This window comes from Oryctolagus cuniculus, chromosome 14 (assembly GCF_964237555.1).
Source record: "Oryctolagus cuniculus chromosome 14, mOryCun1.1, whole genome shotgun sequence".
Lineage (NCBI taxonomy): Eukaryota > Metazoa > Chordata > Mammalia > Lagomorpha > Leporidae > Oryctolagus > Oryctolagus cuniculus.
In genome coordinates, this window is record NC_091445.1 from 8,604,353 (window position 1) to 8,748,531 (window position 144,179).

Here is a 144,179-nt window from a genome sequence, read left to right on the forward strand (position 1 = left end):
GCTTGAGAAAATCTGATGAATCAGGAATTGGCTTAGTTGTATATAAAGCCTGTATATGATGCCTATAATGGCTACAATGCACTCCTAGAGATATTTTTTCAAAAATGAAACTTTTCCATCAATAGATCCACAAGCAACCAGTAAGCCCCTTGGCATTTTGCTCCCCAGTCAGGGCAAAGTGACACTTTTGTTGATTTGCCTTCTCTCAGCCCCCATCCTAGGAAGTTAATGAGTTCTGAACTATCCAAGCTATCAGGGAGAAAAAAAGAAACAAAAAGCACAGAACCTACAAACCCAATATGAGAAAGTTAATATTTGAATAAATTGATGTAAGTTACATTTAAGAACTATAAAAGTGTTATTAATTTGACTTTTAAAATGAACTTTTTCTAATTCTACAAAGGCTACATTTCCTCTCTTGTAATGGGAACTGTGTGAATTGCATCTTTCACGTGCTGAGTAAGAACTTTGAACTCTGGTTTTCTAATTGGCAATCTGAATTTAAAGAACTACTTGGCCATGGCTGAAATTATGGCATAGCAGGTTAAGCAGGTGCCTATGACCTGGTATCCCATATGGGTGCAGGCTGCAGTCCTGGTTGCTTCACTTCCAATTCAGTTCCCTGTTAATGGCCCAAGTGCTTGGGTATCTGCCACATACACAGAAGACTAGGATGGAGTTCCTGGCTCCTGGCTTTCAGCATGGTCCAGCCCTGACCACTGCAACCATTTGGGGAGTGAATTACCAGATAAAAGACCTCTCTTTCTCTTTCTCTTTCTCTTTCTCTTTCTCTTTCTCTTTCTCTTTCTCTTTCTCTTTCTCTTTCTCTTTCTCTTTCTCTTTCTCTTTCTCTTTCTCTTTCTCTCTCTCTCTCTCTCTCTCTCTCTCTCTCTCTCTTTCTTCTCTTCTTTCTGTAACCATTTCAAATAAATAAATAAAGGTCAAAAAAAGAACTATTTGTCTAACTGCAAATACTAAGTTCTTCATTTCCTTTACTTGTTCTATCTTTTTGCTGGTTTTCCTTTCCCAATGGGAACTGATTTTATTTTGGTTAGAAAGCTCCAGGTGGAATGTGAATGTTTACTGAATGTGTGTAAGGTCCCTGAAGTCATAAGTAAACTGTTTTCATGCTTGCATAGTGTAGCTTTGCTTGTAGGTGTCTTTGTACTAGAAACTACGTTTCCCAGTAAATTACTATAATGAAGAAGTCAATGGACTGTAAATTACAACCAAAATGCTCAAGTTGGTCTTGTATGTACCTTTTGATTATAGTCTACAACAAGGAGAGTTGAATTTGTTTAGGCAAGGACCCTGCATTTTGTCCTTGCTATTGTTGCTATTGTGTTGTTATTAAGGGTTTTGTATGAACTTTTAAAAAGGTAGACTTGAAGAAGAGAAGGCTTGAGTTTTTATGTGTATCTTACTTCAATAAACAAAAATTCAACCAGCCATGACAAAAGGAGCACTAAAAGGGATAGACAGAAGAAAAAAATAAACCTTCCTAGATACATTCTTTTTATGCAATTAATTTTATTGACTAAGTCGTGATCAATGGCCACAAAGGAAAGGCTATAGATAGAAATAAATGCCAATCAATTAATTCAGCCCATTTGTGCTGGTTTCCATATTAATCTGGTGTGATCGATTTCTCATACCTTTTGTACTGCGTTATTTAGTTGCCATCTGACAGCCATGGTTTGGGGAGCCCTAACTCATGAAGATGTGAGCAGAATTCCTCTAAGCACTCAAAGAGATTAAACAAAATCACTGCCTACTTGTCTAACAAGCAAACATGTGATTGTGTGAGGACTCTGACTTCTTACAAAACTGAGAAATAACAAAAATAGTGACAGCATCTAGTGGCATGTAATATTCATTACCTTTTTAATTTACTTTTGATTCTTTAGTGCCTTATGGAAAACCAGCATGAAGAACACATTAAACTGAATGAAATTATATTTAGAATCTAAGTGCTATGTAGCTGATGTTCTATTGTATTTTGTCCGGCAGGGAACGGGATCCTAACTCATGCAATTTGAAAAGTGTGACACTCAAACAGCTTATGACGTTCCTTCACATGCACCTGTTCTTATTTTTGGCATGAATAATTCGATATAAGATATTTCAAAGGGACTTTATGAATGACATTGGAAAAATTAAGAAACTGCTTCTATACTAAATCTTCTCCTCCTAGCACCTTACTAACTGAATTAAATGAGAAAATTAGGGAGAAAAGAGCATTAAATATAGTCTTGCTGACATCCTGTGTATGGTGATGTAACTATGAATAGGGCAAGATTGGGACCAAGGGAACAGTTTGTTTTTAAAACTCTTTTCCTCTGCCTCAATTCCTTACTTCCCTAGTAAACTTCTTTTTTCTGAACACAACTGAGTGCTCTTTGATCATAGAGGTCATCTGTCTATCTCGGTCAGTAAGGCCACCTTGTCTTAAAAAATCTTTTAAAACTTGGGAAGAGCCTTATCTCTGCTTCCTGATGATATCTACTATTTTGTCCTAAGAAGTGTATGGATCTTGTTATGTTACCATTTATATTAGCATTACTTACTTTAGATGTGCCTCTTTCACAGAAATACTACTGGGTAGGAATTTTAGTCTACAAATTCAACATGTGAGGGAACGTGCCTAACTCTATGTACTTATTTTAGATAGTAATTCAGTACTATGTGCCAAGGAAAAGCTCACCCATGAACACTGGAAAATGCAAACATTATCTAGAAATTTGGGAGAATAGAGCACAAATTTAGAAATTTAAGGATCCAAGTGGGCTTTTCTTGTACTGAATGACTTACTAGAGATTAAAGATGTCCACATAGCTCTTAAATTCAATCCATACTGCTTCCTTAAATATTTGACCAAAGATTATGCATTCATGTATCATTTTGCCCTATAAAACCATAAAGAGGAAAACTGTTATTGGGCCAATTTCTTTTTTTTTTTTTTTTTTTTTTTTTTTTTGACAGGCAGAGTGGACAGTGAGAGAGAGAGAGACAGAGAGAAAGGTCTTCCTTTGCCATTGGTTCACCCTCCAATGGCTGCTGCGGCCAGTGCGCTGCAGCCAGCGCGCTGCGCTGATTCGAAGCCAGGAGCCAGGTGCCCCTCCTGGTTTCCCATGCGGGTGCAGGGCCCAAGGACTTGGGCCATCCTCCACTGCACTTCCAGGCCATAGCAGAGAGCTGGCCTGGAAGAGGGGCAACTGGGACAGAATCTGGTGCCCCGACCGGGACTAGAACCCCGTGGTGTACGGGCACTGCAAGGTGGAGGATTAGCCTATTGAGCCGCAGGGCCAATTTCAACATTAAATTTACAAGTAAATATACGGGACTAAACCTATTCTGACTACTTAAAAATGCTAATTGAACAAAATATCTGTCCTTGGGGCTATGTTTCCAAGCCAATGTTAACAGATATTAAGAGACACACAAGAGGACAAAACAAATTGTTAGTACTTGGGAGATATCACTCTTGAGGAATCTTTATTATAGGGTTGAGGAGGGTGAAATATCTGAGTGAAAATTTATAAGACAGAAACAAATAAATAAACAAGAAGGGAGTAACTAATCTAAGATTTAAATCATAAGTACTTAATGATTCATTTAAATGCAAACATATTTGTGAATAAAGCAGGGATCTGTGCACTTCTTCAAATTTGACAGCTGCTGCGACAGCCTAAAAATCGCAAGTGGATTTCCTTAAGTGCCCTAGACGGTCTGCAACAGCAGATTTACTATTAACAAGTGTGAGAAGTTTCTGGTTCAGAACACATCTCATTACCCACCTGCTGTTCTCCCCTGCACTTAACCTGTTTATCACGCCACCACCTGGTATATATAATTTGGATATTAGGAAATGTAATTGTTTATCTCTTAGAGTTTATGCTATCAATCCAAAAGACTTTACCATTGCATCAATTAAGGTCACAAATGCAGATATATGAAAATGTTTTCTTTTATAAAGCATGTATTGTCAGACTCTATTATACAACCTAAAATCATTAGTATTACTTAATGTAATTATATACAAATAATAATATGTTGAAATGTGACTTTCCAGTGATCTGTAATCTTCTTTCATAATTGTATAACATTTTAAGAACAAGAAATGTGTTTTATTATAGTTTTATTGAATTCTGTTTTATCTTTATCAAACAAATCATTAAGAATGACACACTACTATAGTTCAAATAACTGTGATTGTTTTAATATTTACTATATATGAGTGAAATAGGCATCTTTTGATTTGATTATAGCTGTTGCCTATATACTGCTGAACTATGATTGTAAACATTTTACTTGTTCAACTCTTTACTTAATGAAGCACTAAGCCTTTGACGATAATGTAAATTTAAAATGGTACCTCAAAAATTACAAAAGCAAGAAAGGAAGACAGGAAGGAAGAAGGAAAAGAGAGAATGAGATAATAAAAGATAGAGAGAAGAAGAAAAGAGAGGAGAGAGGAAGGAAAACAAAGAGAGAGGGAAGAATTATATTTTTAGAATTATATGTCAGCTACATTAAATATGTTCTTTATATAATAATATAATAAAAATTAAAAATATGCATACAATTTTGAAAAATCAAGGGGAAATACATACATTTAGATTGAAATGTCACTTAAAATGTCACCTTAAGGACACTTAATGAAATACAAAGTGATGAACTTTTGAGAAATAACTAAGAGCAAGAATAAGATAGATTATAATTATTAAGGTACAGAGTTCCCACTTAAGAAATATAAGTCCACTTTTACTTTTTCCAAAGAAAAGTAAAGAAGTTACCTTGCCATACTACATTTAGCCAAGATACATACATTTTTGACCTCATATCTAACAGAATTCTGAAATGCACTTATCACTCAAGCAGACTTAAAACAACTTAAAAAGGAATTCATGATTTCCACCTCCAGTTCTTGGACTATGGGATACAGAGCTGGCCACACATGAAGTAACTTTCTTGCAGAGGTGATGACTGGAATTTTTAAATAAAAATTTAAAGCAAAACATAGGGACACATACAATTTAATGAAAGGGAATACGACCAAGATGCCTAATAATTACTTTTGATAAATATATCTCGATCTCTATCTGTATACACATCTATCCACATAAACAGTTAGGTGCACTGAATTTATCAGCTCTGTAGAGAGGAGCAATTTAATGGTTACTTCCTGAATTGTGTAGCATTAAAAACATACAGCTCCAATGAAAGTGGGTTAACATATTTACATCTGTATTTCTAATAACTATTTTTCTGTCATTAATCCCTACATACTCTTCCACACGAAAGGCTAGGCCATATTCATTTTATTATAAGCACTGTGACTGCTCAAAGTACAAACAGAAGCCGTGTCTTAAAATGCTTCCAATATAATGAGAGTCAAATGAAAGCAGCAAATAATATTTGATTGAGGACTAAGGGTAGCGTTTTGATTAAGGGAAAATGAGTAGAAAACTAGATTCAGCCCATTCAGGAGACACTATGTGGCTGTGAATTGTCTCTTCAGGTAGATTTCTTTCAGTGATAGTTTCTCTGATAATTAATAGGAAAAAAATTGTGTTCATTTGATAACAGTTATTCTGAAGATTAGACTTTTATCAATACAGGACATCACAATGATAACTTGTATTTATCTCTCATCAGTTACAGAGGAAGGACTTGCTATGCATATTAGGATTTTCCACATGAGCAGAATGTGTGATACTGGACGGAAAATGAGAGACTGGTGAGAGGAAAGAGAGAGGGAGGGAGAAGGAGAGACAGAGAGAGAGAACTGCCACTGAAGAACATTAGACTGGAGAAATCTCTCTAGGGAAGATCATTCAACTCCTTGGATACAGCCTACCACATCACGGAGGGCAATGAGTTTTATTCAATCTCCTGATACAAATATTAATATCATTCCAAGATATCCTAACAGAAACAGGATCATGTTTATTTATATATCTAGCAATCACAAGTCTCTGTCAAGTTGACACACAATTAGTCATCACCATTGTCATCCTAATTCTTTCTATCCAGATCTCATTAAGTGGTGAAACCCAAAGGACAACAAACTGAAGTCATGATTTGCAAAGTTGACAAAGCCATTTGTGATAAGAATTTGTATTTTCAGAAAATTCCAAGAACACCCTGAATTCATAAATTCCATATTTTCTTAAAAAGTTAAAAATCAGCAAATATTTCTGGCACTGCATTTTTGAAGTCGCGCCAATTGAGCACTACAATCTCTGCATTGCCCTATTGAACTCAGCACTCTGGGAACTTTTACCAAACTTGTAGAGATCTATTTCACCTTTGACCTGGACATATTTCAGTTCCCATCAGAAACCACAAAACCATGGTAGATGGAAAGAAAGATAAAAATCTGAAGCTTTTTAACCTCTAGATTTACACAAGGGTTATTGATAAATGTGCAAATTAAATGTCAAATATTTGGTAATTTTGAAGATTTTTTATTGAGCTATAATTTAACCTATCAAGGAAGAGTGCATGGTTTGTATCATTTTATTTCTTTGGAACATATTAAACTTAACCTCCAGCCCATCATGTGATCTGTGTTGGCACATTTTCCATCTGTACTTGGAAGGAATATGTATTTATCTGTTTTTTTATATTCATTTTTTAAGGTGAGGTCCAGAGTTCTATACATAAAACTACATTAGGTCAATTGTTAGCATTTTTCAAAGGCTGCAATGGCTGGGACTCAGACAAACTGAAGCCAGGAGCCCTGGACCTCCATCTGTGTCTCCATGTGGGTGTCAACTACTAAGGCCACTTTTCGTCTGCTTTCCCAGGCACATTAGCAGAAAGTTGGATTAGAAGTGGTGCTCATTTGGGATGCCAACATCACAAGCAGTGGCTTAACCAGCTGTGCCACAACACCAGCTCCTGAATTAAACTTTTTTACATATTCATGCCAGGTATTTTTGTGGATATATTTTCAAAGTAATTTGGTAAGTATGTAATACCATGAGTGCTGGATTCCATGGTAAGATTATATTTAATTTTGTCAGAAACTGCCAAAATGTCTTCCAAAATGGTTTCAGAATTTTCTATTCTCACCAGGAATGAGTAAAAATGCCGGAAGATCCACATCCTCACCAATGACTGAGTAATACTTGCACAGATTTTTAATGTCCCCTCTACATTGAACATCTCACTTCTACCCTAAAATAAACTATTTTACTTTTGTGACAATTTGAAAATTTCAAAATATACATAGATATATTTACATCTAAAATGTGATTATCCTGTTCTGTTATGTTTAATACATAAAAATGAATCTTGGTTATAGTTTTTCATTAGAATTGACAGCTATCTCATTTCAAAAACCATGTGACTTTGAGATGGGTTTGTGTTAATATTTCCTGACTCAACCTCTACAATACCAGGGAAATATTTTCTGTCTGCCAAATATTTTAGAAAACTTATTTCGATTTGAATTTCACAATATTTCTGATTATGTAATAATGTCTATTCAGATTCTTTATACATATGGATTGTTGCCTAGTATATAATAATTTAACATTTGGACAGCGATTATTCATTTTCTCTTTGCCTCAGTTCACAATATCTTGTATGTTGTGTTCCTAGTATTCCCACTGACTTTGACATTTCATACATATGTATACATATAATGCACACATCCATGAAATTATCCCTCATGTGATAAATTACTATTGAAAATAAACAATTGATTAACTGAAGTAATTACTTATATAACACAATATAGCCTCACATAATTTCTATGCTAACTTTGAAATTTAACAGCCAAGATGAAATGCCTGAAATTATAGAGTAAAACAAACGACGTGACAGCTGTCAGCTTATGCAGGCAATGGCAGTGCAGCAATTCCCTTGGCACCCATGAAACTGTTACCACAGCAGTTGTTGCCTTTGTCTCTTCTGAGGTTAACAGCAATCATAAGACACTTTTTTGGTTCATTTACTCAGACTGTTGATTAACACAGGTTCAATGCCAGACCAGGGCTACAATCAACTCAACTGCCAACTAGACCGAATATTTCAAAGATGCTTTTCTGGTAATAATTGTTCAGAGTATATTTAGAATACCACACACTTGCAGTAACCAGTTATTAAGCAAATATGTGTATGTGTTTGTGGGGGGGGCATGCATAGGGCGTTCACAGTAGTAAGTAGCAATGCATTCAGTGTTGAGAGTCTCAGGATTATGTTCCCTGTCCCTAATGGCATCATTACTCTTTATGTTTTGAAATATTGAGTAAAAAACTTCATACATTTAAATAATCCTGTCTGGTTTAAAAGCCTGTTAATGTTCATAATTTTGCTTGATAATTATTACTGCAATATAGACCCATGTCAAAAGCAAGGTAAACACTATTTTGGTCATTGTAAAGGTTGAACATTGAGGATTGACAGACTGAGGAACTGTTCTAGTATGGTGTTTGGATCAGGCACAACATGCTACCATCTGCATGTCTATAGTATTTCTTCATTTTTCCCCACAGACCCAAGTTACTATTACTAAGGGAAACCATAATCTTTATGGCAATGCCAAGAGTGGCTATGAACTTACCTTCACATTTACCTTACTTGTTCCATTTTGCATAGATATTACTATGATTAATTTAATTCATACTCTGGTTTCCCAAGGAAATAATCAATGCTTCACAATACAGTGCTATTGATGTTTTGCCACAAATAAACATAACTTCACAGCTTTCTTTTCAGAGAAGAGAAAAATGCTTAAAAAATTAGTTATCCATGTGAGTGGCAGGGACAGGGAGAGAGTGAGAGAGATATCTTCCATCTGCTGGTTCACTCCCCAAAGGACTGCAACAGTCAGGGCTATTGCAGGGGGAAATCAAGGGCCCGGAACTCCACCTTGTTGTCCCAGATTTGTGGCAGGGGCCCCTTTAGTCATCTTCTACTGCTTTGCCAACACATTAGCAGGGAGCTGGATCAGAGATGGAGCAGCAGAGGCTGGAACCCACACCCCAGTATGAGTTGTTGGCTTCACAGGCTGCCCTTAAACTCCTGTACCACAACACCAGCACCAACAACATACTTTTGACAAAATATTTTTATCTCTATAACTAGTTTATTGATTTTTGGCCTTTTTCCCCTGTAATCAGCTCCTTTCCAAATGTTGCTGCCTTCCTTTTGTTTTCATACCCTGTTGCGAAGACTGAAATTACACCTTTGTAGTTGAGGATACCATTCTGAGTAGTCAAATCATATTGATTGCTGGCTGGAAAACTATGAATAACTCATAGGCCAGAAGTTGTACTTTTGCATTTAAAAACTTCTCTCATATAAGCACATATGTCACACTCATAGTTATTCATCAGAGGTTTGTTATAATGGCACACAAAAGGAAAAGTCTCAAATATTACTCACAAAGAAAGAAATTAGCACTTGCCTGCTCTTATCAAAGCTTACATGCCTGTAATATATATACATGCCTGTAATAAATATAGCATACATAATGATTTCACCGAACAGTATTTAGTAGATAACATGTTAATATTAAGCTATTGAACTGAGGACATCATGTTTGTGATTATGATTTCCTCAGGTTTTGGAGAAAGAAGGCAGTGGCACAGAAAATTCAGTTTTCTTTTTAAAAATAAAACACACACACACACACACACAGTTCTTAAACAGAAAAAGAGATCTTCCATAGGGTTTAATTTCAACTTCCCTCTGCCTTTACGTCTTTAATGAAATAAATGTAAAAGCTATGTGTTAAATATTATGTTTTTCAATTTTGAATGCCTAGTACTAACATTTGTATTATTCAGTCATTATATTTGAAATTAATAATATTTATATTATTTCTTTAGGAAATCTTCCTCCTGTTTTCTTTCAGCCTATTATGAAAATCAACATTTCCTCTATTTTAATATAGAAATGTGTTCAAGACTTCTGAAAACTCCTTGTAAAATAAGTATGAAATTCTTATATATTTCTGCATCGAGGTGATCTTCATGAAGCCATGCCCCTTAATGTTACCATACCTCACCCTACAGCGTCTGAGCCTTTTTCAAGGGCTGCACGATTATACAGGTGTTGTATGCAGGGGTGGGGAAACTTTTTTCTTCCCAGGGCCATTTGGTTATTTATAATCTGATTTGCAGGCCATAAAAATTATCAACTTAAAAGTTAGCAGGTTTCAGATTCTTTGAATTTCTAGTCCCTTCTTATGATGCATTGGCAGGGACAGACCAAATGATTTCTCGAGCCCTCTATTTCCCAGGGACCGGGATTCCCTACTCTGTTATCAGGAATTAAGCGCACCATCAGTGACAACTTTAAGCATTAATAATAAACCAGCCCTTCCTCTTAGTGACTGTATTGGCAAAAGATTCTTAATTTTGCTCTATGTAAACTTCATATAAGGAAATAGAATTATTATTCTAAAACTTGATGAAGCACTTTTTAAATTACAGAAATTTGAAAATACGTTAAATATTTTAAAGTACATATATGATTTTCCTATAAAATAATAAAACTGAGAAATCTGTAAGATCACTTATATTATATTTGCTGGATTTAATAATTCATTGATTTGCCAAATTATTTTTTGAGAAATGACTATTAGTGTTAAAGAATTAAATGTTACAGAAAAAATTACTGTCATTCAAATAACTAATAACAAAGTGGCTGAGCTCACCATATCCTGTGTGTGTGATGACCACATGAATCAGGTGAGCACAGTGAAGTGTGTGAAGCCACGCGTGAGTTAGAGGCAGGTGCAGCAGGACTGTCCCCATGAAGTGTGTTTGATCTGTGAGATTACAAAAGCTCTCTGAAGCCGAGGCAGAGCCCGACAAGCAGCAGGCATTCCCATTAAGGAAGAAGAACCTGCCCCTGTCAAGGATTCAGCAGAAAGAAAGAATGAGTGGCTCTGAGGTGACAGTAGAGGTCAAGGTGGGGCAGGCAGTGCTCCCAGAGCTCATAACGTGTGAGCGCAGGCAACATACAAACGGCAGTCGATGTACGGAAGAACACAGGGAAAAGGATGTCCTCACTGGACTGCTGGGTTTCTATTGTCTATAATAATGCCATAGGACATTCTTTTTAAAGTTATTTTAAAGAAATACGACCACTGTCATATTATTTCCATGACAGATATTGCATAGTTAAATCAGATAATTAGGCGGATATTTTCAATATACAAACATGGACATTTGAATTAGCAATGTAAAGCTAGCATTTGATTACAGGATGCTGCTATTTAGCAGGGTAATTCAAACATAAAGTCTGCATTTATCCATGGCTTTTACTTTATTGGCACAGATGAATCTAGCAATAAGAACATCTGCACTTGGAACAACTTAGGCTACAGAATCATGTGTCAGCAAATGAAAGAATAAAAATATGAATTTTAAACACTCTACTTAAATATTCCTCCATCTGGAAAAAATCCAATGTCATAAAAATTGGGTTATTTCATCTCCACTGATAGAATTCATCTTTGGTTCTGCTTACACACATGCAAAATAAAGTGAAGAGTTGGAGCAATTATTTTATAATTCATGTTCCCCCACAATTTTCCTTAAATTGAATGAATATCTACAGCTGGACCAATTTTCATTTTATTTTTGAAATATTATTAGGCTGTAAAGAAACACATCCAAGTGAAATATGAATTGGTGTTTTAAGTTCCTTTTAAATACTTAGAAGACTATTTTCTTGCCTGTTGTTCCTTAAAAACACCAGTTTAAAAATGATGTTGACATATTTGTAAAATTTCTAGGGGATTTGTTGAAGTCTTTGACTCTTTAAATATTTTATTTTACAACTTTCTGGTCTATTAAAAAATCAAAAGTACATATATTTAGCTTGAGAAGCCAGATGCAAAACCATCTGAAAGGAATCCATGTACATTAATATAACTGTTTCATTACCAAATCCCCCATAAATTACTTATAGGATGAGTAATTAGTTCAAAAAACTGATGTGATAACAGTAAAAAAAAAAAAAAAAACTACCCAGTTGCTGATGGCATGTAGGTAGAAAATAACATGCACAAAAGTAAAGTAGTATTCAAGAAAGTTATACATGCACTAAGTATAGATTTCCTGTCTTCACAGTTTACTTTTTTCTTAAATTATTTAAACACTTTACTTTAAAAAAAATCTATTCTAGGAAAGGTTCTTATGTGAGACAGTCTGATGGCAAATGTTGAAAGAAAGAAAGAGAGAAAGGAAGGAAGGAGAGAAAGAGAGAGATAAAGAGAGAGAGAAAGGAAGAAATAAACGAACTAATGAATCAAAGTGAAAAGTCAAGACAGGACAGGGTAGGACATGACAGGCTAAGGAACGGAAAAGATGGGAAACGAAAGGAACTTGGTTGGAACCACAACCACTAGAGATGCCCCCCTCGCCAACGATGACAGATAGTATCAGAAATCTGGACGTCGTCACAGAAGGCTGAATGATGTGTCTACGAATAGGAGCTTCCCATGATGTAGTTCACTTTTGGGCAACCAATCACAGAGCACACAGCTCACCATGTGCTACCACTTCTGGTCAAAGAACTTCCCTGAGGTTCCCTGACCTGCTAGATCCCTGCAACAGCCGGGCCATCCGTGGAGCTGGCAGGGAGAACAGGACACTGCTGTCCAACATGAACCTGTTGTAGGAGGTGAGACCTTTGGCTAAATGGGAAAGATTTTTTTCTGTGGCTCTCCCGGGAGGGAACGTGTATTATAGTTGCTCTAGGGCACTTGGCAGACTGATAAAGCCCGTAAGATAAGGGCAGTGCTGGCTCACTGCTCCAGAGCCCAGAAATGGCTTTACCTGGCTGGGAAAGCTGTCTGACCTTGGCAAACTCCCCGTAGCTAAGAAGATCCTGCAGTTCCAAGAGTGCTTCTCGGACTGCAGTCTCCGCGCAGCCACACTCAGCTTCTTCTTTTTTTTTTTTTTTTTTTTTTTTTGACAGGCAGAGTGGACAGTGAGAGAGAGAGAGAGACAGAGAGAGACAGAGAGAAAGGTCTTCCTTTGCCGTTGGTTCACCCTCCAATGGCCGCCGCGGCCGGCGCACCGTGCTGATCCAAAGCCAGGAGCCAGGTGCTTCTCCTGGTCTCCCACGGGGTGCAGGGCCCAAGCACTTGGGCCATCCTCCACTGCACTCCCTGGCCACAGCAGAGAGCTGGCCTGGAAGAGGGGCAACCGGGACAGAATCCGGTGCCCCGACCGGGACTAGAACCCCGTGTGCCGGCACTCCAAGGCGGAGGATTAGCCTAGTGAGCCGCGGCGCCGGCTACACTCAGTTTCTAGCTGTCCTGCCTGCCCATTGCATCCTTACAGCATGTTCTGTAAATCGACTTCTGTTTAAAACAAACAAAAAAAAACCCCAGATATTTTAAAAAATAAACTAGGTTTTTAGATTTACCAAGTGCTTGGTTTGCTTCTGATGAATGTAAAACAGCTCACTATTGCACATATGATCACATCGAAGTGGGAGAGGATCAAATGATTGCTAGTTTGTTGCTGTACGCCTTCAGGCACTTCACCGTTAGCATTAAGGAAAACTACACTGATGTGCAAGACATTTTTCGACAACTGTTTTAGTTGGCTATGGAAACTTTTATCTCAAATGCTAGACATCTTGTAAGCATTTTACACCACCATGCCAAATTTGTATCTACTATTATTAAAGAAGACTTAAGAAGTATGTTAACATAATGTGTGCATTTTGTTTGAATGTTGATACAGGTATGGCAAAGATTTTTTGCAAAATTGCCAAAAGTTGGAGTAATGACTTGTTATAACGTATGATTAAAGGCTCATTGTAAACATTAGTTTTGATAATGCTTTTGTAGGAGAGAGGGAACGGAGGAGGGAGAGAAGAGAGGAAGGGAAACATCAGTGACAGAGTGAAAGGGAGTGATAAACGTGAGTTATAGTCTGCATACTGAAGAGTTTATAGATACACAGCTATGACATTTGGGTTTTGCTTTAGAACATCCCAGTGAAGGCAATAAAGTGTACAGGTGTGCTGAGTTGAAACCAGATGGCTTAAACTTGATAATCACTGCACCAGGTCATGAGAGCTCAGGGTCTGGGTGGAGTAGGCAAGTGTTAATACTGCCTCTCCTTTATCATCCAGGAATTGCTGCAAATACTGCTGACATGTTAACCTTTAAAACCCTCACAGCGGGCCGGCGCCGCGGCTCACTAGGCTAATCCTCCACCTAGTGGCGCCGGCACACCGGGTTCTAGTTCTGGTCAGGGCGCCGGATTCTGTCCCGGTTGCCCCTCTTCCAGGCCAGCTCTCTGCTGTGGCCAGGGAGTGCAGTGGAGGATGGCCCAAGTCCTTGGGCCCTGCACCCCATGGGAGACCAGGAAAAGCACCTGGCTCCTGGCTTTGGATCAGCACGGTGCGCTGGCCGCAGCGACCATTGGAGGGTGAACCAACGGCAAAAGGAAGACCTTTCTCTCTGTCTCTCTCTCTCTCTTGCTGTCCACTCTGCCTGTCAAAAACAAACAAACAAACAAACAACAAAAAAAAAAAAAACAAAAAAAAAACCCCACAGGTATTCTAAGGTAGATGCTAAAATTTTCTCATTTTTATACATTCAAAACTGACACCCTAACAAATTACATATTTACTCAAATACACCTCTGTGTATTTTAACAATTTATTCCTCAGTCTTCAGTATCCAACAGGAATTTGATTATCCTAATATCGTCACATATCCAAAGAGATGTTCAAAGATCTTGTTTTTTATATCTAAAAAGAATATTCATTGTGCATTGTTATTGAATGTTGGTTTGAACATACATGAATAAAAAGGTCATTCCTGTTGTAGTAGGGAAATATTAATTTGGATTTAATATTAACTAACATTGTTTCAATATGACATTTACTGAGTATGATATTGGTATTTGCTTTAAGTAGGGGAAACACACACACATACACAATTTTAACCAGTTAAAACTAACTTGCAGACATTATAATATTTTATCCACATAAAAACAAAGATCTTACCCTCTAAGCTAGTAGAACCATGGAAATATGGGTTGTACAAATTTCTTTTTTTCTGCCTCTTTTTCTCTAGGAAACCTGTCTTGAAAGAATGTGTTTTAATATGAGTATTCCTGACACCTAAGAGATAAAAGAGGAAATCTTTGAGAGAAGTATAAATTATTATTATTTTTTAAAGAATAATTTATGTATTTGAAAGGCAGAGTTGCAGAAAGAGAGGGAGAGACACAGACTGAGAGAGAGAGATCTTCCATCTGCTGATTGACTGCCCAAATGGCCCAATCAGCTGGAGCTGGGCCAGGCCAAAGGCAGGATGTAGGAGCTTCATGTAAGACTCCCATGTGGGCAGCAGAGGCCCAAGGACTTGGGCTATCCTCACACTACTTTCCCAGTCAAAGTGGAGCAGGTGGGGCACAAACCAGCGCCTGTATGGGATGCCAGTGCTGCAGGCAGCAGTTTAACCTACTGTGCCAGTGCACTGCCCTCGAGAAGTCCAAATTATTAACCAAAAAGATGACTGCAAAAACCAGAATAAACCCAGAAATCAGATTCTAGAGGCTCCTGCAGTTCTGTGATTGCATCTCTCATAAAACTGTGCCATAAAAGTTGTGCATCTCTATATATTTTCATGAGAAACTAAAACAATAAACATGTAATATTTGTCTTTTGAGTTTATTTAACAATTATAGGAAAAAACTGCTTAACTAATTCATGTATTTAACAGTTTAACATAATTGTGACAATTTTATAGAGGAGGGATTTTTGTTGGATAATATTGATATCAGAGTGCTCTGAAAGTTATTTATTTTTTTCTGGCTGTAACTCTTACGCTTTGTAAGGAAGATTTATTGTTTTACCACTAAATTTATTTCATTGTGTAGTGAGTTAGCACAGCTGCAGAATAGCACATTCCCAGATCCTTGCTTATAATTTCCAGGCAGAACTGTTTGTGGCGCTTGTTCCTCACTTTGGTTAAAAGCTACTTATTATATTATCCTGCATCCCACTACCCCCATACCACGTGTATGTGACAATCAGAGAATATGCAGTCTCAAGTATGACAAAAATATTTCCTTGATATTTACATGTGAATAATTTGATATCAAGAACTTGTTTCAAGGTAGATTAACTCCTGTGCATACTGACAGACAGTGCATTCACTGGTATTTGGAGTTCTGCATATCTGTTGAAAAAGAAAATCCACTCTCTGCTGTGGCCCGGGAAGGCAGTGGAGGATGGCACAAGTGCTTGGGCCCTGCACCCCATGGGAGACCAGGATAAGTACCTGGCTCCTGGCTTTGGATCAGCGCGGTGCGCCGGCCGCAGCGCTCCGGCCGCGGCGGCCATTGGAGGGAGAACCAACAGTAAAGGAAGACCTTTCTCTCTGTCTCTCTCTCTCACTGTCCACTCTGCCTGTCAAAAAAAAAAAAAAAAAAAAAAAGAAAATCCATTTCTATATACTCCTCTACTTCCAGTCATTCTAACACTAAGGCCATTTCCATTTCTTTTATTTTTCAACTTTTTAATTTTTTTATTTATTTTTTATTTTTTGGAGTTAGTGAGAGAGAGAGACAGAGAGAAAAGTCTTCCTTTTCTGTTGGTTCACCCTCCAATGGCTGCCACGGCGGGCGCGCTGCACTGATCCGAAGCCAGGAACCAGGTGCCTCCTCTTGGTCTCCCACACAGGTGCAGGGCCCAAGCACTTGGGCCATCCTCCACCGCCCTCCTGGGCCACAGCAGAGAGCTGGAGTGGAAGAGGAGCAACCAAGACAGAGTCCAGCGCCCCAACTGGGACCAGAACCAGGGGTGCCGGCGCCACAGGCGGAGGATTAGCCAAGTGAAACACGGGGCCGGCCCATTTCCAACCAGGACAGAGTCCGGCGCCCCAGCCGGGACCAGAACCCAGGTTACCGGCGCTGCAGGCAGAGGATTAGCCTATTGAGTCGCGGTGCTAACCCCATTTCCATTTCTATATACTCCTCTACTTCCAGTCATTCTAACACTAAGTCCATTTAAAATTGAAAACTTTAACGATTTGATCAGTTGCTAGAAGGTAGAACTAAAATAAAATAATGCTTGGAGCCAGCATCGTGGCATAGGTTGTAGAGTGGCTGCCTGCAGTGCCAGCATCCCATATGGGCGTGGGTTTATGTCCTACCTGCTCCACTTCTGATCAAGCTTCCTGCTAAAGGCCTGGGATAAGTATGGGAAGATGGCCCAAGTGTTTGAACGTCTGTCACCCATGGCAGGGAACTGGATGGAGCTCCTGGCTCCTGACTTTGGCCCAGTCCAGCCCAGGCCTTTGTGGCCATCTGGAGAAGGAATGAGTGGATGGAGGATCTCGCCCTGCCTCATTATATCTCTTTCAAATAAATAAACAAAAACTTTTAAAAATGCTTAAAATAAGCATTATCAAGTAAGTATTTTTTAATTAATTTTAATATTGAGTCTGCTTGTACAGTTTTTTTTTTTTTAAGATTTATTTATTTGAAAGACAGAGTTACAGAGAGAGGCAGAGAAAGAGAGAGGTCTTCCATCCACTGGTTCACTCCCCAGATGGCTAATACAGCCAGAGCTGTGCCAATCCAAAGCCAGGAGCCAGGAGCTTCCTCTGGGTCTCCCACGTGGGTGCAGGGGCCCAAAGACTTGGGCCATCTTCTACTGATTTCCCAGGCCATAGCAGAGAGCTGGATCAGAAGAGGAGCAGCCAGGACTAGAACCGGCACCCATATGGGATGCTGGTGCTTCAGGCCAGAACTTTAACCCGCTGCGCCACAGCGCTGGCCCCTGCTTGTATAGTTTTGATATTAATATTTCCTGAAAATATAGGCAATTCATTCTACCTAGTTTATTGAAAAATACCACATAAACTACTTAATATAAAGACAGTAGAGGGTATCTCTTCTAACTGATAATGGAAATGGAATATGAGGTACTCGTCTGGAAATGAATACATAAACAATGTCTGCAGAAACAGTTATGAACTAATAGATGCATTACCAACCTGCTGACTTCTTGTTATATTAAAAGTTAATTAATCAAGTCTCCAATTTTCTCTCTGAAACCAACTACACACAAAATTCAAACATATCACAACAGAGACAATAGCATGAATGAACAAGGTTGAGACACACACATATACATGTTTCATGTCTGCCAAAAATTTCATGTGAGTTTCTGAAACAGGCTGTTGCGTCATCAATTTCATTACACCATGTCAGCACAAACTGTTTGAACCATTAAAGAATTTCACCAAATTTTTGATGAAAAATATCCACTCATTTACATTAATTACAGAATATAACATTTTATCTACTGAATGTACAAGCGAGCATTCAACAGGTCACTGGGAAATTAGTAAGTTGAAAGCAGCTAACATAACAGTCTGTCTGGGTTTACAAATCCAAAAAGCCCAGTTTTTCTCCCTCAAGATGCTCAAATCAAGGAGAATAAATTAGTAATGTTCAATGATTAATCTGAATGTCCTGATGAGGGAAGAGACTTTTATTCAGTGCTCAAATAAATAAATATGATGAGACTTTCCACAAAAGCAGGATTGAGAGATTGATTTCAATGTAGATAATATGTCTCTATATGGTTTTGTATTCTTGTCCTTTAAACACTGTTACCGATTGAGTTTAATTTTTATATCACGAGATCCTGTAAGCTAACGTGGTAACATTTTTGCTATCTTTATCGCTGAAAAATTGGCAAAAATAACCAACTTCTCAGGAGCTACTGTCCTCAGTTATTCTTATGCTATAAATTTAATATACCTAGAAAGAAGAACTAAAAGTTATTTCTCACCATTTCATGATCACTTTTTTCCCCTAATAAACTATGTCAAAATTTCATGTCTTTTACATTATGTTTAAAGAATGTTGTTATCTAAACAAGTTATACAAAAATAATCCTGCTATGTAATTGTGAGGAAATACATTTTCATTGGACATGAGTGTATTGGCCACATTTTTTAATGTATGATGGCATGCTTGGGGGGAATTACTGTGGCTCGCAGTTCTGGAGGTTCACAGCACAAGATCATGAAGTCCCCACTGGCTCATCTTCTGGTGTTGGCTTTGTTTCTGGAAGTCCTCAGGAGGCTCACAGCAAGAGCCATGCATGCAAGTCTGTGTCTGTCTATGTCCCCTATAAAGCTACTGGCATTCAGTCATGGAGATGCCACCACAATGCTTTAGTCCAATGTAATCAATTTCCAAAGAACTCATTTCCGAATGTCATAATTGCATTAACTTCTCATTTGCCATCAACCTAAGACTGATGCTTAGACTCCTTAATGAATGTTTGAGGAAAATCAGATCCAAACATAGAAATGAATATTTGAAGCTGAAACTTTTTTAAATGAATATATTTTATGTTCTAATATAATGCACATTTCTGAGAATGTTTATAGCAAACACATTCCTCAAAAGTGCAGTTCCTCACAGTGGTAACACTTGCTCTTACCTGGTATCTGACCATTCTCACATGATGCTTCATGCTGCTACTCATCATAAAACAAACTCTGTTCATTTTGTATTATCAAGGAAGCATACTTCTGATTATGATGTTTTTTTTTTTATTATACCAGTGAGTATAGAAATAAGATAGAGAGGCAGTAGGTGGGAAACTTAAAGGTGTCTTTTGACGATTATAGCTATATAAAAAAGAAGCAAATGTTATTAGTGTCATGTAAGTCCTGTCTCCTAGAAGAAGATATTCAAGATCTATAACACTGATTCTCTTTCCAGTCAGCAAGTTTCATGTGTACAATGAAAGCATACTTTTAAAGTTTATGTAAAATGGAATTAAAAGATATAAGTGTTACATTGAAACTGCACAGATTTAATCACATTACATATATATATATACACATATATGTAATTATGCTGGGGATATATATTTGATTACTATTATACTTATTTATTTCATCATTTACAGTTTTGTTTTATAAGTAGCAGGCTCTAGCACTGGCTAATTTATTACTCTCCCTCCCAAAATATTATTCAGATAGAGCCAGTTCATGGATTCACAGGCAAAGCTGGAGGACTAAGATTTGAAGATACTGTGCAGCTGCAGGCATCCAGACAGCCAATGCTACTGCACTGATTCATCAGGGACAAAAATCACTTTCAGTGTTTCTGTTAATTCCCTCAGGATTCCACTGCACGTCAGAGAGAATGCAGGCATCCCAGATTATACGAATACTGATACCTGGGCAGAAAAGAACTGAGACCTTGGTCAAACATATCCCCATGCAATTATTAATGATTTGTTTCCTCAACAAAGATGTATTACTGTTACCAGAAAAAGAGTTGGGGTGGGGAGGCAGGATTACAGGTGATGCCTGTTAGACATGCAAAATGGCAGGTGTGCCCTATGCCCTAGTAGTGGCAGATGGAAGAACACTTTGACATATAATAGAGGTTAGTATGGAATACTAAAGTTGTCGGTCAAATTAAAGTACACTGACCTATTTTAAGCTGGATGTTAAATAAGAACAATTGAATTATTTGTTAAAGTATTGGACTACTGCTAGGCAAAAGATGTTACATTTATTGTCTTATGAAAATGAACACGATGACATACTTGGAAAATCCCTGAAGTATGCTCAGAGGGCCAAATGATTCTTGTAATGAATCCTGGTGTAAGTTCAAATATAGGACTTAGGTTAAAACATAAAATCAATACTGAGATATTTTTACTTAAATGCCCCTGGAAAAATATTGCAACACCTCTACTGTAACTTCTATGAAATATAAGAGTTGAAATCATCCAGAAATATATGTTTGTTTAACTCTAAGCTGTTATTACTCATATGAAATATAAAAAGATACAGATAATGATAGTTGCTGACTTCTTAGTAAGTTATGCTATTTTTTGGAAATGTTAGAGAAGTAGACTTTATTTCCAGAGACTGATATTCCTCTAAGGATTCTATCAGGAAACAAATCAATCTCTCAATAAAATGCTAAGTTTTGCTGGTGGTGAAGAAAAGAAGTGAGTAAAAGGACATTGTGAAATACGTCAAAAATAAGAAAGCACACAAGGGAAGTCCTCATCTTGCATCATACACATCAGAATGAAATGAGCAGAGAAGAGCAACAGAAAGTCAAAAGGAGAGAGAGAAAAAGAAGATAGGAAAGTTAAGCAAGCAGGGAGAAAAGCCTCAATGTGGAAGGTAGGAAACAGGCAGAGAATTAAAGAAAATGATCAAAAAGAGTTAGTGCATAGCAAGGAAGCCAAGAGCCGGTCAGGCCCTGATGCTAACAGCTTGACAAGGAGATACTTGCAAAGGGAGTCCAGCAGCCATTGCAAAGCATGAAAAAACAAGATAAGAGAGCCACCAACCAGCAGGGGAGATCAGTGCTGATGTACTGGGACATATCAGAAAAGCACAACAAAGAAAGTCAAAGTGAAACAAAGGTTTAGCTAACTGTGGTTACAGAACTGTTGCCAAAAACCTGGGGGAAATGGGGCTAGCCATCTCAATTTAAAAAAAAAAAATTTTTTTATGTAACTAACCTAGAAACATCATGATACAACTTTCTAAAAATATTATCCTCATGTCTAATTTAAATATATACTCATGCTCAATTATCCTAATTTTCAAAAAATCTATTCTTGACAAAATTATAGAGAATTTAAATATTCAAACTGACAAAATGTACAGAAAATCTAAATATTCAAACTCCAAAACACTCTGTGTATTTTAATCTGGATTCCTGGTACCAGCTAACAATGTGACATCTAAGATCAAATCCAAAGGAATATTTAATTGCATTGTCACTGCTATTTTATAAAACTTGCGGAAGACAACAACAAAGTGCTTTTATAAATGATAGGAAGTGTGGATCAAAAAGACAGAATTGAGGGCAGAAACAGAAAATCATTAAATGTGGTATGTCAAATAAATTCCCGGTTTGGCAAGACGTGCTCCATTGTCAACAAAAGCTCAAAACTGAGAAACTTACACGGAGTGATGAAAACATATTGCTGAAAAAATATACTTATTGTTCAAGGAGGGTTTATTTTTTGTTGTTGTTGTTCTTTGAAAAAGAGCTCTCTTGTATAATATATAACTGTTTTCCAAATTGTTACTTTTTGATATTGGCATAAGTTTAGATATTTAAAACACCTTTTTGTATGAAATTAAAAGCAAATCATGGCCAGCGCCACGGCTCACTAGGTTAATCCTCCGCCTTGCGGTGCCGGCACACCGGGTTCTAGTCCCGGTCGGGGCGCCAGATTCTGTCCCGGTTGCCCCTCTTCCAGGCCAGCTCTCTGCTGTGGCCCGGGAGTGCAGTGGAGGATGGCCCAAGTGCTTGGGCCCTGCACCCCATGGGAGACCAAGATAAGTACCTGGCTCCTGCCATCGGATCAGCACTGCGCCAGCTGCGGCGGCCATTGGAAGGTGAACCAACGGCAAAAGGAAGACCTTTCTCTCTGTCTTTCTCTCTCTCTCACTGCCCACTCTGCCTGTCAAAAAAAAAAAAAAAAGTACAGCTTTAGGAATATAGTGATTCTTCCCAAGCCCTCCCACCCCACCTCCTGACAACTAACTGAGCACCAAAAAGGAAACCTGTTAAAGTGAAATGAACACTATGAGAAACGGTGACTTGATCAGCCCTCACCCTGACTGTTGATGAGCAACTTATTATGTTATCCCTCTTAGTAATTTTTTTGTTTGTTCTACTTAATACTTTTGGTTGAATACTGTAATCAATACACAATTCTTCTTAAGTGCTGAAACTTAACTGAAAAGTGATCACTGTTAAATATAAGAGTGGGAATAAGAGAGGGAAGAGATGTGCAATTCGGGACATGCTCAAGCTGACTTACCTCAAACGGTAGAGTTAGAAACATACCAGGGGATTCCAACTCAATCCCATCAAGGTGGCATGTACCAATGCCATCTCACTAGTCCCAGTGATCAATTTCTGTTCACAATTGATCATAATAATCGGACTAAGAACCAAAGGGATCACATAAACAAGAGTAGTGTCTGCAAATACTAGCTGATAGAATCAAAAAGGGAGAGAATGATCCAACATGGGAAATGAGATACACAGCAGACCCATAGAATGGCAGATGTCCTAAACAGCACTCTGGCCTCAGAATCAGCCCTTAAGGAATACGGATCCGGCTGAAAAACCCATGAGAGTATTTCAGGCATGTAAAGCCAAGACACTCTGGGGGTAAAAAAAAACCTAAATGAAAGATCTCCGCGAGTGAGAAACCAGTGGAAAGAATGGGTCATCAAAGAAGGAGGTACCTTTCTCTGAAGGGAGGAGAGAACTTCCACTTTGACCATGGCCTTGTCTAAATATGATCAGAGTCAGTGAACTCAGGGGGCTTCCATAGCCTTGGCAGCTCATGACAAGAGCCTAGGGTGATTACTGATGCCATAAACATGAGTGTCAATTTGTGAAGTCAACAACAGGAGTCACTGTGCACTTACTCCTCATGTAGGATCTTTGTCCTTAGTGTGCTGTAAATTGAGATTTAATGCTATAACTAGTACTCAAACAGTATTTTTCACTTTATGTTTCTGTGTGGGAGCAAACTGTTGAAATCTTTACTTAATGTATGCTAAACTGATCTTCTGTATAAAAAGAGAAACGAAAATGAATCTTGATGTGAATGGAAAGGGAGAGGGAGTGGGAAAGGGGAGGGTTGCGGGTGGGAGTGACGTTATGGGGGGGTGTCGCTCCCCCTCTTCATGGAGGAACGACACAGGACCCTGCCTAGGCTTCATATCTGAGTCACGGCACCATTATGTCGCTCCCCCTCTTCGTGGAGGAACGACACAGGACCTTGCGTTGTTCTTTCGTCTGCTCAGCCCTCCCCGGGTTTGCTGCAGGTTCTTCCCGGGTTGACTACCGTCCCTTCCACCTCCGTGGAAGGGCGGTTCCCCCTGGCCACTTTCCCCACTTCCGCGGGGGAGCGGCACACTGCTGGCCGGCTCTCTCGGGGGCTGCTCAGATGTTCCTCAGGTGTTCCCCTTAGATGTTCCTGGTGCATGTTGTCTCTCTCCTCCTTTATAGTCCTCTTCCACCAATCCCAACTCTGCTACCCACACGCCGAGTACGCTGCTCTCCTCCAATCAGGAGCAGGTCCTGCTATTTATTGGTTGAACTGGAGGCAGCTGTGTAGAAGCTGTTTCCTCCTCTCCCAGTGCCATATTGTGGGAGAGCAGATGCATAGAATAAGTCTTAATTCCAGTAACTTAGTTGCTCCCCACAGGGGGGAAGCCATTGTAATCCATAAGCTGTACTTTGGAAATTTATATTCATTAAATAAAAGTTTTAAAAAAAAGAATGTTAATTAATGGACAATGAAACTGTGTTTAAAAACGTGAGTTAATTAATATTTTGTGAACAAAGAAAATTTTCTCCAAAAATTAAAAAGAATGTGTGATTTGTTCAGTCTTCTAATTTTCCAAAAAACAAGTTCCTTACTGTCCAGAAAATTGGAAATTCATAATTCTTCTATACAAAAACAGGTGTCCAAAATAAATAAAAACAGTATGTCCTCCAAGTTGACCACATAAGGATATAAAATCTATAAGTGATATAGGAAAAAGAGATGTAAAGAGAGTTTATAGTGTGTTTTGGGCATTCATATTTTGATTAATAAAGATATGCATGGTATATTAATATTCCAGCTTTTCCTGCTGCTATTTCAGAATATGAAGAAATAAGAAGTGAAAGCAGAGCCAGTTCTCATCCTGAGATAACAAAGTTGCCCTCGCTAAGGGTCAGTAAAAACAATTTTGTAGTGGAAATTGTCTAAATCAATTTGCTCTACGGCAATAAATCTCTGTGGTAGACAGTGAATTAAAGATTTGTTATTATGCCCAGCTGTTAAAATTCCTACTTTTAAATAAGAATAAAATAAAGATAAAAAGTATAGCAAAATGCTAAGGAAAATACTGTAGTATATTGAGATTCCCATGTTAAAACTCGGAAAGAACGTATCAGGGCAAAATATTTGCAGGATATAGAATAAACTTTAAAGAAATCTTTTGCCATTTTCCTTGAAGAAAATATGTACATGAATGTAAGAGTCTCTGTTTTTTTGTCCTATATATCTCTTCCCAGAGTCTTGTAAGCAAAAAACAAAATAGCTAGAAACTATATGTATCTATTTCCACAGACATTCCATAAAAGAGTAACTGAAGGCTCCACATACAAACTGAAGGTTAGGTTGCAGTGTTTAGGTCAATTTTTTTCCTTTATTTCAATTTTTTTAAACTTTTATTTAATGAATATAAATTTCCAAAGTACAGCTTATGGATTACAAAGGCTTCCCCCCCCCCCCATAATATCCTCCCACCCACAACCCTCCCCTTTCCCACTCCCTCTCCCCTTCCATTCACATCAAGATTCATTTTCATTTCTCTTTATATACAGAAGATCAGTTTAGCATACATTAAGTAAAGATTTCAACAGTTTGCTCCCACACAGAAACATAAAGTGAAAAATACTGTTTGAGTACTAGTTATAGCATTAAATCTCAATGTACAGCACACTAAGGACAGAGATCCTACATGAGGAGTAAGTGCACAGTGACTCCTGTTGTTGACTTCACAAATTGACACTCATGTTTATGGCATCAGTAATCACCCTAGGCTCTTGTCATCAGCTGCCAAGGCTATGGAAGAACCCCTGAGTTCACTGACTCTGATCATATTTAGACAAGGCCATGGTCAAAGTGGAAGTTCTCTCCTCCCTTCAGAGAAAGGTACCTCCTTCTTTGATGACCCATTCTTTCCACTGGGATCTCACTCGCGGAGATCTTTCATTTAGGTTTTTTTTTTCCCCCAGAGTGTCTTGGCTTTCCATGCCTGAAATACTCTCATGGGCATTTCAGCCGGATCCGTATTCCTTAAGGGCTGATTCTGAGGCCAGAGTGCTGTTTAGGACATCTGCCATTCTATGGGTCTGCTGTGTATCTCATTTCCCATGTTGGATCATTCTCTCCCTTTATTTCAATTTGTAATATTTATTTTCTCTTTATTTCTGCTCAATTTCCGTGTCATGCAAACTTATAAATAATAGAATATATTTATTTACTGAGTCTACTAAAATAGACTAAAATGTAAGTAAAATATCAAGAAATTCATCAAGTATTCTGTTCCTTGCATTTTGGACAAGGCTTCTTTTGAATTTTAAATATTTCATTTTTTTAAATTTCAGAAATACTCATTTCACTGAATAACACATAAAGTGTATACCCCAAAAAAGCCTTGCAGTTTTGGGGAAAGGTGGTTATCCTTGCTGACATGATAGATCAAAACATAGTATTTGAGTCACTGAAAATGCCCTCAGTTACTTGAGCTTTCCTTGGTTTATAAACTACAGTATTTTCAAAGAAAAATCTCCAGTGCAATCAGGCACATTTCTCTAACACATTCTATGAAGAATGAAGACCAGTAAGGCCAGTCATTGAAGAGCTTGGGGATGACTGTTTCCTGGTAGAAAATGCAAGGCTCAGGTCTGTGTTGAAGGCCAGGCTCTGGTGGTGGTTGTCACCATCAGGCAGCATTAAAATTGACATTTCTGTTAATTTTTTTGTAGGAATTTGTAGGCAGAAGTGTCTGGGAAAAGTTTAGTGCTGCACATTATATAGTCACATTTTATCTTCAGGATTAATAAACAGCCCATCTTTCACAGCTATTCTAAAATTCTTCAGTTTCTATTAATTACTATTAATATTTACATTATTGTCTAGGCCAATGCGAATTTGCATCATTATCTTGCTGGCTTGAATTTCTTGTACCATACTGAACAATTTCCTCCCTGCAGATTTTGCATAACCTAAGTGAAATATTTTATTTTATTTTATTTTATTTTAAGGACATGTAACAAGGACCAGTGATTCATATAAGTATGTAAATTATACATTATGCATTCAATTTAAAGAAGACACTGTTGTCAATCTATCTGTGATGTCCTCATGTGGCAATTAGCTCTTGAGTTTCCTTCCTGTCCTGTATCCCTGGACCGTTCCTGGGATATGGGGGTAGAATTTGACGGGACTCCTCGAGGTGGCAAGGAAACACAAACAGATTTCCAAGCTTCCCCTTCATTCCCTCATCCACGACACAAAGAAACTGTAGCACAGTTATTTCCATTGTTCTAAAGTGTTCTGGAGGAACCCTGAGCTGGTCTGTAACACCTGGTTTCGGGGCTCAGTTTCCTCCAACATGAATGCCATCTCACAATGCTATGCACAGGCAATGTCTCCTATTCATTGTTTTTACAGCACAGATGCTTTTCACGTCAGCATTTCAGAAACTTGGATGCCCAGTGTTACTGACAAAGGCCTACAACTGCTGTTGGATTGGTCGGAAACAGAGTCCATTTACCTAAAGAGATTTTTCTTTTCCTTCTGTGAGTTAAAAGATACTGACAAACTGAAACCACTGAAAATCGAAATCAGTGCTTACGGCGTGGGTATTCTGCCAACATCTTACAACTTTCACCCCATATCAGACCGCAGGGGTCCAGCTCCGGCTCCAGCATCGTATTCCAGCTTTTTGCTCATATACATTCTCAGTAGCCTCAGGTGATGGCTCAAGTAGCTGGTTCCTGACACCCACATGGGAGCCCTGGATTAAACTGTTGGCTTTGGCCTTGGACCAGCCCGATCTATTCTAGACAGTTGGAGAGTGAACCAGCCAATGGGAAAGATGGGGCTCCCTTTGTCTGAGAAATACATCCATACATAAATATCTCACCTTAAGGATTTTTCAAACATATTGTTAGTGTTAACTGTGAAAAATCTGGCTTAGTTTCACCTCCAAAATCTATTACACATTTGCAATATGATGTAAGAATAATTTATGTCCCTTTATTTATGATGCATTTATATCTCACCTTTGTTCAGAGGATGTCCCAGGTTTATATGCCCAATTGGGGCATGTTCTTAATTAATGTTTCATACAACAGAAGTGCAATTTTTAATTAATAGAATCTTCATTAATCTTCATGATTAAGTATGAGAACAAAAGATAGGCATCTCACCTTCACAGACTGATTTTGTAAACATGCCCTATCTGTGAGAACACAGTATACTCATTTCACAACAAGGACTGGGAAATACTGAGAACCAGATACTGGGCATGTCTACCATACGGACTAAAACTAAATCACTGATTTCAAATGAGCAAAGGTTAAGTGGAATGTAAAAGTCCACAGTTACGACAGCAGTTGGATATTCAAAGAAAGCTTAGAAGACAAAATGAGGAACTTCATTTGATGAGCCACGGAGAAGCAATTTCTAGGACTTAATATACAAATCATCTTTGGCTGGAAATTTTTCATTTATAGTTCATAATTTATGAGAACACATAAAGTCCAATTGAGTGCTGGAGTGAGAATAACTAAAGATAGAAACAAAATGACCCAGTGCCAATCAGAACTCAGGTCTCATTTGTAGAGCAGCCGCATTTTTTCGGTCTGTTGCCTCAGCTGGGAGCTTGCTGCAGTTACTAGAGGCAGACACAGCACGTGTTTCCTGTAACGGGTGGCTGCCCTGCCCCATTCCCATGCCACATCTCAAGAATACCCCACACATTTGCCGTTCAAGGTGCAGAAGTTTCTGTGTTATCCTGCCTGGTGTCCACCACTTTTCCACAGTATACCCTTCTGATTATTCTTTGTGAAACAATCATTGTCCTCACCTCTTACAGTCTGAAACTTAACTGTTTTGCTTGTTCGCCTGGTCTCTCTCTGGGCACTCTTTCCCAGTGTCCTGGGCCGCTAACTACCCTCCAAATCCTTTATTAATAACCCCAGTTCTTTGTTGACACACTCTGTCTGTAATGCTCTCATCAAATCTCATGATTTCAAATAACAAAAATCCATTTAATGCCAACTAAATCCATATCTCCAAGGGATACTATCTAGAAATCCCCATGCACACACATTTATTCATTTCAATGCAATTCCATTTTGGTATCAGATATTGCCTCCATTTTAATTTCAGAAATCACTTATTCATCAAATTTTAATGTGAACATAATTTTTTCAAAGAAGAATGTTTCCTACCACACTACACTGTGAAGTCCTCATACTCTCTCTATTCCATCTCACTGCATTTGATTGTAAGTTTCATTGAGCATGTGTAGATATGACCATTTTGTTTGCTTTTTGAATCCAGAACAGCATATACAGCAGTCATTGGCATGTTCTAACCAACATATAATTGCTAGGTAAATTAATAATTTTCCTTGTCCGCATTCCACTGCATAATTCAGTCCAAAAAATATGAAGGCCATCATTTACAGTTTTGTAATGTATACTGTATTGCAGGGTATTTGTACTGTAATGTATACTGTATTGCAGTTATTTGAAAAAGATCTCACGGGACAAATCTGGCCTAGAAATAATTTGTCTATATTCCACAAATCTATAAAAAAGCACTTTTCATTTATAAATAATGTAATAAAATGAAAGGAGAATATGTGACAAACATAACATGGTACCTACCAAACCCAAAATATTCACCATCTGGCCTTCCCGGAAAAGTTGTGTTGAGTTTAGGTCTACATGCATGTGCCCCTGCTGTGCGATACACCATCTGTGCAGCTGTACATGGATGTTTGGGTAGAAATAATTTGCTTGGGCCCTTGGAACTTCCAGAAAACCACTTTGTGAATCATTCAAAGGACTGAATCTCACAATGCTACTGCTTCTACTTGACATGGATATATCAAACATATGGATAAATATATCCATATCAAACATATATCCATATCATAAGGATAAATATATCCATATCAAACATATATCCATATCATAAGGATAAATATATCCATATCAAACATATATCAAACATGGATAAATCAAATATATGAACAAATAAATTCTTCTACAGAAACAGAAGTAACATACTGGCTTTATCTGGGTGGTAATCATCAATATTTAACTTTATTATTCTTATTAAATTGCTATGGGCTGTGGGTACATCTGTTGTTCTTCAGAGCTAGATAGAAGACTTTCTTGTTTCCTATTCAATGAAAATATGGTATGATGCTGTTATCTTACTGTTGTTTGAGTACTGGCCAGGATTATTCCAGAAAAACAAGAGAAAAACAGAATCACAAAAATAAGATTCATATTTTCTTACAAACCCTGCTATTGTACAGTTGTAGTATTTTCTTTAGGTCAGTGAGGTTAGAAATAACAGGCATGTAGAATTCTTAAAATGCAAATACCAACTTCAAAACACTTTACAGTGAAGTGTTCCCATGATATATAAGCCAACTGTAACCTAAGTATATCAAAAGCATATTCCATTTCTACACAGAAAAATAATGTGAACTCTCTAGAAGCCACATAACACAAATTTCATTTCTCAGAAGAAACTAGGATAATGAGAAAACCACTAGCAAAGAAATAACACAAAATATTCAGTAAATCTCCTGTTTCAGTAATATGAAAAGAAATATACCAGGAGCTCCATTTATCCCCTTTTAAATGAGAATCTAAAAACAGCAAAACAGAAAGATTAAAAACAACATAAATCCAAATTCTTGTCCTGAATCTGGGTAGACATATAAGTTCTATGTGTGCTTTTAGGTTGATGTGGTTAGATGTATATAAAAATATTTTTAAATATGCTTGCTTCACTGAGCAAACTACATATGCACAATTCAAATAAGAAGTAAACCAAGGAACTGTGCTGTGGCATAGTGAGTTAAGCCATGACCTACAATGCTGGCATCCCATATGGGCGCCAGTTAATTCCACTTCTGATTCAGATCTAATCTCCAACCTAGATCCCAACTAAAGTAGCTGCAAGAGCAGCGGAGGATGACCCAAGTCTTTCAGCTCCTGCACCCACATGGGAGACCCAGAAGCAGCCCCTGGCTCTTGGTTATGGCCTGGCCACAGCACTGGCAGCTGAGGCCATTTGGGAGGTGAATTAGCTAACAGGAGATCTCTGTCTCTCCCTTTATCTCTGTTACTCTGCTTTTCAAATCAAATAAATAAATAAATTTATAAAAAGGAAAAAAAAGTAAACCCATTAGAATTAATATACTTTTGTTATAATCTTGGAGTAACTGAATTAAGTAAATGAATACTTAATCTCTCGTTAGGAATTGTATAATTTTACAGCTTAGTATTAATATTGCATATTGAGGGGCCGGTGCCGCGGCTCAATAGGCTAATTCTCCGCCTGTGGCGCCGGCACACCGGGTTGTAGTCCTGGTGGGGGCTCCGGATTCTGTCCCGGTTGCCCCTCTTCCAGGCCAGCTCTCTGCTGTGGCCCGGGAGTGCAGTGGAGGATGGCCCAAGTCCTTGGGCCCTGCACTCACATGGGAGACCAGGAGGAAGCACCTGGCTCCTGGCTTCGGATCAGCAAGGTGAGCCAGCCGCAGCACACTAGCTGCAGCGGCCATTGGAGGGTGAATCAATGGCAAAGGAAGACCTTTCTCTCTGTCTCTCTCTCTCTCTCACTGTCCACTCTGCCTGTCCAAAAAAAAAAAAAAAAAAAATTGCATATTGAGGAAAATAAGTGAAATTCTATACTAACAAGTACTTATAAAATATATAGTTATAGGACTTTATAATAAATAATAACTAAAACTACAGATTATTCTAATAATCTCTTAATAAAACATATTTTGGTTATGCCCACCACATATGTATTCATTTATAGATAAAATAAATAGCAAATGCCAGAAAGCAGTAAACTGTGGTAGTGTGATTCTTTTCTATAATAAATTAATTTATTTTGAAGGATATATAAAAGGGTAGAATACATGTGTGATGTAAATGTTCTCTTATATGTTTTTAGAAACTGAAAACATCAGATGATTCAATGAAAATTACAGCTGCTAGAATGGATATCAGTAGTGGTGTTTTTATCGAAACCCAAGGGAGTCATCTAAAGAATCTACCACCATGGAGCATTTAAAAGTATATGATGCAGACATTACCAACCAAAACTAAGAACCATGAACTCCTCAAGTCCACACCACAGGCATGAGAAGCAGGATCTGTGGTATGTATAGATTTGAATGGCAGAGAGAGCAAGTGAGAACAAGAGTGAGAGACAGATCTTCTATCAGCTGTTCACTCCCCAGATGCTAGCCATGGTCCAGCAGAAGCCAGAAGCCCAGAGCTCCATCAGAGTTCCCTACATGGGTAGCAGGGGACAATGTCTTTGGGCCACTTTTCTGCTTCCCCAGGAGACTGGATATGCAGGGGAGCAGCCAGGACTAGAAATGGTGTTCTGACTAACCTGCTGCACCATGATGGTGGCCCCAGGAGGCAGGACCTGATCTGGAGTCTGTCAAACTCATAAGCCATCTGCTCTTCATGCGCCTGCTGTCCAAGTCTCTCAGAGCCTTACCTATAAGTGAGGGCCCTGAGCTGCATCACCGCCCTCCTTCCTTGCCATGCTCCCAGTCTCTATATCGTTTCCTCACTAGTGGATATATATGTTTTTCTTAAATATATACACACTTCATAGATCACTTCTTTTTGTCTCTTCACCTCACTACTTTACTTCCACTCACTGATTATTGAGGGTATTTCAAAAAGCTTATGGAAAAATGGAATGAAAGTAGACATTTATTTTGGTGCAAAAAGTTTTGAAATCCATGCATAGCTTTCTAACAACAATGAAGGTTTTGAAGATCTTTTGTATCAGGGTTTCAAAATGTTGGGCACCAGCATAGACCTATCTTTTCATTTCTGTTTCTATGGAATTTTTGAAATACTCTCATATACAGCAAATTTATAGTTTCCAATATTCTATTCCTGGTTTACATTCATTTTAATTCTATCTGCCTTATTTCTACTTCATTCATTTCTATTTTTAAAATAATCTACACAAATGGAAATAATGAGAACTATAGAAAATAAAAATAAATACCATGTCTTTGGTGATACTGACTAAAGAGAACAGCAATTAAGTTTCTATTACTGGAAAAGATAAGTATTAACCTATAGGTTTTCAATATTTCCTCATATTTAAAAACCAGATATAAGATGTTAAAATAAGCGTTTTCTTTACAAGGATCACTGTGACCTAAAAGTACATGGACATATACATAGGTTCTTTATTGAGAGTAATGATAATTCTTTCTGGCTAATACATTTAAAATATTATGTCTAATTTCCATTAGACAACTCAATTTCTAACCGTAAATTTTTACTATTTTCTGGAGTTATCTTTATACTGACAAAACAATTATCTAAATATTGTAACTTAATCATATTTTGTTTTTAATCATTAATACAATTATATCATGCAACTAATATACTAAATTTGTCTTTCAGTGCAAAAATTTATGACAACCAGCTTATAAATTATTGAAGAATACAAACACCCATATGCTGCTACTGAAATTTAAATAGATAGCTAGATGGATAGATATTCACTAATGCCTAAGACAAAGTTTTCTAAAACAAACACTTCAGTCATCTAACATCTGCTAACACATGATTACCTTCTAGAAAATATCACTACGTCAACACATGACATTTAGTTTTTGATTTCTTGCAGAAGTCCCACTTTTCTATAATACAGTCCAATTGAACCTCAATTTGCTGAGTTTATTGCACTTAATCCATTAGAAAAGCCAACAAGCACTCATAGAAACATGCTAGGGACTTCTTATGTGTGAAAAAAATTGGTACATTTTAATAACGATGTGGAAGATAGAGCTTGCAACTCTTTAGTGGAGACAACAGTTTAAGGGAGTAAATAGTTTTGTGGCTTTGTGAAATTCCTCTTTTGTTTTATTTTAATTTTTTAAAAAATATATATTATTCACTGAAAAACTGATCCACTTGAGATGTACAATTTCTTTGTGACTTCACTAATGGTGTGTACTTTACTGAAGTCAATTTTTTGAGCACTTTCATTTTACCAGTAATGTCCCTCATAGCAATTCTACAGTAAATGCTCAATCTTAACCTCTCCGCAGGAAACCACTTCCCTAATTCAGTCTCTGTCCCTGTGTCTTTTCTGGATGCTTTATAAAAGTGGAATACTGTGTCCTCTTGTTCCTGGCTTTCTTTACTTACCATGACATTTGTGAACACAATTATCCATACCTTCATCCTAGGGATTGCTTACATAGCAAAGGGCACTTAAAGATGTGATTAACTGAAAGTAGAACTTTGTGAAAATTAAGAGTGCAAATGGGAGAGAGAGGAGGAAGGAGGGTTGGAACATGAGCAGGAAATGTCACTATGTTCCTAAATCTGTATATATGAAATACATGAAACTTGCATAAATTAAATAAAAACTAAAAAAAAAAAAAACATGGTTAATGAGAAAAGTATGAATAAAACACACTTCATCAAAAAAAAAAAAAAAAGATGTTGGGCCTGAGATGAGGCCAATTCTCCACTTCGATGAAAGAGGGACATTTGACTACTGAAGAATGGTCAGAGATGCCATGAGGCTAGCTTTGAAGATGGAGAATGAGATCATGACCCAAAGGACACAAACAGCCTTTAGTAACTGGAAAAGGTCAGAAAACAGATTTTTCCACCAGAACCTCCAGAAGGGACCAGTTTACCTGGCACTTTGATTTTAGCCCAGTGAGCCTGGAGACAAAGTTCTAACCTACAAAATTTTAACATAATTAATCTATGTTATTTTAAAACTCTACACTTGTGGAAATTTGTTTAACAAAGAGAGAAAACTCAGGGATGTTTGAGAGGTGTCACAAGTTTACCTAGATTCATTGCTACATAATATTCTATTGTATGGAGAGGTGAAACTGTGAAAATTATTCTACAATAAATGTACCAGCAAAATCCTAATCAACATCTTATTGTTTGTCTTATTTGTTAAAATTGATCTAGTGGATGCCAAATAGTATTTTACTACAGATTTACATTTTATTTCTTCCATTACAAACAATTAAGAACATCTTTTCAAGTGCTCATTAGCCATTTGTATATGTATTTCATCAAATGTTTTGTCTATTGTTTGCTTATATCCTTAAGTTCTTTATAAATTCTATGCATAAGTCCTTTGATACATTTACAAACATTTTATCTTATATTTTTAAGAGCAAAAATTTTTAATTTTGATAAAATGTAACATCACCTTTTCTATTATGGGCCATTCTTTGGGTGTTGTATTCAAAAAAACCATTGCTTCAGGGAAATGCAAATCAAAACCACAATGAGGTTTCACCTCACCCCGGTTAGAATGGCTCACATACAGAAATCTACCAACAACAGATGCTGGCGAGGATGTGAGGGAAAAGGGACACTAACTCACTGTTGGTGGGAATGCAAACTGGTCAAGCCACTATGGAAGTCAGTCTGGAGATTCCTCAGAAACCTGAATATAACCCTACCATACAACCCAGCCATCCCACTCCTTGGAATTTACCCAACGGAAATTAAATTGGCAAACAAAAAAGCTGTCTGCACCTTAATGTTTACTGCAGCTCAATTCACAATAGCTAAGACCTAGAATCAACCTAAATGCCCATCAACAGTAGACTGGATAAAGAAATTATGGGACATATACTCTATAGAATACTATACAGCAGTAAAAAACAATGAAATCCGGTCATTTGCAACAAGATGGAGGAATCTGGAAAACATTATGTTGAGTGAATTAAGCCAGTCCCAAAGGGACAAATATCATATTCTCCCTGATCGGTGACAACTAACTGAGCACCAAAAAGGAAACCTGTTAAAGTGAAATGGACACTATGAGAAACGGTGACTTGATCAGCATAGTCCTGACTATTGATTAACAACTTAATACATTATCCCTCTTAGTATTTTTTTTTGTCTCTTTTACTTAATACTATTGGTTTAATTCTGTAATTAATACACAGTTATTCTTAAGTGTGAAATTTAACTGAAAAGTGACCCCTGTTAAATATAAGAGTGGGAATAAGAGAGGGAAGGGATGTACAATTTGGGACATGCTCAAGCTGACTTGCCCCAAATGGTAGAGTTAGAAATGTGCCAGGGGATTCCAATTCGATCCCATCAAGGTGGCATGTACCAATGCCATCTCACTAGTCCCAGTGATCAATTTCAGTTCACAATCGATCATAATGATAGGACTAAGAATCAAAAGGATCACATAAACATGACTAGTGTCTGAAAATACTAACCGATAGAACAAAAAAGGGAGAGAACGATCCAACATGGGAAGTGAGATACACAGCAGACCCATAGAATGGCAGATGTCCTAAACAGCACTCTGGCCTCAGAAGCAGCCCTTAAGGCATTTGGATCCAGCTGAAAAGCCCATGAGAGTATTTCAGGTGTGGAAAGCCAAGACACTCTGGCAAAAAAAAAAAAAAAAAAAAAAAAAAAAATGACCTAAATGAAAGATCTCCATGAGTGAGATCCCAATGGAAAGAACAGGTCATCAAAGAAGGAGGTACCTTTCTCTGAAGGGAGGAGAGAACTTCCACTTTGACCATGGCCTTGTCTATGATCAGAGTCAGTGAACTCAGGGGTTCTTCCATAGCCTTGGCAACTCATGACTAGAGCCTAGGGAGATTACTGATGCCATAAACAAGTGTGCCAAATTGTTAGGTCAACAACAGGAGTCGCTGTGCACTTACTCCTCATGTAGGATCTTTGTCCTTAGTGTGCTGTACATTGAGATTTAATGCTATAACTAGTACTCAAACAGTATTTTTCACTTTATGTTTCTGTGTGGCAGCAAACTGTTGAAATCTTTACTTAATGTATGCTAAACTGATCTTCTGTATATAAAGAGAATCGAAAATGAATCTTGATGTGAATGGAAAGGGAGAGGGAGTGGGAAAGGGGAGGGTTGCGGGTGGGAGGGAAGTTACGGGGGGGGGGGGGGGGAGAGCCATTGTAATCCATAAGCTGTACTTTGGAAATTTATATTCATTAAATAAAAGTTAAAAAAATAAAGTATGAAAAGAAACATTGCTTACATCTCTCATCATATTTCTTATTGGATTTTCAAAGATGCTTTTTGCCAAGTTTAGAAAATTCCATCCTACCTCAAGTTTGTTAAGAGTTTTTAGCATGAATGATTGTGGGATTTTGTACTGAATCTAAAATTACTCCTTTCTCTTTTTGTTGAGTCAAAAATCCATTTATATAATAATTCTTCATGTTTATTTTATAACATATGAGTCATTCCAATTTTTCAATATGTATTTTGCATTTCTTTACTTGGAACATAATACAGCTTTGACTCTAAAGGTCTGGGGACACCGTGAGGTGATGGAGTAAGGCAAGAACACAGTTTATTTCTCCCTCCAAAACAAGGTCCAGAATGGGGAATAACGAGGTCTTCACACAAAGCAGAATAAAACAGAATAAAAAATTTTCAACAATTGAAACTATTTCAAGCATCAGAAGACAGAATGCTTTGTGGCAAAGAATGCTTTATGAGAGCTACATAGTTGATGTGATCAGAATCCTATGGCTCTCTTTATATTCTCCCATTTAAATTCTCCAGCTGCCACTCACTGAAGAACAATGACCAAACTTCCACAAAAGAAAATTCCCCATGAAGACATAATGCGGCAAGTTTCAGACTCAAACTATCTATCTGAAATTTAGATGCCAGTAAAAAAGGCTAAAAGTATAAATTACATTTGATCATAAACAAGAATGTTATTAGTCTATGCCTTGAGTGAAAAATACAAACATTTGATCTTTTCATTCCCTTCCTTTAATCTGTCCAGTCACACTAGAAGCAGTAGTTGCCCTCCCACAATTCTGACATTCTAAATGTCATTCATGTTAATCCAGAACATAACCCACTTGTCCCCTATGATATTAAATTCTCAGAGCTTTTCATTTTCACTAGTTCAGAGAAAGTCACTTAATTTGTAATTTCTCGCTGATTTCCACAGTTTGCTAGTCTTCCCTTTTTATGGTTTAATTTTTCTCTTTTCAGTCCCATGTCCTGTAACCAATTCTAGATTTAATTTATTTTCCTGAAATCCTGTTGAATTTAAACTTCTCTAGTGCAAAAAAATACCTAGGGTCCATTGTTTGAAACAATGGATACTGTCATTTATAACCAACAGCAGTTTGATCTATTGAATCAAAAAAGAACCTGGGGGAAAAGTATTCTCAACAGAAAACAATGACACAAGAGTTGCTCAAATCTCCCCTGTGATAATGGCAAGCACGGGACCCTGTCTGTCCTTCATGTAGTCACCAACAAATGCGACTGTGACACAGGGTTTCACAATTGCCTCAGCCCTTCTGACACACTAGAATTTAGGTGTGTGTACCTACCGGATACTTCTTGCTGACTTGAATAGTGAAATACAATCATTAAATTCAGAATTTGAAGGTCACATTGTCTTAACAGAACATTTGCTATACTTCAGCTTCTATAGAACTTGAGACTCCGTTCCACTTTGAATTCCATGCACGATGCTGAATTCTGCCAAGCCAAGAGCATGGGGGATGTATAATACATGGATCTACAGCACAGCCTGTATTTTCCACTTCATAGTTTTCCTGTATCAACGTGAGATCAAGGATTTCTAATAGTGTCCACAGATTGTCACATGTGTCCTGCGGAGTTTTTAACTGTGAAGGAGGCAGATTCTTCATCCAGTTAACAAGCATGAATAAGGTAGTTTTTCCCTCGGAAGTTAATACTGATTTTTCTGTTTGTAATGGTCTTAATTCAAACTCAAAGAATAGTCCAGTAATAATGTTTCATATGTTCCAAAATAACCATCCTCTCAAAAATAAGTTGATAACCTTGAAATTTTCAGAAGTTTTCTCAGATATTTTCCATTTACTAAATATAAGCCCTTGAATCTGTGGGATCAGGCTATTTAATCTTTCCTCTCTAATAATATGTTCAGGTTGATAATCATCTTGCTGTTTCCAAACCTAGTTCCATTAAGTACAAGGAGAAAGAGAATGGTGATTATAGATAGAGATGAGGCACAAGGGAGGAGAGAGACAATGGCTTCAATAACACTTATTCCCAAACAGGTGTTTTACATATTATGGAATAATTAATTGGGTATATATTCCTACTGCTGTGAAACGTGGCTTTTATAAAGATAAATAACATTCATTGGCGAAGGTACTTTAAAAATGTTTCCCCAAGATGAATTTTTTATTGGTGTATTTATTTGAAAGGCAGAGTCACACGCACAATCTTCCATCTTCAGGTTCACAACCCAAGTGACTACACATGCCGGGGCTGGGCCAGGCCAGAACCAGGAGCCCAGAACTTCATACAAGTCTCCCTTATTTTCCCAGGCACTTTTGCAGGCACCAAGATCAGAAGAAGAGCAGCCAGGACTCAAATTCACAGCTTTAACCTGCTGTGCACAATGCCAGCCCCACACTGAACTGTTCTGAACACCAGCTTTCAGTAGAGGATTCAAATCTTGACCTGGACTTTTTTTTTTTTTTCTAATTTTTTTTTTTTTTTTGACAGGCAGAGTGGACAGTGAGAGAGAGAGACAGAGAAAAAGGACTTCCTTTGTCGTTGGTTCACCCTCCAATGGCCAGTGCACCATGCTGATCCAATGGCAGGAGCCAGGTACTTATCCTGGTCTCCCATGGGGTGCAGGGCCCAAGCACTTGGGCCATCCTCCACTGCACTCCCGGGCCAAAGCAGAGAGCTGGCCTGGAAGAGGGGCAACCAGGACAGAATCCGGCGCCCCGATGGGGACTAGAACCCGGTGTGCTGGCGCCACAAAGCGGAGGATTAGCCTAGTGAGCCGCGGCGCCGGCCTGACCTGGACTTTTAATTCTATGATGATTACTCTATTATAAGAATGAGATGTTGGTATGTGTTGTAATCACTCATTTCATTAATCTAAACTTTATTAAGTATCCCTGGATGTAAGAAAGGTTATTATCACATGTGATCTGAAGGTTTAGTACTAATATACCAGCACATCCCTAATCCAGCAGGAGGTTTTTCAATTCCTATTTGGTACTTTTCATCATGTTAACCAAATGCCAGAGAGAGGAAAATATCTTCAGATAAAATCACTGAAGGTAAATATCGTTAAGTCCGCTCTTAAATCCTCTCTATAGATCATGCACTGCTTCTGTGCAATGGGATGTATGCTGTTATAATATTGGAGCTTTGCAAAATTCAATGGCCATAGGGAATATTGTTGCTCTCTATGTATATTAAAAGTTATAGGTAGTCCATTTCATGAAAAATTAGTTATCACAACACATTTTCAGGTGTAAAATTTTGTACCTCCATGAAGTTAGGGTTAGAAATTCAGAATGATCATTCTTCAGCACATTACTCTGGTAACATCATAAATGTCGCGACTGGTTTGTGCTCCTACAGCAAAAACGATGTGTGTACACATCTGTGGTGATATTACTCTTTTTGTGCTGAAATAGAAATTTTCAATCCCGGTAGTTGTTTCCAGAGAGCCTGCAAAGTGGCAGTTAGCAGAGCTCTTCTTGTTGCTCTTTTTTTTTTTTTTGGCTCCATTTTTCCTTCATTCTTGTCTATTTCTTGTAACTGTATATTGAAAGAGAAAAGTCATCTGCTATTACGCATGACCAAATGGTACAATAAGATCTTTTTAATGTGTGTGAATATTATTAGTTCTGTTATTTCAATTAAATTTACAATGGATGATGAAAGTAAACAGATTGTACATTTTGAGGATGATATGACTCCAATATTTTTCACGGAATACCCAGTAGAATATTTAGGATGTGATAAATGTAATGTTTGGCTGGGAGTGTCCACAGATAGAACTCTCATAGAAATTATGTAGAGTTGTGCTTTAGAGTCCAGTGCAGGTATGGTGAAAAATAGACTCATGACTTCTATTTGTTGCTGCCTATCTGTTTGATCTAGAGAAAGGCCTTGCTACTGAATCAACATACACACATCTCAAAGGGTGGTTTTCAATAAACATTTTTTAAAAATTATTTATGTCAGTCTAGCTTTACTCTTTTCAGTTAGTTTCATGATGTATGGATGTTAAATAACCTGAGTTAATTGTACTTTTCCTAGCTCAAATACCAGTCTAATTACTGTAAGTCAAATAGTTATTTTTATGATTTACATAAACACATATTTGATACATGATGTCATGACATTGTTCATAATTTTTTTTTTCCCTATGGTCAATTTAAGTGGCTGTACTCATTCTCTATTGAAAACAAATGACAAAAAAACTTACTGTATTTTTCACAGTACCAGACAGAGGGGGATTGATATTTCACACTTCCTTGGCAATCTCCCTTTTAATCAAGCTTATACATCTTTGTCAGTAATTTCCAGTGTGGGTGTGCATGGACTGGAATTCAACAGGGGAAAGGAGCCGGTTGCTGCGGCAATCTTCTCTTAACAGACCTCCCCTGATGCTCCTGTTGTCTTTCAACGGCAAACAACCACAAGTTTGTGGGTTTTTTCCCCTTCCTGGAGAAAGCCATGGTATTCTCCTCAATGCACATGTGACAGCGTGCCAAGGAATTAACCATCCATCTAGAACATTCCTCAACTGATGAAAACCTGCAGCAGGTGTACAGTTACTGCAATCCTCTCACCTCAGAGAGGGGGTATCTCTGAGATGTGTTGCATACCCCTTCCCAGAGCTTTTCGGCAGAGTTGCTCTCCAGTCATCCAGTGTGGCAATGGTTTTCAAGTATGAGCTCTACTGTCTTCTTTATTAATGTATCCTGCTTCTACCACTTGTAAACTAATGGCAATGGCACTTCCCACTACACAACTTGTATCAATATTGATCTCAGGATTTAGATAAGGGAGAAATAAATGAAAGTAGCTTGTATCAGATAAAGTAAATGAGCTAGGATGTACAAGAACCCTAAGCAATTCAAGATAACATGCCAGGGACAACACTGTGGCATGCAGGGCTGAGCTCTGTCTGCAGTGCTGGCATTCCATATGGGTGCTGGTTTGAGTCCCAGCTGCTCAACTTCCAATCCAGCTCCCTACCAATGCACCTGTGAAGGTAGCAGAGGATGGCCCCTGCATCCATGTGGGAGACTCAGAGGAGGTTCCTGGCTCCTGGCTTGGGCCTGGCCCAGCTTTAGATAGTGCAGCCCTTTGGGGAGTGAATGAACAGATGGAAGATATTCTCTCTCTCTCTCTCTCTCTCTCTGTCCCTCTCCCCCTTTTTCCTCTGTATCTCTGCCTTACAAATAAAAAATAAATCTTAAAAAAAAAGAGTACATGCCATATACTAGTAAACTGGTTACTACTCAGTTCAGGACCAAATGGCACTAATTCCCACTATGTCTGATTTTGGAGGATAAGCTGTAAATTATATGTTAAATCTCTTATTTTAAACAGTAAAAACCAATTACATTTGATTCAAATACACATTGTATGTTAATTTATCAAATGCATCAAACTAAGTGGCTACTATGGAATAGAAACAGCCTGCTTCACGCACTGCTTTAGCTCCACTGGATCTAGCTACTGGTATCTCATTTCTCTGGCCACACTTAAGACTGATACTCTTTCCCGTATCCTGATAAAGCACTTCTAGAAATAGTAGCAAGTGATCCATGCTTTCTAAGCCCAACAATACTCACAAAAATCCACTTTTCTTGGTAATAAATATCAAAGTCACTGACTCCTCCTTTACTTTAGAAGGAACATTCTGGCCTGTTGCAGATCATCAGCTCTTAATAGCTTCCTCAGCTGGTTTGTCTCTGCATGTCCCTGCATTCATCTCTCACCCCCAGATACGCATCTATGTCTGTAAAGCAAATCTCATTAGCATATCATCCCTAAAGGGGGCCAGAGTCACATCCTAGAGAATGTCATCAGCATCCATATGGGTATGTGGATATATTATCATGGATAATATAAATGGACATATGGATAATATATGGACTGCTATATATTGCTTATAATTGGCATATTATGATAGGTGGTATTTCTATCACTCAGCTACATTCATATAATGGTGCACAGTAGCCGGCGCTGCGGCTCAATAGTCTAACCCTCCACCTAGCGGCACCGGCACACCGGGTTCTAGTCCCGGTTGGGGCGCTGGATTCTGTCCCGGTTGCCCCTTTTCCAGGCCAGCTCTCTGCTGTGGCCAGGGAGTGCAGTGGAGGATGGCCCAAGTGCTTGGGCCCTGCACCCCATGGGAGACCAGGAGAAGCACCTGGCTCCTGCCATCCAATCAGCACGGTGCGCCGGCCGCAGCGCGCCAGCCATGGTGGCCATTGGAGGGTGAACCAACGGCAAAAGGAAGACCTTTCTCTCTGTCTCTCTCTCACTGTCCACTCTGCCTGTCAAAAAAAAAAAAAAATAATGGTGCATAGTAAAATTCAGTATCAAACACTGATAACCATGTATGCTTGCAAACGCCTCTGGGGTCATCTAACCTTGGAACATGCTTACACCACTTGTCTTGCTTGCTAGGTGTGGGATGAACTCCATACAGTCACATGTGCCTCTAATTCTTGTGAAGCTGGTGAGCTACTAGGATATGTTGTTCCACAGCCACGATAGAAATCTAAGAATAAGTCCAACAGTTAACACATTTCAAGCCTCAATTCACACCTGTTACTGACATAAAACAAAGCAAGTTACGCACCCTGACTAATATCAAGGAGAAAGGAAGTGTGATATGTTTATAGATGTGGCAAATAAAATGACTGCCAAACCCGCGTCCATCCTGTATAAATTACGACCTAATCCTTGACGCATACAAAGCATACTTAGTAAAATAAAAGACACCTAATTTGTTTCCATCATTGTCACAGATAATGAAGTCCAGTAAGCTGTGAATGACATCAAATTCAGATGAGATTTCTTTTCTTTCAGAAAACTATGAGGTAATTTGCTTCCACACATCCAACATACAAGAAAGTTCAGGGAATGAGCAACCACAATTTAGGCCATTATTTGAAAAGGAGGAGATACAAAGAGCAGTTACTTCTCTATAGCACAGGACATTATTTTAATTAGAAAACAATATTCTTCAGAGGGGATGAGGGGCAGATGTGATAGCCACCTCATAATCTTGGAGTTCATCTCTTGTGGAGCAAATCTTGTTGTTGCACTTGCAGGTATACTTGGCCTTCACCATGTCTGCCTACAGGACACTGGCATGGGGAGAATGGGTTCTATGTATAAAGAAAGATCTACTCTCTGATTCAGAGATCCTTTATTTCCTGTCAGGAAATACATGCTGCATGCATGGAATTACACATAATATCAACTTGAAATTTTTATCTTCAAGGAAGAGCTTCACTGCTCCTGTTCCCTAAAGCAATCATACAGTAAAAAATTCTACCTGTATTTTCCTAACACTTCATCAAATTATTTATTTATTTATTTGAAAGGCAGAGTTAGAGAGAGAGAAGCACAGCAGGGGGAAGAAGAGAGAGAGAGAGAAATATCAATCTTCCATCCACTGGTTCATTCTCCAGTTGGCCACAAGTTCGGGGCTCAGCCAGGCCGAAACCAGGAGCCAAAAGTTTCATCTGGATCAACCATGTGGATGTGTGGGCCCACGTACTTGGGCCATCTTCTGCTGCTTTTCCAGTTGTATTTGCAAGGAGCTGGATTAGAATTGGAGAAGCAGGGACTTGAACTGATGCCCATATGGGAGGCAGGTGTCTGGAGGCTACTGTCATAGGCAGTGGCTTAACCTGTTGTGCCAAAATGCCAGCCCCCATTTTTCTAACACTTATAAATGGATAGTATTGAATAGGCTTCTTTGGGTATTAAGTAGTTTTATTTCCAATAGTTTATGAGGAATTGTAGCCTCCCTTCCCAAATAGGTCACAGCAAATCCTACTCCATTCATTAGCTTGAAAAATGGTTTCTAGGTCTGTCAACCCCACCTCTCTGGATACAAGGTCCACGCTACATTTTTTTTCTTTTGTGGTTTTCTGTAGGAAACAATTGCTAGTGGGAACATGAGTTCTGTTTTCAACATTTTTACATTTTAGCCGCTTAAAGCGCAGATTTCTTAAAGATTTTGACAGTTGGATAGATAGAAGCTTTGTTTTCAGTTTGGCATGCATTTGTGATTTTTTTGTTTACAAAATGTCTTGTTCCGTCATTATTATGATAAGATGTGCTCAGTTCCCAGTTTTTCTCACACAGGCCCCAAGACCTTCCAATCTTCAGTTTTTGATTTGTACTTATATTTAAGATATTTGTAAATTTATTAATAGCTTGTGATGAATCATATATAGTTCCTATGTATGACACAAGCCTGATTGGCCACTGCAGCTAACTTTAAATTTCCATAAATTTGAACATGTAATTCTTAGGCACTCAATTCATGGTCATACACTTTTTAGTGATAGTTTTTATTAAAATTTTGTTAAATATTATACTATTATTAAGATTTCCCCTTATATCAATGGCTAACTTCATTAAATATTCAATATCCCAAGTTAAATTCCAAGTGTTCTATAGAAAATAAAGCAGGAACTCAAAATCGCATTTAATATAAAACTAATGAGATATTGAATGCAGTCACTCCTTCCTCTTCCCTGTAGTTATAAAAAGGATCACAAGTGACAGTCATCACCTACGTCATCACCATAATTAATAACACAGTAGGTGAAGATAAAATGATGAAGACAATATAGGATAGAGATATTCAAACACTTTTGGGTTTATTCTGTATTATTTTTACTCACAAGCATATTTACCAAGTCAATTTGCCAATTGATAGGCTGGATTTTTTCTGGCTACTTCTACAAAAGTCACAGTCACATTTGTAGATATCTTTATTCTTGCCATCATCAGTGATAATAACACAAGCTCCTTAAGAGATTTTAAAAATAATGAATAATTTGAAGCACATTTGCTTTTAGCAAAATGCTGGGCATTAAATTTCTACCAGTTCTGTTTGTATAATGTTGTATAGTAAAATTCAATATCAAAATTAATAATCATTTATCTTTTGCTCATGCCTGTAGGAGCCATCTAATATTGGGATGTGCTAGTATACACAGCACTCGATTGTGAAGTGTGGGATGAGTTCCAGACTGTCACATGTGCCTCTCATTCTTCTGATGCTTAGCGACTTTTTCTAAGTTACCTTCTAAGTTTTGAATTATCTTTTCTGATTTTTTCATGACATCATTTTGTTCTGTCTAATGCTTCTTACATCTTAAAGTCAAAACCAAAAGCTGAATGCATTAACTTGCTAACATTTTCATAGCCAACTACCATAAATCTGATAGTTGAAGCACAAATTTATTTTCTCGCAGTTCTGGAGATTGAAAGTCCAAGACCAACATACCAGAGGGGTGACTTCTACCCAGCCTCTCTCCTTGGCTTGTACAGGATCACATTCTAACTGCATACTCACATACCCTTTTCCATCTGGGTCTCTAAGGCTCATTAACAGGAAGCTGGATTGAAAGAGGAGCAGGCAAAACTCTAACCAGCATTCCAATATAGGATGCCAGTGTCACAAAGGGCAGATTAACTCACTACAGCCCAGTGCTGGCCCCAAGACTATGTTTCTTAAAGACTACCATTGCTTCATAGAGGGTTTAATGTCTTTATGGAATGGTAAGGGTCATGTAGCTCAAGAGTGATGCATGTTTTCAGGCACAGCCACAACCTTCAATAACTATAGCATTTCCTAGGTCAAATAAATACATAATTATCAACTATAAAATAAATAGTGAATTTCCAACTCCTTCCTCATGAACACTCACTTGCAGTATTTAAGGTAGATGCACAGACACAGGGCATCCACTTTCCTCTTCCTAAGGTTCCAAGATATGGCCACGTTGAGTTTCCTGAGAGCTCTGTAAAAAAGAAGTGGATTCATTGGGAGATTTACTGTGTGTGAACAGGATTAGTCCCCAGAGAGATGGTGATCTGAGTCCTCTGGCAACCACTGCTTCCTATCCAGTTAAATGCTCAGGAAGTAAGATATATTCATATATGGGAACTTTTTTCTCTAGGGGTACAGCCTATATTGATTTTTAGAATTAAAAGATACATTTATTTTGATATGAAAGAATTTAAAACCCATGCATATGAAGGATCTTCAAAAATTTAATGAAAATTGTTATGAAAAGCTATATATAGATTTCAAAATATCTGTACTAATAAACACTTACATTCCATTTCCATAAAGTCTTTTATGTTCCCTAATAGAATATCTAGTAAGTTTGTCTTAAAGGATTATTATAACCTTTTATCATGTTCAGTGACTCTATAAACGTTATGCTATATTTAGGACAGATTTTAAGATAAATAAAATGCATAAAGAATATAAAGGCTCTTAACTGAGAAGCCTAAATAAATATGATATAATCCTATTGGAAACATATACTATATTGCATTATCCTCAACTAGTCTTTGGGATCCCAAATACCTCACAAAGCAAGACATTCTTCTGTAGTTACCTGATTCTTTCTAAAGTAGTTGAAGCCTATGGACCTCAAATAGGAGTAAATTGACACTATGTGACTGTGGTCACAGTGGACAGTAGTTTAAATGTAGGTGCTAATGTCATGGTCAAATCTAAGAATGGCATTTTGTTTCAGCTCTGTCTTGAGAAAGGATGATGTGGAACTGACCTCAATCCTTTCTACTGCTGATGGTGGTGGTGGTGGTGGTGATGAAGATGAAGATGAAGATGAAGATGATGATGATGATGATGATGATAACACTGCTGTTGATAACAATACTGGACAAAATATTTTGAACACTATGTACAGGCACTGTCCCATGTGCTTTATGTGTTTTGATCCCATTATGAGTATTCTTCTATGGCTTTGGAGAAAGAAATACTTTCGAAGCACGCACTTGTCCTGTAAATTAAAAAAAAAAGACATGATGACTGTCTAAGTCAACTTGCAGCAATAGAAAATAATTCTGTTTCCAGCAGCTGTTCTTGTTACTGCCAAGATGGGGTAGTATTCCTCCCAGATGAGAAAGTGAAGGACTTTGTTTCCATGGAGACAGAGAGGTTTCTAGAAACTCTAGTCCTCTCATCTGATGTTAGCTTATCACAACTCTGACAGACATCATGGAATTTTAATATTTATCCTTCTTTTGTTTCTTATGGTGTTCCACAAATAGTGTCCAGTATTAAATATGCTTTTTGTGTGTTTCATGCATACCTCAGTGATCTTGTGTTCTCTGTGTGCATTCCCAGTTATTTAGAAAAGAAATGGGCTGTTCTTGGTCTTTTGGAAACAGAATGTTAGTCTTAATTTAGTTCATTTACTTCAGTCAGTATTATAGATGTGTTCAACCAGCTAATTCTTTAGCAGCACTGCGTCCTCAACCCACCAGACGCCAGGTGTGCCGTGCCGATTGTGACAACCAGAAATGATCCCTCAGATGCACAATCACCTCACTTGAAATCCACTAGACTCTACCACTGGCTTTCAAACCTGAAGTACAGCTTGATGGTCAGATCAATTTGATTATTATGAGAAACACATTTAAGTGAGTCATTCTAGGAATTTCTCTCCAATCAAATAAGGTTAACTTAATTATACTTTTTCTTCTTTCTAAACTATGACAAAGATGTTCTTTATATACTACTTAACCATGAGACAAATTTCCAACTTACCACATATATTTTATATTGATAACTGAAAGAAAGTTGTCTAGCACGAATTTATATTCCCCTTGCCTTGAATAGGCCTAATAGTCACATAAACCAAGCATAATAGATTTATTTCTGATCCATGACATGGCATATAACAGGATAATGAAATAAACCAAGACTAAAAATGAGTGAAACAGTGCAGCAAATTTAGGAGGCATTCTAAATCCACAGTTCTCAGGAATTAGAGGTCCTCAGGGTATTAATTCAAAGTCAGAGTGAGTCAGGAGCCACACATCAGGATGGAGTAATGGGTTGAAGTCACTCACACTGACAGGGATTTAGAAGAAATGGCATGTATAGAGATAAGCATACTTCAAGTCAAGGAGGAACCCTACCTCACAAATGTGGATTTTAGAGCTAGACCAGTGATTGATTTCCAAAGAACAGACTTGTATGGTGTGATCCATTTATTGAGTCATGAAAACTACTGCAGACTGCTGAAGAAAGATGAACATCTGAATGTGTGTGTGTATATTTCCTTAAAGACGAAAGTATGAAGTAATGAATATACACCTCTTAACAAGAGATGGTTATAACAGAATATAACAGGACTCTTTAAATATGCATTAATTGAGGTCTAAAAAATTTAAAAGACCATGCAGTTTGAGTTACTAAAAATTGTAAGTCCACTGTCCCAACATCTTTCTCTGGTCATTGTCCCATTGCTTCGGGATTCTTCTAGACCAAAAAACTGTTTCTGCTTTAGCATTGTTTAAGAAACGAAGGTTTTTGCAGCATATTCAAAAGGGACTAGCCAGTCATAATTCTTATGTCTACTGAAGTGGCAATACATTTTATCTTTGATAAAGCTAATGGCAAGATTACTCTATAGTAGTTTTTCTTTTCTTTCCTTTTTATTTTATTTTTTTTTTTTGCAGGCAGAGTGGACAGTGAGAGACAGAGAGAGAGAGGCAGAGAGAAAGGTCTTCCTTTGCCGTTCGTTCACCCTCCAATGGCCGCCACGGCCGGCACGCTGTGGCCAGGGCACCACGCTGATCTGATGGCAGGAGCCAGGTACTTATCCTGGTCTCCCATGGGGTGCAGGGCCCAAGGACTTGGGCCATCCTCCACTGCACTCCCGGGCCACAGCAGAGAGCTGGCCTGGAAGAGGGGCAACCAGGACAGAATTCGGCACCCCGACCGGGACTAGAACCCAGTGTGCCAGCGCCGCAAGGCGGAGGATTAGCCTAGTGAGCTGCGGCGCTGGCCCTTCAAAAACATACTTCAATGTAAAATTTATTTCTTGGCTGATTTGGGAAATTCCTCCTACTTTGAATGTCACTCCCTTGGTACATACAGCTATAATATTATTTCCTCACTTACCTCCTCTACAAGCACATTAGGGGATAAATCATCTGTCTGGTACTTTACTTGTTTTCTAAACTTTCTAAATGTACACAAAACAAGCATACATACACACACACATATATACATGCATAATTACAGAAAATTAAAATGTATCTTTGTAAAGCTATACTGTTTTATTTTTTCTGTTGCATCTATGTGTGTGTGTATACACACAGATATACACATACATATGTATGTATACACACGCATATGTACTTTTTTCTCCACAAGTATTTTTAAGAACACAGAGAAAGAACTCATGTAAAGGAAGCCTGGACTGAGTTCCTGGTTCCCGGCTCTGGCTCATTCCCAGCTCCAGCCTATAAAGACTTTTGGGGAATGAACCAGTAGATGGAAAATCCTCTCCTCTCCTCTCCTCTCCTCTCCTCTCCTCTCCTCTCCTCTCCTCTCCTCTCCTCTCCTCTCCTCTCTCCTCTCCTCTCCCCTCCCCTCCCCTCTCTCCTCTCCTCTCCTCTCCCCTCCCCTCCCCTCCCCTCCCCTCTCCTCTCCCCTCCCCCCCTCCTCTCCTCTCCTCTCCTCTCCTCTCCTCTCCTCTCCTCTCCTCTCTCCTCTCTCCTCTCTCCTCTCTTCTCCTCCTCTCTCCTCTCCTCTCCTCTCCCCTCCCCTCTCCTCCTCTCTTCTCCTCCCCTCTCCTCTCCTCTCCCCCCCTCTCCTCTCCTCTCCCCTTCCCTCTCCTCCTCTCCTCTCCTCTCCTCTCCTCTCCTCTCCCCTCTTCTCCCTCTTTCTATTTTCTCGTCTTCTCTTCCTTTTCCCCTCCCCTCCCTCTCTTTCTCTCTTAAATTGTGTTTAAAGAATAAAATTTAAAAAGACATACAGCCCATTATTTAGCCATGGCAGATCCACATGGAGCCATGATAGATCTCAGCATCCATATGCAGCGTGATTCTGCTGCCTCACAACCAACCATTACTCCTTGAGAATGAAGCATTTAGAAGCTCTCTTTAGGACCTGGATGTGGAAGATGGCATGTGGACCTGCAGTGTAAAAATGCAGAGATGGGCATTGTGGCACAGTGGTTAAGCTGCCCCCTGGGACACCTGCATCCCAGTTTTAAGTCTGACAAGCAGGAGGGATTTTCAGAACTTTCTTGGGAAGTGTGTGCTATGAAGAAAACAATGCATGTATTTAAAATATGTCTGCATTGAAATTAATTCACCTTTTCATTACTTTTTCCATGCTGTTTCTGAAGCACCTTGGTAAAGATATAATTTCCATCCAAAGTCCAACTGCAATATTTTCGAATAGAATGTTATCAGTCCATGACCTTTTCTTCTCTCAAAAGTGGTTAGACAGGGGCGGGTGCCATGGCATGGAGGGTAAAGCTGCTACCTGCAGTGCTGGCATCCCATATGGGTGCCGGTTCGAGTTCCGGCTACTCCAATTCTGATTGAGCTGTTTGCTATGGCCTGAGAAAGCAGTGGAAGGTGTCCCAAGTCCTATGGAAGACCCGAAGGAAGCTCCTGGCTTCAGATTGGCATAGCTCTGGCCTTTGCAGCCATCTGGAGAGTGAACCAGCGGATGGAAAACCTCTCTCTCTCTCTCTCTCTCTCTCTCTCTAGCTCTACCTGTCTGTAACTTTGCCTTACAAATAAGTAAATAAATCTTTTTAACAAAGAAAAAATGGTTAAATATTCAAATAAATATAAAATTGAAATAAAGTAAAATATTTGAGTTAAAATTCATTTTTTTTAGTAACAATTCACAAAGTTGGCATATTTTTTCAAGTCACGTATGAATCTCATGAAAGGAAAAAATTTTCTGAATATGCTTGATATGCACAGACTTATTTGGTCTAAAATACATAATAAATTAAATATTCTCTATACAACTGAAGAAAATTATTAAAAAAGAAACTAAATCGGTGAAGGATTTTTGGTGCTGAATCAATTGACTATTTCATCACTTTTGAACTTATTTGTTGTTATCACCTAAAATAATGAGACTTTTAAACTTCATCATTCACTGTCATGGTTAATTTTCTTTGCCCACCTGATTGGGCTAAGTGCGGCACAAGTAACTGGTAAACATTATTTTTACATGTGTCTGAGATGGTGCTTCCAGAAGATTCTGTGGTTTAGCATTTTTTAAAGATTTATTTTATTTGAAAGTGTTATAGAGAGAGAAGTACAGACAGAGAGACAGAGGTCTTCCATGTCCTGGTTCACTTTCTATGTGGCCACAATGGTTTGAGCATAGCTGATCTGAAGTCAGGAGTTTTTCTGGGTCTCCAACACAGGTGCAGGGAGTCAAGGACTTGGGATACCCTCTGCTGCTTTCCCTGGCAAATTAGCAGGGAAATGGATGGGAAGCGGACAGCTGGGACTCAAACCAGTGTCTGTATGGGATGCCAGCACTGCAGATCTGGGCTTTAACAGGCTGTGCCACAGCACCAGCCCTTGATTAGCATTTGAGTCAGTCTATTGAGTTAAGATCAAACTGCATCATCACTCTGGACAAACATCTTCCCAGCCATGAGAGTCCAACAAAACAAAAGGTAGAGGAAAAGCAAATGTTATTTCTCCTCTGCAGCTGGAACTCCACTCCTGGTTCTCAGGCTGTGGCAGTCAGGGGCTTACTCCAGACCCACAACTCCCAACCACTTACGACCTTTCAATTGAGAATGAATTACAAGTGCATTTCCAGGTTCTCCAGGTCACAGAGGTCATGTGTTAGGACTCCTCAACTTTTGTAACCACAGGAGCCAATATCCGTAATAAATACTGCATACATGTGCCTACATAATATAGGGTAGCCACCATCTTTACTAACTCTTTCAATAGCCATTTTGTTCATGACAAAAGGTCTCATGCTACTCTTCCTTGGGAATGACAGTCTTGGAAGATAGTTAAGTATTAAAATTATAGAGTTCATGAAAGAAAATTACCCTCCCCCATGTTCATCCACCCTTTACTCCATCTAAGATCATAACATTCCTATGTTATGATTTGTAGGGTAGCAGTTCACTTCTAACAGAGGTGTGTGATAGACAAGATAATACACATCCCAGTACCTTGGTTAAAAGAGATTGCCCTGAATTCTTATTTCAAACAGCTTTTGGTTCACTAAAGGAATTACCCTGAAAGCAAGGCACCCTATTACAATTTGGAGCGGATATAATATATACATTTTCAGCATTGAAAAGCCACTGAGGGAAATGGGAAATTTTATTTGTTCTTTGAAAATGTATAATCCTTCAAATTATTGCCAGGACATTTGGTAGTATCTATCAAAATTAAAATTACACCTTCTGTGGTAATCTACCTTACAGAAATACTCTCACTGAACACTCAGATGTTTGTACAGGAAGCCCTATAGTAGTAGCATTTGAAAAGTGTAGTAAGAGCACTATAAAATCCTGAATATTCATCACAAGTGGCTGGGTTAAACGGATTATGTTAAATAAATGCTTTGGGGGCCGGCACTGCGGTGTAGCGGGTGAAGCCTGTCTGCAGTGCCAGCATCCCATATGGGACCGTTTTGAGTCCTGGCTGCTCCACCTCCAGTCCAGCTCTCGACTATTGCCTGGGGAAGCAGTAGAAGATTGCCCAAGTCCTTGGGCCCCTGAACCCATGTGGGAGACCCGGAAGAAGCTCCTGGCTCCTGGCTCCTGGCTTTGGATTGGCACGGTTCTGGCCGTTCCTGCCCTCTGGGGAGTGAAATAGTGGATAGAAAATCTCTCTCTCTGTCTGCCTCTCCTTCTCTCTCTCTGTGTAACTCTTTCAAATAAGTAAATAAATCTTTAAAAAATTTAAAAAAAATGCTTTAGTATACCAAGGAGCCATTTAAGGCAGTTATAACTCTGTGTACTCATATGGCAAAATTAGCAACATGTTCATATTATTCCGTATTTCTTTAATAAACATATGTAGTACATTCCAAGCATTAAGTCCTTCAAAATATCAATATATGTTATAACAATCTTATGAAAATGTGTGCTGATATCATTATCACCCATTTTCCAGTATAATAAACAGAGGTATATAGATAATATATGATTTGTCCAATACCACATTGTTTGTTATCAATAAAACCACATTTGGATGAGACAATTCCTCTCCAAAATTTACTGTATTAATACCTGTGCTACATCTCAGAATGAAATGTTTAATGAGCATGCTTTGGTAGAAATATGACTTACCTGTTTATATGCATTTAGATGGATGCAACACACTTGAAAAGGCAGCTTAGACTCCAAACTAAAACACATTTCACCTATAAAGACAGGTACTGTATTGAGTAATATTGTAAGGAGCCTTTTGCTTTTAACTTCATTATAACTTCATTACAATACTATTTTTATCTGCCCTTGATAATATATATACTTGATTAGGCTGTTATTGAATCAGTAGTAGTTTTTGATTGAATATAGTATTTTATTGAAATATATTTTATTTAAATATATTGAAATAATATTTTATTGAATATAGTAGTTATTGTTGTAACTGCTATAAAAATTATTTTCCTGGGGGTCTATTAACATGAATTAGGTCATTATGTCTAGTCTTGCAATTTATCCTTGATTTAGACAAGTCTTGAGAGAAGTGAGAAATGCAGATGCTAGATTAGGACACACTGTGACTTCCTGGGTAAGAAAAGGAGGAAAGTATGTTAATTTCTGTGATTCTAAAGTTTCCTTACAGAAAAATGCTAAAATGATAATGACAAATTATTTCCTGTTTATATTTTACAAACTTAGGTTAGTTCATAAAACAGGGCATAGGCATGAATGCCAAGTTTTCATTGAGATTAAAATAGCACATCATCACAAAATATGGCTCAAATAGTTGGTTAATAAAGTCTTTTCTTGTTTATCCTCATAAACAGGTATGATACATACACTCAACTAATATAAAACATATCTCTAAACATGTTAAAGTGTTTTCCTGATGAAGATTTGCTAACCTTAATCAGAATCACACCTACACTGTCCTTGTCAATCAAAGGGCTGCTTTATGACTTCTGTACTAATTTATATTCCATCTCAATTATTCCACTTATAAATGGAATGCAATCACGCTCTTACTTCCTTAATTCCTGATTGATAATTTGGAGTTGAACATGGAAACAATTATTTCTAACTTATTCATTCACTTCAGCATATGCATTGTTAGTCTTGAAATAATGGCTTAAACTTAACAAAATCTTGAGATAAAGTCTCAAACCAAAACACAAAATTCTAAATGATGTTGACATAAAATTTACAGCATAATAATTGATAAATGGGCATAGTGTATAGTCTTGTTTATAAAGTATAACATGTTCTATGGACTTCACACCGACTTCTGAGTTAATATCAGAGAAAAGAGAAAGTTTAATGACTAAACTTGTTGTTGAGTGAGCTACACAGAAACTTGTTATTGGACCACTGCTTCCTTATACAAATACCTCTGGTTGAGCAATGTGTCTCCTCTCTGCATGGAAATACCAAAATGATTGTAACAATGATTCTTTGTCAACAAAGTAGATAGATAACTAGCTATAGTATATGAATATAACTTCAATTAGACTCTTCTGACCCTTCTCTCATGATTTTTAGGCTATATAATTTTTCAACTTTGTGTGGGTAGATAGCTGATACATTTATTTAGAAAATTAACTCAATTAGAATATTGAGTTTTAAAAGTCAATAAAGGAAATGACATCACCTGAAGTTAGACATTACACAAAAGGTTTCCTGAAATGTGACTATGACTGAGATTAATGTTTGTTTATGCACAATCCATAAAATCTTCACAGAAATTAAATCAAAATGGATCACATATATAAATGCAAAACATAAAATCATAAATCTGCTATGAAGTGATAGGAGATAATATAAATGACCTTGAGCTTGCAGACACCTTTGTAGATTATATCAAATTCACAATCCGTGATAAAGAACTTTGACAAACTTGACTATATTAAAATTTAAATCTTCTGCTGTGCAAAACACATAGTCAAGAGAAAGAAAATATAACCTACTGATTAGGGGGAAAGGTTTGAAAAAGATATATGCTAAAAGAATGCAATACAAAATATATGAACAGTACTTAAAATTCAACAGTAAAAAACTGAACCTTTCTATTGAAAATGGGCCACAGAATTTAATAAACACTTCACCAAAGAGGGTATACACAGGGAAAATAAGCATATTAAAATGTTTCCCATAACATGTATCCTCAGGGAAATGCAAATTAAAAACAAGAATAAGATACCACTTTACATCTTTGAGGATGGTCAAATTCAAAACACTGACACCATCATATGCCAGGGGGCTATGTTAATTTTATGCAAGCATTTCTCTCATTGCCTTTGCCATTATCATCTCAGAAACTCACCCTATTTGGATCTCAGTTAAGTGGCATAAGAGATTATCTGTATTCTAAACACTTGCCAGGCAATAAATATCTGATCACTTCCCCCATTCTCATCAGAAAATAGGGAATCAGATCAACAATATTTCTGAAGATTATCCAAATATGTGGACTGTCTATTCTTCTAGATTCTTTATGGGTGTCCTTAATATAGGTCATCCTATGTACCTTCCTTGTGTATGCTTTGTGCTGAATCCTCACTATTGCTTGGGCTGAACACTCTTTGGTGTCTATAGCACTCTGTAATGAGGAATGCTTTAGAGATCAGTTTATTGAAACAGAGATTCTGTATGCAGAGTACTACTGAGAACAATATTCACATAGCAAAAGAAATTTTTTTATGGTAAAGAAGAGGTTTAGGTCAAGGTACAGAACCTTTAGAAGTCATTTTGATTTCTTGTCTTTTGAATGTATACATCAAGTGAATTTCTTGTTTCATTATTCATGCTGAGTCAAATTTTATCATCTCTATATTTAGATTTTAAACTGATATTTATTGCCTTACATAATGGAAGTAATGGAAAGACAGTGTGAAGATAGGAGGGTTTAGTGGTTTGGTTTCTGTCAACTTTGTTGAAAAATGAGTCTCTTGGTAAAATTCAGGGTAAGGGATCATCCCATGTGCTATCCAATAGAACTTGGTACTGAGGTCAAGGCATGTGCAGTCAACTGCTTCCTAATAAGAGCCATTCCTACTTGATTCTGTGGACAAACCACTGAAAAGCCCTAATCATTTTCAAATGGCATCTCAGGGTAAGACAGCAACCAGTGCAATTTTACACTCTGGATACTCCCTGCATTGCCAAGCCTTAGTTTTTGTTTTCTTTGCTCTTTATGCTTTATTATCAAGTAGACACCTAGCACACTCATGTAGGTTCAAATTCATTTAGAGGTGTTCTCTTTTTTTTTTTTTTGCCTTGGTGAATTGCAAAGTAAAAACATATGAAAATGCATTTGACAAATATCAAAACAACTAGTTATCCATAAGCAGAGATTGTGTTTTGATCAACTACCAACCTTATGGATGAAAAATATTATTTCTAATATGCCTGAGTGCACTTGATCCTAAAATTTCTGAACTCAGTATAGATCACATGGATTATATATACAATTTTGTCAATTTCAACAAAGGAATCCAATAGAATGCTCAAAGAACAAACTCAAAATAACAGAAATTGTGAATTAACATGTATGACTGGGTCACTTCTCAAAAAACTAGGATAAGATTATTTAAGAAAAAAAATATTTTCTAAATTTGTGGGTATTCCTTTAGGCTAAAATTACATAAAATATTTGCATGAGGATAATAGAGTTATTTTGGATTAATGAAAAAAAGAAATGCATGACCATTGCTAGTGTTTCCATTCTCCTTTGAAATCCTTATAAGATAAATGAAAATGTATTGAAATGAGGAGATGTAATATACCAAGTGAATATCACAGAAAAAAATGAAGTCAGTTTCCAATTAAACACAAGTGCCCCAAGAGCCCTCTTCAGGGATGTTTGTCTGTCTTAATGATAAAATGCAGATGTTACTATTTTGTAGAAGACAATATTGAAAATTAGATCACTATTCCTAATGCTGTTTTCTCCTTTCCTGATTATATTTTAACATCTATATTGTCTCTAAAATTTTCCCTACAACTGATACAATTCAAATTGCTCTTTTTTATTTCCCTTGTATGCTCTTCTTTGGAATAAATGAGTGAATCCAGAATCATGAATAAGATACAAAAAGAACCAGTACCTATAGAAAATCAAGAGTAATAACTCTGGAGAATGGTTCAGGAAATTAGCTAAAGCAAGGTCAGAGATTAAAATTATCTGGGAGTGGGGCCAGTGCTGTGGTGTATCTGGTAAAGCCTCCATCCCCAGTACTGGCATCCCATATAGGCACTGATTTGAGACCCAGCTACTCCACTTCCAATCCAGCTCTCCGCTATGGGCTGGGGAAACAATAGAGGATGACCCACATCCTTGGGCCCCTGCACCCACATGGGATACCTGGAAGAAGCTCCTGGCTCCTGGCTTTGGACTGGTGCAGCTCCAGCCATTGCGGCCAACTGGGGAGTGAACCAGCAGATGAAAGACCTCTCTCTCTCTCTCTGTTTCTCCTTCTCCCTCTGTGTAACTCTGACTTTCAAATAAATAAATAAATCATTTAAAAAAAAATAAGAAGGTAGCTCAAGTCCTTGACCTGCACTCATGTAGGAGACCCAGAGGAAACTCCTGGCTTCAAATCAGCTCAGCTCTGGTCATTGTGGTCATTTGAAGTGTGAACCAGCAGATGGAAGCCCTCTCTTGCTCTCTCGCTCTACTTCTCTCCGTAACTCTTTCAAATAAATAAAATAAATCTAACAAAAATAAATAAAGGTATTTTTTAAAATAAAATATCTGGCTGTATTTTCTGTGTTACTAATTTTCAGGGCATTTTAATAGGCTAAATGAATGTTTCACCACGAAGATCCCAATAGCTCTAAGCAACAGCAGCAAATATTGAATATCTTATATTTTAGTTCTTTATAATCAGGATAATTTAAAATATCTGACATCACTACAATATCTGAATTACAGACAGGGAATTCTAGTCCATAATTAAGCATATTTTTATTTTCCTACATATTTTATCCTTTTTTTCTCTTTTTTTATTTATTTCATCCTCACACATACTTAACACTTACTGTGTAAACCTCAATTTATAATATCTCTGGGTGTTTTTTTTTTTTTTTCATGATTCCAAAAGTCACTTTATTCTTCTGCCATTCTCAAGGCAAATCAGGACATGTAGCTAATGTTATAGATCACTTTTTTTCTATTTATAACAGGAAAATATTTAAAGAAAAATTTAAACACATAAAATAAAAACATATATCCAAAACTTATCAAAAATCTAAGTTACTTCTAATCATGTGACCTTTTTGTTCTAAATACATTTTTGTTGTTGTTGTTGTTGTTTTAAACTACTATTTAATGAATATAAATTTCCAAAGTACAGCTTATGGATTACAATGGCTTCCCCCCATAACGTCCCTCCCACCCGCAACCCTCCCCTTTCCCACTCCCTCTCCCCTTCCATTCACATCAAGATTCATTTTCCATTCTCTTTATATACAGAAGATCAGTTTAGCATACATTAAGTAAAAGATTTCAACAGTTTGCTCCGACACAGAAACATAAAGTGAAAAATACTGTTTGAGTACTAGTTATAGCATTAAATCTCAATGTACAGCACACTAAGGACAGAGATCCTACATGAGGAGTAAGTGCACAGTGACTCCTGTTGTTGACTTAACAAATTGACACTCTTGTTTATGGCATCAGTAATCACCCTAGGCTCTTGTCATGAGCTGCCAAGGAAGCCCCCTGAGTTCACTGACTCTGATCATATTTAGACAAGGCCATGGTCAAAGTGGAAGTTCTTTCCTCCCTTCAGAGAAAGGTACCTCCTTTTTTGATGACCCGTTCTTTCCACTGGGATCTCACTCACGGAGATCTTTTATTTAGGTTTTTTTCTTTTTCTTTTTCTTTTTTTTTTTTTTTTTTCCCAGAGTGTCTTGGCTTTCCATGCCTGAAATACTCTCATGGGCTTTTCAGCCAGATCCGCATGCCTTAAGGGCTGATTCTGAGGCCAGAGTGCTGGGTGCTTTTTCTTCTTGATTTTTTTACATATTAAAACTATTTTTCAGAATTCAGTATTTTTATACCTTTACTACTTATATATTCATAATACCATTGTGAATTTTTAAATAATATATAAAGATTTTAATACATTTTACTGCAAAAATATTGTTCATTAGATAGGAAAGTTTTTTCAAAAAAAATTCCTGAGCTTTATTTCAAAGTTGCTGCATATTTCAACTATTTACATGCATTCACAAAGTCTTCTATAGCAAAACTGTTTGCCTTTTGTAACTTGCTTAATTTTGGTACCAGCCTATTCTGGGTTGACTTTTAATGTTAACATGAATTTAAATTAAATTAATGTAATGAAGTTAAAATATCTATAATAATATGAAAATTTAGGATCTAGCTTTCAAAAATAGACCTTTGCTTTGTTTGTACAAAGTCTAAAATTATTGGTGATATTGCAAAAATGAAAGGATGGCATATACTACGTCTTCCAGGAAATCTAAGAAAGAAAGAACTTATACTTGGTTTCTGTATTTCTTGCATACAAATGCCATTGGTGAGTGAGCACATTTATAAGGGGAGACAATTTTTTGTGGTGGAGGAAAATCAAGTCAAAACTTAATTTGGACCGTGTTTGTGTGATGGGCATGAGATACAAAGAAGGGAATTGGAAAATGAGTTTGGAGTTCAGAATACTTGTCTCATGAGAACTTTCCATCTGGCAGATCTATCATAGTGATGGCATTAACACATCCTTAAAGAAGAACATATAGGGGCTGCTGCTGTGGCGTAGTGGGCCAAGCCTCTACCTGTGGCACAAGCATCCCATGTGGGTGCTGCTCTCTGCTACGGCCTGGGAAAGCTGTAGAAGATGGCCCAAGTCTCTGGGTCCCTGCACCCACGTGGGAGACCTGGAGGAAGCTCCTGGCTCTTGGCTTTGGATCAGCCCAGATCCAACCACTGCAGCCATTTGGGGAGTGAACCAGAGGATGGAAGACCGTTTTCTCTGCCTCTTCCTTTCTTTGTCTGTAACTCTAGCTCTCAAATAAATAAAATAAAAATCTTAAAAAATGTTTAAAAATTAAAAAAATTTAAAATTAAAAGAGAACACATAAAAGAAGGATTATTTTTGCTATATGAAGTGAAAAGGACTGGCGTAAAATGTAGGTAATTAGAAAACTATGAGTATATTATAATCATCCAAAATAAATACTACACAGAGAACTGAAATGTTAAATAAATAAACATGATGAATGAAAAGTAACTAATGTATCAACATCCGAGCCAGTGATTAATAACACAATCCTTAAATTGCTTTTTAATCTAAAAATGAAAATAAGGACATTGACAAATTAAATATTTTGTTTTATAAGCCACATGAAAATGTATAATTTTCTATTCAAAATAATATCCTTATTCTGAGCACAGTTCTTCAAATGCTGTATACTCAAGACATGCCTTGAGAGTGCCATTATGTTAATACAGCAGGATCCTGTTTCCTTCTCATGAAGGATGAGAAACAGATGAGACGTCCTGATCCCAAATGAGCCAATTACTTTGTCCAAAGATTTTGGGACCTGTAACTGTGAACGTGAAATAGATGCCCTCCAGGAGTCCACAGCTGGGGTCTGATTAACAGAACTACTCTTGGGAAGAATTGTTCAATAGAAGAGAAATGATTGAAGTAGGCACCAAAAAGTTTTATAAAAAATACTTCTCACATATATTCATTATTCATTCATTAATGAATAAAACACTTAATGCATAGAATTTAAAGATCCCTGTAATAACCATCTGGGTTTTGATAATGAAAACCCAACAAGTCTTTTACCTTAAGAAGTCTGCTTTCTTATGAGAACTTTCTAAACTTGGCTTTTGCTTGCCATATATTTCCTATTCCCTGGGCACTTTAGTTTAATTACAACAATCCCCCCCCAGTTTAGGGTAATTCCAGTTGGGTTTTAGTTAATTAAAATAGAAGAGAGATGCAAACTAAATGTGACTAAATGTGACTCATCAATCTGAACAATATGAGATAAATTGGGAAAGCATCCACACAGTTTGATAATGAGATGGTAGGGATATGGCAATGTTAATTTCTGGACTTCTTGTAAGTATTTTGTTGCAATACATCAGAGTATCCCTAATTTATAGGAGGTACACATGAAGCCATCTGAGTGATAGATAACATGTTGGCAGCTTAGTCTTCAATAAAAATAAAAGTCATCTATACACATGGGCATTATAGCTAAGTGGGTTAAGCCCCACATGCACATTCACATCCTATATGAGAATGCTTCTTCTTGTTCTGGATACCCTGCTTCTAATACAGCTCCCTGTTGTTGTGCAAATGATGGTTCAAGTACTTGAGCTCCTACCACCCACGTGGAAGACTTCATTGGATTTTCCTAGTCAGCATGACCCAGCCTCAGTGATTGCAGCCACTTGAAGAATGAACCATGGGGTGAAGATCTTTCATTTGTTTCACCCTCTCTGTTTGCTCCCCTGACATTCAAAAAAAAAAAAAAAACAAAACAAAACGAAACAAAACAAAACAAATCCTTAAAAAAGTCATTTATAATACAGGAATGGGCTAGGGAAAAATGGGTAGAATGACTGGGTAAAATATTTATAACATATAAAGAAAGTTAAAGAAAGAAAGAGTGTGAGAGAAAGCCCAACAGAGGGAGGAGTGAAGACTGAAACTAGGCAACTTAAAAAAAATGAAAGGAAATTTAATTCATTGCTAAAGATAGAAATTATAATAAAGAGAAAAGAGGGAGATTGGAGATATACATAGGAAGAAGCATATAATTAGCAAATTATATCTTAAATAGAGATATCAAGAATCTACTGAGTTGAGGGAGATACCAAGATGGCGGAAGAGGAAGGGAGCTTACTGCTGTAGTCTAGGGAAAGATAACTTAAAAACAAGTAGAGAGAGTGGAATTTCAGAGAAGAGTCAGGGAGAAAACTGCAGAGGAAACTCCACGTAAGTTAGAGGGACACTGTGGATCTACACGTAGAGTGTGGTCTTACGCAACTCAGGAACCCAGCAGCTGAGAGCCTCAGCACCAGCTTTGGAGAGTGAGTTGAGACCAGACTGTAGCAAACCAAACCACTGGCAATAAAGCTGTGGAAAGAGCCTGACGTGAGTCTGGCTTGGGGGGAGGCGGGGACAGTGTACCTGCTAACCTGGAGGGAAAAAAAGGCATGCACATTTCTCTCTCCCCAACTACCTGGCACAGGCATCCTATAACTAGCTGAGAGGGGACAGGCACCACTTTGGACATATGTAAAAGTTGCTCCAGCCTGTGTCTGACAACCAGCAACCAGCAGAGGAGATACCTGAATTTGCCTGGGAGAACTGACAGGGGAACGGGAACTCCTGACTGAGGGAGTGGTACCGGGTGTGTGGCTGGGTCTCTGAACAGTTGCTGCAGGTGGCTCCTCAACTCAGGGCTCCTGGTTTGCCTAGTGAGAGTCATTGCTATAGGATCTGTGCTCACATTGAGGACTGAATGGATCCTTTGTGTGGTTCTTGTGTCAGTGCTAATGAATACTGGAGCTACTGGGGCTAGTGCCTGGGCTAGTGCCTAGGTCAATGTGAAATTACACCAACAAAGCAGATCAAACCCTAACTCTTATTTTAAAAAAAGAGAGAGATTTGCGAATAGCAATGTGGGTGTCGTCCTGGACACTCCACTCACCCTAGAGCACTGAACAGAGCTCCCATTCCATCCCCAGCACGCACCTCTGGGTATTCACTGAATACAGACAGACTACTAAGCCACAGAAGAATAGTCCAAAGATAAAAGCCATCACAGGGGGGAAAAAGCGGCAATTATCTCCACAAATGCCTAAAAAGAAATAAATTCAAGAAACAAGAATAAAGAAGACAACATGACACTCCTAAAGGAACATAGCAACACTTAAATACTAGAAGGCAAGGATGAAGAGGTTGAAGAAACGCTGGAAACAGAATTCAAAAAAAAATTGATTGTAAGATTATTTACAAGTAATCAGAAACAAATCCACAAATTAATGAAATCCATACATGACACAAGTGAAAATGTTTCCCATGGTATTGAGATTTTAAAGAGAAATCAAAATGAAATATTGGAAATGAAGATTTCAATAGATCAAATGAAAAATGTGCTGGAAAGCCTTAACAACTGACTTGGCAACGCAGAAGAAAGAATATCCAAATTAGAAGACAAATATCTGGAAATTTTACTATCTGACTAAAAAAAAAAAAAAAAAAGAAATTAGAAAATAAAAACAATAGTGTTGGAAACTTATGGAATACTATCAAACAACCCAACATATAGGTCTTAGGCATTCCTGAAGGCTTGGAAAGAAAGAATGAATTACAAGTCCTTTTTAGTGAAATAATTAGAGAAAATTTCCTTAATTTGGAGAAAGAAAGTAACATCCAAGTGCATGAAGCTCATAGAGCTTCTAATAGACATGACCAGAAAAGATCATCACCATGACAAACTGTACTAAACTCTTCAGAATAAAACAAAGAAAAGATTCTAAAATGTGCACAAGAGAAAACATGAGATTACTTTCAAAGGACCTCCAATTAGACTCATAGCTGACTTCTCATCAGAAACCATACAGGCTAGGAGATTTGGGTGAGATATATTCCAAGTCAAGAAAATAAAACTGTCAGGCTAGAATAGTTTACCCTGCAAGATCTCACTCATGAATGAAGGTGAAATATAGACCTTCTGTAACAAATAGAAATTAGAAGAATTTGTCACCATTCATACAGCCTTACAAAAGAAGCTTAAGGATGTGCTACACACAGAAACATAGAAACATGTACAAAGGAATCCAAACAATAGGAATATTTATGGGAAAATTGCAGTGTCAAGCTGTTACTTATCAATAGTCACCTTAAATGTAAATGGCCTCAACTGTCCAGTTAAAAGATACAGACTGGCTGAATGGATTAAAAAAGCAAGACACATCTATTTGCTGCCTGCAAGAAATGCCTCATAATAAACAAGGATACACACACAGTGAATCTGAAAGGATGGAAAAAAGGTATTTCATACTAACAGAAATAATTTATGACCTAAATCTACAACCAGATACCATCAATACATTAACTGTGCCAAACATAACACATACTGACTCATGAGACTGACACCCATCTTATCATAATTGCATTTTACTTCTGCAGACAATTCCTTGCCACCCTCTCATTCTGGTTTCCTTATGCTCTTATAGCTGATTTCTAAATTCTTCATAAATAATTTTTTGTCACCAAATATTATAAGCCCATTGATTAAAAAGGCCATATCCCCTACTTCTTGTTTGGTTTCTTCAGGGTTCTTTTGTGGACTTTGACACAGAGCAGAAGCAAAACTAAACCGGTTGACTAAAAATAAAGTGTCTCAGATGTGAAGCTCATTTCTGGTTTAGATTACCATTTTAGAAATTATTTACTAAGCAGAATATTTTATAAATGTGTTCACTCAATTATGTGATATCCAATAGTATTTTAGGCAAAAATCTGACAATTCCATTAGCAAAGAGCATAGAGTTGCTTTTTTATAAAACTGTATATATTTATTATATCCAATACACATTCTTAGGTTAAGAGAATTCTTTGGAAACAGACATAATCACCCCAAGAAGGTAGAAAGAGATTGCATAATTCACAATGATGCCATCTAAGACTATGTAAGCTGGTGTTGAAAGGGAAAATATTTCTTGGCATTTCTTATGTGTGCATGACAAAAATGCCTCTGTAAGGGTGTTTATATCATTGACTGAAACAACCTCAGTCTGAATAATGCTTTAAATAACCATTAACATGATTCAAAGAATAATAATGTGCTTTGGATTTGCTGTAAGAACCATTACTATTTATGAGAGTGCAAGAATTCAGCACACCTTATGGAGGTGTTCACATATTGGCTGTAAAATGTTGCTTGCAACAAAGGAATTTCACACTGGCTTTTCCTCTGCAGTGGTGACTGATAGCATCACATGCTATACCTTATGAAGTGCTTAGTAATCAGGTCTTCAAAGACATTCAGCACAGTCAACAGAAGGAGGGGTGATTTCAATGACGGTATTCGGTATAAATGTCCTCTTGGGGAGCATTTACATAATCATGGGAATGAAAATGATCATTACTTCCCATTTATTATTTTACTGTGTCCCCTTGAAGAATACTGAATTCATCCATCCATCCTCCTCCAGATTGCACTAATAGAGCTTGTCTATGCAGACTACTATGTTATCTCCGTAATAAGAATGGTTTAGACAATGTCTTTCATTTATTAAGAACATTTTAAAAATATGAGCAATTACAGAAAATGGATTTAAGAAATATCTGTTAACACAGTGTGTGTCCTTATGTGTATTCCCTCTGTTAATGGTAAATCACCTTCAGAAAAGTTCCAGTTTCAACTGCAAAATAACACTTGCCTCAGATCTATGGTTCTCTTCTACTTTTTTTGAACTTCCAGTTTCATGTTTTAAGCACTGTTTAACAAGAGAGACATTCAAATGAATTTAAAACAAATTAGGATGGCTAATTTACAATAAAATATATGGTTCTCTTCTACTGCTAGTATATTTCCTAGAAAAACTTTATGTGAAATATACATAAATTCATGAGAGATATACAAATACAGGTAAAAAGCCAAAGCTTAATAATTAAAAGTATTTCAGCAGTGCATTGTTAAGTATTTGAATATGTCCTTAATATCCCCTGAATAACTTTTCACTGTCTCCACTATGCTATGAATGTAACCAACTACAGGACAGTTACTTGTTCGATTTCACTCCTGAGGTGTTTGTTTCTATACCATTCATAGATGGGCTATTATTTGGAATAACTACAATCATTAAAATTTATTTTCATGCCATATGATATAGCTCTAAAGTGTTGTTTTTCCAAACTAGTCATAGTCAAAGGAATCTTACAAAAATACACATACACAAACATACACACACACACACATGTCCACATATGTACACACACAGAATTACAGCAAGATTGCTTACAATTAAAATGTTTTGAGCCGGCGCCGCAGCTCACTAGGCTAATCCTCTGCCTTGCGGCGCCAGCACACCGGGTTCTAGTCGCGGTCGGGGCGCCGGATTCTGTCCTGGTTGCCCCTCTTCCAGGCCAGCTCTCTGCTGTGGCCAGGGAGAGAAGTGGAGGATGGCCCAAGTGCTTGGGCCCTGCACCCCATGGGAGACCAGGAGAAGTACCTGGCTCCTGCCATCGGATCAGCACGGTGCGCCGGCCGCAGCGCACCGGCCGCGGTGGCCATTGGAGGGTGAACCAATGGCAAAGGAAGACCTTTCTCTCTGTCTTTCTCTCTCACTGTCCACTCTGCCTGTCCAAAAAAAAAAAAAAATTAAAAAAAATAAAAAATTAAAAAATGTTTTGAATAAAAGTATCCAAAAACCAAAAAAAAAAAGTTAAAAATTAAGTAGAGACCTACATGAAGCAGAGCAACACACACATCACCAAATTATATAGCATTATGTTCATCCACTTGGAAAGTATAAAAACAAAATCAATCTTTTAAGGTTTCAATGACTTGCCAAAAACATTTATAATCAAGAGCTTTAATAGACATAAACTAAAGTTACAGTTTAAGGTAAAACACTACCCTGATGTTAAGGACAAGGAATCATCTATATCCTTAAAACAATGATATTAGGAACAAGCACTCATAAATAATTCATTGTACTGTTTCTTACCATGATATTCAATACATGCAGATAGAATCCCATTATAACACACTTTACAGAAACTGAATTAATGTACCTAATATCCTTTATCTGTCTCATTGACGGTATAATTATTTCATGAATCTCTGCTTACAATCAATGTATGACTCTTAAATGCTGTATCTTGCAAACAAACTTGCCTGAGCACATTCAAGCTTATATTCTTTGATAAGTTTTGGGAATGAGGTTACTGCTTAAATTAGGAGTAGGGATTTATTGCAACTGTTCTTCCATCATAATCCTAGCTGGATTTAGCTGAGGAGTTACTGTAGTTATTACCTATAAAAGGCCCAAAGGACGCAAGCCTGAGGGACAGAGGGACACTCCTAGAACAAAATGCTTCCATACTCAAAAACAAAGAGGAGAAACTGAAAACAATACAGAATGAGTTACAGAGTTACAGCGGACCCTGGGCAGTCTCCCCTAGTGGACTCCTGCTGAGCAACCCCACATGCTGTGGGAACTTTCCCTTGCTTCAATAAACTCTGCTTTCTCTTTTTGCTCAATAGACTTTCCCTCCTATCCACCCTTTGCCATCCACATTCCCCATTTGTCTTGTTCACTGGCAGGCACCCAAAAGGCTAGAACTACAGATTCCTGCATCAGTATCTGGTACGGGACAGTGGGTAGAAGCACTTACTCTTGAAAGCTACAAGCACCAACCTTCCTACCTCTTAATGATTTTGGTCATAGGGAAGTGACTAGATCTAATTCCCAAATTCTTCCTTCTAAACTTGGAATTATTGGAAAACATTTCTCTTGGGAATCATTGTAAGATCCAAAAGAAATATTGAATGTACGATTGGCTTGAGACAACAAACAAAAATTAGTAGGAAAAGTAATGGTAAATAGAATGAAATCCCAAAGTAAAGACAGAAGTGTACTACCCAGAAGTGATTTAACAGCCCCTCAGTCTTCATCCATTTCTGGCATGGAAAAGCGCCTAGGGAGAAAGGTTGATAAGCAGCTGTCTCTTCCTAAGCCAGAGATCATTGGCATATAAGCCCAGTATCATACCGTGGCTGGGGTCTGCCCTACATCTCTGGAACCCAAGGGCAGAAAAGATTTGGCAAACTAGGTGCTTTGAAGGCAACGCTGAGTTGTCATGATGTGTAAGTAGTCATAGAGGCTGGCGCTGTGGTGTGGCGGGTGGGGCTGCCACCTGCAGTGCTGGCATCCCATGTGGGCCCCAGTCCCAGTCCTGGACTGTTTCATTTCTGATCAAGCTCTCTGTTGTTGCCTGGGAAGGCAGTGGAAGATGGCCCAAGCCCTAGGGCCCCTGCACCCATGTGGGAGACCTGGAGAAGGCTGCTAGCTCCTGTCTTCGGATCTGCACAGCTCTGGCAGTCGTGGCCAACTGGAGAGTGAACCAGTAGATAGAAGACCTCTCTCTCCCACCCTCTCTCTCTCTTTGCCTCTCCTCTCTCTGTATAACTCTGACTTTCAAATAAATAAATAAATCTTAAAGTAGTCATAGTCCCATTGGAAGGCAATTAAGTTAAGGGGCTGTGCTTTTCGCAAGAAACAAAAGTGGACCACACATAAAAGAAAATTACCTTGGTTTTGCATTTATTTTTGTTTTCATGTCTTGAGTAACAGGACCTACTGTAGGAAGTAGGGAACTCTCAGGAGAAGTGTTCATTCAGAGTGCAGGTGTCAGAACCTGTACCTGAGAAGGGCAAATGCACAACCAAGGCCATTGGAATTTGAGTTGGATGGTGTTAGTAAAAGCACCAATTGAAAAATTCATTGTGTCTGCATACCTGGAAAATGTGTATTATGAAAAACCATTTATAGATTTCAAAGTTTTGCACCAAAATAAACCAAATGTTTCATTCAATTTTCCCTTGACCTTTTTGAAGTATACTCTACAATACAATTCAATGTACAAGACTATGTGTTCTTGGGCTCATCATTATACTCTCAGGGAACATCCAAAGAAGCTTCAGCACATTGAATTAAAAGCTAAGGAAGATGACGTGCTCAGTATGAAGTATTTATATTTATCGAAGTAAAAAGTACATGGATATCTCATGGGTAGAAAGCAGTCAGAGTGCCCCAGCTAGGACAGCTAGTGTCCCAGAAGGATCTCACCAAAGCAAAAGATGCAGGAGCTTTTGTGTTCAGAGACAGTAATTTCGGAATTGCAGTTAGAATTCCGAAGTTAAAGTTCTCATAGTTCTGCCTAATGCATAAGTGAGGACTAGGAAAAGTGATGGGTTATTTTCAGGTTGCTATCCAAGGAGGTGACTTACTACTATTGAACACATTTTAAATCAACAGAAGGATGCAGAAATAAAGTTGTTTTCTGATACAGCATTTTCTTTGGCTCACTCAGTAACCAGTTATTTTGGTTCAGGGAACTATTGCCTTTTTTTCCTGTGTATTTGCTTTGAATGCACATTTTATATTTGAAAATGCACAGGGTTATATCTGAAACCTTTATTAAAAACCCTGAGAAACGCAAATGAATAAAATCACATATTCTTTGGCTAAAAAATTCAGAAACTATTCACATTAATACTTTATTGTGACTTTAGATAAAGGTATCATTCTATCCTGTGGTTCTGCACACAGGGTTGAAATGTTTGCTATTTTATGAAATAATATTTTTCCTCCATTTGAATATATTTTATACCCACTGATCTCTATGTTTCCAACCAGCAACACCCCTGTAGACTTTACTCTGTAACACTTTGCAACAGTTCAACAAAGGCAATCATGTGGGTGTTTTAGTGCCTTGCAGGATTCTGATGTTTGGTTTTTCTTGTAGCGAGAAAGCTCAGCTAAGGAAATCAGTAACCACTTTAATCTAAATTCAGGACACTTTAGAGTCTGAAGTACTGTCTCTTAGAATATCTAGCTCAGCACATTATAGTTTTGTTTTCCTGGTAAGAACAATTTTTCACAATGGAGTAACATTTTAAATAGTAAGAGTTGTAGTATTATATTAATGATAGTAGAAGACATTAGTAGAGAGATAAAAATACATGTTAATACATATAAAACCTAACACAAATTTTGTCATTATCTCAACTCATACACTTATCTCCTTTATACACTGAGCAATAAATGCCATTCTAAATAGGTTGTAAATAGGATTATTGAACTGAAATTTTGTTTTTAATTTCAATATTTCCTAGTGACAATAATTAGATACTATTTTCATTTATCCACAAATTTTTAGTGATATGCTGAGCTCTTTTTCATTCTTGAGAATCAGATTTCAGATCTTTATTAGAAAATCGCTCACATGTTTAGTTATCTGAGCTATTTTGCAGATGACATACACTCTCAAGCATAGTGCCATAGGTTTTCCCTTTTTGGATACAGAAAAACTACATTCATTTTCTTTTTTAAAAAAAAAGGTCAATGCATCAACTTTAAAGTACTTCCCCTTTATAGAAAATGTGAGTGGACAGTACAGGGTTCCTATATCCCATTTCCCTTCCAAGTATCTCCTTTTATTAATATCTTGAATTAATATGATTCATTTAATGTCACTGATGAGCATATAGTCACATTATTCATTTATTCAATGCCACAGTTTACTTAGACTCAGTGTGATGTTGATTCTATGGCTTTTGAAAAATAATAACATTTACAGATCATTATAGCATCAATAAAAATATTTTCACCACCCTAGAGGTACTGTGGGTTCCGCCTATTCATCCCCCCACCCCACCCCCTCCTTGAATCTCTGGAAACCACTGATGTTTTTGGTCTCTGGTCTTGACCTTCCCCAGAGTGTCACACGGTTGGAATGACACATTTAGTAGGTTTTTCAGATTGGTTTTTTTTTTTTCCAGTTAGCGCTATCCATCTAAGCGTCTACCACATGCTTTCACACCTTATGAACTTCATTATTTTTATTACCACTAAATAATATTATATAGTGTGAGGATGGCACCAAATGTATCCACTCACCTAGGCTTAAGTGTTTGTCCTTTTCTCTGGATTCCACTGGGTAAGCCTACATTAATGACACTGTCCCTTTTGCCTTTTCAAATATATGTATTTTGCCCTAATATATACATTTAATGTCACAAAGATCCCTGTGGGTCCTGTTTTTACTTCATCCTATAAATATTGCATTTTCATTGCCTTCAAAATTTGATTTAATTTCTCTTTTTCACCCAGACTCTCATATAAGTCAGCACTTCTTTACTTTTAACTTCAATGTTTATATGTTTATATTTAAAATGAGTTTCTTTTGTAATTGGTTGTTTTTAATTAACTCTAAAAATCTTTGTTTCTTATTAGTGTATTTAACAATTCTCATTTAAAGCAATTATTGATTTAGTTAGGTTATTACTGTTTTTAACTGTTACCTATCCATTGAACTCATTCTATTTTATTCCCTGTTTTTCTATGTGTTCTGGTTTTAATTAAAAATGTTATGAGTTCAAATTAATCATTCTCTTAAGTGCTGTTAAAATTTATTTTTTTCAGTTGTTCCAGGTGTTGTCCAGGAAACTGAAATATGCATTTTTATAGACTTCTTTACTTATTTGAAAAGCAGAGTTAATTACAGAGAGAAGACAGAGAGACAGAGACACTTCCACCTGCTAGTTTACACTGTAAATGGCTGCAAAGGTCAGGGCTGGGCCTGTCCAAAGCTGCGAGCCTAGAACTACATTTGGCCTCCCATGTGGGTGCAGAGGCCCATGGACTTGAACCATCTTCGACTGCATTTCCAGATGCACTGGCAGGGAGTTTGATTGGAAGTGGAGCAGCCAAGACTCAAACTGGTCCAATTATAGGAGGCTGGTGTTGTAGGCAGCAGCTTAACCATTATCCCATAATGCCAACCCCTAAAATACGCATTTTTATCTAATCTGCACGCACCTTCAATCAATACTACACTGCTTCATTTGCAATGCAAATGACTTATAATATATATTATAGCATACTATTCCAAATCCCCCTCTCAACTCTTGTCATTGCTGCTATTTATGCCATGTATCCACATCTATAATCATTTTTAGACATCAACAAAATTTCTCTTGAAAAACATATTGACAGGGGCCGGCACCGTGGCTCACTTGCTTAATCCTCTGCCTGTGGTGCTAGCATCCCATATGGGTGCCGGATTCTAGTCCCGGTTGCTCCTCTTCCAGTCCAGCTCTCTGCTGTGGCCCGGGAAGGCAGTGGAGGAGGGCCCAAGTACTTGGGCCCCTGCACCCGCATGGGAGACCAGGAAGAAGCACCTGGCTCCTGGCTTTGGATTGGCGCAGCGCTGGCCTTAGTGGCCATTTGTGGGGTGAACCAATGGAAGGGAGACCTTTCTCTCTCTCTCTCTGTCTATAACTCTACCTGTCAAATAAAAAAAAAAAAGAAAAACATATTGACAGTATATTATTTCCTAAAGTTATTACATTAAATAAAAAATATAATAACACAACTTGCACAGCGACAAAGTGTATTTAAATGAAATGCATCCTGGAATATTCACAGTACCGGCTATTGTGTCTCCTCCCGACACAAGGCTATAGTGAGCCTTTGTTGAAATACTAAAGTCTTCTTTCTTGCCTACCTGGATTATCTTGCTGATGTTAGATTTTCTCATTTGTTTTATTCCTTCTGCTTTCCCTCTCTAAATATAGATATAGATAGATAATCACATTTATGCTATGTATGTATGTTAATATGAATACATTTATAAATACATTAATCATATATGCAATTAATAGTTAATATTAAGACAGATATTAATCTATAGTATAATCTATATGTAGATCATATATCATACATAATATAGTCATATAATATGTAACAGCATAGATCACACAACTCTATACATTCTAAAATGTTTATTATATATTGTTAATAATCTATATGTAATATATTATCTCATGCACATATCTCATATCAATGAGATGTTATAATATATATTTTATAATGTCTGTATTTTATATAACCTATACATAGCATATATCATATGATCTACATACAATTATATAATTATAGAGATTAATATATCTTTTAACCTAACCGACTTTGCTCTTGCAGCCCTGCTGGGAAAACAAAGGAATCTTCAGGCAGTGTATTCTTAGAACAAAGTTTAAGAAAAAAATTCCAGCAGCTGCAATTTTCGCTCACTGTCAATTCTCATGAAATTGCTGCAAAGAGGTTACCTAGAAGTCTTATCTAGGTTAAACATGAGATTTCTGAAGTTTTGCAGCCGTGTTAAATTTGAGAGCTTTATGATTTCTTGCAGTCAATACACTTTTTCCCGTGGGAATACATTTGACATCTGTGATCGTATAATGGAAGTGAATGTGAAAGTATATTGGATTTAGACACTTTTTATGAATTCCGTGTCTGCACAAAGTGTGGTAAATCTGTGTAAACTGAACGAGTGCTCTACACCTCTATGTTATTAATATTTGTCCACCAGTATAACATCTACTCTAAAGATCTAATATTATACAATACTGAAGTGAGAGTGGCCATATGTGGACTGTGTAAATTGTCCATCTGTGTCAATGATTTTATACATCTCCCAGTCTTTCAATATACTTATCTGTTGTTACCTTCATACATAATTTATACATAATTATTACACTGACATATAATATAAGGAAATTCTCCAATTTAAAAAGCTACACCAAAAGGAATATGACAAAAATGAATGTCAATGTTTACTAAAGCTAGCAGTGTTTCCAGAACTACCCTTCATCCTCTAACAGATCTACAGTGTGGGTCACAGTATAATCTTCATTCACAGATGAGGGAAATGAGGCTCGGAGACAGCAGATAAACTTCCCAAGAGCTCCCCATGTTCACAGAAAGGAGATAAGCAGTTAAATCCAGAACTGAGCTTTACAACAAAGTAGCTTTTTACTTTCTCATGAGAAGCATCTAAAGGTTTTCTTCCTTTAAATGAAACACACACACACACACACATACAAGATCTTTTAGAAGTCTGTGGATATGTGCATTAGGAAAATACTATGCATAGATTTTAATTTTTTCACCAAAATCAATTTCTTTTTTAAATTCATGTTTCCATGGACTTTTACAGTATCTTCTAGGGCAAAAGTGTGTGTATTGCAGGGGGGGGAGGGGTAGCGGGGAGGAGACAATGTGCTTTCAAATTTGCATTTCACCAGTTAAACAGAGTGTTTTTTAAAAATATATTTTTCACTGGAGTAATAATTCCTAGTCATCTATATGATTTGTTTTATTAACAGATTTATGAATACTCCACCACATAAAGTTACAGATTTTGGGGTCGACTTTAATAGCTGGTAAAGCCACGGCCTGAGACTCAGGCATCCCACATGAACGCTGATTCATGCCTTGGATGCTCCAGTTCTGATTCAACTCCCTGCTAATGGCTTGAAAAAAGCAGGGGAAGATGGCCCAAGTTGTGTCCCTGCTACCCACATTGGAGATCTGGAAGAAAGTCCTGGCTCCTGACTCCTGTCTATGGCTGGGCACAACTCTGGGCATTGCAGCCATCCAAGGAGTGAACCAGAGGATGTAAGATCCTCTCTCTCTCTTTCTCTCTCTCTCTTCCTTCCCCTCTCCCTCACCCCTACTTCCCTTCCTCTCCCTCTCTCCCACTCTTTCAAATAAATACATCTTTAAACAGAATTTAAACAGAAATCACAATCAATTCACTTAATTTAAAAATAACTCATGGCTGGTGCCACAGCTCACTAGGCTAATCCTCCATCTGCGGTGCCAGCACCCTGGGTTCTAGTCACAGTCGGGGCGCAGGTCCTGTCCCGGTTGCTCCTCTTCCAGTCCAGCTCTCTGCTGTGGCCCGGGAGTGTAGTGGAGGATGGCCGAGGTCTTTGGGCGCTGCACCCACATGGGAGACCAGGAGATGCACCTGGCTCCTGGCTTCAGGTCTGTGCAGCGTGCTGGCCGCAACGCGCTGGCGTAGCGGCCACTTAGTGGGTGAACCAAAGGAAAAAGGAAGAAATTTCTGTCTCTCTCTCTCTCACTGTCTAACTCTGCCTGTCAAAAAATAGTAATTCTTTCTGATTTTCTGAAAAATATTTGTACTCTATTTTTTGTTAAGTTCCTAAGGGGAATATAAAAATTTTCAAATTAAATATTTATAAAATATTTCTGGATGATAAATAGGAATATCCTTTAGGTGAAACTATAAAACAGTGTTTAAAATGGTAGTATTTAAAAATATTTTATTTTTAATTCATTTGACTCGAGAAACAGAGACACACATAGAGATCTTTGTCGCAAGCACCTACTGTCACGCAGCTTGACAGTAGCAAGTGCGACATATGACTTGTCAGTCACGGGGAAGAAAGGAGCACCAGGACACAAGACTGTCTTTCCAATGAGAGACTTTATTGCTCACACACCAGGGTTTTTTTTTTTTTTTTTTTTTTTTTTTTTTTTTTTTTTTTTTTTTTTTTTTATCACACTACTCACCAGCATGCTTATTGAGGTCAATACACTTATCAGTATCAATATACTTATCAATCTATACTATTTAATACACTTATCAATAAACTTAACACCACCACTTAACTACTTAGCTTAACATAACTACTTATCTTCTACTCAACTTACTTACTATAATATCAACTATCAGAGTAACACTATTTCCTTAATGACTAGAGGGCTACTGGAATCAATACCATTAATATCAATATCAATAATACTACTTGAACTTATTCATTAATCCACAGATCACAGTATACAGTGTTAAAGTAATTTTGAGGGCTATCCAATTATAATAGTATATGTACATCAAGGTCTCCAGAATTATTTGCAGATACCTTGCATAGGGTCAAAACATACGGTCAAAGCATAGTTATATTATATTACACATGACTAATACTATTTGTAAAAGCTGCCTTTTCAAGGCTTGTATCACGGTCACGAAAAAGAGTGTCAGTGTTCAAGGTCCAGACCTCCATGTCTCAGCAGAGACGGATCTCAGATCAGTCACTTACAGGCAGGAAGTCTTGGGGAGGCTGTCCCTCTGGAGAGTAGACTCAAAGTTCCCAGGCAGAGGGCAAGGCAAGAAGTTGGAGATGTCCCCTGCTGAGAGCCCTGGTCCGGCTCTGTGGTCAACTCTGGCAGCAGGCTGATAAGGACTCCAGGCAAGGCAGTGAGGTGGCATGTTTGCTGGAGTTTTGATCCCATAGTCGCTTTGTGCTGCGTAGCAAAAGCTAGTCTGCTGGCTCTTCGGCTCCAAGCACGAGGAGATCCAGGGGTTCCCATGCACTGGGCCCACACACACACACACACACACTCACACTCACACACAGATGGTGGGGTTACAGCTCTAGGACAGCTCTGCAGGTCGGCTTGTGCTGCTACCTGCTCCATGCAGAGTACCGGGCTGCCTGTTCAGCCCTGGATGTGTGGAGATCCAGAGGTTCACACACACTGGGCCATGATCCCCGAGAGGATGGAGAGTGGTGTAAGGGCTTCCCTTTTTATTCTCATTTTCCGGCAGTCCTCCAGCAGGCCATCCTCCGACTTGTCCAATCAATGCTGTTTCCTTCTTGCTTGCAGTTGAACAGTCCAGTCAGTACTGTTCCCGCCTTACTTATGTTTGAACAGTCCAGTCAGCGTGGGTAGGAGGGTATTGTCCATAGCGCACTGTTATCTGACTGACCAGAGATGTCTGCTTGATACGATTAGGAGTGTCTCCCTAACAGCCGTTAGGCATTGCCTCAGCTCCTGACTTATAACTCCACTTTACTTTTATTTTGTGGCTAGTGGTAACTTTTAACTCAATGTTTTACTGTGGAGTTTCCACAGTTCATCTCCTTTTCAGTTAAGCGGTGATGCGCGACTCTTTTTGAGATTCCTGTGGGAGTCCCCACAATCTTCCGTCCACTGAGTCCTTCCCATCTACCCATATTGGGACAGTTCTTAAAATGAGATCAACAATATGTAATAAGATGACAAAAGTATATCCTGAATTTATCTCTTATTTACAAAGTGTTTTTCTAAGGTGCTTCCATTTTATAGTTCAACTATTAAACAAGGTATTTGTTAAAATAATTAAAAATATGTTCAAAATGTAATATTATAATCCCAAGGTCAATTTTTAAAATTTTGAAAGGCAAAGATAGAAGGGAAGAGAGAGAGGGAGATCTTTCATCTGCTGGTTCACACTTCAAATGGCCACAATGGCCAGGGCTAGATCAGGCTGAAGCCAGGAGCCAGGAGCTTCATCCAGGTCTCCCCCATGTGTAGCAGAGTCCCAACTACTTGGGCTATGTTTTGCTGCTTTGCCAGGTTCATTTGTAGGGAGATGGATCAGAAGTGGAGCAGCCAGGACACAAATTGGTGTCCATGTGCCATGTGGGTGTTGCAGGCAACAGCTCAAACTGCTACACCATAATGCCAGTCCCCCTAAGGTTACATTCTTAAAAGAAAGCCTGATTCATAAAACCTTGGAGAGCAAAACTGTCATGTAATTCCAAGTTTCTTCCTACATATAGGTTATAACATATATCTGTATGTGCATTTCACACTTTACTAGAGAATTTAACAAAAGCAAATAGAAAGAGTAAAGAGAGTTGTTTGAAAGGAACAAATTCGACTCTACCTATGGATGCATCACATTTGCTCAGCCTAATCCAAAACCTATCAGTGAAACAAGCCCTGGTCGCATCACAGCATGTCTAGTTAACTTTTCCATTCAAGTCAGTATTTCTTATATCGATGAAAGCAGCACAGTGTAGCCAGTCTGGTGCCCTCACTTACTGACATCCCCTTCAGTTAAAACAGGAAGGAACTGTCGCGACTCTGAGGATGGACAGCTCTGATCCGCCACATTAGCCTGTGACTGACTGATGTCGCCAGCTGCTGCACACCACACAGGCTGCCACCTTTCTATGACCGAGTGTGGCTGTGACACTAAGACAGACCCCTCCCTGGAAATAAAAGATCTTGCTCATTTTTCCTTAGAAATGCACTCCCATGTGTCTCCCCCAGCTCTCCCTCAAGATCAGACTCCCATGGTGGCTTTACTGGAGCTTCTAGCCCTTGCCCCTCATCATCTCATTTTTTTTTCCCAACGATGTTTATCCCAGGTCAGAGAATAACAGAACCAAGAGTAATTCCTTTGTGTATGTTTGCAGAATATGTATATTCCAGCCCCCAAGTCCTAGGAAAAAACTGTGATCCTTTGAGTTCTGATAGTCTTCTAACCTAAATATATGCAGGAGCTGAATGAACAACACCTGACAAGACTGTCGGTGATGTATTAGTTACAGATACTTCCAGCCAGGGGAAATGGGACACTGGGCATTCTGAGGCAGATTGGGCTAAGCATGGCTATGGGAAGCAGGCTAAGAAGTAATCAAAGCGCAAGATCGCTTGATTCCTATGGGAAGATTGACTGACTTGAATGACACTGCAGGCTAGCAGGTAAGTGAAGTCTCTGTTAGTTGAACATCACTTGGAGGTCAGTTGGTGTAACTAGCTGGGATGGGACCATTTCATTTTGGACAGGGGCATATCTGAGGCAAGAGCAAGGAAATTTACAACTGAGAGTTTGAGGTCTTATGAAGATCAAAGATGACAAGGCAGTATACAAAATTTTAGACGCCAGAATTGAATTTGTGTCTGGCTTCTTTCACTTAGCCTAATGGATTTGAGATTCGTTTCTCCTAGCATTTGTATCACGCAGCTCATGCAGCATGTTTATTGCACGAATTACCCAAGGAGGGATCTTTTGGTTGTTTCCAGCTTTTGTTGGTAAACAATGAAGCTGCCAAAATATTAAAGAAGGTTGTTCTTTGTTTTCTCTGTGTCTATGTCCACATACATTTTTTTTTCTGACAAGCAGAGTGGACAGTGAGAGAGAGAGACAGAGAAAGGTCTTCCTTTGCCATTGGTTCACCCTCCAATGGCCGCCGCGGCCGGCGCACTGCGCTGATCCGATGGCAGGAGCCAGGTGCTTATCCTGGTCTCCCATGGGGTGCAGGACCCAAGCACTTGGGCCATCCTCCACTGCACTCCCTGGCCACAGCAGAGAGCTGGCCTGGAGGAGGGGCAACCGGGACAGAATCCAGCGCCCCGACCGGGACTAGAACCCGGTGTGCCGGCGCCGCAGGCAGAGGATTAGCCTAGTGAGCCACGGCGCCGGCCCCACATACATTTTCAATTCCTTTGAGAAATACCTATGAGTGAAGCAGCTGAGACATTTATCAAGTTTATGTTTTAATTTTCAAAAAACCACCAAACTGAGCTCTGAAGTAATTATATGACTGCACATTTCCACAAGGAATGTCTGACAGTGGCAACTTCTCTACTTCCTGACCAAAAACTGGATATTCACAATTTTTAGTACAGTTCTTCTATACTATACTATACTATACTATACTATACTATACTATACTAGTGGCTATGTGGCTAAATTACACTGAGGTTTTCGTTTTTATGTCTCTGACTAAATAACAATAAAAAGGGATAAATAAATAAATAAATAAATGGTATAAAATGCTGCTACAATCAAGGGCATGTAGCTCTTTTTCCAACAAAAAAGGACAATAATGCTTTCATAGCATGAGTGCGAAGAATTCTATTGTGAATTTATGTTTCATGTGTGAAGCAAGCATTAAGCTCAGATTCACCAAATAAGAAGTTTTGGAGAACAATGGCTTCAAAGTAGTGGAATCTTTATGTCTGAAGAGAAGAAACTCTTTGGCAGCTTGTTTTATTTTGTTTTGAAAATTGTTCACACACTCATAATAATGTAAATCTTGTTAATTTGTTTTTAGTTTTAGAATTATCCTTACTGCAAAACGTTTAGGATGTAATTAAGGCTATAAAACAAAATGTAAATCCTATCAACATTGTCAATGGATGTTTGAAAGTCTTCTCTTTTCTATAAACTATGGGAAACTAGTTGAATTGGTCTTTGAAAGAAATAAAATAATATAAATAAGGAATACAAATGAGATGTATATATGATGGGGATTTGTGTATACTTACCTTTTTCAAAGACGTAATACTAAAATTTTCATCCCCTATAAAAATAAAGTGTTCACACATCTGTTTGTTCCTTGGTAGGAAACAACTTCCCCTTGTTCTGTGGTCCACAGGCTATCTCTCTTGAAAGAGAAGGCAACCCTGAGGGATTGCCAAGTATAGACAGACATTGCATTAGTTCCTTAATATCTTATCTCTTTAATCCTCACTATAAACCTGCTAGGAAGACATTTATCTCTCTGTAATACAGTAGAACAGTTTTTAGTTTACCAGTTGTGGAAATAAGCTAGGTTCTCTAAGGAAATTAGCTATTAGAGAGCCCTCTTTTCTCACTGAAGCATCAAGCTAAAACAATTTCATATAATTTTAAGAGAAAATATGTTTATGCAGAGGACAAATTTTACATTTCTTGTATAATATCTAAGAGGTTAATAATTTACATAATAAAATATGTGTTTAAATTTGTTATATGAAATGATTATATCCAAAATTTTCTATGCCCTGAAGCAGGAGTATCAAACTATGACTCATAGTCCAAATAGAAACCTCAATTTCAAAAAAAAGCAATTTTTCTTATTTTTTAACTAGCATGCAGAATAAACTGCGATATTGCAATATATGTATAAAATTTATACTGATCAAATAAAAGTAATTAGTATTTCAAGATCCTTATCGTTTCTTTCTATGTGGATACTTCTGCCTCCTCTCTTCCAGTTCTTCATAAAATACACAGAGATTGTTGTGAACTATAGTCATTTTTCCACAGAAGAGCTGAACTTACTACTCCTCCATAACTGTACATTGGTAAACATCATCCAACCTACCTAAACACACCCCCCACTTCATTATACAATTATCCTCTAGTAATTACTGCTCCTCTCTCTATTACTTAGAGATTACTTTTTATTTAGTTTCCACAAAAGAGAGAGAACATCTGGTATTTGTTTTTCTGTGTCTGGCTAATTTCACTTAACATAATTAATTCCAGTTCTATTTTGTGAATAAAACTTTATTAAAATAAAGCTGTTACCACCTGTTTATCTATTTCCCAAGACTATTTTTATGATACAACATCAGAACTGAATAGTTGTGACAAAGACCATTTGGCTGCAAAGCTTAAAATATTTACTAATTATTCCTTTATATAAAATATTTTCCAACCACCTACTCTAAGATACTGTGTCTTGTTTTCCAAACAGATTTTTGAGCTCATTTTTGTAAATTGTTTTTTTCTTTATTTTCATCTACTTGAAAAGTACAGTGACAGAGAAAAAGAGATATCTTCTATTAGGTAGTTCACTTCATAAATGACCACAGAATCCATGTATAGCCCAGGGTTAAACCAGGATCGAAGAAATCCATTCAGGTGTCCCAAGGGTACTGTAGGGACCCAAGAAATGGAGCCATCACCCGTTGCCTTCCAGCATGCATTAGCAGGGAGCTAGATGAGAAGTGGATATGCTCACACGTTGGCACTGGTCCCCCAATCTGGGATAAGGGCATCCCATGGACACCCAACACTTGTACAACAACATCCAACCTTGAGTTAAATTCTTTCATGCAAAAACCATAAATTACTCAAACTTCTTTATTCCACAATCCTAATGGCTAAAATAGTTTCCTAAATCCATGTTTGTTGTATTTGCTGTATTTCTCTTATCACATGACTTTTAATTAAGAGAGGCACACATTCTGTGCCAATATAACTGGATAATGCTATGTATTTATGAGGATAAAGGTTATATATGCTACTTCTGTTGAATTCTCCTTTAATTATCAAGCAATAATAGTAATGCATATACTAACCCAAAGTTAGCCCTTAGGGATTTTTTTCTCTTCTACTATCACATCAAATTATGGAAGCAAAACAAACAAACAAAAAAAATATGGAGGCAAAACTGAGTTAAATTCTTACAAATCTAAGTTACTATGTTCTATATTTCATCTTCAAGTAGATAACTGAACCAGCAGTGATTTTTGGGCTAAATTAAAAAAAAAAAAAAACAGTTCAGTGAAAATTTACAAAGAAACATGTAAATGTTAATGCTAAAAATTTGCAAGGTGACAAAGAAAACTGTGAGAGGCATTATATTGTATGTGAAAAATCTCTAAGGAGAAACACAACAAATACAAGAGGAATCACTACACATTTATTGTAGTAGGAATGTATATCTATGAAGGAATTCTGCCCATACAGAATAATATCTGGGTCTTGTACAAACTATTTAGTGAAGTTCATTTACATACAAGCATTTCCCTAATTAACATATTTTAAGCTGAATTAAAGAGACAAAAGGTAGTGTTTTTTCATAAATGCCACCATATTCTGACCATGTAATATAGAACTCAGTGAATATTTAAGCCAAATAAGAAAACCAGAAAGGAAAATTTAGGAATAGTAAGTAGCCTGTTTCTATTTTGCATATTTCATGTGAACAGAGAAATGTGCAATTACACTGCAAATACACTGTTTGTTAATCAAGTGTAAACTTAATAGTGATTTAATAATACTGAATCAGGATATATTCAATGACCCAAGAACAAGTCTGTTCAAATTACTACTTCATATGTAATTAACCCTTGACATCTAATTAAGTATATTTCTTTCTTAAATTGTATTTGTCAAAAGTTATCTACAAAGAATGCTGATGGGCTATGGTAAGATTTTTTAACAAGATTAAGAATGGATACATTAAGAACTCTGTGAATGTTCTATATAAAAACATGAACTGTTTCAAAATATGAACATTCTTTCATTTAGTTTGTTATTTATACAGGAAACATGAAAAAATGAAAAATGAAGAAAAAACTTAAAATAGAGCCACACTATACAAATATTATTTAGTTTATCAACAATTATTCGGTAAGAAACCACATACAAATCCTTAACTTAAAAAAAAAGTACCCTAATATAATCATACATTGCATATATACACTGATATTTTCATCTTGATTTGGAAGAATGCTTATCTTATTAATTAAACTGCAGAGAAAATATCCCTTATCTAAGAGAAAAAAATCTCTTAGATACTAGTATTTCAGAAGATTAAAAGTCATTCATGTGTGTTATTTCTCTATTTGTCCAGGTAATTTTACAGTATTCTTTTACTTAGCACCTTTAAATCTGCCCTGGTTTGTTGCAGCAATTTTACGGTTATAATGCTTTGGGAAGGATAAGTATCCGTCTGATGCTTTATTTTTATTTCCCTTATAGAAATGATGGGTGTCCTAAACCAACTGCACTTTAACATCAGTCCCAATCTCTTTCATCAGGCATATTTTTATGCACAAGATTCTTGTATTAAGCATTAAAATTGTTTTTCTCTTTCCTTTTAGGAAGATTAAAGTTGAACGACTTATTCCTGGTCAAGATAAAGGTAATGTGACTGCCTTGTGTTCAACATAGCCTTGCGGAATCCAAGTGAACTACATCCTGTGTCAAATAATAACTCTTCCATTGTGTGTGGTGCATTCATACCTTCAAAAGATAAACATACACAATATTTCACCTAATTTAACTTTGTCAGAGGTTGCTTTATCTTTTTTTTTCTTCTAGTTATCCTCTGTAGCATTTATTGTCATTAAGAATGTAAAGAAAAATTAAATCAAAGTTATGTATACACCAAAAGTTGAGTCCTCTTGTATCAGGTACTTCCCTGATAAGGTAACAAATATGAAGGAACAGATAGATTTGCATTCAAGATGTGGCACATCTGCCCACCCTTTATACTTATGACACTTTTCTGATATTGTTAAGCAACTTACTTTGGTAATTGACAGTTGAAAATTGAAGCAGGATCAGAAAAAATAAATCATTTAACAGATTGCTTAACCAATAGATGATGTTGAGTGGTAACAAATAATTAACTAGCTGAGAGAGAGAAAAAAAATTAAATATATTCATTGTAACAACTGCAAAAGGCAACCCCAAGGAGGCTGGGAGAAACAAAGGAAAGGAGTTAGAATCAGCAAAATTTAGAAGTTAGGATAAATGTCCCCATAGAACTCATAGACATCTGAGGGTGAGCGAAAGGAGGCTCTGCCTTGCCTAGGTGAGGAGATGGTGCTCCCACGGCATTTTACGGAACTGTACACAGAAAGCACACAGACAGAGAGACCACAGACTGACATATGAATGGGTACCTTCTTCCTCTTCGAGCTGGCAAACGTCTGGTGTGCCCCTTCTTGATGGAGCCCACAAGAAGCTGATTGGCAAAGCAGAAATGTGGTCCTATACCACAAATCACAAAGCAGAACACAGGAGGAGCAGTTCAAAGCTGGAAGAAAATAGATAAATAAGGAATCAGCCACATCTCCAACTGTGCAACCCCCATAGGCACATCCTTGCACAAATTTAAATGCTTTCAAATAATCACAAATTTAGAGAAAGGTTGCTCGTACAAACTTTCCCCTTCAGTTAAACAACTAGCAATCATGAACCAATAACGCAATGATCCTTCACCTCTGATCTGTGGTTGTGTATTTTCTACAAACATGATTTCTTTTTCTTTTTTTTTTTTAAGATTTTTAAAATTTATTTATTTGACAAGTAGAGTTACAGATAGTGTGAGAGAGACAGAGAGAAAGGTCTTCCTTCCGTTTGTTCATTCTCCAAATGGCCGTAACTGGCCTTAACGGCCAGTGCTATGCTGATCCAAAGCCAGGAGCCATGAGTTTCTTCCTGGTCCCCAATGCGGGCACAGGGGACCAAGCACTTGGGCCATCCTCCACTGCTATCCCAGGCCACAGCAGAGGGCTGGGCTGGAAGAGGAGCAACCAGGACTAGAATCGGCACCCATAAGGGATGCCAGCGCTGCAGGCGGGGGGATTAACCTAGTGCGCCATGGCATCGGAACCCAAACATGTTTTCTAATACAATAAGATCATTAGATTCAGGATACTACCACTGATGCATCATTGCAATATAGTCCTCCTAACCCCTTTAACTTTGAACAGCTGTTCTCAAAATGAACTTCTCCCAATTCAGAGTGGTTCACCCACTAACTTGACTTGTGAATGATTCCTTCAGTCTACAGTGAGTCATGCCTGAGAATTCTTCATCTGTCATGATCTGCATAACATTTTAAATTACAGACCCTTTCAGCTTACGCAGCACGCTTTAGGTTTGTGGTTTGGGTTTGTGAGACTTTCTCATGCTTAGATTCTGCCTGTGCATATTTGGCAGGGAAATAAAAAAGAATATTGCTCTGTTCTGCTTGCATCCTTTTTCGTGAGATCTCAGTGTGTCCCATTAACACTGACACATACTTTAATCTCTTGGTCAAGGCTGTGTCTGTACATACCCTATCCTTTTTCCTGTGTTACTAATAAATAATTATGAGATGAAACCTTGACTACATAATTTCCCTTCCTCGTGAGACTTTTTATTTATTTTTCCATCTACTGATACAAAGATGGGCTCTGAATTTCTTCTCTACTCAGTGGCATGTAATGTACTGTACTCACTGGTTAAGTCTAAAATTCTCATGTCCCAGAGCTAAAACAAATCTCTATTTCCTTTTGATATCCATCACTTTTTTTTAATACTTCCCTATTTTCTGAACACATCAAGACATTTCAGATCTTTTTAAACTTTCTTTGTCCATCAGTGAAACATCTGTAAAGTCTGCCGAAAATGCTAGAAATAAAATCTATGGTATCATTGTGAATAATTCCTTCAGTAGGCTCAAGAAAATACTCAAAATGAAATATCAAGAGGAAAGAGGTGAAATAGCAAGAGACAATCCATGAGCTGTGGAATACTACCAAATTTTCTAATATAATCAGAACCAAGAAAAAAGTAGCAGAGATAAGAATGAAAGGAGAACATATTGTGATAAAAATATTTTAGAAGAAAAAAAATGACAATCTCATTCAATTCTCTAGCACTAGGATAATCTTTATACCATACCCCAGACAAGCTCAGCATGGGAAAGAAAAAAAGAACAAGCGAAATCCCTGCACAAACGTAGCTGTGAGCAGCCCTCAACACAGCTAGAAAGTGACTATATAAGAGATGGCTGTATCTGAATGTCCACATATCTGTCTATCCATCCACATGTATAGAAAGAAACTTACTATGTCATGTCATAATTATTATATAATTATATTGATATTCATTAATATTGATCAATAGATATATTTATATTTATATTATTTAAATAAATATAATTATATATAATTATTATGTACTTATATCATGTAATAATTCAGAAACAAAAAATGGATTTAACTATAGAAAATTAATAAACTCAATTTATCATATTCACAGATTAAAAGGGAATAATTGTATGATGATATCAATTCTATTGGTGAGATCAATTGATAAAGATTCCCTTTCATGATAAAATCATTTAGCAGAAACAATCATCTGGTCAACGCTGCCTATAAATTAAAATTTAAATATCATTTAAAGATGAACTTTGGACAGTCTTGGAGAGTCTTTATTTTAAAGGGGAAAGATGCAAAAATTTATTGTTATGATCTGCAGGTCTCTGTAAGCTGATAATAAACTGCTAGACAATGCAGTAAGAGGAAAATGAGATTGAACCCTGTAAGGTTCAAAGAGGAAAGAAACCATAGCCATTTTAATGTCTGAAAGAAGGTTAAAAATAGCACTATTTTTAGGCAATAAAAATGTGTATACAGGAAACCAAACTCTAGAGATAAATTGAGAGAATTATTATAGCTCAATACAAAAATATATCTGCAATGTATGTAAATACTGCAATCAAGAAAGTATTAAAAAAACAAAAGTAGCATTAAAACATACAGTACAATAAACAGAATACAATAAAACTTTATTGAGGGATGTAAAGAAGAGCTAAATAGATGAATTCTAAGACTCAATGTTGTTAAATAGTCAATACTCTTCAAGTTGTGCATAGAATAAATTGGTTCCAATTAACATTCTAACTGCATGTGTGAAAACTGAGGCGGTTACCTGATCTACATACTAGCAGTACTCATTATGGAATCCTAAGTAATTAGGACAGTGTATTAGTACTTCAAGACTAGACAAGCATATAAATGTTCAGACTGCAGAGCCTAGAGACACAATTAGTTGCACGTATACATCATTTATAATAAAGTTGTTATGGCTAAGAAGAAAGAGGACAATCTTTTCAATTGTACTAAGAAATTGATAACCTGTGAGGAAAAATAATTTAATGGAATCCCATTTTTCAACATAAAATTCAATTTCCATTAGAATATAAGTAATAGGCAAAACAATGAAAATATACAAAAATATTCACAGTATTAGGGGGTGAGAATTATTGTTTAGAAAGAAATTTACCATTAAGGGAAAAAAGGATGCATTTGACCTTATTAGTATAAAAAACTTTATGAAAAAACTCTCATTAAAAGTATGTGGGGAGGCCAGTGCTGTGGCACAGCAGGTTAAAGCCCTGGCCTGAAGTGCTGGCATCCCATTATGCGCGCTGGTTCGAGACCCGGCTGCTCCACTTCCGATCCAGATCTCCGCTATGGCCTGTGAAAGCAGTGGAGGATGGCCCAAGTCCTTGGGTCCCTGCACCCACGTGGGAGACCCAGAAGTTGTTCCTGGCTCCTGGCTTTGTATTGGCGCAGCTCCGGCCATTGGGGAGTGAACCGTTCGATAGAAGACCCCTCTCTTTCTCTCTCTGCTTCTCCTCTCTCTGTATAACTATGACTTTCAAATAAATAAATAAAAATCTTTTTAAAAAAAGTACGTGGGGCTGGCGCCATGGCTCACTAGGCTAATCTTCCGCCTGCAGTGCCGGCACACAGGGTTCTAGGCACGGTCGGGGTGCCGGATTCTGTCCCGGTTGCCCCTCTTCCAGGCCAGCTCTCTGCTGTGGCCAGGGAGTGCAGTGGAGGATGGCCCAAGTCCTTGGGCCCTGCACCCCATGGGAGACCAGGAGAAGCACCTGGCTCCTGCCATCGGATCAGTGCGATGAGCCGGCCACAGCGCACCGGCCACAGTGCGCTGGTGGTGGTGGCCATTGCGGGGTGGACCAACAGAAAAGGAAGACCTTCCTCTCTGTCTCTCTCTCACTGTCCACTCTGCCTGTCCAAAAAAAAAAAAAAAAAAAAAAAAAGTATGTGGGAAGAATCACTATATTCCTAAAGTTGTGCTTATGAAATCTGTACTCCTTAAGTAAAAGGTTTTTTGGTGGGGGACAACCACACACACACACACACACACACACAAATTTACTGAGTAAAAAACCAGCAAGATATTTGCAGTGTATATGGTCAAAAAGCAGCTCATGGCCAGCGCCAAATAAATTCCAGATTTATCATGAAAACTGCAAATGAGTCACATGACAAAGGGTAAATATTTGACTGCATCTTAAAATAGATGTTTGAGAAATATAAATGCTAAATCCACAAGTATCTTCTCACAAATCAAACAAGACAAAATACATGATAGTAAGACATTTTTTGGATCTCTCAAACATGGCAGAATCAGCACCAGTGGAATAAAAAACCCACTCTGTAAATGGCTTGGGGGTCCTAGCAAAGTTGAAAAGACACATTTCCTATAACTTAGTGTTTCCATTTCTCAGTACTCACTCTACTGAAAAGGTTGATTTTTTTTCCTACCAAGAAAATATCCAAGGTATTTTTTCCAAATGCCACAATAAGAAAAAAAAAATACTATTCAGCATCTACTGGGACTATTAAACTATGTATTTATAAACTTTAATAGTTTGTCACAAAAATGAAAATTGCACCTTCATATAATTTGGTTATGGCAAACACACAATTGTGTAAAATATTATATATATATTATATATTCTATCTGTATATAGAATATAGAACCTATTAAAGTTGTATACATGTTTAGAAAATATAGAATATATGTATATAAAAATGGGTAGTTGAAAACAAAATTTATGGCCATATATTTAACCATAATTTGAAGCCAAAATAATTGATTCAGGAAAATTCACAGACACAATTATTTCCAGCGGGGTCAAGGGACTTGTGATCAGAAAGAGTCAATGGAGTGACTGGCTAACGACAGTTTTCAAATTTTTTGTTTGAATGTGTGTTTACAGTAATTAGTTACATTACACAAATGTTTCTTGCTGTTTCTTGAATTATTATACTTCATGATAAAATACATAATACATAGATCTTAAATTGGGGTAGCTATTTTCAGTTTTAACTCAAAGTCTTGAAAAAGTGGGATTTAATATCTATGTATTTGGAATATTTCCAAGATATTTAAATGAATTTATTTGCTTACTTTTTTACCCCCACTGCCTCCTGGTACACTTAATTGGATTTAACTTTGAAAGCAAAGTATCTACTTAAGAGATATACGAAAGTCAATGATGTCCCAATAAAGATTCACCTGGTGTCATGAACATGACCCTGTTTTTGAACAAGCAGTTTCTGCTTCTTTATTTTTTTGTAATGTTTTGTTTTCATTTGCCTCAATGACAGGGGCAACTTCTGTATTCATATATTTAATGTATTTTTTCATATTTGTTGGGAGGGCTTGATATCGATTAAAGTTTCTGCTCTCTAAGAAAATACTGTTAGTACAGCAATTTAGTTTACCTCTTCAGAACAGACCATTTACATCTTAACCTCATGAACTGCTTAGTAAGTATTTACACTTGAAAGCCACATTGAATAGATTCAAAATAAGAAGTATCTCTTCTTGTCTGTGATTTTTAATTTATTTTATTTATTTATATATTTGACAGATAAAGTTAGACAGTGAGAGAGAGAGAGAGAGAGAGAGAGAGAGAGAGAGAGAGAAAGGTCTTCCTTCTGTTGGTTCACCCCCATGAATGGCCGCCACGGCCGGAGCTACGCCGATCCAAAGCCAGGAGCCAGGCACCTCCTCCCGGTCTCCCATGCGGGTCCACAGGCCCAAGCACATGGGCCATCCTCCACTGCCTTCCTGGGCCACAGCAGAGAGCTGGACTGGAAGAGCAGCAAACGGTACTAGAACCCGGCGCCCATATGGGATGCCAGCGCCACAGGCGGAAGATTAACCTAGTGAGCCAGAGCGCTGGCCCCACATCTGTGTTTTTTAAATATGTTTAGGATTTAGATAACATAGTGAATTATAAAATTACTGAAGAAGGAAATGTCTTTTCACACATAAAAGTAATGAAAACTTTAATACAAATTATTGATTCAGTTACCTGATTAGACAAGAAATGATAATAAAGTAATTTCAACCTAAGTCCACTGTAAATAAGCCTTTGGGGTGTGTTTTGAGAATATTAATAAACTACATCCAGGCAAGCTGACACTATGTTCACATATTGTTAAGAAAGTTCAAGTAAGTACGGACAAGGTTATGGATGTTTTTATCATTATTTTGTGTGTCTACATTTGACTTTAGATTTTTCCAAAGCCAAAAGGTAAAATGATGGGAGAGTGAGCTAAACAACACAACTTTAATATTGCAATAAGGTGTAATGGTCATCATGATCAATGTAGTCTGTATTTATGCATACAACTCAGATTTATCTAAAGTTCTAAAATATAAGAAGAACACATTTCATTAAACATCAGGTTCTCTGAAATATGAAATGAGAACAAGGATTTTTTGTATCATTTTCTAGCACAATACCTACACACAGTATGAATGTCATGTCTGTTGAATGAATTAATAACAAGTAAATAGACCTTGTCACAAAATTTAAATAGCAAAAGATGGTAATTATTTTCATTAAAATTCAAAAGAGAAATGAAATGAATATTTTCTCAGAGGTAAGGCTAATAATAAAATATATATTTAATCATCTAAGAATGTCATACTAAAACCACTAAGAATATTACCCAAAACATGTAGTATCCTAGAATTCTTTTTTTTTTGCCTGTTCACCCTCCTTTTTAGCTCTTGACATTCATTATCAAAGACCTTGAATTGTCTTTTCTGCATGAACTGAAAATTGTACAAAATATGTTTGCAAACTGTTCAAATAGGATTCCTTCCATTTTGAGTATTTTTAATTGAAGCAAGTCTTGCATATTTTCTTGCATTCTGTCTTTAGTGATAAACTTCTCATTGTGTCCTGTAATACAGAAACTCATACACACACACATGCACACACACACACATAGAAACCTAGATGCTATTAGGCTAACTTTTTCTGGAGAAGATGATACTGAGTGACCCATCCATCCATAAATAGATACATAGAAAAACCTAAAAACAATCTTCTGTACCAGGCAAATACTATTAGCTGAAATTTTATCAATTTCCCTAAGTACATTTTGGTGACCAAATGAATTAATTAATCTGTTTCATTTTAAGATTAAAAAGGTTCTTTTTTTTAAGATTTATTTTACTTATTTGACAGATGGAGTTACATAGAGAGGTAGACACACAGAGAAAGAAAAAGAAGTCTTCCATCCGCTGGTTCACTCCCCAAATGGCTACAACAGCTGGAGCTGAGCCGATCCGAAGTCAGGAGCCAGGAGCTTCTTCCAGGTCTCCCACATGGGTGCAGGGGTCCAAGGACTTGGGTCATCTTCCACTGCTTTCCTAGGCGCATTAGCAGGGAGCCAGATCAGGAGTGGAGCAGCCGGGACTGAAACCAGTGTCCATATGGAATGCTGGCACTGCAGGCTGGGGCTTTAATGCACTGTGCCACAGCGCCAGCCCCGAGATTATAAAAAGTTTTAATATTTGCTCAACATTTTAAAAAAAAGTCATTAATTATCTAAGATACATTGTAGCAAATGTGGCATAGGTAGTTAGAAAAACGATGATATAATATCGAATAAAATATCGAAAAAAGGGGCCACCGTTGTGGCATAGACACTGGCATCCCATATTGTGCCCATTCATATCCCAGCTGCTTCATTAGCAATCCAGATTCCTGCTAATGGCCTGGGAAAGCAACAGAAGTTGGCCCAAGAATTTGGACTCCTGGCACCCATGGGGGAGGCCCAGATGAGACTCATGGCTCCTGGCCCAGTCCTGACCATTGTGGTTATCTGAGGAGTAAACCAGCGGATAGAAGGTAAATAGATATGTCTCTGTCTCTGTCTCTGTATCTCTTTCTCTCTCTCTTTCAGACTTTCATATAAAAATAAATCTTAAGGCTGGCATTGTGGCACAAAATAAGTTAAGCCACCACATGCAAACACTGGTATCCCATAATGGGCACCAGTTCCTGTCCCAGCTGCTCCTCTTCTGGCCCAGCTCCCTGCTGGTATGCCTGAGAAAGCAGCAAAAGATGGCCCAAATCCTCAGACCCCTGCTCTCATATGGGAGATACAAATGAAGCTCCTGACTCCTGGCTGTTAACTTGGCCCAGCTCCAGCCATTATGATCATTGTAGGTGTGAACCAGCAGATGGAATATCTCTCTACCTTTTTTTTTATTTTTTTTTATTTATTTAATGAATATAAGTTTCCAAAGTACGAATAATGGATTACAATGGCTTCCCCCCCATACCGTCCCTCCCACCCACAACCCTCCCCTTTCCCACTCCCTCTCCCCTTCCATTCACATCAAGATTCATTTTCGATTATCTTAATATACAGAAGATCAGCTTAGTATACATTAAGTAAGGATTTCAACAGTTTGCTCCCACACAGAAACATAAAGTGAAAAATAATACATGATTTTTTTTTAATGATGATGAAATCAGATCAGACCTATTGTCATGTTTAATCCCAGTGAGAGTCAAGTTGGGAGTTGATAGTTTCTTTTTTTTTTTTTTATTTTTTTTACAGAAGATCAGTTTAGTATGCATTAAGTAAAGATTTCAACAGTTTGCACCCCCATAGAAACACAAAGTGAAATATATTGTTTGAGTACTCATTATAGCATTAAATCTCAATGCACAGCACATTAAGGACAGAGATCCTACATGAGGAGTAAGTGCACAGTGACTCCTGTTGTTGACTTTACCAATTGACACTCCTGTCTATGGCATCAGTAATCTCCCTATGCTCCAGTCATGAGTTTCCAAGGCTATGGAAGCCCTCTGAGTTCTCCGATTCTTATCTTGTTTAGACAAGGTCATAGTCAAAGTGGAGGTTCTCTCCTCCCTTCAGAGAAAGGTACCTCCTTCTTTGAAGACCTGTTCTTTCCACTGGGATCTCACTCACAGAGATCTTTTGCCAGAGTGTCTTGGCTTTCCATGCCTGAAATACTCTCATGGGCTTTTCAGCCAGATCCGAATGCCTTTAGGGCTGATTCTGAGGCCAGAGTGCTATTTAGGACATCTGCCATTCTATGAGTCTGCTGAGTATCTCACTTCCCATGTTGGATCACTCTCCCCTTTATTTATTCTATCGGTTAGTGTTAGCAGGTACTAGACTTGCTTATGTGCTCCCTTTGACTCTTAGTCCTTTCATTATGATAAATTGTGAACTGAAATTGATCACTTGGACTAGTGAGATGGCATTGGTACATGCCACCTTGATGGGATTAAATTGAAGTCCCCTGGTATGTTTCTAACTCTACCATTTGGGGCAAGTCAGCTTGAGCATGTCCCAAATTATACATCTCTTCCCTCTCTTATTCCTACTCTTATGTTTAACAGGGATCACATTTCAGTTAAATTTCAACTCCCCCACTCTCTGTAACTCTGCCTTTTGAATAAATAAATTTAACATTTAAAAAGCATTGGCCGGCACCGCAGCTCACTAAGCTAGTCTTCTGCCTGCGGTGCCGGTTCCCCAGGTTTTAGTCCCGGTTGGGGCACCGGATTCTGTCCTGGTTGTTCCTCTTCCAGTCCAGCTCTCTGCTGTGGCCCAGGAGGGCAGTGAGGATGGCCCAAAGTGCTTGGGCCCTGCACCTGCATGGGAGACCGGGAGGAGGTGCCTGGCTCCTGGCTTTGGGTCAGCGCAGGGCACCGGCTGCAGCGGCCATTTGGGGGGTGAACATTCCGAGGGAACACCTTTCTCTCTGTCTCTCTCTCTCTCACTGTCTAACTTGCCTGTCAAAAAAAAATTAATAAAAATTTTAAAAAAGCATTAATTTCACAATATATAAATCTTAAAACATTTTTGAATTGATGTGAAACTATTACTACAATATATTTAAAATCATGACCAAATTAAAAAAACTCTTTAAAATATTAATAAATGTAAAAATATATATAAAGTTCTCAATTCTCAAGCACTTTGAATACAGTCAGGTATTATTATTAGCAGATCTGCTAAGATATAATTAAAGTATATAAATATTGCATGGTTTTTAAATATTATTTTTCCTACAAATGGCAGATATAATTACATGATTTCGATAGCTCCCAAAGTTTCAAGAAACAGATATGAAGACTTTTTCTTATTCTTAGGTTTCCATATATAATCGTGCTCTTTATCTAATCTTAGGATTCCCTATCTAACCATATCTGACCTAACAGTTAAGGTCAAATTATAAATGATAAAGCTCATTGTATGCTATTTTTCAATAAAGTGAAAATTTAATTCAAAATAGAATTTAAAGTCAAACATTGTATCTCTCATTCTATTATCTCCTGAATACAATGATACTAATGTGATTACAGTAGGGTTAAATGATAATAGAATGGTAGGGTGTCTTAAGAGTCACTTCATAGTTGTTTTTAAATTTTTATTTCAGCCTCTCAAACACATTACTATATGTGTTAAAATAGAAATGAGGTTATGCCTATTATAACATAAACCCAGAAACAAAATTACAGAACAAAACATGCGATCTGTCCAAGTATTGAGCTTGAACTGTCTCCACAGAAGGAAAAGGGAAATATCCAAAACTCCATGTCCACTCATGATTTAATGGAGAAAAATCAGTTGTGTATTTTATACATAAAGAAATGGAGTAATACTTTGAGATAATGAGGGTTGGAAGATTCCTGGTCAGCAGGATAAAAAGAGTGATATTTTCTTAAAATATTTTTCTTTCATATAACCAGAAATTTAATTCCTTTTTGTATCTTTAAACTCAAATAGGGTTTAAAAATTTAAAAAGATAATCTGCTTCATCTGGAAGTCCCTCTTTAAATTGTCATGCTATCCCCTTTAACCTGATTTCAAGTCACAATTTAATTGTAAAACAAATGTTACTGTAAAAGTGAAATTTTCAGAATTACAAATTTTGTCTACTTCTAAATGTTATTATCTACATGTCATACATTATACTTTTCACAGTTGAGAACACCTGTAATTATATTCCTGTCCAGAGGAATGGATATCCAGAAAGAATGTAGACCATTGGAACAAGTATTCTATTGTTAATTTAAAAATGAAGGTCTGGACCTGTGGCATGTACCTACTTTCTCTACTTCCCCCCACTGAGCCCAGTTACAAGTCCTAGAAGTTGCATACAAGATGAGTAGCTGGTCAGAAACAGCAAAGCACCTATCTGGGACCCCAGGGCAATAGCGCCTTGCATAGTCCCACTGGCTGAAGGAAGCCTGACTCTTCCCCACTTTCCACATTTTAATGAGCACTGGCAGATTAGTCTGTCATCTTCTGCAAACAAAAATCTTCCAGCAACATCAGCCAGCCCCAAATAAGCAGCCAGGAGATGTGTGTCTCTCCCTCAATACCCTGAGACGCCCTGTTTCTACCGAGTTGGTGAGGTGGAGCAGGGGAGATACGGACAGTGAGATGCACTCCAGAGGGTTGCCACAAGTAGGAAATCCTGGAGAGCCTGCAGGCCCAACAGGCTGTGCTGCCCAAAGATGCCAGGTGTGCAGGCAGAACTGGCAAGGGCCGGTTTGGTCTAGGAGGTTTTCTGTCTCAGTTAGGAACAGGAGGAGTCCCTTCCCAAGTGTGCCTGGAGACTCAGGAAAGCTGTGGGCACTGTGAATAGAATGCCATGACACACTGAGTCTGACACACATCCAGTGGCACAGGCGAAGACAACTGTTACACCCCTCAGTGGCACCAACGGGGACTTTTGCAGCCTTGTATAAACCCAGAAGAAAGAACACCACAATGGCTCTGAAAATTACACCTGTCAGGGTAATGCCTGTTAAAGTATTAATAAGATATTTTCTCATGAATACTAGGCAATTGTCTAACTTATTTAAATCATTATACAAAGAACCAAGACAATCGCAACTCAAATGAAAAAATAACAATCAACCGGACCCCATTTCTGAAATAAGATGATAGATTTATGTGGCCATCATAAACTTGTTCTAGAAACTACAAATTATCTTCAGATTAATGAACAAAAAATACAAACTCTCACTAAAAAAGCTGTTTTCAGAGATAACCAAATGAAAATGATAGAACAGAAAAATAACATAATAGACAGAAATATTATATTTTAACCCTAATAATTCAGTAGTACAGTGGAGAATATTAAGGTCAAAATAAATTAATTTAATGGAACTATATACTCAATCTAGCTTGAGCATACAGAAAATCAACTTGAAAAAAATGAACAAAATCTTAGAGACATGTGGAACAATTAACAAATTGCCCAGTGTTCTCATACTAGACTCATGGGAAGAAATCAAACTGTAAGTGGAGCTTAAGGTATTTTTCTAGAAGTGGGGAGAGAAAGAGCAAGAGAGAGAGAGAACGATCGACCCACTGGCTCACTCCTCAAATGCCCATGGCCGTGCAACACCTAGGGCTTGGCCAGCTTAAAGAGAGGAGCACTGAAGTTATTCTGGGTCTGCCATGGGGGCAGGAGAGACTCAGTACCTGACAGTTACCTGTTGCCACCCAGCATATACATTAGCAGGAAGCTGGAGTTTGCTGTGGAGCCAGGACTTGAACCCGCACACTTCTGCATGGAAAACAGGTGCCTCGAGCAGTGCTGGAAGAAACACCAGCCCTTGAAGGAGTACTTCAAAAGTGAGGAACTGAAAACTTCCCAAATCTGGTAAAAGCACACACACACACACATACACACAAACACATTGAGGAATTTCAAACAGAAGAAACCTAAAGAAATCTAAGTTAAGACAGCATTATAGTTATATATAAATATATAATTATATTTTATAAAATATAAAATATATAAATATATATAATATGTAATTATATTTTTGAAATTAAGGAAAAAATTTAGGGGTACACAGAGAAAAAGAAATCTTTGCCTACCAAGAATACAAATTCGAATAGCAGGGGAAGGTGGTACTTTTCTGAAATTCTATAAGTAGGAATAAATTGGCATATTATTTTAAACTGCTAAAAGAAAAGAACTATCAACCTCAGATTCTCAGTCAGCAAAATAAAATCATTAAAAATCAATGGGATATAAGGATTTTTTGGATAGCGGAATTAAATAAACAACTTTATTACTGGCTGATCAACCTTTAATAGCTGCCTGAAGGAATTCTTCTAAATGGAAAAGGAAAAGAAGCAATCTAGGAACACCAAGAAAGAAAAATATGAAGGAGAAAAGTATGTGTCTATAAAGCTAATCGTTCTTCTTGAACTGTGTAAATGGTGTGTGAACATGGCAACAAAATATCACCACCTGACATCAGAATCAATGCTATGTAAAGGTGAGGATAAAAGTACCATATGAAAATGAGTTTGCAGGGCCTACACTGTGGCAGAGCAGGTAAAGCCGCCACCTGCAGGGCCGGCGGTCCATATGGGCTCTGGTTTGAGTTCTGGCTGCTCCACTTCCAATCCAGCTCTCTGCTATGGCCTGGGAAATCAGTGGAAGATGGCCCAAGTGCTTGGGCCCCTGCACCGGGGTGGAGACTTGGAAGAAGCTCATGGCTTCGGATCAGTGCAGCTGCAGCCACTGTGGCCATCTGGGGAGTGAACCAGTGGATTGAAGACCTCTCTCTCTCTCTCTCTTTCTCTCTCTCTCTCTCTCTCTCTGCCTCCCTGTAACTCTGCCTTTCAAATAAAATATAAATCTTTTTTTTAAAGATTTATTTATTTTGGCCAGCGCCACGGCTCACTAGGCTAATCCTCCGACTAGCGGCGCCGGCACACCAGGTTCTAGTCCCGGTCGGGGCGCCGGATTCTGTCCTGGTTGCCCCTCTTCCAGGCCAGCTCTCTGCTGTGGCCAGGGAGTGCAGTGGAGGATGGCCCAGGTGCTTGGGCCCTGCACCCCATGGGAGACCAGGAAAAGCACCTGGCTCCTGGCTCCTGCCATCGGATCAGCGCAGTGCGCCGGCCGCAGCGCGCCTGCCACGGCGGCCATTGGAGGGTGAACCAACAGCAAAGGAAGACCTTTCTCTCTGTCTCTCTCTCTCACTGTCCACTCTGCCTATCAAAAAAAAAAAAAAAAAAAGATTTATTTATTTTACTTGAAAGTCACAGTTATACAGAGGCAGAGAGAGAGAGGTCTTCCAGGAGCCAGGAGCTTCTTCTGAGTCTCCCACACGGGTGCAGGGGCCCAAGGACTTGGGCCTTCTTCCACTGCTTTCCCAGGCCACAGCAGAGAGCTGGATAGGAAGTGGAGCAGCTGGTTCTGGAACCAGCACCCATATGGAATGCTGACACTGCAGGTGGTGGCTTTACCCACTACACTACCGCACCAGCCCCAACAAACAAATCTTAAAAAAAAAAAAAAAAAAGAAAGAAAAGAAAAGGAGCCCAGTAGATTTTTAAAAGGGGTGTGCAAATTTTCATACCTAGAGCGACCACTGTAAATACTCAAAAAAAGTACAAATAAAATAAAATTCTAAAATAATGTTCAAGCAATCCAGAGTCAGTAATAATAAAATACCACACTGATACACTGACATATCAATGGTTACCTTAAATAGCCACAAAACTGAGTGCACTGTTGATGGGTGCACATGTAAATAATGATGCTGAGTCAAGAAACCTATACCATAGGACACATGTGACACTCTTTCATTTATATAAATATTTTAGTTAAAAAATCTTTACAAATGAGGACAAGTTACAGGTTGGCCAGAGTAACTGATGAGGATGATGGTGATGATGGTGGGAGGTTAGGATGGAAGTTTCCCGGGAAATCAGTGTGATGATCATAATGGGGATATGAGGGATCCATGTGGTGTTGAAATTGTTCAGTGTCTTAAGTGGAGGATCCATGGACCTGCAACAATAATGCAATTGCATAGCACGTAAGAAATACAGACACAACTGGAAATCTGAATCAGATTAGATTTTATCAGTGTCAATACCACATACATATGTAAGCATTTATGTATATGTGACTAACATATGAAAAACTTCTTAAACAGGGCATTCTCTGTAACTTCATATTGTTGACTTTGTGTAATAACTTCATTGTCCTTGGACCGGCATCGTGGCGCATTGTGCCACTTGAGATGATACCATCCCATAAGGGAGTGTACCAACTCCTCTGCTTCTGATTCAGCTTCCCGCTAACGTGCCTGGGAATGTAGCCGAGTATTGACCAAGTTTGTGGACCACTGCCGCCCAAGTGGGACGGCAGGATGAATTCCCAGCTCCTGATTTTGGGCTGGTACAGACCAGCCTGTTGAGGTCATTTGGGGAGCCAGATGCTCCTTTCTGGTCTTCTTTGTGGACAGCAGGGGCACAAGTACTTGGACCATCTTCTGCTGTTATCCCAGGCACATGAGCAGGGTGCTGGATCAGAACAGGAGACTCTGACTCAAACCAGCACTCTGATGTGGGATGTCAGCATTGCAAGCAGTGACCTATCTCCCTGCACCACAGTGCCAGCCCCCACATAGTAAATATCTGATAGACGATTAAATGAACGGACTAAAATGCATTTTGTCAGAACAAAAGTACAACAGAGATACACGGCATTTTTATATAATTATTATTTTTTCTCTTAATGGTTTTGGAGGGTCATTTGTTAATATTTCTAGAGTGGGCCATGGCAAGAGTTTTGGCTAGCCAACTCAATTAGAATCCTTTTCATATGTGAAGTTAATTTTCCGAAGAAGGCTTCAGAAAATTCTTTTCCTGTAAGATTTTTCATCTGGGCTGTAAACATGGAATTCCACCACTCGTCCACACTGTCAAGAGTTGAGGAACAGAGGGACAGCAACAGGAGTGGAGAGGCAGCACCCGCCACCCAGTAGCACCTGTCTGAGCTCTGACTGAGGCATAGTGGGCAGGTGCGAAGGTACTGACGGGAGGACCCAATGGTCCTGGCTGTACTGCTTCCAGGCCTGACTCTGAGGACCCCGGTTATTTCTCTTCATCAGACCTACACCTCTACTTTTGAGGAGTAGTGACTTCCTCTACTCCTCAAAATGAGTAACTGAAATGGGCTCTATAGCTTTTAACTAAAATCCAACTAGATATACAATTTCTGACAGCAGGCATGATTCCAAACCATGCTGTGCAGCATCTCATTACTAAACTCAAAGAACAGAAATCAATACTAAAAGTCAAAAATTGAGACAATGAAAAAAACATGATGCTGTGTAGTTTCATAGATCAGATCCCTCCCAACAAGAAGATAGTGAAATTATCTTACTTAATTGAAAAATAATAACTTTTTTCAAGCAGTTCTCTCTATGGGAAGCTTACTTGACACACAAATAAATGTCAATTAAACTAGTGAATTTGATAGCAATTATGGCTATTTAAACAAATATTGCTTTGAGAGGCCCACTAGCTGTGATGATGTTCAGAGAAATGACAAAAAAATAAACTGGCTGATAGTTAATTCCCTACTTTGTTGAAGAGGCAGACCTGAGGAAGCAGCTGCTCACATACAGACACACTATCTGGGGATACTGTACAATCTGTAACCCTATCTTACCTTTTCTTCAAAGGTAACCAGGTAACTTTTCTCTGAGTTAGTCTGTATATCAACAAATAAATGTCTACTTATGTAAATACTACATATGCTTCCAAGACTGATATCAAGTTAGCTTAATTATTTTCATAATTTTATAGAACGCCATAGGATATAAACGTAGGTAGCTTCCTACAAGATTGATTATATCCCATTTAGTCCCTAGTCTATGCATTCAAGAGAATGCAGTGAGCCATTTTTAATTTTTTAATTACTTGGATTTTGTGGCTTTATTATTCCCTCCCTCCCTTCTCACCTATGCATTCATTCTACCAGATAGCTTGGCTTCTTTGGATATAGAGGAGAGGGTATTTCTTACTTAACCTTTGAGAACCAAAAATCAAATCCACTTCCTCAGTGGTGTCTTATTTTGCACTAGAATTTACACCTGCTGTAAACCACCTGTCTGTTTCTCTTTTTTTTTTTTTTTTTTTTTGACAGGCAGAGTGGACAGTGAGAGAGAGAGAGACAGAGAGAAAGGTCTTCCTTTTGCCATTGGTTCACCCTCCAATGGCCGCCATGGCTGGCGCGCTGTGGTCGGCACACCAAGCTGATCCAATGGCAGGAGCCAGGTGCTTCTCCTGGTCTCCCATGGGGTGCAGGGCCCAAGCACTTGGGCCATCCTCCACTGCCTTCCCGGGCCATAGCCGAGAGCTGGCCTGGAAGAGGGGCAACCGGGACAGAATCCAGCGCCCCGACCGGGACTAGAACCTGGTGTGCCAGTGCCGCAGGCGGATGATTAGCCTAGTGAGTCGCAGCACCGGCTGTTTCTCTTTTACTTGCTTGAGTGACCTCACCAGCTTCCTCCTCCTCCTTCAGGACTCTAGTACTGCCTCTAGTTCTGGTGGAAAACTTCTGTATCTTTCCTTTAAGTTTATTAGTAGAACAATGGAAAGCTTCCCCTGCAGATGCTGTCTCACTTAGTAAAAATGAGCCTCATCTGTACAAATAGGATTTAAAAAGTGAAGTAATGACACACTGTGTGACACTTTGCCAGCTGAGTGCATTATTTCCTCAGATTTTGCATATCTAAAGCTGCCCCAAATCTAACCACTTTAAATAAAATGACTTATTTTTTATAAAAAGAAAAAAAACTTTTTGGTAGTTTACAAATCAACTGTGAAATGTATGGGAAGAAATAACTATATGGGCATAAAATGAAAGTGTACAGGAATATGTGAAATGACAAATTAAGTAAATTATTATTCTTTTGAAGTTGGATGATTAAAATGTTGAATTTTTAAGGCCAGCTTACTATAGTCTACTTGTGTTACTGTTTTCCTAGAAGACTCTGTTCCCTGTAGCTCATGTCCCCAGGCTGCTTCAGCACGAGTTTCTTTCCTGCCGGGCAGGGGAACAAGGGCTGTTGCTTGGGTTGGGGACAATGAACTGGCAGGAGAGGCCGTGCTGGACCTAGGTGATGTCGTTCCTGGGGTTTTCCCTTCTCTAACAGATTGTGTGTAAGTCTGCGGGGTCTCCTGCCCACCTCCTTCCCAAACGCCTGACTCATGGAATCATTCAAAGACTTTCACTTGTGTTTGTGAAGTTGCAACTGGGGCATGGTTCTCCAGGGGATTGTACTCGAGGAGTTCACAAAACTTTTGTAAACTTTTATAAAGTAAGATCCAGGAGTCTCAGATACTGTTTCGTAGAAGAAGAGACTGTTGCAGCGGGAAACTGTTGAATCCAGAGTCAAAAAGTGTATTAAAAATTCTGATAGCACTATTAAAATCCATAAGCTTTCGTTCTTCCCCGTGATGTACAGGCTGCACTTTTCTAGAGCTGAATGCATGATTTTTTTAGGGATGCTGTGACTATCCAGGGGAACAAATGTGAGAGTGCACTGTGGATTGCAAAGATCTGTGCAAATGTATAGTCCTGATGGCCAATTTCTGTAGACAGCCAGATAGCAAGGATTTTTCCCTTGATCAGCTGAAGATTTTCTGCCACAGTTGTCAGCTTCTGTCCTGGTGGATCAAACGCAGCTCTAGACTGTAAGTAATGAGCCAGTTCTGTTCAGAAAATTTAGTAGACACAGAAATTGGAATCGTGAGTAGTTTTCACAAGTTGTGCAATATTCTCTGGCTTTAAGTTGTTTCCAGCTATTCTAAGATGTAAAGATGCTCTTAATACGTAAGCTAAGAAAAGAAAGAACCAACAGTGGTTTCCTTTGGTCCTTTAGTTTGTAGCTTTCTGACCTCTGATGTTATGCATTAAAAATATTGATTAATAGTTTTCTATGTATCTTCATATTTTATAATATTTAAAGATCAGGTTATAAGTTCAGCCCACTAATCATATAACACCCCATCCCCCAGTAAACATTATGCTACTCCTTAGTGCTAGGAGGGTGAGGCGGCAACTCACAGAGCCAAAAAAATGTCTTTTAACTTTTAGGAGATTATAACAGGTGAAATGGGGAGAGGGCAGTGAAAGTGAGGACATTAAGGGGAATATTAAATACATATATATATATATATATATATATATATAACATGTATATACACTATCTATTGAATAGCTATTTTAAATGCTATAAATACATACATGAAGGAGCAGAGACAGGAATATAATAATGGCATTAATAATGGCAATAATCTCCATTAAGGAGATTGAGATCTAATGGCACAAAAACAGATTTTAAAATTTCATCCTTTAAAATGCTTCTTTCATTTATCACTTAAACACTAGCCAGAGCCTTAGTCTTTTTCTTCAATAAATGACACTTTTCAATCTGCTATTTGAAAACACCTACCAGTTTTCAAATCTTTCATAATTTCCAGTCTTCGATAAATTTCATTCTTTCTGTGATAGTGTGATGACTAATCCTAACAGCTTTGGATTCATTGTGGTTTTCATATTTAGTCAACAAGGGATGATGAGTTAATTTACACACAATAGGAAGACATTCTGAGTCTTTACTACAATGGAAATAACATAATTTTGTACATCAGGCTTAATGTCTACAATCAGACAAATAACAGAAAACTATATTATTATATATTGTAAAATGAAAATGTGAAATTATTCACTTACCAGTGATGATTCAGTCATAACAAATTAAATGTTTGTAGTCATACCATACTGTTTAGTAAATAAAAGTTATATATTATTCATATTAGGAATATTTCTTCAGGAAACCTTAGGCTTACATTGACCTCAGTTCCATATTTCAAAACAATAAAGCTAAATAACATACTGGTAGTAAAGAGAAAATAAATATATCACAAATAAATTAAAATGGTAAATAAGAAAATATAATTCTTATATAATATACAGAAAATGGTATTTATTTTTCCAATGTAACAAGAATTTGAGAATGTTAAGTAATTGAAGAAAAAATGAGTACTGTGAAAATTTAGGGTAATTGCCTTAAAAAAACAAGCTAGTAAAGCTTGAGCCTCAACTCCACTAGCTATCATGATGAAGATAATGATGAAAATACAGTAAAATACCAAACTGCAGGGAAGGGGGAATAAAGTGATACACATAATACCAAAATATCATCAGATGAGAGAAGTTCTCGTGTTTTAGAGAAAAGTAGAGTGATTATACATTACAACTATTATTAAATAGTTTATAAAGAACCAGAAGAGAGGAGTTTGAGGATCCCAGCACAAACAATAAGCACACTGTATCGAGATAAGATGCTTATTACACAGATCTCACCATTAGATATTACATACGTGTATATAATCCCTGCACAAAGAATGTACAGTTTTTCCATAAAGTACTACATCCCATAAGTGTGTATATATATATATATATATATATATGTATGTATGTATATAATTGTTATGTGTTTGATAACAATCTTGCTGCTGGTGCTGGTTTGTGGCTCAGCAGGTTAAGCAGTAGCACACATTGCCGAAATCCCACGTGGGCACTGGTTTGAATGAATCCTGGTTGCTCCACTTTTGTTTCAGCTCCCTGCTAATATGCCTCGGAAAGCAGAAGATGATGGCCCATGTACTTGGGCCCCAGGCACTCACGTGGGAGATCTGGATGGAGCTCCAGCTTTGACCTGGCCCAGCAATGAATGACCTTGTGGCCATCTGGGGAGTGAACCAACAGAATGAAGATCTCTCTGTGTATCTTTCTCTGTAACTCTTCCTTTCAAATAAATAAATCTTTTTAATAAAAAGAACTAAACATTTCCAACACCCCCAAAATGCTATAGTTTTATATTTATCTTTATGTCATCTTGTTAGATTAAATAATATGTAAGTGACCTAACCTGCCTAACAGAGATCATAGATTACTTCTTAAAATTCACATAAACAGTACTTGAGAAATGAGTTGGTGCATAGGGTATACAGATACCAACTTCCACATTTGTAGGAATATTTGTTTTTGTCCTCACATTGCTATAACTTATGGCTAAAGCCTAGAATCTTAGAATAAATTTTCCTTCAATAACTGTAGAATTATCCTGAAATAAAACAGGAAGCATTATCTTAAAAAAAAAAAAAACTAAAACAAATTAGAAGTTTCACTATTCATCTATATTAGAATTCTTCAAAGCTTGTTCCTGGAATAAGCCATATTTTATATGCATATAATAGATGCCTATGTATATGGACATCTTTCAGTAAGTTTGTAGAAAATAGAACTGAAACATAAGTTTATTTTGGAGTAAATCTCTTTTGAAATCAACACAGATGATGAAACTTTAAAAAGTTCATGAAAAATGTGCCTGGATTTAAAAGCAGAGGAGAACAGTGAATTACTGAACATAGAGCACAATTCTTTGTTAAAATAAGAAAAGATACTTGTAAATAAAATTAAAGAAGTAAATACTTGGCCAGCGCCGCGGCCCACTTGGCTAATCCTCCCCCTGCAGCGCTGCTACCCTGGGTTCTAGACCCAGTTGGGGCACTGGATTCTGTCCCAGGTGCTCCTCTTCCAGTCCAGCTCTCTGCTGTGGCCCAGGAGTGCAGTGGAAGGCAGTGCTTGGTCCCTGCAGCCCCATGGGAGACCAGGAGGAGGCACCTGGCTCCTGGCTTCGGATCGGCACAGCTCCGCCTGTAGCAGCCATCTGGGGGGTAAACCAACGGAAAGGAAGACCTTTCTCTCTGTCTCTCTCACTATCTAACTCTGCCTTTAAAAAAAAAAAAAAAGAAGTAAATAGTAGAATGTGAAATGCTGATGACATTTTAGGTGTGAAAGAAAGTATAAACAAACATAATTTTTAAATTTTTAAATTTTCATTTAATTTTAAGGAGAGAGAAGAGGAGAGAGAGAGAGAGAGAGAGAGAGAGAGAGAGAGAATCTGTAGTGATTTACTCCCCAAATGACCACAACAGTTCAACAGTTGGGTCTGGACTAAGTCAGGAGCCCAGAAATCAATCCCCATCTCCTGCACAGGCAGTAGGGACCCAAGTGCTTGAGCCATTGCTGCTGTCTCTCAGGATGCATATCAGGAGTGATGGAGCCAAGACTCAAATCAATCACTCCTACTGGGATGCAGGTTTCCCAAGCGGTGACTTCACTACTATGCCAAACATTCACACCAGACATATGGAATCTTCAGAGCAGGTAATAAAAATAATTCTTTAGTTGATTACTTCATCGGCAAAGGATGGTTTGTTTCTAAATGTTTCTAAATCAACAGATTTTCTTCTGCTTTTATCTACTCATTTTTTTTTTTTTTTTTGACAGGCAGAGTGGACAGTGAGAGAGAGAGAGAGAAAGGTCTTCCTTTTGCCGTTGGTTCACCCCCACAATGGCCGCCACGGCCGGCGCATTGCACTGATCCGAAGCCAGGAGCCAGGTGCTTCTCCTGGTCTCCCATGGGGTGCAGGGCCCAAGCACTTGGGCCATCCTCCACTGCACTCCCGGGCCACAGCAGAGAGCTGGCCTGGAAGAGGAGCAACTGGGACAGAATCCGGCATCCCGACCGGGACTAGAACCCGGTGTGCCGGCGCCGCAAGGCAGAGGATTAGCCTAGTGAGCCGCGACACTGGCCTATCTTCTCATCTTTAAAATGAGTCCATGACTGTTCTAGGATATATTTAAAATTCCTGTTAGTTTTTACTGTTAACAGTTCTATGACTGACCCAATTTTTTTTGGACTTTTTTCTTATTTCCTCCTTAACCCCATAAAATAACTGGGGATTCCTCTGTATTGAAGGTCTCCTGTTATCCTTTTATGTGAGAATCAGGATTTGGGCTAGTGCCATTATTACTTCTCTTCGCTTCCAGATATCAACAGTAATGCTTGCTGGAAATGCTTATTTTTTACTCTTTTGATGGCTGCAGAGCATTTAAACTATATTTTATTCTATTTCTATTAAAAGTATATATGAAAATGTATCAATTATTAGTTATGGTAAAGCGTATCTCCCACCTTCACACTAGAGTGCCAGATGTCTTTGCTGCCTGTTTTAGTGTATTAGTTTCTGCAAGTGTGCTTTGCAACTGAGGAAGAGCCCTAGGACTTAAAAGATTTTGAAACAAAAACAGAAAAACTAGCCTTATTTTTTTAATTTATTTTTTTAACTTTTATTTACTGAATATAAATTTCCAAAGTACAGAATATGGATTACAATGGCTTCCCCCCCATAACGTCCCTCCCACCCGCAACCCTCCCTGTCGCTCCCCCTCTTCATGGAGGAACGACACAGGACCCTGTGCTGTTCTTTTGTCTGCTCGGCCCTCCCCGGGTTTGCTGCTGGTTCTTCCGGGGTTGGCTACCGACCCTTCCACCTCCGTGGAAGGGCGGTTCCCCCTGCCACTTTCCCCACTTCCTCGGGGGAGCGGCACACCACCGGCCGGCTCTCTCGGGGGCTGCACAGGTGTTCCTTCAGATAGATGTTCCTGGTGCATGTTGTCTCTCTCCTCCTTTATAGTCCTCTTCCACCAATCCCAACTCTGCTACCCACACGCCGAGTACGCTGCTCTCCTCCAATCAGGAGTAGGTCCTGCTGCTTATTGGTTGAACTGGAGGCAGCTGTGTAGAAGCTGTTTCCTCCTCTCCCAGCGCCATATTGTGGGAGAGCAGATGCATAGAATAAGTCTTAATTCCAGTAACAGTCTAGTCCGAGTTGCTCCCAGTTGCTCCCCACACCTCCCCTTTCCCACTCCCTCTCCCCTTCCATTCACATCAAGATTCATTTTCGATTCTCTTTATATACAGAAGATCAGTTTAGCATACATTAAGTAAAGATTTCAACAGTTTGCTCCCACACAGAAGCATAAAGTGAAAAATACTGTTTGAGTACTAGTTATAGCATTAAATCTCAATGTACAGCACACTAAGGACAAAGATCCTACATGAGGAGTAAGTGCACAGTGACTCCTGTTGTTGACTTAACAAATTGACACTCTTGATTATGGCATCAGTAATCTCCCTAGGCTCTTGTCATGAGCTGCCAAGGCTATGGAAGCCCCCTGAGTTCACCGACTCTGATCATATTTAGACAAGGCCATGGTCAAAGTGGAAGTTCTCTCCTCCCTTCAGAGAAAGGTACCTCCTTCTTTGATGACCTGTTCTTTCTACTGGGATCTCACTCGCGGAGATCTTTCATTTAGTGGTTTTTTTTTTTTTTTCCCCCCAGAGTGTCTTGGCTTTCCATGCCTGAAATACTCTCATGGGCATTTCAGCTGGATCTGCATGCCTTAAGGGCTGATTATGAGACCAGAGTGCTGTTTAGGACATTTGCCATTCTATGGGTCTGCTGTGTATCTCACTTCCCATGTTGGATCATTCTCTCCCTTTTTGTTTCTATCCGCTAGTATTTGCAGACACTATTCTTGTTTATGTGATCCCTTTGGTTCTTAGTCCTATCATTACGATCAGTTGTGAACAGAAATTGATCACTGGGACTAGTGAGATGGCATTGGTACATGCCACCTTGGTGGGATTGAATTGGAATCCCCTGGTATGTTTCTAACTCTACCGTTTGAGGTAAGTCAGCTTGAGCATGTCCCGAATTGCACATCTCTTCCCTCTCTTATTCCCAGTCTTATATTTAACAGCGAACACTTTTCAGTTAAGTTTCAGCACTTAAGAAGAATTGTGTATTGATTACAGTATTCAACCAATAGTATTAAGTAGAACAAACAAACAAAAAAATACTAAGAGGGATAACATATTAAGCTGCTCATCAACAGTCAGGGTGAGGGCTGATCAAGTCACCGTTTCTCATAGTGTTCATTTCACTTTAACAGGTTTCCTTTTTGGTGCTCAGTTAGTTGTCACCTATCAAGGAGAACAAGTGGTATTTGTCCCTTTGGGATTGGCTTATTACACTCAGCATAATGTTTTCCAAATTCCTAACAGGGATCACTTTTCAGTTAAAATTTAAACACCTAAGAACAATTGTGTGTTAATTACAGAGTTCAATCAATGGTACTAGAACAAAAAGAAAAAGTAAAATGGATAAAGTATTACATTGTACATCAACCAACAGGACAAGAGCTGATCAAGTCTTATTTTTTTAAAGTGGCATGTTTTTAGCTGGAGGCTATCCTCAATTGCTTAAGAGACCAAATGTATAGTTTCAGCATTTCTGGAAATGATCTTCCAAAATTGTTACCCAGTTGAGATCCCTGTGGTCAAGACTGAGCACTGGCAAAACCAGCACCAAAGAATTTGCCCCAGAGAGAATGTAAGTGTCTTCACAGACCTAATGGAGATGTGAAGCAGAAGGTAAACACTAGCAATGGGTCCAATTGGATGCAGCTATAACATTTAATCTCTCTAAATGTAAGCCTTTACATTAAATTGTTCATTCCACCTATGGTTAAAATTTTCCATCTGTTCACATTTTTTCAGTTTTGCAAAAAGCCTGTTATTTGTTCTCATAACAACTAAATATAATGCCATATTTTATAAATGATCGATAAGCCCTAGTAATGTTATAAAGTTATTCTTAGAGGCTAGTCTTGGGTATTTGTTGTCATTTTGAAAAGAGCATGGTAAATATCTGATTTATAATGCTGTCTGAATTTTACTCTGATGTGTGAGATGATAGAAACCACATAAAGTCTAAACATAAACGGATTCTGAACATTGTTTTTCCCAAATAACCTTCATGTGAGGCTATCAGCTTCTTCATCAGAGGGAAGCTATTTCAAAGGTGTATTTCTGTATGCCACATAATGTGCAAGTGTGTGTGTGATATGTCATTGTCATTTGCATTAAACTTGATAATATTACTTATCAATGTGTGGCTGAAAGTCTCTTTGGGAAAAGAAACGAATGGGAATTTCATTTTAGAGGTCGGTGATTTGAGTTGTACTAGCACGTTACAATGCTGACTTTTAATATGGAACCACCCTGGCTTCTCTGGCAGCTCCTTGTCTCCTACTGCCTGTGAGATCTGTTAATCTGGAAAATGGATTTGAGAAAAGGAGTATCACAGGCTGCTTTGACTAAGAATCAAAAAAAAAACCTCTTAATACATTTCCTCATTTAATATTACTATAAGATGTCTCAGTGTTTTTTACTCAATATATTATTATTTGGCTAAACTTGGAAATGGTTTGGAAAGATGAATTAATAAAGTTAGAGAATAATGAGTCTTTTCTTGAATAGCAAAAGATTAGAATTTACAATGCCAGCTAATTCTTACCTAAAAGACAAGAATGATAAGTGGTTTTTAAAAAAAAATATTTATTTATTTGATAGTGAGAGTTACACAGTCAGAGGGAGACAGAGAGAGAGAGATCTTCCATCTGTTGGTTCATACCCAGGTGGCTGCAACATCCAAGGCTGGGCCAAGCGGAAGCCAGGAGTCAGGAGCTTCTTCCTGGTCTCCCACATGCTTAGGAAAGGCCCAGGAACTTGGGCCATGTTCTACTGCTTTTCCCAGGTCATTATCAGAGATCTCACTCAAAAGCAGAGCAGCCAGGACATGAACGGGCACCCAAATGGGATGTTAATGTTGCAAGTAGTGACTTTACCCTCTACACTGTAACAGTGGCCCCATGATGACCGCTTTTGAAGACAGTGCATGCATTTCAAGAGAACTTAGATTCTTATCCTACAGATTGGGTGGCCAGGGGGTTGGGAAAGCCCATTAGATAACCCCCACATAACTGATTGGCATTGCTACAAAACTATACTTGAAGTCCCCATACAAACATTGTAATGATTAGCATTCAAAATATTAGAAAGATCAGGAATTTTCCAAGTGTACTTAAGCAATTTAAAGGGATTTATTAAATGCACAAATATATGTCAATGCATTATCTTTGCTAAAAATATATTGTACAAAATGATCATTGCCTTTGCTCCCCTGATTAAAGTCTCTTTCCCATGTATCCAGAAACATCCTCCTTTAACTATCCAGTATTTATTCATTGAGGACCTTTTCAATGTGTTTACTTATAGCTTGTACCTCTGTAATATATCTCTCGATATCAAATATATATATTTTTAAAATGTTTAATCATTCTTTCCATATTCTACAATTTTTTCACTCTTCTGAGTATATATATACATATATATGATATGTTAAATATTATGTGTGGATTATAATCAAAGCATTATTTTATTTTTTCTCCTAAATATTTCCTTAGACTTTTTTTGTGTGGGGGTAAACCACCTCCTGCAGCTTGATGAAGACTGTGATAAGCCCAGGTCTGATCTGGGCAGTGTCAGGTAATAAAATATCCTTTGTTCATTTTTAAAAATAAAGACATCCTGGTTTTGAAAATAAATTATCTAGACCTACATAATAGGCAATACTGTCTAATGTTTAGGTTTCAATCATTTCATCTTAACCACTGGGATTGGTCCAGGCAGAACAGACAGAGGAAGACAGGCAATCACTGTTGTTCTGAATACAAATATAAGGTCTCTAGGTTCATCTCCTTGCCCCCTTGTGAGCTGCAAATTCAATGAAAGCTATTTATTAAATTCTGTGGAAGGAGAGAGAGGGAGTTAGACAGCTCATACCAGGCTGTGCAGTTTGAGCTCTTCCACTCAAGAGAGATGTAAATGTAAATTCTATCATCCGAAGTCCTCTGCTTGAGACCCCCTGACTGATGCGAAGCATCTTCTCTGGGAACATCTGACTTCCCCTCCCTCTGTGTTTGCCAAGTCCCCACAGCAGCCCTCTTAGACAAGACCCAAGAGCTCTCTCATCTGCTCTCCCCCTCACTTGTTCCCAGGGCACATCAAAGCACAAAGTTGGGATGTCCTCCTCTCCAGGAGCGCTGACTGCAATGTGGTAGAAAACTCTCCAGACTTTCTAGTGTCAGACACGAGAAACCATGCTTCAAAACACTCTCTCTGAACCATCGGATGGAAGACCCCCCCACACACACACTTTCTCTCTCTCTCTGCCTCTCCTCTCTCTGTAACTCTGACTTTCAAATGAATAAATAAATCATAAAAAAAAAAAAAACACTCTCCCAAGGACTTGGGGCAAAACATGTGAGAACACTGGGCCTGAACCCTCAGGCCTGATGAAACTGGCTGTAGACAGTCAATTTAAGGGCAAATAAGATGCCTGATTCCCAGAAAGCCCCACACCTGGGGATATTCCAAACTGCTAAAGCAATACACTGTAAACTGCACCAAGCAGCCTTTCTGCATATCCTTGTTAAGAAGGGACACCTCTTGCTGCTCAAATGTAATGCAACCTGTTTTCAAACCGCTTGCCCTCTGTCGCTCTGTCCTGGTATGCTCAACGCTGCTCTCTAATGCCCTGAAATTCTGTCAAAATAAAGACTTCTGTACTTTAATTACCAGAATTTTCTCCTTCTTTGAACCCCCAAATCCTAAAACCTAACAAAAGATAGCATCATTCTGCTTGAATACACTTTTTAGGCAACTACAAAAAGAGGTAGAGGCCTGCGCCGCAGCTCAATAGGCTAATCCTCTGCCTGTGGTGCTGTCACACTGGGTTCTAGTCCCGCTTGGGGCGCCAGATTTTGTCCCGGTTGCTCCTCTTCCTGTCCAACTCTCTGTTGTGGCCCGGGAGGGCAGTGGAGGATGGCCCAAGTACTTGGGCCCTGCACCCGCATGGGAGACCAGGAGAAGCACCTGGCTCCTGGCTTCAGATCAACGTGGTGTGCCAGCCGCAGCAGCCATTGGGGGATGAACCAATGGAAAAAGGAAGACCTTTCTCTCTGTCTGTCTCTTACTGTCCACTCTACCTGTCAAAAAAAAAAAAAGAGGTAGAGATGTTCAGTCCTGGAGTATGCATATTTTAAGTTTTAATAGAATGTGATCAGTTTCTCCCCTCCTGGTTTTATTAATTTGCACTTGCAACATTTGATAATGTCTATTCTTACATATTTTTTATTTTAGTTTTACATTTAAATTTAACTTTTTCATGTCCTTTGAACAACAATTCCTCTTCCTACATTTAAAGAATTTGATGTCAATGGAAAATAATAAAATGTTAATACTTATTCTAGTGTTTTCTTGTTAAGGGAGAATTTGCTTTGTACCTGATATATTATTTGCGCCAAAATGTTCTCTAAGTTTTACAAATATTAAAAACAACCTTTAGATAATTGGGCAATTGGACCCAAAAGGCCACTCTGATGTTTGACTTTCTATTGTCTTTATTTCTCTCTCTCTACCCTTCTGGACTTCCACTTCCTTTTTCCCTTTAGTTAGCATAGGTTATCTCTCTCTTCTTCCCCGCCCCCTCACCCCTGCCCTGTCCTTCATGTGATAACCTTGGTAAAGTAAAATAAAATTTAGGAAAAGCACTACATTTACTTCCCTGGTTTGCAATGAAATATGCATAAGTACTAATGTGTGTGTGAGAGAGACTGAGAACAAGAGAACTTGCACATGTCAGAGACGAAGAGAGAAAGAGTTGAACATGGGGAAATGGTTTGGGAAGGTGATTGACCTATGTCCAATGTAAAACATGTCATTTGCTACAGGAAAATATAATTTCATTCTCTTTTTTATGGAATTCAGTAAAAAGGAATGGCCTATTTTTGTCAGAGAACCTTAGTTTTTTGCATAATTTAGTTCTTTCTGTTTGAGGTATAATCATTGTAAGCTAGATCATTCTTCTGCTGCTTTTGTTTGTAGCGGTGTTCACGGCTTTAGAGATTTTTTCTTCAAAAACTTCCATGGACATGCTATCAAAAATGTCATTTGTGAATCTGAAACCATATATACTCTTGAATTAAGGAGAGCATATTTTAAATCATTTTATAGGAACAGTTATTTCAAAAGAAATCCAAGTTGTTGCCTTGCTTCCAACTCTCCTTTCCCTGATAAGTTTCAAGAATGTTCATGGTGCACAAGTCGTTCCTTCATGATTCCCCAAGCACTCTCCCCTATGTTTCCTGCTTTTACTGTTTGAGTTTTTCACTACTCAAAAGCATAATGTTCGGTGTCGCCATTTCTTTTGTCTCACATTTGTTCCTTTCAAGTAAACAGTTTAAGGGGGAGGTTATACCAGTGTGTGTGATCTGGTACTCAGAAAAAAAATCACAATGGCAGAACCACACAGCAGGAAGCACACGGAAGAGCAACACTGCAAATATGCAGATTGGCAAGAAGCAAGATGGTCATTCTTTTAACTCGAAAAATCACTTACACTGCAATATTTTTATCTCATAATAATGTTTTACTAGGAAAACAATGTGCGAATATTCTGAACTAGTGATAGCTCCATAGTTTTTCCCTATGCAGTTGGAAATGCTGACAAAGAACATATTCTTAACAGGAGGACATCTCTCTTTCAGTTGGTGTTTAAAAGCTGTTTTACTTAAAATTTCATTTTTACTTAATATTAATATGAAAATTTCATATTCTTCTGTTATTTCTGATCAGAATAAGAAACTAGTAATAAGCTATGAAGCTTATGCATGGCAAAGCAATTAAAAAGTTGAGAGGCAATAATCAGAATGGGAGAAAATATTTGCATACTAAGCATGGGATAAAGAATCAATAACCAGCATTTAGAATGAGCTTAAGAAACTCAGAAACAACAAAACAAATGATCTAGAAAAGAAATGGGCAAAAAATATGAATGAGCAATTTTCGATGATAGAATATGAATGGCCAATAGATACATGAAAAAATACTCAGGAGCACTACCCATCGTGAGAATAAAAATAACAACAATGCGATTATCACCACACTCCAGTTAGAAAAGCTATTATCCAATAAACATTCCCAAGATGGCTGAATAGAGAAAACATACGCTGCTTTTGAACAGTGGAAAATAGCAGAAGAAAAGGGGAGGGAGTGCATTCTGAGGGGAAAGTTGTGAGAAGTTGACAGTGGGGATTCTAAGGAAGAGGGATGAGGTGGAACAATGTGGAAGACATTACAGAGATACTTCTGAAAATGGAAAATAGATAGACCATATAGCCCAGCAATCCCACTCCTAAGGATTTACCCAAATGAAATGAAATCATATGAAAGAGTTATCTGCATACCTATGCTTATTATAGCTCAACTCACAATATCTAAGATATTAAATCAAACAATATGTCCATAACTGAGGACTGGAGAAGGAAACTGTGTGTGTGTGTACATATGGATATAGATACAGATAGACATTTGGTATGGAATACTACTCAGCCATAAAAAATGAAATCCTGTCTTTTGCAACAAAATGGATACAAATGGAAACCACCTGAATTAGTGAAATATGCCAGTCCCAAAAAGACAGATACCATATGTTTTCCTTGATCTGTAGTAACTAACAAAGTACCTAAAATGTAATGTACTGGAGTGAAACTGACATTTTGAGATTTGATGATTGTTTATAGCTCTTATTTCTATTGTTGAGGAATGGTGTGGGATTTTTAGTTATTACTATTTGTTAAATTATTTACTTAGAGAAGGATTAATCTCATGAGTATAAAATAGACAGAGTAGCTCATTGTAAAAATTAAAGGAAGGAATGGAAAAGAAGGAGAAGGGGGTTGGAAGTTTGGGTGGGAAGGGTGATGGGGTGGAAAATATTACTATGCTCTTATATCTGTATGTATGACATACATAAAATCTGTTCACCTTAAAATATTTAAAACAAAATATAAAAATTTAAAAAATAATTATCCAAAAATCAAAAAAATAACAAATGCTGACTAGGTTTGGGGGGAAAAGGTACCTTAATATATAGTTAGTGGGAATGCAAATTGGTATAACCATTATGGAAAAAGAGTATGATGATTCTTCAAAAAACTAAAATATTTTTACCATATGATTCAGCTATACCACTTCTTGGAATACATCTAAAGGAAACAAAATAAGCATCTGAAATAAATACAGGTACTCTCAGATTTTAGCAGCTCAATTCACAATATTTAGGATTTGGGATCAACCTAGCTATCTATTAGCTGATGATTGGAAAGAAGAAAATGTGGTATATATGCATGATGGAATATTACTCAGCCATGAAAAGAATGAAATCTTGACATTTGAAACAAAATAGGTAGAACTGGAGATTTTTATGGTAAGTAAAATAAGCCAACAACAGAAAGGCAGATACAGTTTTCTCTTATTTGTAGATGCTATTACATAGACAAAACATAAAAATTGTCTGGATGTCATATCATTATGCGTTTATTAAAAATACTGCTTCACTGAATGAAACCACATAAATGACAATAATATTTCCTCTGACCCAAATAAGTAAATATGATAAACCTCCAATCTATTTTCAGACTATAATATTTTGATACCACAAAAGGCCTCCAAGTAAAAAAGCATAGTACTTCCATTGAAGTTTGTACACACTAAATGGATTAATCTGTATGTAATGTTTTGGAAGTTTAAAAGTCATCAATTTAACCACTGATTTCAGGAATACTTGCATTCACTTTTCATTGCAAGGCTACAACCATAAGTAAACATGCTTTTTTATTTCCTTTGCACAACAGTTGAAATCTATTTTACTAGCAAAAACTTCATGTGATCATCCTTCATTGTACAGTTTTGATAGAAGAAAAACGATGTTCAGCTAAAAAATTGCCCAGGTATTTATGTGCTCAGATAACCACAAAAGTATGTCTGCTTAAGATCTCCTATATGACATGCAAATGGTCTTTATAATGCAATGCTTGATTTGCCCTATTTTAAATTAAATTCTTGTGACTTTTTTTTGCCAGTCTACTGGATAGGAACATGGAATCTGACATATTGAATCAGTCCATTGCTCCATCAAGTAGACTACTTTGCTTCCAATAATAGTGTATGAAATGGGGCTTCAGAGAAAAATAAAGTATATTGCATACTGCAAATTGTGCAAGATCTTACCTAATGTTCCTGATTCAGTCCCATGTAAGCATTTCACTGTGAACTCTAAGGCCAGAGTAATGAAAATCTTTCACATTCTCTTTACCATTCAAATACTTCTAGTGTATTTCTTATTTCCAATTCTGAGCAATTTAAAAAACAGTTGAGAGTGTTTTTTGTTAGTTTTAGACTGTATATTTATTATAAGTTGTAAAGGTCCTATCAGTTTCCATATTGAGTTGAATCCTATCTATTCTATAAAAGTCTGCTTTCATTGTTTATTGAGGCATTTTTGGGGGGAAATTTTTATGTGACTCTAAACACTTTTAATTATTCTGTATTGAGTACTGTCCCTTTCAGTTCACTTTTTTCAAAACATTGTCTGGTACTTCAAGACAATCAATGAATATCTGCCAACCTGCATTATAAAAGAACCTCAAAATGTAAGGGAAGATAGGAATACCTATCTAGGGCAACCTCAGCTTATTTTCCTTCTACAAATAGACACAAGTACATTTTAACAGCGAGAAATTACACCAGTCAAAAGTTTCCAAGACTCACTAGCAGAACTGAATTTCTCATCTTAGAAAGAGAAGGAAAGTGACCTCATTCATCATCTGACAGTCACAAGAATAAATTCTTCACAGCATCTCATTTTGAGTGTCATTTGAAAGAACCACACTGTCATGAGACACTTGCATGAAAAATACAGAGCTACAAACTTAATATAGATGTTAATGAATACACACCATGTTTTCCCAATAATTTAATTTATATCAGCCCATATATAAAATATTTTGCATATTTTATCTAGTTAAGATACAGAAAAAATGTGTTTATATATATATATATATACACACACACACACACACACAATCAGATTTTCCCACAGGAATCTTGAAATAAAACACTGCAGATTTTTTTTCCTGGAATTACAGTGTAATAATGTGCTCTGTCACTACCACACTTAAGGTCAGGATAGCTGAGAATATATGATTGCTTTAGTCATAGTATATTGGCTGAGGTCAGGTAAGAAAACATGCAGATCAAGAGAGGCAGAAAAACCTAGACAGTTCACAAGTTGTATGATAGTCATGGCTCCCTGGAGGGCACACAGCACATCAGAATGTCCAAGGCACAAGGAGCAGAGACAGAGGGAATTGTGGGAAGGCATCTTTACTTTGGTCTCTGTAGGCAGGAAAGGGTAGGTGGAGCCAAGCAGGCTTGGAAATGGTTAGCTATGGTTGGCAAGTGCAACCTCCTTGAAATTCACATACAATACTAGAGCATATATTTACAACTAGATAAGAATTCCAGATTTCCATGGGTAAGTGATAACGTGTTTAAGAATAGTTAATAAGTTCATAGATCTAACTATTTCACAAAAATCAAAAATATGGCTAACTCAATGATACACTCATCGTTAAACATCATTGTTCTATTGACTATGAAAATAACACACATAAATTAAAAATTCATAAGATAAAATATAAATAAGAATTTACCATGGATTTAAAATTAGTTTGTGTTACCGGCTTCATATGCTGTTACAAAGAAAAGTTACTATTTTTACTACTGACATTTTCAACTTGCTTTATAACAATTTACACAGAATTTCTATCTCCAACTAATGAAATCTAGAGACTACATTAGATATTTTGTGGGAAAATGTTCCAATATTTTCAGAAAATCTCCTCTCTCAATTATGATACTTATTAGTAAATTCTTTCTGTGTCCTGCACAAACCATGACCTTTACTAGATCCATAAATAGGTGGTTCCTGGACTTATTATACAGAGCTCCCAGTTTATTTCACCTTTGTTGTATGTCTTTAAAAAGTCATATCAGGGATGGCACCGCGGCTCACTAGGCTAATCCTCCGCCTTGTGGCGCCGGCACACTGGGTTCTAGTCCCAATCGGGGCGCCGGATTCTGTCCCGGTTGCCCTTCTTCCAGGCCAGCTCTCTGCTGTGGCCAGGGAGTGCAGTGGAGGATGGCCCAAGTGCTTGGGCCCTGCACCCCATGAGAGACCAGGAGAAGCACCTGGCTCCTGCCATCAGATCATTATTCTACTAACATTTGAATATAATTTGGTGATTGACTTCAATATCAAACAATATATTTGGTAAGAAATAAATAAGGATATAGTACCAGAAGTACCTAAAGAGGCAATTTATTTCACTATTATTCATTTATTCTAATCATTCAATCATTCCCTTTCTCTTGTGAGTTCCAGACTACACTTTCAGGATGACTCCCCATTATCTGAATCAAGGACTCTCTTCTAAGTCTACAGCATGTATGTTTTAGTACAGCATGTTTTGTACCTTTTTCAGATTTTGGATAATTCAAGTCTGATCAATATGGCATACTGGCGATATTCTCCCATGGCTCCTGCCATAGCTTTGTCTACTGCCACGCGGCTTTAAGGTCTTCAGATTCACACTGACCATCTGTCCTGAGCTTCACATGGACGGTGCCTGCCGCAGACTCCAGTCTACTTCCCATTCCACATTAATTTTGCCTGCTCTGGTGGACTCATGGTCACTACTCAGGTCTCAACATCCGGTCTTCCTAATCAACCTCCCAAACTGCCTTCATTATTAAAAAAGCAAAAATAAAAACCTTTCTTCATTCTATCATGCATCTTTGTTAAGTTTCTGTGTGAAATTATAATTTTAGACATTTTCACATTTTTTACTTCTTAGGGTGTTATTTCCAAAATGGTAACTTCTACAAGAAGAATTACTTACAATACTATAAATGCAAGGCTTAGTAAAGTAGCTGACACTCACTATAATCATTGTGAATCTGTGAGTGAAAATTACTGAAATATGGGTGGGAAATAGTGAACACATAAAATGATTCTTTGAGAGATGTGACTACACTAGTACATCTCTGGATTTGGTGGAACAAATACATTAAATATTCTACTAAAAGTTTCATTCATTTCCTGAGACAAGGTAGGAATTCTAGATTACAGGATATAAATTCAGTATATAGAAATAAATGGTATTTCTAAGTACTATCCATAAACAATTAGAAAATATAACAAAAGCACATGCATACGGCCATTACAAAATATCAGAGGCAGATGTTGTGGTACAGTGGGCTCAGCCACCAGTTGGGATACCTTTATAACATAGCAAGGTGTTAGTTTTGGTGTGGACTGCTCTGCTTCTGATCTGGCTTCCTTCTGGTGCACTGTGAAAAGAAGCAGATGATGACTCAAGTGCTTGGGGTCTTGTCACCCACCTAGGATACCTGTATGGAATTCCAGTTTCCTGGCCTCAGCTTGTCCCAAGTGTGGCATTTGGGGAGTGAACCAACAAGTGGATGGTCTGTGTAAATATGTGTGTGTGTGTTTTTTCTCTGTCTCTCTTTTGTCAATATATTTTTCAAGTAGAAGAAAATAAACATTAAAAATAAAATATTAAATATCTAGGATAAAATAAGACTATATTAAAATGTCTACAACAAAATTTTTAAATAGTAATAGCATACATTTAAAATATTTTAAATAGGGCCGGCGCCGTGGCTCAATAGGCTAATCGTCTGCCTGCAGCGCTAGCACCCCGGGTTCTAGTCCCGGTAGGGGTGCCGGATTCTGTCCCGGTCACTCCTCTTCTTGTCTGGCTCTCTGCTGTGGCCCGGCAGTACAGTGAAGGATGGCCCAAGTCCTTGGGCCCTGTACCCACATGGGAGACCAGCGGAAGCACCTGGCTCCTGGCTTCGGATCAGCACAGTGCGCAGGCCACAGCACAACGGCCACAGCAACAATTGTGGGGTGAACCAACAGAAAAGGAAGACCTTTCTCTCTGTCTCTCTCTCTCTCGTTGTCCATTCTGCCTGTCCAAAAAAAAAAAAATCTATTGTTCCCAATTATTTATATATTGAACACAATTCCCATAAGATTCCAGAAATTTTAATGAAATAGATAATTTTATAATTTTATGGCACTGCAAAGAGATACAATTAAAAAAAAATTATCTTCCAAAAGGAAAAAAAAAGAAGAAACAAATTACCTCAGGTAGAAACTTGTTACAAAGTTCCAAGCATAAGAATAAGGAAATAATCAATGGAATGGGAGATTCTAGAGAGACAGATGCATATATAGAAAACAGATTTACAACAAAAAGTGCTGAGTCAACTTAGTGCAGAAAGCAAACATTTAAAGAAATAATGATATAAAAACTGCATAAAGAAAAATGATATCTATAGTGGAAAAAAAGAACTTGAAATCCTATCTTATATTGCACAAATATAAAGTACAATATACAGAAGGCCAACAAACACATGGAAATTTATTCTGCATGATCAGTCACATGAAAAGTATAACAAATACAGCCAGCCATCTATCTCATCAACTAGTATCGCCAACATCTCAAAGACTGACAAAGGCAAGTCTTGAGGAGGATATGAGTTTACGGAAATTCTCACAAATTTTAGTTGGCCTCATAACTACAAAATTATTTGGGAAAATAATTTTGACAGTGTTTTGGAAAGGCTGACCACTTTCCTATCTTATAATCAACCTGCATTAGCACTGTGTTTTAGCCCAAATAAACGGGAATGCCTTTCCTGAAAAATCATTTATAAATATCTTCCCAACACTTTTAAAATCTCAACCTAAGAATAACACAAATAGCCATCAATGGAAAAATGATAAATACATGTGTATTCACAATGAAATTCTACTAAGTCCATAATAAAAAGAAACCACTGATCTAAAACAATACACATCAGGCTTGATTTTTACACTAATTGAAAATAGACCACTTATCATATGACTTCATTTAAATGAAGTTAAAAGAAAGGAAATACTTCTATGTTATGGAAATTAGAAAGCAGTTATGATACAGGGAAGGACTTGAACTTACAATGTCTTCTTTTCAAAGATGTATTTATTTATTTGAAAGGCAGAGTTACAGAGGGACAGAGGCAGACAGCGAAGTCCTCCATCTGCTGGTTCACTCATCAAATAGCTGCAATGGATGGAGCTGGGCTGATTTGAAGCCATGTGCCAGGATCTTCTTCTGGATCTCCATCACGGGTGCAGGGGCCAAGAAATTGGGTCATCTTCTACTGCTTCCCCATGGCATAGCAGAGGGCTGGATCAGAAGTGATGCAGCCAGGATTTGAACCGGTGCCTATCTGGGGTACCAGCACTATAGGCAATGGCTTTCCCCATTATGCCACAGTACCAGTCTCACTTAAAATGTTTAATATGCTCTTTTATATGGTACTACATGGCAATTTACAATGAAGAAAAAGTCATCAACTTGAATATATTTGTGTATTTTACTGTAGATAGATTATTTCTTTTGAGGCAGTAATGTCTACGTCAAATAAAATATGACATAAAACTCAACAGAGGAGCCAATGTTGCACAACAGGCAATGGCATCCCTTACCAGGGTGCCAGCTCAAGTCCCAGATGCTCTACTTACGACCCAGCTTCTTGATAATGTGCCTGGGAAGGCAGTGGATAATTCCCCAAGTGCTTGGCTCCCAACACCCATGTGATAGTTAAGGATGGAATTCCTGGCTGTTGGCTTTGACTTGTTCCAACCCTGGCTTTTGGCACTAGTTCCTGTCCAACCTGCTGTGCTTCAAATCCAGCTCTCTGCTAATGGCCTGGGAAAACTAGTGGAAGATGACCCACATGCTTGTTGGACAATCTTTGGAGATCTGGATAAAACCCTTGGTTCCTTTCTTAGCATGGTTCCATCCTCACCATTTTGGCTATTTGAAGAATGAAACAGCAGATGGAAGATTTCTCTCTCTCTCTCTCTCTCTCTCTCTCTCTCTGTGTGTGTGTGTGTGTGTGTGTTCCTCCTTCTCTGTAACTCTGCCTTTCAATAATAAATAAATAAATAAATATTTTTTAAAAAAATTGCTGTTTACATTTTCCATTGTTATGTTTTTCAGGTCAGGTGAACAAATAAGAATGATAAAATAAAGGGGAATAGTTGGCAAATCACATTTTGTGCAACACTCCTTAAAGTTCCCAATCTTTAAAATGATTTTATCTTATTTTACATTGCCATTAATCTGATGTTGCTCAAATAAATACTTTGATGCAAGCAGACAGAATAGAAGTATCACATTTCTCTCATAAGAAAGTACAAATGTCCCTTATTTGTCACAGAAAAGTCAAACAATCAGAAGAGATGAGATTTGATTAGGTAGTAAGACTGTGAAGTATGGATACATATTAATACGAGCATTTTCAGGCTTTCTCTTGATATCTAATCAACAGTGTATAGACTGTGATTATTTATTTTTAAGCATTCTAATTAGAATTTGGTTGAATGTTGTAGGAAAAATTCCGAATGCTAATTCTACAGAAAAAATTTACACTGATTATAGATGCATCAAGACACTATAACAGAAAAAAGAAGTTTTAAAGAGCATTTCAAATTACTCCTATTGTTCCTCTTTTACCATCACTGAGCAATAAAGTACACACAATGGGAAAACTGACAACTCCACTTTTGGTAGCAGCAATTCAATTAAATCATGATTATTTGTCACCCAAATGTGACAAGATATTACTCACCAGTCCCATATTTCTCTAGATCCGTGCTTTACTTTTTCATTGGATATACTTAGTATTTAGTCCATATTATGTATTTGGGGAATACATGAATAGGATTAAATTAAAACTGTTTTCTAGTATTTAAATTATATGATAAATCACATGATTCCTATATACAATAATAAAAGAACATTAATATACCTTTTATTTTTTTATTATTATTTTTTGACAGGCAGAGTGGACAGTGAGAGAGAGAGACAGAGAGAAAGGTCTTCCTTTGCTGTTAGTTCACCCTCCAATGGCCGACGCGGCCAGCGCACCGTGCTGATCGGATAGCAGGAGCCAGGTGCTTCTCCTGGTCTCCCATGGGGTGCAGGGCCCAAGCACTTGGGCCATCCTCCACTGTACTCCCTGGCCACAGCAGAGAGCTGGCCTGGAAGAGGGGCAACCGGGACAGAATCCGGCGCCCCGACCTGGACTAGAACCCGGTGTGCCGGCGCCACAGGCGGAGGATTAGCCTAGTGAGCTGCGGCGCCGGCCACTAATATACCTTTTCATATCCTCTACTAAACAGTTTGACTATATGTCAGCTCCTCATAATAACAAAGTATGGTATATAATATTTCAGTAAACCAAATCACATTTTTGTGGAAAAATATTCTTCACAATGTAGGGCAAACATTGGCCTAGATGGAGAATTAATTTTTCTATTAGTGGCCATTTACCTACTGTATTACACAATATCTATATCATCTTCTAACCAGGGTATATCAAGCATAATTTTGATAGAAATTAGTTATTATCATTTCATATTTCCACAAAAAATACTAGAGTCAATCAAAAAATTCATGGAAAATGTATAGAAAGCTAAATAAATTATGGATGAACTCTTTTGAAATGCATAATTTTTCATCACTTTTCATGTAAATCAATGCACAAGAAAGGGTCACATCATAATGGTTTGACTATCTTCAGAGAAATAAAACAAGTGTTGGCAAGGATGTAGAGAAAAGGGAACCTTTGCCAACTGTTTGTAGGAATATAAATTAGTACAACCATTGTGGAAAATAGTATGGTAAGTTTCTCAAAACCTTAGAAATAGAACTACCTTATCATTCAACCACCCTGCTACTGAGTGTGTGTGTGTGTGTGTGTGTGTGTGTGAGAGAGAGAGAGAGAGAGAGAGAGAGAGAGAATATCCCCAAAGGAAATGAAATAACTGTTGATGAGACAACTGAATTTGAGACAACTGAATTTCTGTATTGATTACAGCATGGTTTGCAATAGTGAAAAATGAAAGCAAACTAAGAACCCACCAAATAAGGGATAGATTTAAAGAATGTGGAACATATACACAACTGAATGTTAATCACAAATTTTTGAGACTCCTGTATGGATGGATTTTAATTTTATACCTAAATATATCTATCTTTTATTTCCATTTTGACCATATTTTTGAAGTACCCCTGTATAAAAAGGTTACCAAATTTTTTACCTCCCTAAATATTTGCCAGTATGTTTGGTCTTAGTAGACAGTAGACTATTATATTCACAACTGCTTTATTCAACATTTTGATTCATCTCATCAAATGTCACAAATAGAAAAAAAAAGGGGGGGGGCTGGCTCGGCGGCTCACTAGGCTAATCCTCTGCCTTGCGGCGCCGGCACACCGGGTTCTAGTCCCGGTCGGGGCACCGGATTCTGTCCCGGTTGCCCCTCTTCCAGGCCAGCTCTCTGCTGTGGTCAGGAAGTGCAGTGGAGGATGGCCCAGGTGCTTGGGCCCTGCACCCCATGGGAGACCAGGAGAAGCACCTGGCTCCTGCCATCAGATCAGCGCAGTGCTGTGCCGGCCACAGCGCGCTGGCCGCGGCGGCCATTGGAGGGTGAACCAACGGCAAAGGAAGACCTTTCTCTCTGTCTCTCTCTCTCTCACTGTCCACTCTGCCTGTTGAAAGAAAGAAAGAGAGAGAGAGAAAAATTTTTTCCATGTCCATGTTTAGAGAGCTCTAATATAAATAATAAGCAATGGTTTTTCAATCTTTCTTTCTACACATTCTTTGCCAGAACTAGTTTAATTCCTTTAATACTAAGTACCAATACATATGTTTTAAAATTTTCTTTTTCATGATACATCATTATCTCGATTTTTGTTTAGAGAAACAAAAAGCATGTTTTGCTCATGTTCAGGGGTTTTTCCCCCATTGTTGCTTCACCTTCCATAATAAGAAACTTCCTCCAAACTGGACAGCGAATGCTGCGCAGATATCGGCCTAAAACCACTCAGAGAAATGTAATCCTTCCACTGAGGATTTAACAACCTCCACCCTGCTCATGTTCCTTTCCTGCAGAACGAAATTCATTCATTCTCACAGAGATAAAATAGCCAAAGTTTTTGTTTTTTATGTGAGATTAAGAAAACTAAATGCAAAATAACCTGGTGCACACTATATAGACATAATTAGCAAGTTCATATACGCTCATATAACAGCTCTGAAGGATGCACACTAGATCCCAATCCTCTAGTCCAGTTTCTAATTCTAAAAGAGCTTGTTGATACTTTAATCGATATGGTAAAGGGATGGTTTTTATATTGATATGAGCTTGTCTCACTTTAACAAATTATTGTGGTTCTTAATTTCCCTAACTTGTCAGAGTTAGAAATTCTTGGATGTTCATCCAGTTAATGTTTTAGAGTTTTTATGATGGATATATAATTTTGCCTTAGACTTAATTGTTTAAATGACTTTCTTCCATTCTGATTCTTTTTAACTAGTTAGGCAAATGTCAACATTGTTTAAATAAAGTCAGCTTATAGAGATGTTCTTATGTTCAGGATGCAAATGATTCTGCTTTGGCTCCAGAACTGCTTAAGACTTTCTGTGCTTTCTGAATTCCAGAGAAATGAGGGGATACCAAAACCCTCTGGTCACAGTAATCTCTCCCTCCTTGTAGGAAAGCCCATCCTGCCCCATCCCTCTTTCCTGTTAGAGCAGTACTGGAAATCTCGGTGAATAATACAAGCAAGTAGACCCCTGGGACATTTTCACTTTATGTGTTCTGGGCCAAATTTGCTTAATATAATTATGACGAATGCCAAATGTGTCATATACTGTAATTATGACCTAACTTAACAGGATTAATCTCCCCTGGATCTCTCAACTCACTGACCATACAAAAGATTTGTTCAGTGTGACGACCAAATTATCACTCAAGAAGGAGTAAGTCCCTACTTGACACTGAGTAGTCAATGTAATGTTGAATAGATATGTGAATACCTATTTGTCTTTATTTCGAGACAGCAAATCTGGGGGGTTGTGGGGAGAGGGTACTACAATTATATAGAATCCGCAATGATTTAGAATAGTTAGAAGGCATTCATTTTTCCTGATGTCAACCAGATGCAGTTGAAAGAATCATTGAGATGAATGGCAGCTCCTTATAATGTCTAATAAAGAAGTTAAGTAAAAGTCCACCTTAGAACATCAGGTCATGAAGGGACACAGCAGATAGGATGGTGGCTGAGAGGACGGAAGATGGTGAGCTGCGTTCAGGTGAGCTGTGTAGACCAAGACTGTAAATCACACTGTGAAAGTTCAAGAATGTTCACACTTCTGCTGGTAGGTCTCTGCTTTGTTATTCCTCAGGACAGGAAGATTATCAATACAGAAGGGTGAATTTATTCTCTGATGTATCATGGAGCTGACTTATCTGCATATATATATATACTGTGTGTATACATATATATGCTTTTTCTTCATTAGTATTTTCTAATTTTAATAACTATTGTATGTCTTTATGTCATCTCTTCAGTATTAGAAATGTTTTATTAAACTGTCTGCATATTTCATGATGTAACAAAAGGAAAAGGTCAGAATGCCAAGAGACCTTAAGACTGTAATTATCTCTTTCATTTTCACATGTATGTATTGAAATGCTGTCACATATACAGTTTCCCATCGTAGAGTATAAAGCTATGTTCTTAGAATATTCAGGTGGGTATGGAACTACCAATATCATCTAATCCCAGGACATTTTTTTCATCACAAAAATAAGCTCTAAACTCATTAGCACCAATTTCCCATCCTCATTACATCATCCTAGTAGGTGAAAATTGGTAACACATTGTGGTTTTGATTTGCATTTTCCTATCACCTAGTGATGTGGAGCATATGTTCATAAGCTTAGTAAACACGTGTGTATCTTCTTTGGGGACATGTCTATTTAAGTCCTTTGCCCACACTGTAAATTGACTCATGTATCTTTCATTGTTCAGTTGGAAAAAATCATTACATATTTTATCTACCAGAGCCTTTTTAGATATATTACTTATAAATAATTTCCCTATTTTGTCAGCTGAATTTTTAGTTTCTTGATAGAATCTTTTGAAGCCCACGAAATTATAATTTTGAAGCCCAAATAAGTTAATTTTGTTTGGCTGCTTCTACTTTTGGTGTCACATCCAAGAAAAATGTATCCAATTCAAAGACAAAAAAGATTTATAGTATGTTTTTAGAGTCTTCAGATTCCTAGTCATTACATTTAAATCTTTGATTTATTTCAGCTTTATTTTTGAACGTGGTGTGAAATAAGGACCTAACTTCACAGACTTTCATGTGGATTTCAGTTATCTCAGCATCACTTGTTGAGGTGATTATTCTTTTTACATTCAATGGTCTTGAAATCTTACAAACCAATTGCCTGCAGGTGTGTGCGAATATTTCTGGGTTATCAATTATATCCCATTGATCTGTAACTTTATAAGATTGCGATTACTCCAGTTTTGTATTAGGTTTAGGATTCAAGAAGTAGGAGTCATCAAATTCGTTATTGTTCAATACATTTTTCCTAGTTTGTGTCCCTTGAAATTCCATATGTATTTCAGTATTAGCTTGCATATTTATGTAAGAAACAAAAAAAGCAATAGACATTTTGATTAGATTTTAGTCAATGTTTAGGTCAAATTGGGGGAGTATTGTCATTTAATGAATGAATGCAAGATGTCTTTCTTTCTTTTTTTTTTTTTTTTTTTTTTTTTTTTTTTTTTTTTTGACAGGCAGAGTGGACAGTGAGAGAGAGATACAGAGAGAAAGGTCTTCCTTTCCCTTTGGTTCACCCCCCAGTGGCCGCTGTGGCTGGTGCGCTGCGGCTGGCCCACCGCGCTGATCCAAAACCAGGCGCCAGGTGCTTCTCCTGGTCTCCCACGTGGGTGCAGGGCCCAAGGACTTTTATTTAAGTCTTTTGAAATTCATTTTAACAATGTTGTCTAGTGTTACAAGTATGGACTTCTATAGTGAAATTTATTTCTAAAAATTTTGTCTCTTTCATGCTATTTAGATGGAATTGTTTCTAGTTTGATTTTAAGATTATTTATTTCTAAGGGGGGGGGTTCTCTAGGTAACTTCATATACACATAGTTTTACTTCTTCCTTTCCAATATGAAAGACTTTTATTTGTTTTTCTGTCCTAAAAGACCTAGCTAGGGACTAATGGGATGTTGAATAGAGTGGTACCATATAGGCATCCTTGACATATTCTTTATGTTAATGGAAAGTCTTTTATTCCTTTATTGCTAAGTACTAATTATTAATTGTGGGCTTTTTGTAGATGCCTCTAATAAGGTTACTATAGTTTGCTTGAGACTAGTTAATTGAGTGTTTTTATTATGGAAGTACATTAGATTATTTTAAGTAAATTGTTTATTTACTTTCAAAGCAGAGATCAGGGCCGACGTGGTGGCGCAGCGGGTTCAAGCCCTGGCCTGAGGCTCCGGCATCCCATAATGGCACAGGTTCTAATTCTAGCCTTTCCTCTTCTGATCCAGCTCTCTGCTGTGGCCTGGGAAAGCAGTAGAAGATGGCTCAAGTCCTTCGGTCCCTGCACCCACGTGGGAGACCTGGAAGAAGCTCCTGGTTCCTGGTTTTGGATTGGCGCAGCTCCTGCCATTGTGGCCATTTGGGGAGTGAACCAGCGGATGGAAGACCTCTCTCTGTCTCTACCTCTCTCTGTAACTCTGTCTTTCAAATAAATAAAATAATTTAAAAAAAATGAAAGAGGGAGAGGAAGGGAATGAGCGGGGGGAAGGAAGAGGGCAGGGGCAGGTTGGGGAGAGATATCTCCATCTGCTGGTTCATTCCCCAAATGTCTGCAACAAGCGGGGCTGGGCCAGGCCATAGTTAGCAGCAAGAAACTCTATCCCAGTATCCACAGGGGAGGCAGAAACCCAGGCACTTACACCATGATCTTCTGGTTTCCTGGCACGTTAGCTGGGAGCTGGATCAGAAGCAGAGAGCTGGGACTCAAACTAGCACTCCAGTGTAGCATTGCAAACAGCTATTTAACTTGCTGTGCCACAACGCCAGAAGAGCACATTGTATTTTATCAAAGATTTTTATTTATTGAACTGATTATTGTATATATATATCCACATTTCTATATTAAATTACAACATCAACTGATGGTTTTTCATATGTTGAATCAACTGTACATTCTTTGGAGAATTCCCACTTGCCCAAAGTATTTAACCCTTTTAAACTACTTTTAATACACTGTTGAGGATTTTTGTCCTATATTCATAGTGGAAAATTGTGAAAATGTTCCCACATGGGTGCAAGGGCCCAAGGACCCGGGCCATTTTCCACTGCTTTCTCAGGCCATAGCAGAGAGCTGGATTGGAAATGGAGCAGCCAGGAATTGAACCAGCACCCATATGGGATGCCAGTACTATGGGTGGTGGCTTTACCTGCTATGCCACAGTGCCAGCCCCAGAAATATGAATTTCTAAATCAAATCAACTTGGTCTTTAAACTAATAGGAAGTCACTAAGTCTGAGGAAACGTGGTTATATGAATAGTATGTATTTGTTCTTCATTTCCTTGAGAATATTCATACAGAATAAAGGGTAAAACAGGTCTTTTACACTCTGCACTGCCCTATGTAATATACAGACTGTAATGCAATGTAATGTATAGATCCTAAATTGTAATGTAATGTACAGATCCTAAATTGCCAGTCCTTTTTATTAAGAGTGATATCTTACAAGAGTGTCTGGTTCCTATTTTCTGAAATAAAGAATTGGAGTCTGAATAGATGTTGACCTAACTTAATTCTTTTTTGATTGTACCAGAGTGGCAAGCATGCTTTATTTCACAGTGAGTGAACATATGTGATGATTGAGATTGTATTGACAAAGAGGAAAATTTCAAGTTGTAATTTCTCTATTAAGCAAAGATCTGTCCTAAAGGCAAAAGAGACTGATAGTTCTACTATATTTCTGCTTTCGAAGGCTTTAGAAAATTTCCAGATAAACTGGTTCAAAGTGAACATTATTTTCCATTATTTCTTTTTTTTTAAAAAAGAGATTTATTTATTTGGGGCTGGCGTTGAGGTGCGGTGAGCAAAAGCACCTCTTGCAATGCTGGCATCCCATATGGACATTGGTTTGTGATCTGGCTGCTCCATGTCTGATCCAGCTCCCTGCTAATGGCCCGTGGAAAACAACAAAAAATGGCCCAAGTGTTTGGGTCCCTGCCACCCAAATGGGAGACCCAGATAAAGATCCTGGCTCCTGGATTTGAACTGGCCCAGCCCTGGCCTCTGCAGCCATTATTTATTTAATTGAAAGTCAGGGATACAAAGAGAGGAGCATTGAGAGCAAGAGTGAGAAACACCGAGACCAAGATCTTCCATCTGCTGGTTCACTTCTTTCATGGCTACAATGGCCAGGGCCAGGCCAGGCTGAAGCCAGGAGGCAAGAGCTTCATCAGTGTCTCCCTTGTTGGTGGCATGGTCCCTAACACTTGAGCCACCTTTTGCTGCTTTCCCAGGCCGTTAGCAGGGAGTAGGATGGGAAGTGGAACAGCTGGGAAATGAACCCTGTGCCCACATGGGATGCCCGCATCACAGGCAGTGGTTTTACCTGCTAAGACTACAATGCTGTCCCGCTCTATCATTTCTTAATATGGATAAAAGGTCATGAATGTTCCCTATCATTGCTCTATTAGTGGATCAGTGGTTGCCTGGTTAAGACATATATAAAATTAAAAAAAAAGAAATAAATTTTTATAGTCATAGAATATTGCCCAGTAGAAAATACTTTTTCTGCATTCACTCACTTGAAAACGTTTATAAGAATTTGCATATTAGGGACCGGCACTGTGGCACAGCGAGCTACACCACTATCTGTAGCATTGGAAACAGGTATGGGTGCCCATCTGTATCCTGTCTGCTCCACTTCCAATCCAGCTCCCTGCTACTATGCCTGGAAAAGTGGTGGAAGATGGCCCAAGTACTTGGGCCCTTGCACGCATGTGGGAAACCTGGAGGAATCTCCTGGTTCCTGGCTTCAGCCTGGCCCAGCCCCAGCTTTTGTAGCCACTTGGGGAGTGAACCAGCAGACAGAAGATCTAGCTCTCTGTCTCTCCATCTCTGTAACACTGCCTTTCAAATAAATAATAAAATCTTTACAAAAATGAAATTGCATATTTAAGGACATAATCTAATGTTATCCTAGGTATATAGAGTCACATAACCAATTTTCCATTTTTATTAATTTTCCATGAAAAGTTCTGAGTGTTTTTATTACGCCAAGTATTTTTCATAGAAGATGAATAAGCTGGGCATTTGGACAGAAGGAGTTTGTGCTTTAGCATAACAGACATCAACAGCAATAATATTATTGATTTTGAAATATCCCTGTATCTCTCAGGGTTCTCTTTCTAGATGCCCCATTGAAGGTTATTTCACATTAATAAATGACTGGAGACTATATAAAAGCACTTATCAAATATTCTTTGATATTCTGAGTTCATTTTGTAAAGTTAGTTTGTTTATTCTAAAATTATTTCTGGAGTGGACTGCTGTTAGGCACAGAGGTTAAGACCCCATTTGGGGCTGGCGCCGTGGCTCACTAGGCTAATCCTCCGCCTTGCGGCGCCAGTACACCGGGTTCTAGTCCCGGTCGGGGCACCGGATTCTGTCCCGGTTGCCCCTCTTCCAGGCCAGCTCTCTGCTGTGGCCAGGGAGTGCAGTGGAGGATGGCCCAAGTGCTTGGGCCCTGCACCCCATGGGAGACCAGGAGAAGCACCTAGCTCCTGCCTTCAGATCAGCGCGGTGCGCCAGCCGCAGCGCACTGGCTGTGGCGGCCATTGGAAGGTGAACCAATGGCAAAGGAAGACCTTTCTCTCTCTCTCTCACTGTCCACTCTGCCTGTCAAAAAAAAAAAAAAAAAAAAAAAAAAAAAAAAACAACAAAAAAAAAAACACCATTTGGGATGCTTGCATGCCATATTGAAGTGTGTGAATTTTTTTTTTTTTTTTTTTTTTTTTTTTTTTTTTTTTTGACAGGCAGAGTGGACAGTGAGAGAGAGAGACAGAGAGAGAAAGGTCTTCCTTTTTGCCGTTGGTTCACCCTCCAATGGCCGCCGCTGCAGCCGGCGCACCGCGCTGATCCTGGCAGGAGCCAGGAGCCAGGTGCTTTTCCTGGTCTCCCATGGGGTGCAGGGCCCAAGCACCTGGGCCATCCTCCACTGCACTCCCTGGCCATAGCAGAGAGCTGGCCTGGAAGAGGGGCAACCGGGACAGAATCCGGCGCCCCAACCGGGACTCGAACCCGGTGTGCCGGCGCCGCAAGGTGGAGGATTAGCCTATTGAGCCACGGCGCCGGCTACCCGAAGTGTGTGAATTTGATGCCAGCTTCCTAATGTACCCAGGGAGGCAGCACATGATGGCACAAGGACTTGGGTCCCTACCGACAATGTGGGAGATGTGTACTGAGTTCCTGGCTCCCAGGCACTCTGGCAGTAAACCCGCGGGTGTGAAATATCTCTCTTCTTTCTCTCTCACTTTCCCTCTCTCCCTCTTTCTCTGCTTCCTAAGTAAAATAAGTTAACAAAATTTAAAATAAAGACAAAAATACATCTTAAGACCTTATGATATGCCACACAGGGAATGAAGGCAGTTAAGTGCCTTGTTTAATTTAATCTTCAGAAGGTACATATATTACTACCATTATGTTGGAGAGCTACTGAACCTTAAAGAATTTAAGTAATTCATAAGGTAGGGATACTTTTAGCTTCAAGCAACAGAAACTCAAGTAGCCTAGATAGAGATGTATTTTCTTAATAAGAACTTGTCTGGGAGTAAGTAGTTGCTGAAATTATTTTAGAAGTTCAATTATATTACAGTCTTTGCAATTATGTTGGCCCCTATTTCAGGTACAATAAGTGTCCCAGCTCAATTTATCAATTCTCATTCAGGCTGTAGGGTAAAAGAGGTCAAAGTGGTAACGCTTATCCCTTGTATTAGGGGAAAAAAGCCTTCTCAGAAAATCTCAATGAGAATCCTGCTTCTGATACTTTGCCATGGAAGATTCTGCTATTTTCAACTCTGTAAGTTGTGGGGAAAGTAAGTATATTGCCATAGAGGAGTCTGGAAAGGAAAACAGCTTTCTGAATGCATCACTTTCTACCAAGTCACTCTCATCCACTACGTTTTACACACAATGCTCTCACTACTGGTTTTATATTAACATAGTCCCATGAATGTTTTAAACTTTATAAGAAATATATGCTAAAATAACAGTATTTTTTTTAACTTTTATTTAATGAATATAAATTTCCAAAGTACGACTTATGGATTACAATGGCTTCCCCCCCATACCGTCCCTCCCACCCACAACCCTCCCCTTTCCCACTCCCTCTCCCCTTCCATTCACATCAAGATTCATTTTTGATTATCTTAATATACAGAAGATCAGCTTAGTATACATCAAGTATGGATTTCAACAGTTTGCTCCCAAATAGAAACATAAAGTGAAAAATAATAGATGATTTTTTTTAAATGATGATGAAATCAGAGCAGACCTATTGTCATGTTTAATCCCAGTGAGAGTCAAGTTGGGAATTGATAATTTTTTTTTTTTACAGAGGATCAGTTTAGTATGCATTAAGTAAGGATTTCAACAGTTTGCACCCCCATAGAAACACAAAGTGAAATATATTGTTTGAGTACTCGTTATAGCATTAAATCTCAATGTACAGCACATTAAGGATAGAGATCCTACATGAGGAGTAAGTGCACAGTGACTCCTGTTGTTGACTTTACCAATTGACACTCCTGTCTATGGCATCAGTAATCTCCCTATGCTCCAGTCATGAGTTTCCAAGGCTATGGAAGCCCTCTGAGTTCTCCGACTCTTATCTTGTTTAGACAAGGTCATAGTCAAAGTGGAGGTTCTCTCCTCCCTTCAGAGAAAGGTACCTCCTTTTTTGATGACCTGTTCTTTCCACTGGGATCTCACTCACAGAGATCTTTTGCCAGAGTGTCTTGGCTTTCCATGCCTGAAATACTCTCATGAGCTTTTCAGCCAGCTCCGAATGCCTTTAGGGCTGATTCTGAGGCCAGAGTGCTATTTAGGACATCTGCCATTCTATGAGTCTGCTGAGTATCTCACTTCCCATGTTGGATCACTCTCCCCTTTATTTACTCCATTGGTTAGCGTTAGCAGGTACTAGACTTGTCTATGTGCTGAAAATAACAGTATTTTAAATAACTTAAACTTCATAAAACAATATTATAATATAGGTGATCTTCATAACATGCTTTTACTTTCCTTGATATATTATTGAAATTATTTCCATTAGAAAAATGCAGTTTCATTTCAATTTCACAGCTAAATGTTCTCTATCATGTAAACATATTAAACTAAATGCTTGAACCACACAATTTATTAAAATCAAAATATGTTGAAATCATCAATTTCTAATTTAACCTACTATGTATCAATTTTGTATTTGATGGACATTTAGACTGTTTCCAGACATTGTAACCACGAATATGTCTGTACACCTGTTATTACAAAAAAAGACCCACTAAGGTTACCCCTAGGTAATTCTTCCCAAATACAATTTCTTCTCATTTTGCACAAAGAAAATGACATCACTTACACATTGCATCAGGGTAACGGAGAGTCTCTTAGTAGGTGTTGGTGACTTAGCAGGTGTACATTAGAGCCGTCGAGCTCTAGCCTACTTGACAGGCACAACTGGTCCCTTTAATGACCTATCAGTATACTATTTGCAGCACACCCCTTCAGAGTTCTGCCCCAGAGAGCATACAGTACATCTATTACAATATTGTTTTCCTGTACACCTATTGGCATGCAATAAAACTAAAGAACATATTTTTGTTTGTCTTTTATTTCCATTCTGTCAGAGCAATAGAAAGCATTCACATGTTGCTGCTGATGACCTTTGTATTACTATCTTGAGATTGACATCATGGGAATTAAAAAGATACTGTAGTTAGGAAATTCATCCTACGTATCTTAGCCATGGAGTCTGTATTTGAACTAAGGCTTGCTGGCTTCCAACTACAGTCCTCAGCCATTATATATTACAGCCCTTATTATTTTTTTCATTAAACTCTGCTTGGGTAATGTTAGTTATGTTACAGCTGATTTTTATACTCTGTTGAGATGTACAGATTCCATTATTTTTTAATTTCTTAAGGTGGCTATGCTGATCACTGATTTCAATCTTTCTTCATTCTCATGTATTAAGTTTTTGAGAAAGAGAAAGAGCCTCTCCTAGCGAAATGATGGCCTGGTATTTACTCACAGGTAGACTATGGTGTCCTGTTAAAAAAGTATACTAACACAAAAATTAAAAGAAAATTAAGAAAGGAAGCAGGAGAAGGGGTGTTAGCGAGGGAGGCAGGGAGAATCGGGTGGGAAGCATCATTATGTATTTAAAACTACGTATGAGATACATGAAATTTGTTCCATTTATATAAATAAAAATTAAAATTAAAAAGCATGTACTAGTAATGCCTCTGAATGTAATGGAAGACCACATTGCAATCATGACTGGACAGACAAAATACCATATCCAAAAACTTCACAGAAATCCACATTGTGAAAAAACTAAATGTGCATTTCAAAATTTTTGCACTAAAAATAAACATTAATTATATTTTCATGGACTTTTTGTAATATTCTCATATGTGTGATTCTTGTTTATCAGTCACACCTTTAGCATCTCTTACTTCCTTTACTCTTCTATATACCAATGATAACATAACTGGTTAGAGTTTTCCTCATTCCATGAAGCATGTAGTCTAGAGCAATTTCTGCTCCCTTGAACTCTCTCCCACCATCTATAATACAATCTCAAATCCAACAGTAAGTGATTTCTCATGATCCTAATGTTGAGACCCACTGAGAAACCTCTGAGATACCTGACTTTATGTTTTATAAATATAGACTGATTTAATGTAGTTATACATTTGCTGAATAACTTATTAGATACTAATTCATTTGTTTGCAACTATACATACTACTGGCACTAAAATGTGAAATCAATTGAAAACCTGATTATTTTTCTTCATTCCTGAGGCTCCTCAAAGGATATCAGTGTTCTTTAATCTAAATTGAGAACACTATTTGTAAAACTAGTTCCCCACTCTTCAGTGGATAATTTCCAACTGTGGCTTTTTGTTATCTTAGTTTGTGTATCCTTTCATAAGTTGAGATATAATAATTTTAAAATCATCTAATTTCTATTATATATACCATGAATTGGAAGAATTAATATCACAAAAATACCCATACTACTGAAAGCAATTCACAGATTTCACAGTGATTCAACGCAATCCCAATTAAAATACCAAGGACATTCTTCTCAGATCTAGGAGAAAATGACCCTAAAATTCATGTGGAAATGCAAGAGACCTGGAATGGTCAAAGCAATCTTAAACAATTAAAATGAAAGCTGGCCAAATCATAATACCAGATTTAAAGACATATTACATGGTATTTATAATCAATTTTTATGTCTGGTACTGCCACAAAAATATATATGTGTAACAGAAGTACAGATTAGAAACCCCAGATTTGAATCCATGCATCTCCAACGAACTAATCTTTGACAAACAAGCTAAAATCACTCCCTGGAGAAAGGACAGTGCCTTCAATAAATGATGCTGGGAAAATTAGGTCCTACATGGAGAAGTATGAAACAAGACCCCTACCTTACAACCTATACAAAAATCATCTCACAATAAATTAGGGATCTAAACCAAAGACCTGAAAGCCTCAGATCACTAGAGGCAAACACAGGAAAACATTGCAAAACATTGGTCTAAGCAAAGACTTCTTGGATAAGTCTGCAGAAGCACATGCAATAAAAGCCAAAATAGACAAATGGGATTACATCAAGCTAAAGAGCTTCTGCACAGCTAAGGACACACTCAACAAAGGAAAGAGGCAACTGACAAAATGAGAGAAAATATTTGCAATCTATATATGTTAAAGGATTAATATCCAGAATATACAAGGAGCTCATGAAACTCAACAACAACAAAACAAACAGTCCAGTTAAGAAATGGGCTAAGAATATTAACAGGCATTTTTCAAAGGATGCAAGTCTAATGGCTAACAGATACCTTAAAAGATGTTTGTGATCGCTAGCCATCAAAGAAACAGAAATAAAAACCACAAAATCACAATGATGTTTCACCTCACCCCAGTTAGAATGGTTATTATCCTTAAATAAAAAAATAACAATTGCTGGTGAAAGTGTGAGCAAAAGAGAACTTTAATGCACTGTTGGTGGGAATGTAAACTAGTAAACCATTATGGAAGACAGTACGAAGATTCCTTGGAAATCTGAATACAGATCTATCACATGACCCAGACATCACACTGCTAGGAATTTACCCAAGGAAATCCAATCAGCATGTGAAAGAGTTTTCTGTATCCCCATGTTTATAGCAGCTTAACTCACATATCTATGATATGCTATCAACTCAGATGTCTATCAAACGATGACTGAATAAAGCAAATGTGGTATATATACATGGAATACTTCTCAGCCAATAAAAGAATGAAATCCTGCCTTGTGCAACAAAATGGAGGCACTGGAGACCACTATGTTTAAGTGAAATAAGCCAGTCCCCAAAAGACAAATATAGTATGTTTTCCCTGACTGTGGGAACCAATATAGAAAAAGTGTGAAATTGACGTTATGAGATTCGTTTATTGTTCAGAGCCTTTGTCTATCCTCTTGAGTAACAGCAGTCTTTCTGCTTACTACTTGTTGAATTCTTTCTGTAGTTGAAGATTTAGCTTATGATTATAAAGTAAACTGAAAGTATGTTATTGCAAAATATTTTTTTAAAAAATAACAAAGAAAAGAGGAAAGTGTGTGAGGAAGGGAGGGAGAAGGGTGGAAGTATCATTATGTTCTTAAAATTATATACATGAAGTATGTTCCGTTTATATGAATAAATACTTAAAATATTAAAGATAAAATTCTGAAATAATTTTATGGCAAAGGTCAGAAACATTTTTTCAATACATCTTAATATTGCTACACAACTATGCAAATGTTCTCATATACAATTTTTCTCTTACATATTAATTTTCAGAATTTTATCATTTGCATGATTGGTTAACATGTAATTCTTGTACATTCATAAGGGTGCAATATTTTTACACATATATATAGCGTAAGTCCATCCAGGCATCCAGCCTTTTTGTGTCTTTCCTTTCTTAGTGTTTAGTGTGCAGTTCTGCACTCAGTCTGAAACACATCCTTATGAGTTACAGCTGCCCCATTATGCTGTGGTACCACAGACTGGTTACTTCCTTCTGACTGCGTTTTCATGTATATTATCCAGTCTCCCTGTATCTCCCGATGCCCCACCTTTCCAGCCTGTCATCCAGATTGACTATTCGAAATTTCTACATATAAAGGAGAACATAGGGTGTTTTTTTCTTTCTGTGTTTTACTTATCTCACTTGACCAAATTATGTCCAGTCTCATGCACTGTGATACAAATATCAAATTTTCATCATTCTTATGACTGAATAACATTTCATTTTGTATATGAATGAACCACATTTTCCTTATCCATTCACCATCCATGGGCATCTGGGATGATTCCACAACTGGGCTACTATAAATATTGCTGAAATGAATACAGAGTGCAAGTGTGTCTTTCACATGCTGTTTTCAAGTCTGTTGGACCAGAAGTGGGGCATCAGGATTAAACGATATGGCTTTTTTTAGCTTTATAGAGAAATCTTTTATTCTTCTCAGTCATGATGGCACGAATTTGCAATCCTACTAACATTGTTAACGTGTTCCGTTTCTCCACATCCTCACCAGTATTTCTTAACTTTGTTTCTTTTTTTAAGATATTTATTTTTTGTTTATTTGTTTGGAATGCTGAGTCACAATGAGAAAAACAGAAAGAGAAAATCCTCTGGTTCTCTCTTCAAATAATAGGCAGGGCAGGGTCAGGCTGAAAAGTCAGAAGCCAGGAATTCCATCCAGATATTACATATGGGTGGTAGGTATTCAAGTACTTGACCCATCACCTGCTGCTTCCCTGGGACGTTAGCAGGGAGCTGGATGAGAAACAGAGTACCTGGGACTTGAAAAGGCACTGTGAGTTGTGATGAGGACATCCCGGGCAGTGGTTTAACCCACTGTGCTGTTTTCTGTCTCTGTCACAGACATTCTGACTCAAGGGAGATGACGTCTCATTGTTGTTTCGATGCCATGGTTGTGTTTCATTTTCCAGGTTATGAAACTAACTCTTCTTGGGCCGAATTCTCATGAAGCATTCATTCCAATGTATGATATCTCACATGAGTTGACTGCGACAAATGAAGACGTATTTTCAAAACTAAATCAAGATCAGCTTCCCATTGAACAGTTTGATCTTTCTATCCTTTAGGAATCAATAAGAATAATATAACTGAGAAACAGTGGATAGTGGAAGAACTAGGAATAACAGTAAAAATATGTGATATACATTTGAGACAGTAATAGAACTTGCTAATTTGAATCTTCTAATATTATGAATTATGTGAATAAATTTTTCTTACTAACTCACATTCCACATGAATCAACAAGTAAAGTTAATACTTTGGAGTGGTTTTTGTTTGTATGTAATGTAGGTAGAGAAAAACTGATGAAATACATTTATGGTAAATTTTCTCTCCACAGCTTAAGAAAGGCTAGGTTCAAGTTTCTTAACTGACATGCAGCACAATCCACCCCAGATAACATCTTTTAACTGAATTCTATGCGTCTGTACCTATTTAAATAAATAGTAAAGAAATTATAATTATAAAATATGCAGTGAACCTAAGTATCAAAATTATATATAATAGATTGATGCAGTTATTTTTCAGTAAATATCTATATTAATTTCATACAATATTCTTCTGGTAATGATTTCACATGTACTAGGAAAACTTGTCTTTATAAAAATAGTTTAAGTAGATTTGTATTAAATCTCATTTCACTTAGAATTATAGAGAGACAGCATTTGAGCTTAAAATCATAAATTATACAATTTGACTTAGTAAAAAGAGAGAATTTAAGACAATAATCACTTAAGTCCATCTTCCTGAATTCAAGTTATATTTCTAAAATCACTGGGTTTTTAATGTTACAATATTTTTGGGTATTCCTTCTATACAAACACACACAGAGAGAGAGAGAGAGAGAGAAACAGAGTGACTCAGACTGAGTAACAACTTCGATAAAATATTAACTCTTGGGAAGAGTAGGTGAAAGCTCTATGGATTTCTCTATCAACTTGAAATATTTCCAAGAAAGTAGATAAAATAATTATAAATTGATAATCATGGGATAATATGTTTATGTAAAATAGATTAGTTACAAAATTATTTCTATTCCAAATTTATAATTAAGGGCTATAACAAGGAGAAGTTATACCTGTACTTTTGCTATGCTTTCTCTATATTTTTAGTGCAGTGGCTTGCAGATTTTTCCTAAACATAAATGACTTTTGATGTCTTTTACCCTATAAGAACCATGGGTAAGCAAAAATTTCATCTCCACCATGAATTCAGCTTTATTAATGTTAACTTTAAATTCCAAAAGTCATGAGACTAATTCATCAATTCATAAATGAGCTGAGAAAGACAAGCTTTATAACATCTATTACAAATGACTATTTTAAAGATCACCAAGTCCCAGAAAAGCAATAAGTTTGCTACCATTAAAAATAAAAATCAGGAGCCCTCGTTTCTATGCAGTGGGTTGAGCTCCCACTTGCAACACCAGCACACCAGCATCCCATAACAGAGCGCTGGTGTCTGGCACTTTCACTTCAGACCCAGTTTTCTGCTAAGGCACCTGGGAAAGCAGTGAATGATGGCTCCCATGTGGGAGAACCGATTTCTTGGTTCTTAGCTTCAGCCTGGTCTAGCCTTGGCTACGGTGGTCATTTGGGGAGTGAACAGCAGAGAGGAGAACCCCTCCAACCCCTGTGGCCACATTCTGTCATCCTGCCTTTCAAATCTATCAATTAATTAATCCTTAAAAATAAGTTAAGAATCAAACACACATCCTGTGTAGAGAAAATTTTTGTTTCTTTCATACCTATTCTTGGCATAACATTTATTTGTGGTTTTGCTCTACAAGTTTATATTACTTGATACAGCCCTTCCAGGAAGGACACATACCATCTTCCCGTAGTAATAAGAACAATTGTTTGGAAAATAACCCACCAATAAAGTTCTGATATAAATAAAACTTAACTATATTGAGTTACATAAACTTAAGCAATTCAACACTTTCTAGCCAAAGACCACAAGGAAATCAGGTATACAGTAGTTGGCTTTAACCACCAGTCCCAATATCTCATAACACAGATGCTTAGGTATCTCAAAGATTAGGATGAATTCTAACCTTATAATCCCAACACAGATGCTAACCATAAAATGGTGTGCATATTTGGGTACCTGGAAATCATGTATCATGAAGAATAGTTGAGAAAATTAATGATGAGGATAAAAACATATATTAAATGCAGGATAGACTTCTATAGATATTTGAAATGTGTTGATATGGAAGTAAAAGTCAATTCCCTCTATTTTGTCTTCAGTGACAGAATTAGGCTAAGAGGAAATGAGACATGCATTTTTCAGCTCAAATGAGAGTGAGCAGAGTAGCTGAAGATGGTGAAATGTGGCTTGTGGAAGGAGGAAGAACGATATGGCTGCATTTAAAATAATCCTAGTGTGAAGTTTTGGAATGATGAGAAGATGTTTTAAAAAATGAGTGTGGGCCGGCACCGCGGCTCACTAGGCTAAACCGGGTTCTAGTCCCAGTCGGGGCGCCGGATTCTGTCCCGGTTGCCCCTCTTCCAGGCCAGCCCTCTGCTGTGGCCAGGGAGTGCAGTGGAGGATGGCCCAGGTGCTTGGGCCCTGCACCCGATGGGAGACCAGGAAAAGCACCTGGCTCCTGGCTCCTGGCTCCTACCATCGGATCAGTGCGGTGCGCCGGCCACAGCGCGCCGGCCGCGGTGGCCATTGGAGGGTGAACCAACGGCAAAAGGAAAAGGAAGACCTTTCTCTCTGTCTCTCTCTCTCACTGTCCACTCTGCCTGTCAAAAAAAAAAAAAAAAAAGAGTGTGAAGGCCTGCTCTGTGGAACAGCGGGTTGAGGCCCCAGCCTGCAGTGCTGGCATCCCACATGGGAGCCCGTTCAAGTCCACTTCCTATCCAGCTCCCTGCTACTGTGCCTGGGAAAGCAGCAGAAGATGGTGCAAGCTCTTGGGTCCCTGATCCTATGTGGAGACCTGCAAGAAGCTCCTGGCTCTTGGCTTTGGATCATCTGAGCTCCAGCCGTGTGGCCATTTGGAGAATGAACTAGCAGATGGAAGATCTCTCTCTCTCTCTCTCTCTCTCTCTCTCTGCCTCTCTTTCAAATAAATAAATAAATCTTTTATAAAAAGGAGAAATTTATCATGGTAAGAACAGTTAACATGAAATCCATCCTTTAAAAAAAAAAAAAAAAACTGGCCGGCACCGCGGCTCAATAGGCTAATCCTCTGCCTTGCGGCGCCGGCACACCGGGTTCTAGTCCTGGTCGGGGTGCCGGATTCTGTCCCGGTTGCCCCTTTTCCAGGCCAGCTCTCTGCTGTGGCCCGGGAGTGCAGCGGTGGAGGATGGCCCAGGTGCTTGGGCCCTGCACCGCATGGGAGACCAGGATAGCACCTGGCTACTGCCTTGGATTAGCACAGTGCGCCGGCCACAGCGGCCATTGGAGGGTGAACCAACAGCAAAGGAAGACCTTTCTCTCTGTCTCTCTCTCTCACTGTCCACTGCCTGTCAAAAAAACAAAAAAACAAAAACAAAAAAAAACAAAACAAA

At 37.9% G+C, this 144,179-nt stretch overlaps 1 long non-coding RNA gene across 3 annotated transcripts; it reads left to right on the top strand.

Annotated features, from left to right (window-relative positions):
- Positions 1 to 12,512: 12,512 nt before the first annotated feature.
- On the top strand, positions 12,513 to 84,116 carry LOC103349540 (uncharacterized). Of its 3 annotated transcripts, XR_011382099.1 has the most exons (5): positions 12,513 to 12,651; positions 15,071 to 15,149; positions 31,810 to 32,016; positions 43,710 to 43,781; positions 47,478 to 47,633. It is a non-coding gene; the product is annotated as an uncharacterized lncRNA (long non-coding RNA). The 3 variants fall into 3 exon arrangements; XR_011382100.1 differs by lacking the exons at positions 15,071 to 15,149; positions 47,478 to 47,633 and adding an exon at positions 83,950 to 84,116; XR_007922559.2 differs by lacking the exon at positions 15,071 to 15,149 and having other exon boundaries at positions 47,478 to 47,623.
- Positions 84,117 to 144,179: the final 60,063 nt, after the last annotated feature.